Source organism: Phyllobates terribilis, unplaced genomic scaffold (genome assembly GCF_046119375.1).
Source record: "Phyllobates terribilis strain yellow unplaced genomic scaffold, ASM4611937v1 Scaffold_1__5_contigs__length_1240528914, whole genome shotgun sequence".
Classification (NCBI taxonomy): Eukaryota; Metazoa; Chordata; class Amphibia; order Anura; family Dendrobatidae; genus Phyllobates; species Phyllobates terribilis.
The window spans coordinates 1,091,077,599-1,091,221,777 of NW_027362761.1; the positions used below are offsets into that span (position 1 = coordinate 1,091,077,599).

The following is a 144,179-nucleotide window of genomic DNA, read 5'->3' on the forward strand; positions in this document are numbered from 1 at the left end:
GACTAACTCCTACCCAGCAGCAGAATCCGTCAGGCAGGGGATTTCAGGTCCTCTGGCCAAGAAACCCGAAGGCACGGTCACACGCATGGGACCAGCACCGCCGTCGTGGAGCGGAAGCTACTAGATGGCCCCGAGTCACCGGCCATACGGGTGAGCACCACACGGTACACTCAGGGACGTGGGCTACTTATACCCGCCTCTAGCAAGGTAGCCAGAAGAGTACAGTTAGTTTGGGAGGCCTACAACTCCGCCTGGCCAGGGGAGATCCCATCTGCTCAAGGACTGACCAGGCCCCAATCGCTAGCCAGTACTCCGGGAGGGTCTATCTTTGTCACCAGTAAAGACCCTGAACTACACTGCATCGTCTCTGAGTGATTCCTGCTACCCCCATCATCCACGTCGGCTGCCCTGAGGCCAAACCCCTCCCGTTGGGGGTTATACTATCACGCTGCACAATCCTACCACCGGCCTCAGCGGTCTGCCCTGCAGCAGCAGCTCCTTAGCTGTACTCAACGGGTGGCGTAGTCGTCCAACATCTACCGCTGATACAGCGCCACTTAGTCTGACTCCCTGGGCACGGACCGGATCACCGCCACGAGACTACAACCGTCAAGAGATCCGGCTCTGGGTAAGCTCCCGCGTGCGCAACGCAGCGCGACACAGGCCCAGGGGCGCGTCAACTTTTGGCGTAGTCGGCAGGATTTCGTGCCCGCAACCACCGGGTACTGCGTGCCTGAAAAAGACTGTTCAAACTTACCTGTGGTGAAGATTCCCGCCATCCGGCGCCACCTTCCGCTTCCTTCCCGCCATCGGTGGAGTTTTCCCGCCATTCGGCCTTCTTCCCGCCAGCCGTGGAGTTTTCCCGCCATTGGACGCCATCTTGAGGACGCCGCGCGGGAAGAAGAGGGGCGTGGACTCCGAAAGCGCGCGAGAAACTGAATCCCCGCCTCACGTCCGGACGTTGCGTAAGGTCCTGGAAGGAGCCCAGCAGACGCCGACGTCACAGGAGCGCGACGGAAGGTCCTCAACCCTGACGATCCAGTGCGGAGCCGCGGCCTACGGAAGAGGATCATTGCAAGGTAGGCCACGGTCCACTAGGGGGGAGAAGGATGTCGGATACGGAGGAGAGCTTCACCGCTTCAACCCCCGCCAGCGCCACCGCTGTTGCGGTCATGCCTTTCACCATGCCCTATATCCCGGGGGCAGCCTGGCTACCCCAGTACTCAGGGGAGTCACATACCCTGCATGACTTTAGAGAAAAGCTGGATAGCCTCTTCCAGGTGTACCCCCTCACAGAGGAGCAAAAAGTGAGCATCCTGGTGGCCCAATTAACCGGGGCAGCCCAAAGGGAGGTAAAGTCCTGGCCACCTGGGGGGAGGTCTGTCGCAGGGATACTAACCCGGCTGAGGGACACCTTTGATACCCGCACCTCAGCCGAGATCAAGCTTAGATTCTACGGGTGCAAACAGCGGGCACATGAGAGTATAAGGGACTATGCCCTGAACCTACAAGAGGCCCTGAGAGCCATTAAGCAGACCGACCCTGACGGCGTGGGAAACGAGGACAGGCTGTTGACCGAACAATTTATAGAGGGACTATATTGCAATGCCCACCGAACCCAGTTGCGGGCAATGGCCTTACAGGACCCTCATCTGGGATTTGCACAGTTCAAGGACAGAGCCATCCGGGTGCTCCAAGAACCAGCACCAGGTGGCGTTGTGACCCACAGACGCCCCACTACCACTTACCACCAGGAGGCGGCGCCCTTGTCGGCAGGGCCTGTGGGAGCTGATGCGCAGGCTTTGAACAATGACCCGGCTCCAGACCTGCACCATCAGGTCCAAGAGCTAGCTAAAAGCGTTGCTGCGCTAACCCGAACTGTGCAGTCTTTACAGGTTTCCACTCCAGGGAAGATCCAGCTGGCATCCGGACCGGAGGACATCCCGTGGCGTCGACCAAGGAGGACCCCACCGGCCAGAGGAAGACCCAGCGACCGATACAACGAGGACGGACAACCCATCTGCCGCCGCTGCAATCAACCCGGACATATGGCAAGGTACTGTCCTTTAAACTGGCACAACCTGGGGTAGAGGGCCAACCCCCAGGAAAAAGATCATCAGGCCCATCGAACTGGCGCGACAGATATGTGGGAGGACGTCCAGTCTTGCCTGTGGTACTGGATAGCATCCCTATGAGTGCCCTATTGGACACCGGGTCACAGGTCACCACTATCCCGTACGTGCTCTTCAAGCAGTACTGGAATGACTCGGATATCACCCGCTACCCTGACGACGACTTGAGTATCATCGCCAGCAATAGTCAGCCCGTGCCACAGATTGGATTTAAAGAGGTGACCATTAAAATCGGTAGAGTCGAACTGGCAGCACAGGGACTGATCATTGTAGACATTGACAAACACGAGAGTCACCCAAAGATAACTCTAGGAACTAATGTAATTGAAAATTGTCTTGCAGAGGTGATTTTCCTTTTACAGCAGGTTGCCAAGAACGCCAGCTCCGGCCAGCAGCGAGTGCTCCAGAAAGAGATCCGGGCACTGATGCGACGGCAACAGCTAGAACTCTCCGGTGTTATTTATAGGAGTCCTTGGTGGATTTACCGGGAATCCTTGTACATGGTTGGAGCGTAACCTAGGAATGGACTAAAGACTGTTAAGGACTCGGGGCAGGACAGACCCCTACCTGGTTACGTCTCCCTGTTTTGGTGAAATGGACACCTTTGTTTCCTTCAAAGACTGCACCCGGTTGCGGACATGCCGTGACCACCTTTATGTGTTTTTCTTATTGTATTATTATTGTTATACCCTGTTATGTCTTTCTAAAAAAAAATATGTTTAGTCCCGGAGTACTAAATTTCACTAGGGGGGAATGTGGCACCCCAGGGGTCTGGTTTCCACAGTAATGCAATGTTATGTCTGAGAGCAGGTGGGAGGTCTCTTGGTCAGGAATCCTATGCATGCCACACCTCCTGCCCAGTCCTGGGAGGGGAAGAACTTCCCCTATATAAACCTGGGGCTGAGGCAGGGTTAGAGAGTTCAGAGGGAGAGTTCAGCCAGGAGGGCTGACAGGGAGCTGTGGCTCCGGCTGGGCCCAGCTCCTGGGCCATGCCAGGAGTAGAGAAGAAGTAGAGAAGAGAAGCAGCATAGGAAGAAACAACAGGAGCTCTGTGGGAGCAGTGTTACAAGGAGTCAGGTGCTGGCAGCTGCAGAGCTCGCCCTGACTGAGAAGATTTCTTACCGGACCCGGAGTCCGAGGCTGTGGGGACTAACTCCTACCCAGCAGCAGAATCCGTCAGGCAGGGGATTTCAGGTCCTCTGGCCAAGAAACCCGAAGGCACGGTCACACGCATGGGACCAGCACCGCCGTCGTGGAGCGGAAGCTACTAGAAGGCCCCGAGTCACCGGCCATACGGGTGAGCACCACACGGTACACTCAGGGACGTGGGCTACTTATACCCGCCTCTAGCAAGGTAGCCAGAAGAGTACAGTTAGTTTGGGAGGCCTACAACTCCGCCTGGCCAGGGGAGATCCCATCTGCTCAAGGACTGACCAGGCCCCAATCGCTAGCCAGTACTCCGGGAGGGTCTATCTTTGTCACCAGTAAAGACCCTGAACTACACCGCATCGTCTCTGAGTGATTCCTGCTACCCCCATCATCCACGTCGGCTGCCCTGAGGCCATACCCCTCCCGTTGGGGGTTATACTATCACGCTGCACAATCCTACCACCGGCCTCAGCGGTCTGCCCTGCAGCAGCAGCTCCTTAGCTGTACTCAACGGGTGGCGTAGTCGTCCAACATCTACCGCTGATACAGCGCCACTTAGTCTGACTCCCTGGGCACGGACCGGATCACCGCCACGAGACTACAACCGTCAAGAGATCCGGCTCCGGGTAAGCTCCCGCGTGCGCAACGCAGCGCGACACAGGCCCAGGGGCGCGTCACTGACATATTGCACCATCACACAGAAGCATTTTGGTTGTATTTACATGCGCTAAGTGCAGGTCGCTAAACAAGCATGATAGACAATATTGAAGTCCCTTCGGTGCTTGTTTCCTGGTTTCTTTACACCGGCTGAGGAAGAATGGTGGGGACAGAACGATCACTAATAGATCAATCTGTCCCCATACAGTATCATGAGTCAGCATCACATCTACAATTTTCACTGCTGAGAACAATGATTTTTGTTCAACATAAACAATCCAATCAGAATAGCATTTTGTTTTAGTATAATGCACCCCATAGTCCTCCGTATTGTATAATGCACACCATAGTCCTCCATACAGTATAATGCACCCCATAGCCTCCATACAGTATAATGCACCCCCCATAGTCATCCATATAGTATAATACACTGCCCATAGGCCTCTATATTGTATAATACACTCCCCATAGTCTTCCATATTGTATAATACACTCCTCCTAGCCCCCCATATAGTATAATGCACACCCCATAGTCATCCATATTGTATAATACACTCTCCATAGTCCTCCATATTATATAATGCACTCCTCCTAGCCCTCCATATAGTATAATGCACCCCCTATAGTCCTCCATATAGTATAATGCACTCCTCATAGTCCTCCATATTGTATAATACACTCTACATAGTCCTCCATATAGTATAATACACTTTTCATAGTCCTCCATATTGTATAATACGCTCCCCATAGTCCTCCATATAGTATAATGCACTCCCCATAGTCCTCCATATTGTATAATACACTCCCCATAGCTCTCCATATTGTATAATACACTCCCCATAGTCCTCCATATAGTATAATGCACTCCCCATAGTCCTCCATATTGTATAATGCACTCCCCAGAGTCTTCCATATTGTATAATGCACTCTCCATAGTCCTCCATATTGTATAATACACTCCCCATAGTCCTCCATATAATATAATGCACAGCACCATATGCTTCCTATAGTATAATGCACTCCCCACAGTCCTCAATATAGTATAATGCACTCCCCATAGTCCTCAATATAGTATAATGCACTCCCCATAGTCCTCCATATTGTATAATGCACTCCCCATAGTCCTCCATATTGTATAATACACTCCTCATAGTCCTCCATATTGTATAATGCACCCCCATAGTCCTCTATATAATACAATGCACTCCCCATAGTATAAACAACTCCATAGTCCTTCATATAGTATAATGCTTTACCCATATTCCTCCATACAATAAAATAAAGGTCCCATATAGTAAAATAGTATAATGCACTCCTCATAGTCCTTGATAGAGGATAATGAAGCCCCCATATAATATAATGCATTCCCCCAATACAGTACATATAGTATAATGCAGCCCCCCTCATAAAGTATCATGCAGTTCTGACTCACGGGCCCCATAGCGGCCGCATGGTGTGTCGTCGGTATTAGTAGCACACCACTAGCAGAGGTCGCCTGGAAGAGTGGGGGCCCTAGGCAGATGGCTAGTCTGCCTGCCCCTAACGCCGGCCCTGCCCAAAAGACAACTTTAGGGCTCATTCAGACATCTGTGATTTTTCTTTTACGTAAAAAGACACTTGTTCATCAGTGTGTCAGTATTTACCATCACTGTTTTATCAGTGATTATCACGTATGAAAAAATGAAAGCATAAATGACAAAGCTTCTCCTATACATTACATTGTGAATCATGGGCACCACACGGACTGCAATGTGATGCCATGGTGTGCTGTACGTGTTTTTCAAGCACCCATAGACTTGTTTAGGTAATTTTGATTCATGACTCAGATCAAAAATAGACATGTTTCTGTGATTTCTTTGCTGACATACGGTTGGCAAAAAGGCACGGAAATGTGATTATCGCCATAGAATTTAATGGGCACATGTTCAATCCGTGGGAACCATGAGTAGAACACATGCGTAATTCACAAATGTCTGAATGAAGACTTACTCGCCCTTCCTTGGTACAGTGCTAAGTTTCATCTCTGCTGATACTCCCTTTTTTTTTTCAAAATGAACTGTGCACAGAGCATTACGGACATCTGAAGACCCCTTTAATTTTGAACTACAATGGTGAATGGTGATGAGCTAAAGAGGACCCAATACTATGATTACTACACAAATATACAGTCTATAATCCATTTATTGATCACATGATCCAGCAATTAAGTCTATCTAATGGAGTTTGCCAAAGTCTCCTTACAGAACTGATTTAACATATGGATGATAGTTGACACTTTTACTTAAAACTTTTTATTTTCCATTCCACATTTTTTATAGCATTAAATTCTGAAATTTGATTTGGTTGTTCAAATTTTTTCACGATTCATCAAGACAGCAAAACGCCAGTGCGCTAAAGTAAGATGCGCCAAATTTACTCTGACGTGTGAGTCTTAATGAATTCAGCATATCATTCAGCTGTTTTGCTCCAAAGCAAGCAATTTCCTGCTGTCAAAGACTAGATTAGATTTCTGTTGTAGTTTTTTGGGGTGTAGATTACAGTGAATTTGTTGGTCACACCCATCCAAACTAAGTTCTACCCACTTTTCAGAATGTTGCCGGAGCTAGCCAAGACTGACGTAAAAACGCCAAATGTCACAAACTTTCTGCAGAATAATGAGCATTTTGAACAGCTTTATACCAAAATCCTGGAGAAAAATTTTAATGCCAGCCCCATAGACTGTGCAAAACAAGACTTCTGATTTTTAGACATTTTATTTAATTTTTTTTTTTTTTTTTTTTGGTGGGGAATTTGTTTATGCCTAATGAATTATATGAGCATACGATTTAGAAAGGATTACATTGTATTTCAGCCTCCTTTTTATTCCCCCCTTTTTAACCTTCATTGATTCTAGCCTTTCATCCTGCATGTTATTCCTCTATAAATCGCATGATGCATCAGCATAACGTTACTTGACAGAAAGGGCTCGAACCATCTGTTGTGGTAACACTTTTACCTTCTACATTTTCCTATATAAACTAATAGAATTATCAGTATATAGTCAGGCTGAACTGTAACCAACTTTATAACAATGTCTCAGACACTGTGCAGTCATCATCATTATCTCTGATATGAGCTTCTCCTCTCGCCCTGGCCTCATTTCTGTGGAGAACTTGTGGTACAGTGCATTCAGTTGTATCATACAGGCAGTTCTTTTGACTGAGATCATAACCCCCTTCAGAGAACATAGTCATGTAGTTCTCAGGGTTCATCTTGTGTTTACAAGACCTAACTGAGGAGAAGCTTACCATGACTTTCTAGAGAAAAAGGAACAACTACAGTCATGGCCAAAAGTGTTGGCAGCCTTGAAATAGTTCCAAAAAATGAAGTATTTCTCCCAGAAAATTATTGCAATTACAAAAAAAAAAACAAAGAAAAAGGCAAATTGACATAATTTCACAGAAAATCCCAAATATGGGCCAGTCAAAATTGTTAGGCAATTTTGTTTCAACCATGTGATGCTTGTTCAAACTCGCCAGTGGCAAGTAACTGGTGTGGGCAATATGAAAATCACACCTGAAGTTAGATAAAAAGGGGAGAAGTTGACTCAATCTTTGCATTGTGTGTCTGTGTGTGCGCCACACTACGACCATGGCCCCACTATCAGTATTTGGTCAGTATTTTTTCTCAGGAGTGGAAGCCAAAAGCAGGTGAGGAACAATCAGAGAAAAGGTATAATAGAAATAAGTGCATTAATTCTGCATTTATCACCCACTTCTGGTTTTGGCTCCCACTCCTGAGAAAAAATACTGACCAAATACTGATAGTGGGACCGTGGCCTAAGCATGGAGAAAATAAGAGAAAAGAACAGTCAGAGGACTTGAGAACCAAAATTGTTGAACAATATCAACAATCTCAAGGTTACAAGTCAGTCTCCAGAGATCTTGATGTTTCTTTGTCCATTGTGCGCAACATAATCAAGAAGTTTACAACCCATGGCACTGTAGCTAATCTCACCGGATGTGGACGTCAAAGAAATATTGATGAAAGGTTGCAATGCAGGATAGTCCGGATGGTGCTTAAGCAGTCCCAATCAAGTTCCAAAGAAATTCAAGCTGTCCTGCAGGCTCAGGGTGCATTAGTGTCAGTGCAAACTATCAGTCAACATTTGAATGAAATGAAATGAAACGCTATGGCAGGAGACCCAGGAGGACCCCACTGCTGACACAGAGTCATAAAAAGGTAGACTGCAGTTTGCCAAAATGTACGCAAGTAAGCCAAAATCCTTCTGGGAAAGCATCTTGTGGAAAGATGACACATAGAGCTTTTTGGTAAAGCACATCATTTTACCATTTGCGAAAAATGGAATGAGTCTTACAAAGAAAAGAACACTACCTACAGTCAAATGTGGTGGAGATTCAAAGATGTTTTGGGGTTGTTTTGCTGCCTCTGAGTGCCTTGACTGTGTGCAAGGAAGGCATCATAAAATCTGAAGATTACCAAAGGATTTTGTGTCACAATGTAGTACCCAGTGTCAGAAAGCTGGGTTTGCGTCCTAGGTCATGGGTCATGGGCTTCCAGCAGGACAATGACCCCAAACATACTTCAGGAAGAACCAAGAAATGGATGGAAACAAAGTACTGGAGAGTTCTGAAGTGTCCAGAAATGAGTCTGGATCTAAATCCCATTGAACACCTGTAGAGATTTTAAAATTGCTGTTGGGAGAAGGCGCCTTCAAATATGAGAGACCTGGAGCAGTTTGCAAAAGAAGAGTCCAAGATTCCAGTTGAGAGGTGTAAGAAGCTTGTTGATGGTTATAGAAAGCGATTGCAGTTATTTATTCCAAAGGGTGTGCAAACAAATATTAAGTTAAGTGTGCCAACAATTTTGTCTGGCCCATTTTTGGGTTTATGTGAAATTTCCAATTTTCCTTTTTTCTCAGTTTATTTTGTTGTTCCAATACGCACAAAGGAGATAAACGTGTATAACAAAACATGTGTAATTGCAATAATTTTCTGGGAGAAATACTTCATTTTTTGGAACAATTTCAAGGGGGCCAACACTTTTGGCCATGACTGTATATAAAGTTATACTAATTGAATTCTATATCTTTTGAACTAGTGACAAGATGAATTAAAACATGAAGTACAACTTTGTTAATTTGGATCAAGATATGTTTTTAATCTTTCTCTTTGTAGGATATCAAAGCACAAATCTATTTCCTATACTGTTCAATATTGAAATTGTGTGAATAGACATGTTAATGATATGCAAATGATAAAAAAAATGGAAACAAAATTTTTAAAACATCTCAATTTATTCAATATTGAGTATGAGCACCATGCAGAGAAATACACGCAATCGCACCCAAGATAAAATCGTGACACATCACTGAAGAGGATAGACCCCTATTCCACCCTCCATTGTCGTTTTGCTCTCACCATAATAGTGTTTGAGACATGAGGTCAATGGAGCACTTGTATCTGGACGTCTGGCTTTTAGCCCTGTGTTTTGCAAACACCATCCCATCTAATGGTTTGTATAGATAATTTTTGGTATGCGACGTCCAGTTTCACTTGCAGTACAGCATGGATCACTATACACCATTCTTAAAATCTAAGAAGACCATGTGGGCAACGCTATGAAGATGACTTCAGGAGGGACGGTCAAACTGGTCCTAGTCCTGGGATTAAACAGTAGCATAATGTACATTACCCGAACATTTCGAGTCTCCATTCCAGGTACATTAACAGCTCGGTGTTGCATTGATTTAGTCATAGAACCAGTGGTACGGCTATTTCTTCAAAGTGTTCCAGGAGTTGTTTTTCAACACGACAACCCCAGGCTGCATGCTGCTGGTGCTACTGTGAGCAGCCTGAGTGACCTAAATATGCCACCATGGCCTGCAACGTCTCTGGATTTGTTTCTTATCACATACATTTGGGATTTGTTGGTTGGCAATAGCAAAGGGAGCTGCCTGCAGTGGATCTTGATTTTCATAGCCAAGTGCATTCAGCATGGCAGAACACTCCTCAGACAACCATTGATATCCTCATTAATAGTAGCCAAGGTGAGTAAATCAAGATGTTTTGAAAATGTTTCCATCTTTTTATCATTTACAGATCATTAACATGTCTATTGATCCTGTGATGTCCATAATACCATGAGTATTCCTTCTTGGTGTTGCCATTTCAATGTTGAGGCGTGTATCTTTGTGTATTCAGTGTAGTTTTAGTGTACATTGTTACCGCATATGAAATGATATTATGGTGGGCCAGTCTTAAATTAAGAACACATCATGTCACATTTTGAGTCAAGACTACTGACCCGTATTTTTCTTTAATTTATTATGATTTTTCAGTTTTCATGTAGAAAAATGTATGACCTATTACAAATGAAATATTGTATTTTAGAGAATATTCACTGGTCAATAATCGAAAGCAATTCAACTAGTACAGCAGTTTGTTTTTTTTTACCAGTGGGAAAGTAAAATTGCCTATATTATACACCTTCTATTGCACAATATTTCAGGTTTCTTTGCGAAACATTGTTCAGCATTATTTGTCTCTACACATCAGTACAGAACTGAATACTCTGTATCATGCATCTTGTATTCCACAAACTGTACACAAAAATAAAGGATTGTTACTAGTTTCCAAATAGTCTTACTGTCGAAAATCAGGACAGTTCTTATTAGAGTTTCCATCTGCTTGGAGAGGATATGAAAAATACTGCGTGGGCACCAGAAATGTCGATGGATTGAGATGAATAGAATGTCCTGAAGAGTATGGAGGTGGGGGAGAGGTTACGAGATAACCAGGATCTGCTCTGGAGGAGGAAAGTCTACGTACTGATCCCCCAGTAGAGGTGGAACTGGTTGCAGTGCTAGACTGTCTAGATGGAGTCCGTAGGCTGGTACTGGTCAAAATCATAGGTAGAGATTCAGGAGGGTAACTGCGCAAGGTGAATCTCATTGGTTGTTGAGATGTCTGCTTCGGTCTCAAACATGTGCAGCAGTAGACAGCAACCAGGGAGCCCACGATGATGAAGGCAATGAATATGGACCCAACAACGAGGAATGGAACATATACGGGTTCTGCAAAATAAAATGTAAACATGTAAGATTATATTAACAGCTACGGATTTCTTTGCATTTTATATTGCAGCTATTATTTGGGGAAAATAGTGTTTTTAAAAAAATGATTACCCTAATTGGCTTCTTCAGCTTGTTTGTATTGGAATACATTACACGCTGCTCAATGTCATTCACTGTTAATCCTGACACCCAAACTCTGCCCATAGCCCCCCTTTCCTTTCTTCGTAACCCAAATCTAAGCTTTAGGTTGGGGCTAGATAGTGACTTTCGCTGTGACACATGACCAAAGATCATTATGTGCCTGTCATCTTCCTGGGTTCGAACCCTTGAACCTGTATTTTTTGTGTCGGCTTCTCTGTCCGCCAAGCCACAGCAGACACACCATTTTGCCAGTGTTGAGGTTCTGCTTTTCTGGCTGCAGTCTGTTTTGCATAACACAGGTGTTTTTATTTGTCTGCCCTATCACCTTTTGGGTGCGACTTTATATGCTGTCCCCCAGCTGGCATTCCCTGCCTGCGATAGTCTCTTTTGGAGCTCAGCCATTCTACTCTAGTATAAAGCCAACCAGTGAAATTCCAACTTGGGTTTTTCTCTTTGATCTTTCTGTTCAGTACTCTGCATGTTCTTTTTCGGAAGTAGGCTGCATATTATCTAACAGTATGTACTTTATACTTTATTTTGTATTTCATGTTTTATTTTACTCATTCTGGGATCTTTCCTTTTTCAGCACACTTTCACTTTTGTAGGTAATTCACTCTCTGCTCTGCCCTCAGTTTCTTTAGGAGGAACATGAAATGCTCAACAGTCTTTCAGGCAACATAGGTTCGAGTTGCCATATTCTAGTTTGTGGATAGGGATATCTCTGCTCACGCAGAAACCACTAGGGACTGCGGGGTCAGGATCTCTAGTCTGTACAGGAACTGGCAGTGTCAGTTGCAGTTTTTTTTAGCTTTAAATATTATCCTGAGTGAGTTGCCATGTCAGCATCACAGTAAAATGCAAGGTGAATGGAGTTGCAGTGTAACAAGCAGGTTGCAAAAAGTCAGATCCAGTTTGATTTTTGGTGATTTGCTTGTAGTCATCACAGTACCCTAGGGGTTGCAATGCAACCCCATTCACCTTCATTACATTGCAGTGACATGCCTCACAGCCAAAGTCACTGTGTAACCCCAGCCTAAGACAGTTTCACGCGTCCGGATATTTCCGGTAGCGGAAAAACCGTACCGGAGATATCCGTGTCCCGTGTGTCTGAGCGTGTCACACGTGTGGCAACAGTGTGCCGCCCGTGTGCCGCATCAGGAACACACGGACCAGCACCTGGGTCTCAGCGCTACTGTTCCAAGCACCAGTGCTGAATGCTGCCCTCATCATAGTCCCCTGTGCCTGTGCTGCCATAAGCACCAGCAGGGACAATGATGAGGGTAGTAGTAGTCTGCTCCTGCAGTGTCCCCAAATGTAAAAATAAGAATAAAATAATAAAATCCATGTATTCACCTCTCCTAGGTGTCCCCCACTGTAATTCCTGCGACAGCTGACGCCGAGGAGCTGGGGGAAAATGAGCAGCTCTGGAGCCGCTCATTCTCCCTGGCTCCTCGGCGTCAGAGGATTACAGCAGATACATCTCCGGACAGGTGAGTATATGGATTTTATTATTTTATTCTTATTTTTACAGGTGGAGACACTGCAGGAGCAGACACCACTACCCTCACCATTGTCCCTGCTGGTGCTGATCACAGCGCTGGCAGGAACCATGATGAGGACAGTTTTCAGCACCCGGCGCTTGGGAACAGCTGATTCCCAGGCGCCGCTACATGTCACACTGATGACACACGAGTGTCATTCGTGTGTGTTCAGCGTGGGTCATTTTGCTTACCGTGTATCCGCAAAAAAATGGACATGCCAGTGTGTGGAGCACACAGACACACGGTCCGTGGAAACAATCTGACGTGCGCAGACCCGTAGATTTTAATGGGTCTGCGTGTGTCAGAGTCTCCGTGTGGAAACTGTCACCACTTGTACCGGAGATACTGATGTGTGAAAGAGCCCTAACTCAAATTTTGTATGATTCAAATTTAATTTAGAGTCATGCTGAGAAGACAGGAGTGAATGAAGACTGGGTCGACAGGGATCCAAACTATCGGGATTGACATTGAACTGCACTGAGCAGCTTGCAATGTATTATAACACATAAGTGTCTATTGTGGATATTCAAGATGAAGGAGAGTTTAGGAAGCAGTCATTCCTGTGTCATTTATTCTGCTGAGCTGAAAAATATAAGATTGCCACTTGGGAACAACAGCACATATTGGATATCTTTTGTTTGCACCCATAACCATTAAAAGTTCAGCATGCACAATATCTATACAGAATATATATTTTTTGGCATGGAAAATTTTTTTGATTAGAGATCTTTAAAGAAAACTATAACACAATATTAGGACAAAAGAAGTGTACACGAGAACAAATGAGAAAAAGAAATTGATTGCAACAAGAAAGCTAGAAGTAGGGGCATGATGGTGATGCCTGTCCTATAAAAGAATAAGGCTGAGCAGAGAATAGGTGGGGTGAGGGAAGAAAAATGGGTGGAAAAGAAAAGTAGTAAGAGACGGAGATAAGAAGGGAGGGTAGAAGTGTGGTATAAGTCGAGGTAAGACTGTGATCGACTTGATGGAAAAAATGGACTTAAACCAGTCTTATTTCCATATTCTTAAATAATGCACCTCATTGCTTTCATGTATCATACTATTGAAGTGAGTTATGCAGCTGTGAAGTGAAGGTTTTGTACAGTCCCCATGGTCTGCACCCTACTGCTTGCCTGACTCTTATGTCCCATCTAGTCTGTGAGGCTGCTAAGCTACCTGAGCCTGTGAGCAGGAAGTGAACACTTTCACACCATAAATAATGAGAAACGTTGCGTTCCAACATCAACACACGGGCGGGAGGAGAAACACATGTATAAAACATGCTGCAAAATCTCCTTCACCCACACAAGTCACATCTGCAAAGTCTCCCCATATTTAGTCCAGGTGACTGCATCCTTGGGGCATGACTGGCATGTTTTCCAAAGCCAATTCAAACATTAAATGAAAAACCACGAATTCACAAAAATGTTTGCATTCTGTATCAGAAGTAAGGCTTTTATTTCACCAGAACCAGAGCTGCTTAGAGTTCGGTATCACTGGTCCTTCGTTAGAGAAAGTACATCTCACCACAAGATCAAGGGAGTATATCCCACAGAGGCAGACCATGTGGCCACTATTGGCCCGAGTGAGAGGAGGCCCACCCCTGGTTGGTCGAATCTCCTTCAAGAAGGCTTCTCACTAGGTCCTAAGTGGCCAGTTTTTGCTCTTACTTCCTTCGCACTGCTCCCTTGAGTATATATATTTTTTGTAAGGCTATGTGCACACAATGTCTTTTGGATGTCGGCATACGTACCCACATCGTTTTAGAAGCAGAAGATGCTTAAGGAAAACAGAAGCTGTGTTTCTCCTGAAACATCCTCTTTGGTGCTTTTTGCGTTGTTTTTGTCCTTTTTATTATTATTTAATATATAAAATATTGGTGGCTTACAAATGGAAGCCCCTTTAAGAATGTACCGGTCACTTATTTTAGCCGCTTCACGGCTTTCAAAGTCTGGATCATTTAAATGAATTAAAAAAGAAAGAACGTGCACAGCTAATTATTTTTTGCTTAAAAAATATATTGTGTTCCCATTCCTTAAGGCTCCTTTCACATTGCGTTTTTGCGGGATTCGGGCGTATGCACCATTAGGGCTATTGACTATAATGGTCCCAACAGAGTCAATGTGCGCTCTGACATGCATCATTTTCAGGCATGTACGCCTACTAGAGGCGGACACCCAGACGTAGTAGACTGCATATAGTGTAAGCCTTCTGTAGGGATATATGCCCGAAAATGATGCACGTCAGAGCAAAAGAGGAGTCTGTCGGCACCATGGATATATCACAATATCAATCATTGTGATATGAGACCGGAATATAGGTGAAAACTGTGCCAATATTACGCACTTGTAAAATTGTCCAGTGTAGATTGGGTGCTATAAACTGATATGATGTTCACATCACAATCATGATGTATGACACTTAAAGTGACTCTGTCGCCAAGTTTTTTGCTACCTAATCTGAGAGCAGCACAATAAAGGGGCAGAGACCCTGATTGCAGAGATGTGTCACTTACTGGGCTGATTACTGTAATTTTTATAAAATCATGTTTATCAGCAACCAATTATCACTAGAGAATTAGTGAATCTGCTGCAAGGTAGTCCGAGCACGCCACCACTACTCATTGGCCGCTTTCTGCCTATGCACAGTGTAGACAGAAAGCTGCCAATCAGTGGTGTGGGCTCAGCATTCAGAGAACTGGTAGATCTACAGATGAAAAGGACAGTTTTAAATGATATATTGCTGGAATCAGGGTCTTTGCCCTTACATCATGTTGCTCTCAGTGTAGCAAAACCCTGGTCATTATACTACACTGTAGGTATAAAAGTATTGGACACAACTCTTAATCATTAAATTCAGGTTTTTCATTCAGTCCCATTGCCACAGGTGTATAACATCCAGCCCCTCGCCATTCCATCTGCCTTTACTAACATCTGTGACCGTATGACTCATTCTAAAGAGCTCGCTGATACCAGAGGAGTCCTGTAATAGGATGTCACCAGTGTAACAAGTCAGGAATATTTAGGAGGGAAGAACTTTCATTATCAGCTGAGTGGTACAATTATAAAATGGAAGCATTTGGGAACCACAGCAACTCAGCCACAAAGTGGAGACCAGGTACAGTTACAGGGCTTGGTCTCTAAGTGTAGAGAAGCAGGGGGCATAAAAGTCACCAACGTTATGCTGACTCCATAACTATGCAGTCCAAACCTCCTCTATTATTAGGATCAGCACAAAAACAGTGGGCCAAGAGCTTCATGACATGGGTTTCCATGGACGAGCAGCGGCATAAAAGCCTGTCATCAGCGTGCTCTGTGGAGTGAAAGATCACTCTTCTCTATCTGGCATCTGATGGATGAGTCCGGGTTTAGTGAATGCCAGGAGAACATTACCTGCCTGAGTTTGGAGAAGCGATAATCTTATGGACTTATTTTAAGGGGTTGACCTAGGTCCTTTAGATCCAGCAAAGGAAAATCACACTCCTTCAGCATACCAAGACATTTTGGATAACTGTATACTTCCAACTTTACAAAAAGGCTGAGGAGAAAAAATAGAGCAGAAATTGGGTCTTATTTGGTTGAGAAGTGTCAGGAATCATATCGATATATGCTGACCTGATCCAGGGTTGCATGGCTGCTGCAGATTCAAGAGTGATATCACCAAAATCATAAAAAAAACAAGGAAAATTGTCCTTGTTTTTTATACTTCCAACTTTGTGCAAACAGTTTGGGGAAGGCCCTTTTCTGAGCCCATGACTGTGCCCAGTGCATAAAGGAAAGTCCATAAGGGCATGGTTGGGTGAGTTAGGTGTGGAAAAACTTGACCGGCCACACTAAGATTTGACCTCAACCACATCCAACACATTTGGGATGAATTAGAATCATCCAGTATCAGCATCAGTGTCTGACCTCACAAATGCTCTTCTGGATGAAGTAACAAAAATTCCTATAGACACATTCTAAAATCTTATAGAAAGTCTTCCCAGTAGATTGGAAGGTGTTATAGCTGCCATGGACAGGTGTAATGCTCAGTCCAACAGGGTTCTCAACTATCATGAGTTTTTAAATAGCAAAGGACCTTTTGGAATCCTTTAGGCTCTAGTGCCACATAAAACTGTAGTAATGGTGAAGGAAGTAGCTTCCCTCTGGCACTAAAAGGGTTAAATAGTATGTTCCCGATAGATCTCTCTGGGCTGTAGTTAGGTCCAGTTAAGGGATTAGCTGTGATAATCCAGCCCAGTAGTGGGAGGGGGAATTTAGTGCTATTGTTTAGTACAGGAAGTGAATAGCTCAGTAGTGTACAGGACTCAGAAAAGCGACAGACTCTAAATACTGGCTGCTAGGGTAGACATGGGCCTTAGTATCCCTGACAGTGGATCATTAGATACAAGAATCTCTTCACAAGAGTCCCCTTAGCAAGCCTGGGAACCTCGAGAGAGTCGTCGGGGACCACCTAGGGGCACATTCTGTCTAAAGGACTGCAGAAGAAGTTAGGACTCAAGGCTAGTACGTGGAGAGAACTAGGATCCAGATATACTGTCACTGGTGAGGAAGATTCTCTGGGGGCTAGAGAACAGATCAACTGAGATGCTCCACCTCAATTGGGAATCAGGGCTGAAGTTGTATCAAGTACCTGTGGGAAAGATGACAACCCGTTGCCCTTATCCTTTATACCTGCCTGTAAATATTGTACATACTCCCAGTTACCCAGTAAAGTCCCAGTTATTGTTATGAACTTTGTGTCCTCTGAATTCATTGCTGCCCTGGTTCCAGAAGAGAGATCCCTGGAGACAGCAGAGACCGTCTGGTCAGAAGTAAGTGGAAAACACCACATACACCACAGCACATCAGAGGGAGGACACACTTTGTCGGTAGGGTGCCAGAGCGAATATGGGCTACAGCTCGACCACGACTACCTCGCTGGGGCACCTTACATTTGGCGTAGTCGGCAGGATACTAGCTCCTCGCATGAAGAAAACAGGGAAAAGCTGACTCAGAACAGAGATGAGAAAATGCTGAAAGACATATGGCCCAAGATGGCGGCCCAAAGCATGGATTCCAAAATGGTGACAGAGGCGGTAAAGAACAGGAGAAGAACCGCCTATCGTGTGAAAAGGTGTTGAACCCCCACAAGTTCCGCCCAAAGAAGAATGGGCCCAGCAGCCAAAATCCATCCCAGGATGGGAGGTACATTGATTAAGAGGGTGCGGCGTAGAGTAAAGTCCAACCCAGTGAGTAGCAGCGTGTCAAGAAAGGAGACACGGCTGAAGGTGGAGTCGCCGAGAGTGAAGTATGACGCAGTGGCGCATCAGAAGATCGGCCCAGAAAGAGGTGGAGTTGGGTGCCCAGGAAGCACATCACCGGTAAGCTACCAGCTGTAACGGGTCTGGGAGGCGGAACCTCTGAGCAACTCTACAAGGGGGCGGTCCTTGTGAGGAAGCGGGTGGCTCCCAGGGAAGACGGGCAGGTAGTCACGGCAAGTGACAGGGACAGTCTCTGGGTAGAAGGGCAGGTAGTCACGGCAAGTGACAGGGACAGTCTCTGGGTAGAAGGGCAGGTAGTCACAGCAAGTGACAGGGGCAGTCTCTGGGTAGACTAGCAGGCAGGTAGCAGGTGAGCGGGCAAGAGCCTCTGGACAGGCAGGTGGTCACGGCAAGTGATGGCAGAGCCTCCAGGTAGGCTAGCGGGCAGGTAGCAGGTGAGCGCTCCCAGGTGAGCGGGCAAGAGTCTCTGGACAGGCAGGTGGTCACGGCAAGTGACGGCAGAGCCTCCAGGTAGGCTAGCAGGCAGGTAGCAGGTGAGCGCTCCCAGGTGAGCGGGCAGGCTGGTCCATAGACAGACTGACAGGTGTCGGAAGGCAGACCGTCGGACCGCAGGCTTGCAAGCAGGTAAGCGGATATCAGGCAGGTATCAAGCAGGAATCTGGCAGGAGACTGGCAGGTAACTGGCAACGGGACCTGAGGGCTGAAGCAGAGTGAAGGCTTTGCAACAACATTGCTCGGGCACCTCCATTTTGGAGGAGGTGCCTTATATATGGTGAGATCCTCCGGCCATTGGCCGGGGACTCCTTAGGACGGCGCGCGCGGCCCCTTTAAGAGAGGGGGAGCGCGCGCGCGCGCCCTAAGCACAGTGGCCGGGAAGCAGCGCGCGCTGCCAGCAGAGCGGGAGGAGGACGCCGGGCACGGAGCGGAGAGGTCAGGGAAACAGCGTCCCTGCCTAGCAGGAGGCAGGGACGCCGACGATACACCAGCGCCATTTTCTGCCCGGCACATGAAGAGAAGGAGGTGCAGCAACAGAGTCTCCCGGAAAATGTCAGCTGGTGAGCCCAATTACCCTATGGAGATGAGCGACGAGGAGGACATCTACAAAATCGTCACCCTGGGGCTGCAGCTGGAAACCGCCGACCGACGGGCTCCACCCATGGACTACCACCGGTTACCGTCCAATGGTCCACCTTAACCCAGCCTGATATAGGACTGCTAGTCCACGAACTCCGAATGTCGTGCTGGAGCCGAATGCCGGATAGTGCTTCCTCCTCGGCTGAGGGAGGAGAAACTCCGGGCGGAGCCGAAGCAGCAATCACAGCGCGGCCGGAAGAAGGTGAGGGAAGTTCCCCCTTGTGGCTTGTCCCGCTCGCAGCACCAGCCACAGCGATTCCCATCGGGGCGCAGAGAGCTCTGGGGCCCGAAAGTGGCAAGTCAGAGGTGAGAGCGGTCAAGAGAAAGGTCTCAGAGATCAATTGGTGGGGGAATGAGCGGGACATGATGCGCACCTCCCCCCGTCGAGAGCCACCCCTGGTATAAGCCGAAATGGCTGGCAGTGCGTAACCCCCCGATGACACCACGGAAGCATCAGAAGTGGACCGACACTTTCCTATGAGGGTGGTTAGAGGGTTCTAACGCGGCCCGGTGGGAGTCGGTAGAGAATTTCCAGACCCCGGGGCGGGTAACCAAATTTGAGATCATGAAGGGCTACAGGTTCCTGGAAGAATAATAGATGGGAGACGAGGTGTATGTCAGCCGGCATGTCGTAAAGCGCAAGTATCTGCCCTCCCGCCTCCACAACTTGCATGTTGGGGAATATCGTGCGTTTTGTTAAGTGTGAGTGTACCCAGGGGTGGTACGCAGCGGCGATGACCCGACCCTATGACTGGGAAGATATCCTGGAGAGGGACCAGGAGGTCCTCCAGAAGAGGGTCAAGCGGGAAGCCCAACAGCGGTGGGCCAGGGAAGCTCCTAAGGGCTTCCTACCGCCCCCGAAATTGAACAATCCATCCGTACCGTGGAGGAGCAACAGGAATCCGAAGATGAAGAGGAAGAAGGCTTTGAAAACTGCGGTGCGGCTGACTCTCCCAGCAGGCTGTCGGCCTCCCGCAAAAAAACAACAGGAGGGGGCAGAGGTAGCTGGTCAGGGGGCTGCTGGGGACTCACAAACCAGCGCCAGTCATGTGGTCCAGAAGTTTAGGAACACTGTTCTGCATTAATGAGAAGGGCCGGTTCCTACCCAAGAAGAGGACATCAGGACAAGTATTGCACTAAACTGTTTTGATAGCATGTCATGATATTGTGAATGTTAATACTTGATTGGTTGTCTAGTATGGCCGAGGACGGCCATAATTAAAGTGTGGGGGAATGTAGTAGTGGTGAAGGAAGTAGCTTCCCTCTGGCACTAATAGGGTTAAAGAGTATGGTCCCGACAGTTAGATCTCTCTGGGCTGCAGTTAGGTCCAGTTAAGGGGTTAGCTGTGATAATCCAGCCCAGTAGAGGGAGGGGGAACTTAGTGCTATTGTTGAGCATAGGAAGTGAATAGCTCAGTAGTGTACAGGACTTCAGAAAAGCGACAGGCTCTAAATACTGGCTGCTAGGGTATACATAGGCCTTAGTATTCCTGACAGTGGATCATTAGACGCAAGAAACTCTTCACAAGAGTCCCCTTAGCCAGTCTGGGAACCTCGAGAGAGTTGTCGGGGACCTAGGAGCGCATTCTCTCTGCAAGACTGCAGAAGAAGTTAGGACAGGCTAGTACAATGAGAGAACTAGGACCAGATATACTGTCACTGGTGAGGAAGATTCTCTAGGGCTAGAAAACAGATCAACTGAGATGCTTCACCTCAATTGGGAATCAGGGCTGAAGTTGTATTAAGTACTTGTAGGAAAGATAACAACCCATTGGGCCTTATCCTTTATACCTGCCTGTAAATATTGTACATACTCCCAGTTACCCAGTAAAGTCCCAGTTATTGTTATGAACTTTGTGTCCTCTGAATTCATTGCTGCCCTGGTTCCAGAAGAGAAATCTCTGGAGACAGCAGAGACCGTCTGGTCAGAAGTAAGTGGAAAATACCACATACACCACAGCACATCAGAGGGAGGACACACTTTGTCGGTAGGGTGCCAGAGCGAGTATGGGCTACAGCTCGCCCACGACTACCTCGCTGGGGCACCTTACACAACCACTGCACCAATTATAGTTACACCCTTGGGGGGACTTTCTGAAAGATAGCCATTGTTTTCTAACCTTGTGCAACCCCTTTACATTACTAGTCAACTGAAAGGTAAATTGAAGTACATGCAAGACTGGTGCAATGATCTTCAGCCAAAATTCATTATTGGGCAATGTGAAATAAAAGTGAGATGCCAAATTATTCATCTATTCTTGTATTAACCAGATTGAAACTGAGAGTATATAATTATCCTTTAAAACTACTTACATTTGACATTTGATTCATAGATTACCAGTGTATGCTGGACAAAGTATGAGAGGATCAATCAATTTTTTTTTAAATAAAATAATAATAGTAATAAGGGTAAAAAAAGGCCCCCTTCACATGTCCATGTTTGCAGTATGTGAGGCATCTGTTTTCTTCCATGGATAACACACGTACCCATTATAACCTATAGTGATCTTCACATGTCCGTTTTTTTCCAGCAGCACCGATGACAAGGGCCAATACAAGTCTATGGGTCCGTGAAAAACACGTGCAGCACACGGATAGCATCAGTGTGCCATCTGTGCACTGTACGTGATTAACACTGCAAAGTATAGGAGAAGCTTTGTAATTTCATTCTTTCATTATCCATACCGGAAAAACATGGATGACACACTCATCCGAAATACTGATGACCCAGGAACAATTTTTTCCAGTATCAGTTTTATACGGATGTGTGAAGGAGGCCTAAGACCTGGTAAAAGGAGAAAGCCTCCTATTAGATATGCTTGTTTTCAGAAGGCTGGATGCAGTAGAATCCTGTTCCACAACGAGCTGAGCTTACAAGATAAGTCTGTGCATAAGGTGAAGCAATGTCACAAGGTGGAATTTTTGCATTATAAAGCCACGACAATATACCGTACAATGCAAGGTAATGGTCATAAAAAAAAAAATAAAATCACTGCAGCATGCTGTATGTGTGGAGCATTTATGGTATTTTGTCACGTTTTTTTGTAGTGAACTTTTTTTCTAAAACAGAAACATTCCAATGATATCAAATCCTTAAAATAAATCTGTTATTACAGGGATATTCTCAAGTTCTTAAATTGTTCTAATTAGACAGCATAAAAATAAGCAAGTCATTCTCCTGCATGTATGACAGCATACAGAAGATGCTAGCGCTGTACAGATAATAACATATAACATACTGTGTATGACTTTCTATCAGTTTCTTCCATTTATACACACCACATTACTCTACTCAGTATTCGGCATCTTAACTCCATCTCTACTCACTATTCATCATACAAAGGTCATTTCCACTAAATGCATGACTGACTTCCCACAGCTTCACATCTGTCTAGCCACACAGGAGTTAAATCCGTCAGACGGCCTGGTTTCTATAAAGTTTGCTTGGCCAATTTGGCACATTCCAAGTAAAACATCCCGCAGAAGTCGGCCCTACCGCTACGCTACTTTACTGACTCCTACTCATAGACAAGAACAGAGGGGCCATTACCATGTCTGATGTATAATGACTGTGCAAATAATGCCCCTGCACATATAAAATATATTGGCTCAATCTTCAGCTATAAGTCACTGTTCAGTACAGTCTATTCAGTAGAGTATGGTTTCAGGTCAGCTCAATCGGAGACGTAATCCACAGAACATAGGCAGAGAGGAGAAGACAACCATAGGGAGATAAACCTATGGAGCATCAATTCTTAATATACAGCAGTAATAAGCTTATTGCCTATGGTTTCAGATATAGGCTCTGATATTGAGGCAGATATATCCCAAAGGGTACATGCCCTGTACTCATTGTCATGTCCTACGACTTGGGTATCATACAGTAGCCTTTTAGGCTACATTCCCACATTGAGCTTTAGGTAAGTTATTGATGTTGCAGTATTTCTGCACCCATTCAGTAAGATAGGTTACTTGCATATTTTTTTTTACATCTGCAACATCAAAAACTCACCAAAAAGCTCATCATGGGAACGTAGCCTTAGAAATTTGTCCTGTCTCTCTCCTTGTAGTCCAGCTCAGATGTAAGTAACTCCTCCCTTCCTCCTCCTGTGTCAGTGTTTGTCCATCTTGCTAGGATCATCTCTGTTTCAGAGCTGTCTTTTTACCTACTGCGCTTGTGCATAATTAGACTATGTTCACACATCTTGTTTTTTCATGCATTTTTTGTGCAAATTTTCAGCTGCGTTTTACAGTACCAGCAAAGACTATGAGATTCCAGAAATCTCATGCACACATCATGGGTTTTTTTAATCAGGATTTTGTGCTTTCTATGTTTTTTTGCAAAACACAGCATGTCACTTCTTTCAGCATTTTTTTCACCCATTGGAAGTAATGGGTGGTGAAAAAAACGCTGAAAAAACGCATCAAAAACGCTGGTGTCAGGTTTTTCAGCGTTTTTTGTGCCAAAACCAGAATGAGATTTTTTCTTTTTTCACTGAACTTTAAGTACATTCATAAAAGAGATAAAAGGACAGTGACAAAAACGCTGAAAAAACGCACCGAATAAACAAGAAAAATCCTGAACAATCCTCCTGGCAGAGAACAGGCTTTGCAGCAGAAAAAAAACGCTGAAAAAACCAAGATGTGTAAACATAGCCTTACAAGAATTCAGCCAGAAAATAAAACTTCTCCTGGAATCTTCATACATGCCCCTGCAGTCGAGTTAAGCTAGTTTATGATATCCTTTGTGTGAGTTCTGGCTCATACAGGCAGCCATAGAAAAAATGTCTCAAGAGCCCCACAGCCTAGCTATGGAGTCAGATTCTCATGGTGCGCCTTTAATAGTGTAGCAGAGTGTATGAACATCGCCAATATCTTCACATATAATACAAATTTCCACTCCCTTCACAACTTCTGAGATCTGAAAAAACGCTGTATTTAATCCCTTCAGTGTCACCATGAAATCTAATGCCAGTGTATTGTACTGTATGTTTTAAAAAAAAAACAACGTACAGTATAAAAGATATAGGCACTTTTTCAATTTTTTTTTGCTTTAAAAATTGAGCAAATACAAAGTGTTTTTTTTGTTCGTTCATCGGGTGTTTGCCAGCCTGTGTAGACAGACCAAAAGTCAGGAATGAGCTTTCACTACAAATGCTCATTCCTTAATATTGTCCCATCTAAGTTGGACTTAACCCTTTGCTGACATTGGTGGTCCTAATACATCTATGTCGGGTCCCTATATATGATGCAAGCTCTGGAGCTGAGCCTGCATCATACCTGTCAGATTCTTGCTGTATTAGGGTATGTGCGCACTGTATCTTTTAGATGTCGGCGTATCGGCATCATTTTTGAAGCAGAAGATGCTTTTCCTAAAGCATCCCCTTTGTCATCTTTTTCATCGTTTTTGTGGTGGCTTTGCAGTCGACATCCATTTTTTTAATTTTTTTTTTAAATTTTATATAGTGGCTTGAAGAATGGTCAGGTCACTTCTTTCAGCCACTTTACAACTTTCGATGTTCGAAGCAATTAAAAGAAGTTGCAAAAGACAAAATATATGAACAGCAATTGGCTTTGACACTGTTGTGCATGCTTATTATTTTTAATGTTTATTGAGACAATTTTTCAGGCAGGTTCCAGGTGCAGTCCGGCTGAAAAAGAGGCCATGTGCACATACCCTTAACACAACCACCATCTTCTCTAACAGCAGCGAGTGGAGCTGAGCTGTTAACTCCTTAAAGAGGACCATTCACCACATTTTTCAGATTTAATTGGACACACAATATAATGGTGACTACAGAGTAGAAAAAAATGTTTTCTTTTTTTGTTAAGTTCCACCTCTCCATTGTGGAAATATTAGCAATCAAAGTATTTCGCACCTAATAAGTTTAATTTTATTAAGACCAAGTAAGCGCTATCAGATAGAGTTCACTTCTCCCTATATGATGTTGACCAATTATAAGCAGGCAGCAACACTCAAAAGGAAAGAGAGGGCTGGAATAGGCAAAGCTAATGGAAGACCGAACATGACTGTGGTTTGAAATTAGGAGGTAGGGAAGGGGTTAATGGCAAGGTTTGCACTTAGGCATGTAGAAGTGGGGAAGAAGGGGGGTGGGTCAAAGTCCAGGTTAGCTAAGGGGCACTAGTGTTTTATTGGGGTAAAAGCTACAGGGGGAGGAGGAGTAGGTTAGGGTACCCATATAGGGAGGAGGAGGTGTCCAGGCCAGCACTTCACCTTGGATCCAGGACCAGAGAACATCGAGGGTGCCATACGACTGGTTTTTCCAGGAGCAGTGGAGCCATGGATCCTTTTGTGATGACATCCCTGATAGAAGCTGCGGAGAAGTATGGCCGAGGGTGGCTGCAGGAGCAGATGAATTCATTGCTAGGAGCCGACCTCGGAGATGGAGCAGGTAGCAGCATAGCGTGCCCCCGGCCGGGAGGCCTGATGTCAGCGCGTCACGGCATCCGGCAAAAAGACGTTGAGCACTGGAGTGACTCAGCCCCGATGTCCCTCGCAAGAGCAGATGAGTGAGGAGCTCATCGCTGCTACCGGAGGTGACGGACCAGGTGAGGCGATCAGCGGGCCGGAGCTCCCGGGGGAAGACGTGACAGCGGCGCGAGTACAGGAAGAGAGGATGAGCGATCTGCCCAGGGTCACCCGAGTTCACGGCGACCATTTTCCCGGAGTCCCAGCAAGATTCGGTGGCCATTTTGCCGGGGCCTCAGAGTGATTCTGCGGCAATGCTCTCTGAGCACAGCGGCGGGAGGGTGGCTATACTTTCTGGGCCTTGCAGCAGGGAGTCCCCGCAACAGGGCACATTGTCGGCGGGAGGAAATACGCGGCCTTCAGCGGCCAGACACGTGAGACCTTTGAATCCTGGATACAGGGGGAAGCGTGTTGCTCTGCCCCCTTCTGAGCAAGCGCGAAAAAATCTGCAGGCATCGCTTCTGTCAACAGGGCTGCAGGGGGAGTTTGGCGCTCCACCCCCTTTTACGTCAGCGGCATCCACGGTCAGGTACGCCGGGACCCATAGGGTGAGGCAGTCTGCAGTCAGCGTGGAGCAGCAGTCAGTGGACGGGTCAGACCGTGGGATGTCTCCTAACAAAGCGGAGGACTGTCATAGCAGGGGTGCATCCGAAGCAGGCAATGATATCCAGGACGACAGCGATGAGGTCCAGAACAGAGCTCGACGTGTACGTTCCAGTGTGATGTCTGTTCTGGCGCCTGCCCAAAGTCAGTCTGGTGAGAACAGAATTTTATGTTTGTCTGCGTCCTGTAATTCTCCTGGTGTTTCACACATATCTAGAGTTGAAGATTGTACGTCACCTTTAATTAATCAGGGAAGCGTAGTTAGTGTGCAGGGATTTGGGGTATTTATTAGTCAGCTTTTGGCCGGATTTAGAGGGGCATTGTCACAGTTTGCTTCTCAGCAGGTAGGGCCAGTTACGACGGTTAGTGCTTGGGTTGGGAATAGTAGGGGTTCTGGGTCTGCCTTTGCAGTTCTGGCTAGCACCACGGCTCCAGTCCCAGCCATTACAGGTCCGTCGATCACAGGTACGGCAGTTAAAGGGGCAGCATCCACTGGGACCGCGGATCTTGGTATTAAACTAGATGATGCAGCGTGGGGTGAAATTTTTGTTTGTTTTGATGGCCCTTTAGGAGCCCATCTAAAGCAAGAGACTAGGGAGAAAATATGGAAGGACGAGTATATTGAGATATTTTCGTTGCTTCCCAAGGCAAAATTTAATTTAGATAAAGTCAAACCAGACAAGAGCAAAAAAGGAGGAAGAGAAGAAGAGACGTTACCGTCTTATCCCTCGTACCTTCTATAACTGGCTTCAAGCATTTGCGATTTTAGCAAGCATAATTGTGGAAAAATTCCCTCAGAATTGCCCCCCCCCTTTTTTGTTACATGGACTCGATAGGGGAAGCATATCGAGTTTATGGCGGTACTGCTTGGCTGCGGTATGAAGAGCAGTTTCGACAGCCGAAGGCAGTTAGGCTGGGTTTGAGGTGGAATCATAAAGATATAGCATTGTGGATGCACCTTATGATTTCGGCTCGTGCTGCGCCACAGTCATTTTGACAAGGGACTGGGGGTGCAGCCTCTGGGTCAACACCTTTGGCCAATCAGAAGCCAGGATGTTGCTGGCAGTTTAACGACAGCCAGTGCAAGTATGGCGCCAGCTGTCGCTTTAAACACGAGTGTTCATTCTGCGGAGGAAATCGCGCCCAATCAAAGTGTTTTAAGAAGTCAAAAGGGCGGGGAAGTGAGGCCTACCAAAAAGGGAGCAACTCCAGTGAGAATAGGAGCGATGCTGCCACAACTAAGGGAGTATCCGGATAGGGCAGCCGCGGAGTTAATAAAAGATGGTTTTCTTTTCGGTTTTAGGATCCCCTTTTTGTCAGATTTGCCAGTTTCTCGGCCAAAAAACCTCAGGTCTGTACGTCTCCACCCAGCGGTGGTGACGAACTAACTTGAAAAGGAGGTAACCCTGAGGCGCTTTGCGGGCCCATTTGAGGAACCGCCTTGGCCTCACTTGCGGATTTCTCCTCTGTGGGTGGTCCCAAAGAAGGAACCGAACAAGATCAGTTGATTCATTATTTATCATTTCCAGTGGGTCAATCGGTTAATGATGGAATTAGTTAGGTTTGTTCGGTCTCTTAAGTGTCGTTTGACAAGGCAGTTGATAGGTTGCGGAAGTTTGGAAGAGATGCGCTAATGGCTAAAACGGACATTGAGGCCGCCTTTTGTTTGTTGCCGGTACACCCTGATTGTTTTCACCTATTGGGTTGTACGTGGAACGGAAAATTTTACGTGGATTGCTGCTTGCCGATGGGTTGCTCCATTTCTTGTGCTTACTTTGAGGCGTATAGTACGTTTGTGGAATGGGTGGTCAGGAGGGAGGCAGGTCAGCAGTCAGTAATACACTATCTGGATGATTTTTTATGTATAGGGCCAGTTGATTCCACAATTTGTTCCGTTCTCTTACATATAGTCAAAGAGGTGTCTAAAACTTTTGGTATCCCACTGGCCCCTGAGAAAACCGAGGGACCTTCTACAGTAATTCGTTTTTTGGATATTGCATTAGACTCAGTGGCTATGGAATGTAGGTTACCTATAGAGAAGGTGAAGAATTTAAGGGACGAGATTCGGTTTGCACTGGAGAGGAAGAAGGTGCGCTTGAGACAACTTCAGTCACTCCTTGGCAAATTTAACTTTACATGTCGTATCATGCCAATGGTTAGGATTCTTTGTAGGAGGTTGGCTAATGCTACAGCGGGGGTTAGGAATCCGGCTCAATTTATTTGTTTGTCTGCTAGTCACAGAGCTGATTTGAAGGTCTGGGATTCATTTTTGGAAAAGTTTAATGGACGGTCGGTTGTTATGGAGGAATGGAGCAACAGTTCTGAGTTGGAATTGTTTACTGATGCTTCAGGGGCTTGCAGATTTGGTGGCTACTTTCAGGGGAGGTGGTTTTGTGGCTCATGGCCAGAGGAATGGAAAGAAAGCAGTTGGGTGTGTAACATGGTGTTACTAGAGCTATTTCCTATTGTGGCAGCAATCGAGATTTGGGTGGATTTTTTTCAGAAACAAAAGAATCCGGTTTGGGTGTGATAATTTGGCAGTTGTTCAAATTATCAACAGTTTGTGAGTTTCTTCTCCCCCAGTGAAAAATTTGAGCAGACATTTGGTGTTGCATGGGCTAGAGCTGAATGCGAGCCACGTTCCGGGTGTTAGGAACTGTATAGCTGATTCCATTTCTCGTTTTCAGTGGGATAATTTTCATTCATTGGCACAATTTTAAAATATAATACAGGCCTGATCGGATGCCTGCTTTCTGGTAGCGTATATGGCTTCAGGGGAGGAACGATTACAGGACAAAAGAAACAGGACTATTAAATTTTATATTTAATCCAAAAGGGAGGCAGTGTTTATGAAAAGCAAACAAAAGGTTTTACAAAAGGAGACATTACAATACAGAATATACAGTTACACAAATAAAATGGGATTAAAGAAGAACTTACTAAAAAAGATCACAGAGACGATTCTGTTTAGCTGGAGGGGAGGCGCTCCAATTGACCATTATCTAACGTAACCCCCGCTATATGAAATATATACTCTCGGCATACGCACTGACCCATCTTTTGCTGGGTCTTTTATGTTGAAGGTGGGACCCGCCCACACATCCCCTATGATGACAACACGTGGGATGGGCTCCAACCTTCATATTTTTATTAAAATATCTAACTTCCACGATAACTTATCGCTGGTTGATCGCAGAAGCTTGCAAGTGACGCCATATTATTTGTTATAAATTTACCTTTCCTTAGAGACTACACATGGCATAGCTGCAGTCCGTTATTCTGGTACTTTTGCGCCACAGCTCACCGGAGGGGCTCCCAGCTACGGAAAACTATGCCCATTGTTCCTTAGCTGACCATGCTGCTAAAAATATGTGTCCCATTATTTTAGAAAGTATGGAACTTCCGATATTCCATATTTCACGTTGGCGCCGGTGAGACTGCAGATTTCTGTTGAGCAAATGGGGGATGCCCTGGTGGTGAGAGAGAATTCTTTTGAAGCCAGGAATTGCATACTTCTCACCTAGGTGTATATGTCACAGGCCGGCGTCACTAGAAAATACACTCGTATGTTAATTGGGTTAGTAGCTCCCTTTGTACTAGCATTTGCCTATTAGCCACTTTTCCTGTTTATGATAATTTGCATAGACAGCTCCGTAGATTGCCAGTTTTTCTACTCTGACAAATGGTCGTTAAGGGAGGGGGGAACAGTGGTTTGGGAGAAAAGAGAAAGAGAGAGATTTTGGATATTTCTATGACAGTGCGGGTTGCAACCAGTGCAATGTGTAAGAAATTACATAGCGGTGAGACCTAAGGCGGTTGGCGGCTCCATGTTGGTATATGCAAATGGGAAAGCCTTGTCAAAATTCCAATTTGTGGCGATACAACGTAAGGCGCTGGGAAAGTTGGGTCTAGATCACAAGGAGTTTGCATCTCAGTCATTTAGAATTGGGGCTGCCACTGAGGCAGCGAGGTGGGGTCTTCCTCTTCAGGAGAGTGTGATAAAACAAATAGGCCGATGGGAATCGAAGAGATATAAGTCATATATACGTTTAAATATGTGAGCCATTATATCTTAGCCGTGTGGTGGTTATGTTTCTAATTTTTGTTATTTGTTCCCTTCCCCTCGCCTTCTGCAGGTTCGGAGACGTGTTTAATTTAGATACTGGGGCACTCATTTGTTTATTGGGGGTCCTACGAGCAGATGTTGAACCGGAGGGTAAGCTCTTAGGCCTTAACCGAAATGAAGCTTGGGTGCATTGGATCGGGATTCGGGGTTTGTTATGGAGTGGAGTTCTTCCACAGTTCCATTATTACTGTAGGTTGGATCGGGCCCCAGATGTTCGAGTACTGCACGTCGGAGGTAATGACCTAGGAAGTAGGTCATCCAGGGATCTTATAAGGGTCATAAAATTTGACTTAATAGGGATTTGGTCTCTATGTCCAAAAATGATAATTGTCTGGTCAGAAATGACCGCTCAGCTCGAGTGGCGTAAGGCTGTGTGCCCACTATGCATTTTTCAAGCGTTTTTTTGCTGCGGAATTTCTGCAGCGAAAACGCTTAAAAAACGCTTGGTAATACGTGCCCCATGGTCCCCAATGATAATCCGCATGTGCTGCATGGACATACAGCGTAATTGCCGCCATTGACTTGCATTGAATCGCTTAATATCCGCATGACTACATGTGCACATGCAGATATTAAGCGATTCAATGTGCAGATGGTACCCAGGTCTGGAGAAGAGGAGACTCTCCTCCAGCCCCGGGTGCCATAGAACCTGTTAAAAAAATAATTTAAAATAAAAAATAAAGATTATACTCACCTTCTGTAACATACCTGGCGGCGTCCTTGCATGGTGGTCCATCTCCCACTGTGCAAGAGCGCGCACTTGATCTCCAGTCCAGAATGTCTCTCTGGCTTCCCTCCTTGCTGTCTGTTTGTCTGTTTCTGCTGCTTAAGGGCGGCGCCCGATCACTTCCTGCTTTTTGTACCTGCTGTGGGTCACACCCCTTGTGCGTCCTCAGCCTATTGCTGTCTGTCACCTGGTATATAGCTCAGCTGCTCCCATCTATCCCTGCCTGAGCTTAGTGTTTCATTCAGTGTGTGCTTGCACTCTGAAGGTGCCAGGTCCCGTTCTGTGTTCTCTTGTCTGCCTATCCTGGAGGCTGTATTTCCAGGCCTGTCTGAACACGCTCCTAGCCTGTTCCTTCTGCCTTCTAGGGGCCGATTACCTAGACCCGCTCCTGTATCTTGTCTGACCTGTCTGAACTCGCTCCTAGCCTGTTCCTCCCGCCTTCTAGGGGCCGATTACCTAGACCCGCTCCTGTATCTTGTCTGTCCTGTCTGAACACGCTCCTTGCCTGTTCGTCCTGCCTCTCTGGGGGCCGTATTCCCAGACCCGCTCCTGTATTCCGCTGCAGTGTCGGTCTCCTCCGTACACTCAGTTCCAGTCTGGACTCTCTCCTATCCTTTACCTGTTTTGCCTCTATGTCCGTTCCCTTCCTTTTTCTGCAGAGTCTGAACTTGTACCTAACTCCTGCTTGTTGTCTCTGTACTCCTGTTTGTGAGTTTGTGGTCCACTCGCTACTTCACTGCAAGTACCCTGTGGGTATCTGGCTCTGCCTTTCCCTTCCTGTCTGTTCCGTGTGAACAGAGCCCTGTCCCCCCTGCTCAGCCTAGCCTGCCCTGACTCCTCTGCTCACCGCTCCGGCGGTTCTAGCCTGCTCTGACTCCTTTGCTCACCGCTCCGGCGGTTCTAGCCTGCTCTGACTCCTTTGCTCAGCTCTGTCCGCCGCGTCTGCGGTTTTCGCTTTGCTCAGCTCTGTCCGCCGCGTCTGCGGTTTTCGCTTTGCTCAGCTCTGTCCGCCGCGTCTGCGGTTTTCGCTTTGCTCAGCTCTGTCCGCCGTGTCTGCGGTTTTCGCTTTGCTCAGCTCTGTCCGCCGCGTCTGCGGTTTTCGCTTTGCTCAGCTCTGTCCGCCGCGTCTGCGGTTTTCGCTTTGCTCAGCTCTGTCCGCCGTGTCTGCGGTTTTCGCTTTGCTCAGCTCTGTCCGCCGCGTCTGCGGTTTTCGCTTTGCTCAGCTCTGTCCGCCGCGTCTGCGGTTTTCGCTTTGCTCAGCTCTGTCCGCCGCGTCTGCGGTTTTCGCTTTGCTCAGCTCTGTCCGCCGCGTCTGCGGTTTTCGCTTTGCTCAGCTCTGTCCGCCGCGTCTGCGGTTTTCGCTTTGCTCAGCTCTGTCCGCCGCGTCTGCGGTTTTCGCTTTGCTCAGCTCTGTCTGCCACGTCTGCGGTTTCGAATTTGTCTCCCAGTCTGTACTGGACCCTACCCAGCCTGTGCTCTAGTCTGCCTGTTCCTGTATTCCCCGGTGTGGGTCAACAGCCGTGTCCGGAGTCTGACCTGGAGTAGACCCTGGTTCCTCTGCTCGGTTCCTCCCTGGTGCACTGGCGTCGTACGCCGTCGTGCGACCTTGGTCGGATCGGGCAGATACTTAGTTACGCCCCTCCAGGCACTCTCCGGTTCATGGCACAGTGGAATCACTACATAAACACGCACACGCCAGTCAGTCCGGGCGTGTGCATAACAGCATGCTCAGGCCATGGTTCCCGTTGAGCCCCACGGCCTTCGCTCTCTGAGAAGTTTTCCAGCGAATACATGCATTAAAAATAAATAAATAATTTTTTTTTTTTTTTTCTCAGCTGAGTTCCAGGCGAATTACGCACCCGTCCAGATGGATCTATCTGCTCTCGTTCCTGCGGATCCGCCACGTTACTATGGGGATCCAAGACAAAGTCGTGCATTTGTGGAGCAATGCATGCTACACTTCAAGTTCTACCCTCTATGTTTTCCCACCGATCGGGTTAAGGTGGCATTCATTATGTCTTACCTGGCGGGTGATGCCTTGGAATGGATCAACCCCCTATATGAAACACAGGATCCGATCCTCCTGGACCTAATGGCCTTCCTGGTGGCCTTTCTAATGGTCTTCGATGATCCTAACCCGGAGGCTCCTGCTGAAGCTTCACCTCCCAATATCCCGGAGCAGCCCCGATGGGTAATGTGTGTGGGTAGCGCAATAGTCCTCCAGCCCAATGAGACTACTGCCCACCCAGAATCCTCACAGGGTGACTACGCTTCCCGGAAGACTTCTCCCAACCTCAAGAGGCAGTCCAGACGTGCTAGACGTAGAGGCAAGCCGTCACGCCAGGGTCTGTCCTCCCTGAGACCTCCTGACCCCAACCTTGAAGTCCCTACTGAAGCTTCATCTTCCTGTATCCCGCAGAAGCCCCAATGGGTAATGTGCGTGGGTAGTGCACCGGTTCTCCTGCCCGAAGAGACTTCTGCCCATCCAGACTCCACACAGGAGAACTTCCTGCACCCGGCATCAGATGCTTCACCCACTTTAACCGGTGTGCATGTCCAAGGATGCTCCAAAGCTGTGGTTACCTCTGAGTCTGTGCACCTCTACTACCTGGCGGAGGACCCCCTGTTGCCTCCTGAATCCTCCGGGATACCACTCGATGACAAATGGAGAGAGACTTCTCTACACTCGGTACTCGATACTTTGTCCGCTTCGTCCTGTGAGCCTGACAATGGGTACCCCAAAGTGGTAGTTACCCCCGAGTCTCTACACCCCTCCGACCAGGCGGAGGACCTCCAGTTGTCTCCAGAACCCTTCGGGGTGCTACCTGGTAGCGATAGGACAGAGACTCTCCTATACTTTGTACCTGATACCTCGCTCGCTTCGTCCAGTGAGTCCAACCTAGTGTACTCCAAAGCAGAGGTTACTCCCGAGTCTCTACACCCCTCCGACCAGGCGGAGGACCTCCAGTCGTCTCCAGAACCCTACGGGGTGCTACCTGGTAGCGAAAGGACAGAGACTCTCCTATACTCTGTACCTGATACCTCGCTCGCTTCGTCCAGTGAGTCCAACCTAGTGTACTCCGAAGCAGAGGTCACTCCCGAGTCTCTACACCCCTCCGACCAGGCAGAGGACCTCCAGTTGTCTCCAGAACCCTTCGGGGTGCCACCTGGTGGTGAATGGACAGAGACTTTCCTATATCCTGGATCTGATACCTCGCCTGCTTCGTTCAGTGAGTTCGACCTTGTGTACTCTGAAGCAGAGGTTACCCATGAGTCTCTACACTCCTCTGACCAGGTGGAGTACCCCCAGTTGTCTCCAGAACCCTTTGGGGTGCCACCTGGTGGTGAATGGACAGAGACTTTCCTATACTCGGTACCCGATACCTCGCCTGCTTCCTCCAGTGAGTCCGACCTAGTGTACTCTGAAGCAGATGTTTTTTCTGAGCCTCTGCACTCTTCTGACCTGGCGGAGGACCTCCAGTTGTTCCCTGAATTCTCCGGGGTACCACCAGATAACAAAGAGACAGTGACTTTTCCTCATTATGTACCTGATAACCCGTCTATTTCTTCCTGTGAGCTTGACAAGATGTACCTCGAAGCAGAGATTACCCCCAAGTCTCTGTCCCCCTCCAACCCGGTGAAGGACTTCCAGTTGTCTCCTGTACCCTCTGGGGTGCCACCTGAAAATATGTGGAGAGAGACTTCCTTGTGTGCTGTTCCTGGTACTCCACCCGTTTCGTCTGTTGCCAAGGATGGCTGGATAGGAGGTAGCATCCTAGCTAACCAGATGAGATCAATTTTTCCTGTGGACTGTGGAAGTGATCTCCTTGAAGTGAACGACTGGTCCTCGAATTCCCTGCGGAAGATTCTGGCAGGCCTGAAGAAGAGGGGGCGTAAGGGGGGGGGTACTGTAACATACCTGGCGGCGTCCTTGCATGGTGGTCCATCTCCCACTGTGCAAGAGCGCGCACTTGATCTCCAGTCCAGAATGTCTCTCTGGCTTCCCTCCTTGCTGTCTGTTTGTCTGTTTCTGCTGCTTAAGGGCGGCGCCCGATCACTTCCTGCTTTTTGTACCTGCTGTGGGTCACACCCCTTGTGCGTCCTCAGCCTATTGCTGTCTGTCACCTGGTATATAGCTCAGCTGCTCCCATCTATCCCTGCCTGAGCATAGTGTTTCATTCAGTGTGTGCTTGCACTCTGAAGGTGCCAGGTCCCGTTCTGTGTTCTCTTGTCTGCCTATCCTGGAGGCTGTATTTCCAGGCCTGTCTGAACACGCTCCTAGCCTGTTCCTCCTGCCTTCTAGGGGCCGATTACCTAGACCCGCTCCTGTATCTTGTCTGACCTGTCTGAACTCGCTCCTAGCCTGTTCCTCCCGCCTTCTAGGGGCCGATTACCTAGACCCGCTCCTGTATCTTGTCTGTCCTGTCTGAACACGCTCCTTGCCTGTTCGTCCTGCCTCTCTGGGGGCCGTATTCCCAGACCCGCTCCTGTATTCCGCTGCAGTGTCGGTCTCCTCCGTACACTCAGTTCCAGTCTGGACTCTCTCCTATCCTTTACCTGTTTTGCCTCTATGTCCGTTCCCTTCCTTTTTCTGCAGAGTCTGAACTTGTACCTAACTCCTGCTTGTTGTCTCTGTACTCCTGTTTGTGAGTTTGTGGTCCACTCGCTACTTCACTGCAAGTACCCTGTGGGTATCTGGCTCTGCCTTTCCCTTCCTGTCTGTTCCGTGTGAACAGAGCCCTGTCCCCCCTGCTCAGCCTAGCCTGCCCTGACTCCTCTGCTCACCGCTCCGGCGGTTCTAGCCTGCTCTGACTCCTTTGCTCACCGCTCCGGCGGTTCTAGCCTGCTCTGACTCCTTTGCTCAGCTCTGTCCGCCGCGTCTGCGGTTTTCGCTTTGCTCAGCTCTGTCCGCCGCGTCTGCGGTTTTCGCTTTGCTCAGCTCTGTCCGCCGCGTCTGCGGTTTTCGCTTTGCTCAGCTCTGTCCGCCGCGTCTGCGGTTTTCGCTTTGCTCAGCTCTGTCCGCCGCGTCTGCGGTTTTCGCTTTGCTCAGCTCTGTCCGCCGCGTCTGCGGTTTTCGCTTTGCTCAGCTCTGTCCGCCGCGTCTGCGGTTTTCGCTTTGCTCAGCTCTGTCCGCCGCGTCTGCGGTTTTCGCTTTGCTCAGCTCTGTCCGCCGCGTCTGCGGTTTTCGCTTTGCTCAGCTCTGTCCGCCGCGTCTGCGGTTTTCGCTTTGCTCAGCTCTGTCCGCCGCGTCTGCGGTTTTCGCTTTGCTCAGCTCTGTCCGCCGCGTCTGCGGTTTTCGCTTTGCTCAGCTCTGTCCGCCGCGTCTGCGGTTTTCGCTTTGCTCAGCTCTGTCTGCCACGTCTGCGGTTTCGAATTTGTCTCCCAGTCTGTACTGGACCCTACCCAGCCTGTGCTCTAGTCTGCCTGTTCCTGTATTCCCCGGTGTGGGTCAACAGCCGTGTCCGGAGTCTGACCTGGAGTAGACCCTGGTTCCTCTGCTCGGTTCCTCCCTGGTGCACTGGCGTCGTACGCCGTCGTGCGACCTTGGTCGGATCGGGCAGATACTTAGTTACGCCCCTCCAGGCACTCTCCGGTTCATGGCACAGTGGAATCACTACATAAACACGCACACGCCAGTCAGTCCGGGCGTGTGCATAACACCTTCCGATGGCCCCCGGTCTCCTCAGCGATGCATCCGGTGTGTTGGGCGACTAACGATGGTCTAAAAGGACCTTCCATGACGTCATTTAGTTGCGTGACCTGTCACATGACTAAATGATGTCATGAAAGGTCCTTTTGTGGCGCCCCTGAGGGTTCAGTCGCCACAGAGGTACTGCACCTCACCCAGAGGTGTGGTGCCTCCTTCTCTCAGGTAACGAGGGAGTGCTGCCGGAACCTCAACACCCACATTCAACACTACACTGCTTCAGGCCGGCTGGAAGGGCAAGATGCACTGTGTCTCTGCTGAGCCCTGTCCCTGGATGGAGTGGAGGGAACTAGTAGTGGGTGTGGGTGTAGGATGTAGAGTAGGGGAGCACCATTGTAGGAGGTATATAAAGGTTAGCCATCTTAGGGTGGCAAGTCAGTGAGGACAGTTAGTCAGTGAGTAGTAAGGGGAGCAGAGTCTCTTCAGGAGCTCTGCTCCACAAGTGGGGCCTAGTAATAGAGGCCCAGGAGGCGAGCAGAGGAGAAAGGCTCCGCTTTACAGAAGGGATCCCAGGGGGTACGGTGAGTGCAGGACAGCACCCGTACGCCCCAAATCTGCCAGGTGTCAGAGGGATCAGGCCGCAGGAAGGGAACCGGTCCCTGGACCAGCCGTGTTACTCCAGGTCTCGGCTGGAAAAACCGGAGGCTTCTGCACTTCCATGGTGCAGTCGCCAGAGTCTCACCCTAGTCACCGTAAAGGGTATCAAGTAGGTCCGGGAACTCCAGGTTGCCCAGAGGGACTTCAGAGCACCCGATCGGGATGTGGGAAGCGCAGGGCAGGAGGGAGAAGACGCAGCGCGAGAAGTTGGTCTAGTAAGGAACATAAAGAAAGCGGAGTTCCGTCAAGCGCTCCTGATATATTTGAGAAAGTGCTGAACCCCTGGTCTGGTGGACGCAGTGTGACACGGAGGCTGACACCCGTACAGTGTACCTGAGAACCTTGAACAGAACTGTGAGTAAAACTCGGATGACTGCACTGCACTGCCTCTGTCAGTTATTTCCGCTGCGCCATCTCTCCTGCACCACAAGTCCCAGCATCACCACCATTTGCACCTACACTGCCCCAGGGGCCCGCTTCGCCTGTGGGGACCAGAAACATCCCAGCTGCCATCCCATCACCCCCCGGAGGTCTGCAGCAGCGCCGGTAACCGTTACCGGAAACCACAGGTGGTGTCACGAGACAAACTGTATACAAAAACCCCTTTTTAAAGAGAGACCCAGAGTACGGGCCCGGGAGCCGACTGCCGTGACCTCCTAAACAAGGTAGAAGGCCCGGGTACCGAGTCCCCTATATTCCCCCTGGGTGACACACTTTCACACCACCGCGAGCCGTATAAGACACCGGACGCAGCGGAGGAAAGACCGGGGGCCATCAGAAGGTAAGTATAATCTTTATTTTTTACCATTCTTATTCTTTTTTTTTAACCATTACTTGGTCACACTATATAAATCCATGCCGGTTGCATGGATTTTTATAGTGTGACCAAGTAGTCAAACACTTTTCCAAGTAATGCTAAAATCGCTTGGAAAAGCACTTGATAACCCGCATGCAGAAATGCATGCAAAAACGCTTGACAAACGCTTCTACCTGGCAGGAAAGACACATGTAAAATCCGCATGCGTTTTTCCTGTCAGGGAGATGCAGAAAAAATATGCAGCATTTCTGCATCGTGGGCACTTAGCCTAATGCCGTCTCGGTGGACAAGATAAACAATGCGAGGGGAAGGATTAAACAGAGTCGAGTTTTGGAAAAAGAAAATGGGGACTGGTGATAGAGTGTAAAGAGCTGTAAGTGGCGGATGCAGATTTCCTTCGTGGGGATGGGGTGCATCTGAATGATGTGGGTTTGGATCTTTGGTCTCTGGATTTAAAAGAATGGATAAATAAGGCAATTAGGTGTGGCGGGACTCTCAGGCGCAAGGCATCGCGTCTGTTCGTTGTGGAGGTGAGGAGGTCAGGGATAGCCAGCTGGAACGGTTTTCCAGGGAACAGTGAAAGTTGGGGTGGGCATTACTTTGACAATTTGTCAACCCCGAGTTGGAGCGATGCGACTGGGAAGTATTCTAACATGCTTGAGCTGCCCAAAGTTTATGGTGGGCCATCCAGGATCTCCTCAAAGGAAATTAAAGGAAAGTTAAAAGTTAACTTCATGTTATGTTTGTGTATTATAATTAATAAAGGCTGCTGTGACCAATTTATCCATCGTCACTCAGCGTCACAAACACATAAACTGGCCTAAAGAGAAATGGAGAAACATTTTGTGGACTGATGTAAGTAAAATTGTTCTTTTTGGATCCAAGGGCCGCAGACAGTTCATCAGACAACCCCCAAACTCTCCATTCAAGCCACAATACACTCTGAAGACAGTGAAGCATGGTGGTGCAAGCATCATGATATGGGCATATTTCTCTTACTATGCATACCAGGGATCATGGACCAGTTTGCATATATTAACCCCTTTACCCCCAAAGGTGGTTTGCACGTTAATGACCAGGCCAATTTTTACAATTCTGACCACTGTCACTTTATAAGGTAATAACTCTGAAATGCTTAAATGGATCCCACTGGTTCTGAGACTGTTTTTTTCCTGACATATTGTACTTCATGACAGTGGTAAAAAATTTTGCGATATGATTTGCGCTATTTTATGAAAAAATCGGAAATTTGATGAAAATTTTGCAATTTTCAAACTTTGAATTTCCATGCCCTTAAATCAGAGAGATATGTCACACAAAATAGTTAAGAAATAACATTTCCCATATGTATAATTTACATCAGCACAATTTTGGAACCAAATTTTTTTTTGTTAGGAAGTTATAAGGGTTAAAAGATGACCAGCGATGTCTCATTTTCCCAACAAAATTTACAAAACCATTTTTTTAGGGACCACATCACATTTGAAGTGACTTTGAGGGGCCTTTATGACAGAAAATACCCAAAAGTGACACCATTCTAAAAACTCCTCAAGGAACTCAAAACCACATTCAATAAGTTTAGGTGCTTCACAGGAATTTTTGGAATGTGGAAGAAAACAATGAACATTTAACTTTTTTTTCACAAAAATGTTACTTTAGACCCACATTTTTGTCATTAATAGGAAACAGGATAACAGGAAAAACTGAAAAAAACTGGAAACAGAAAAACAGGATTAACAGCGTAACTGTTAGAACCTTGCTCTTAGGTTTTTTTTTCCTTTGCTGGTCACATGACCTTGTTGGCCTATTTAATCCTGCTCCGCCCTTCTGGCTTTGCTGGACTTCATTGTATAACTACTTTCTAGCTAGCCTGTGCTCTGTATCTAACTCTGTTAGTTTGCTTGGTCTACGGACCTCAGTGTTCTATATATTTTGTTTGTTTGTCTGTCTGCTACTATTTCTGTTAGGAGGTGTCCCATTTTCCTCCCAGTCCTTAGTACTTGTAGGGATTCCTTCCCCACATCTATAGGTCTCCGTACAGACTAGCTTAGGACTTTAGCAGGTCTGATCGCAGGATCAGGTTCCCTGTTACATCGTAGGGATTAAGCTGAGTTCTATCGTAGGGACAGATCTCCTCTCTTTCCTTAGCTCTGGTAGCAGAACATAACAGTAAGTCCAGCCTGCAAATTCTCTAAGGAAAGATTTTTCTGTTCCATCATGGTGTCGGTTCAGGATTTGGCTCATCGCCTGCAGGTACTCTCTCTGGAGGTGGCCGAGCTCCGTCAGCACGTGAGTAACTGTCCTGGAGCACATTTCTTGGAGCCTAAGGTATGTTTGCCGGATTTATTTTTTGGTGAACACCGAGAATTTTTTTCATTTAAAAATGCTTGCTTATTGTATTTTCGTTTGAGACCCAAGTCCTCTGGGGATGAATCCCAGCGCATAGGGTTCATAATGTCACTTTTGCGCAAAGAGCCTCAGGAGTGGGCCTTTTCTTTGCAACCTAGTGATACATGCTTCAGATCAGTGGATAGTTTTTTTTCTGCTTTGGGGCTATTATATGATGATCCTGACCGTGTCGCATCAGCTGAGACTGAGTTGAGACGTTTGAAACAGGGATCAGGTAATGTGGAAAAATATTGTACTCATTTCCGTCGTTGGTCTACTCAAACAGGGTGGAACGATTCTGCTCTGAAAAGTCTATTTCTTGCTGGGCTCAATGAAAGGGTTAAAGACCTGCTAATTGCTTATCCTACACCTGAAGATTTGCAACAGGCTATGCAATTAGCTATACGGGTGGATAGGAGACTGCGTGCAAGGGTTAATGAGAGCAAATCCTCTGCTATGTCAGTTTCTGGTTATGAGAATGTGTGTACTAACAGTGGTGAACCGATGGAGATTGGATCGGTGGCACCTCGCTCTCAAGAAAAAGATCGCAGATTCTCTGAAGGCTTGTGTTTCTATTGCGGAAAATCTGGTCATTTCATTAAAGGCTGTGAGCTTCGTATGAAGAAAGAAAAAAAAATGGTCAGTTATGCCCGTATTGCCTGTTTAAATTCCAAGGGTGTATTTTTAGCTGCTTCCACGATTGCTCAGGAAAAATTATTGGAATTTCGGGTGTTTGTTGATTGTGGGTCTACTCTGAATGTAATTGATGGGGGATTCTTGGAAAGACTCAATTTAAAACCCGAACCTTTATCATCCCCCATTGCTGTGGTTTCTGTGGATGGTTCCCCTTTGAAGAATATTACTCTCAAGGTCTGTGAATTTCCTCTCACTATTAATGGTGTTCACCATGAGAAATTGGATTTGGTAGTTTTGAATAACTTGCCTTCTCCAGTAATATTGGGATTGCCCTGGTTAAAATTTCACAATCCTGTACTGGATTGGTCTACCAGTGAAATTAAATCCTGGAGCCATAAATGTTATGACAAGTGTTGTAACGGGCGTATTGCAGCTTTGGCTAGGGGAGAATTGCCTGTTCCTATTCAGGATTTTTGGAGAGTTTTTTCTGAGAAGGAATCGCAGGTTTTGCCTCCCCATAGAGACTATGATTGTTCTATTGAATTTGTCCCTGGAGCGACTCTTCCTAAAAGTCGTTTATTTAACCTTACTATTCCTGAGAGGAAAGCTTTGGAGGAATACATACAGACAAGTTTGGCCGCCGGTCACATTAGGCCCTCGAAGTCTCCTGTGGCGGTTGGATTTTTTTTTTGTAAAAAAAAAGGACGGCGGTTTACGTCCTTGTCTGGATTTTCGTGAGATTAACAAAATTACTGTACGCAATCCTTACCCACTGCCATTGATTCCTGATCTGTTTAACCAGTTAATGGGGGCCAAGTGGTTCTCTAAAATTGACCTTAAGGGGGCATACAATCTGTTGCGCATGAAGGAGGGTGACGAATGGAAGACTGCTTTTAACACTCCTGTGGGTCATTTTGAGAATCTGGTTATGCCTTTTGGTCTTACTAATGCTCCTGCATTTTTTCAGAATCTGATTAATGACATCCTTAGACCTTTGATCGGCAAAAATGTGGTTGTGTATTTGGATGACATTTTGATTTATTCGCCGGATCTGGAGTCTCATTGGCGGAGCGTACGTGAGGTATTACAGTTGTTAATGGACAATTTGCTTTTTGCTAAGCTGGAGAAATGTGAGTTCGCTGTACAGAGAATTAGTTTTTTGGGTTACATTATCTCCAGCGAAGGTTTTGAGATGGACCCGGTTAAAGTTCAAGCTGTACAGGAATGGCCTAGGCCTATTGGTTTGAAATCGATACAAAGGTTTTTAGGTTTCGCCAATTATTACAGAAAATTCATAAAAAATTTTTCTAGTATTGTCAAACCTCTGACCGATCTCACCAGGAAAGGTGCTGATGCGGTTCAGTGGTCTTCTGAGGCCATTGAAGCTTTTGTGTATCTCAAGGAGAGGTTCACCTCTGCTCCCATCCTTATGCAGCCTGATGTGACTAAGCCGTTTTTGGTTGAGGTTGATGCTTCCTCTGTGGGGGTTGGCGCAGTATTGTCTCAGGATAACGGGGATGGATTACATCCCTGTGCCTTTTTTTCAAAAAATTTTTCGGAGACTGAACTGAATTACGATATTGGTAATCGGGAATTATTGGCTATTAAACTCGCATTTGAACACTGGCGCCACTTCTTGGAAGGTGCGGAATTTCCCGTTCAGGTTCTTACGGATCATAAAAATCTGATATATCTTGATGCTGCCAAGCGCCTGAATGCCCGTCAGGCTAGGTGGGCACTGTTTTTCTCGCGGTTTAATTTCTCGCATCCTTAACTCTAGACGGTATAGAGGTAGTTTGCAGTATCTTGTGGCCTGGAAAGGTTTCGGACCCGAGGATAACTCTTGGGTGAGGTCAGATGATGTTTCCGCGTCCAGACTTATCAGAGCGTTTCACAGGAGATTTCCTGATAAGCCTGGTCCTAGGGGATCCGGAGGATCCTCTTAGAAGGGGGGGTACTGTTAGAACCTTGCTCTTAGGTTTTTTTTTTTCCTTTGCTGGTCACATGACCTTGTTGGCCTATTTAATCCTGCTCCGCCCTTCTGGCTTTGCTGGACTTCATTGTATAACTACTTTCTAGCTAGCCTGTGCTCTGTATCTAACTCTGTTAGTTTGCTTGGTCTACGGACCTCAGTGTTCTATATATTTTGTTTGTTTGTCTGTCTGCTACTATTTCTGTTAGGAGGTGTCCCATTTTCCTCCCAGTCCTTAGTACTTGTAGGGATTCCTTCCCCACATCTATAGGTCTCCGTACAGACTAGCTTAGGACTTTAGCAGGTCTGATCGCAGGATGAGGTTCCCTGTTACATCGTAGGGATTAAGCTGAGTTCTATCGTAGGGACAGATCTCCTCTCTTTCCTTAGCTCTGGTAGCAGAACATAACAGTAACAGGAAAAAATGTACCACAAAATTTGTTGTGCAATTTCTCCTGAGCATGCCGATACCCCATATGTGGGGGAAAACCACTGTTTGGGCGCATGGCAGGGTTCAGAAGGGAAGGAGAGCCATTTGACTTTTTGAATGTAAAATTTGCTTGAATAATTTGCAGACGTCATGTCGTGTTTGGGGAGCCCCTGTTGTGCCTAAACAGTGGAAACCACCCACAAGTGACTCTATTTTGGAAACTAGACCCCTCAAAGAACTTATCTATATGTGTGGTGAGCACCCTGAACCCCAGGTGCTTCATAGAAGTTTATAACGTAGAGCCGTGAAAATAAAAAATCTACATTTTTCCACAGAAATTATCTTTTAGCCCCAATTTTTTTATTTTTACAAGGGTTAGAGGAGAAAATGGACCCCAAAAACTGTTGTGCAATTTCTCCTGAGTATGCCGATACCCCATATTTGGGGAAAAAACACATTTCGGGCGCACGGCAGGGTTCAGAAGGGAAGGAGCACTGTGTGACTGTTTGAACGCAAATTGGTTGGAATCGAGAGCGGATGCCATGTCGCGCTTGGAGAGTCCCTGATGTGCCTAAACAGTGGAAACCCCCACAAGTGACCCCATTTTGGAAACTAGACCCCTCAAGAATTTTATCAAGGGGTATAGTAAACATTTTGAACCCAGAGGTATGACACAGAATTTGATAACATTAGGTCATTATATTGAATAAGTTGTCATTAGTCTTGAGCGCAAGTACTTGCTACTTGAGTTTGCATCGGGTACTCAGGTATGCACCAAGTATTGCGGGTGCTCGAGTGACCGCCTCACATGTTTCACGGTTGTTAGACACCCAAAAATAAACATGTGGGGATTGCTCGTGTATGGCAGGCACGTGTCTTTTTTGCTGTATAACAGCTGTGAAACATATGGGGCGGAGACTTGAGCATGTCACTTGAGCACCCGCGATACTCGGTGCATACCCAAGCACCCGATGCAAACTCATGTAGCGAGCACTTGCGCTGAACACTAGTCGCCATATCGTCATTTTTTTTTTCTATACTTTAGAAAAAAATCCCAACCTCAATACAACCCTTGATGCGTTTACAGCGCTACCAGATTCATATCGGGTTTTTATGTTTGGCAGCTGTCGCACACTAAAAGACGCTTTTCTTTTGCAAAGACTAGTTTTTGCATCGCCATATTTTGATACCTATCATTTTTCCATATTTCGGCCGACAGAGTTATGTGAGGACTTTATTTTTGTGAGACAATTTGACATTTTTATTGATACCATGGCATGTGACATTGTTTGATTGCTTTCTATTCTGATTTTTGGGAGGCAGAATTATGTCGTTCTGCATGTGGTAAAATTGATAAGACCGCTTTATTCTTCAGGTCAGTATGTTTACAGCTATACTACATTTATATAGTTTTTTCATGTTTTGGTGCTTTTACACAATAAAAACTATTTTATAGAAAAAAATATTTTTTTTTGCTTCACTTTATTCTGAGAGCTATAACTTTTTTTTTGGGCTTGTGGAGCTGTATGGTGGCTTGATTTTTGCGGAACAAGATACGTTTTTAACGGCACCATTTTTATTTACATTCGTTTTTTTATCGTGTTTTATTTCATTTTTTGTTCGGCGGTGTGATGATAGAGCACCGTTTTTTGCTTAGTTTTTTATTTATTTTTTACCATGTAAAGGGGTTAACTAGAGGGACAACTTTATGAGTCAGGTCGTTACGGACACGGCAATACCAAATATGTGTACTTTTATTGTTTGGTTTTTTTTCATAATAATATTTATTTATGGGTACAGTATATTTTTATTTTTTGGGGATTATTTTGTCTTTTTTTTTTTTTTATATTTTTACATTTTTTTTTCACTTTTTTTTTTCACTTTCTGACACTTTTACACTTTGTTCCACTATGGGACTTTCATTTTTTTCAGGCTGCTTGCTTGTATAGCATAGGGATGCAGCAGCATTGCTGAGGCATAATAATACAATCCTGGTCATTAAGGCCCAAGGCACAGAGGTGTATTATTACGCCTCACGTCAAAAAGGGGTTAAAATACTTGAAGAGGTCATGTTGCCTTACGCTTAAGAGGATATGCCCTTGAAATGAGTGTTTCAACAAGACAACGACCCTAAACACACCAGTAAATGAACAAAATCTTGGTTCTAGTCCAACAAAATTGAGGTTATGGAGTGGCCAGCCCAATCCCTGGACCTTAGTCCGATAGAACACTTGTGGGGTGACATCAAAAATGCCATTTCTGAGGGAAAGCCAACAAATGCCAAAAAATTGTGGGATGTAGTCAAAGCATCCTGGGCTGGAATAACAGTTGACAGGAGCCAGAAGTTGGTTGACTCAACATAGATGTGAAGCAGTTCTAAAAAACATTGGGTATACAACTAAATATTAGGTTAGTGATTCACAGGAATGACAAATTCCTCAAAAAAGAGGACATATTGTGAGTTTGTAAAGACAAATGCAGACACTGTTATTTTTTAGAATAGTCCAGCGTTCATTTTTTTGTTATTTTTTGTAAAGTAGTTAAAAATTATATACAATTCTCTTCATGTTTTGAATTAGAAAACAGTGTGCAATGTTCCCAATGCATGGAAATAACAACTAGTATAAGGATTTTGTGTTTAACTTATGTTTTTGAACACACTGCTATTATTTTGAACACTACTGTGTTGAGGAGGAGCAGTACAGCAGAGTAGACAGTGCTATGATATGAGGACAGCCGATACTCAGCTGTGCTACCGCTCCCAACACAACATGGACCTTAGCTGAAAGGTGTTAGTCACCTGTGCTTTCCAAGAGGTTAGACCAGGAGATCAGGGCTGTTTGATGTTCTACATCTCACACACTGAGAAAACTGTGCTAAGGTATGGTGGGGGTGTGTTCTTTTTTCTCCTGAGTGTTGCTGCCTGCTTATGATTGGGCAGCATCATACAGGGAGAAGAAGTACACACCCCCAGTGAAAACTGTCTAATAATAACCACTTGGACTTAAAACTCAAAGTGCAAAATATTTGGATTGCTAATATATGCGCAATAAAGAAGTGAAAGAAAAAAAGAAAAAAAAGACACAAAAAAATTTTTTATTCAGCTTTGCACCCACCATTACATCGTTGCTCCAGTTCAACCTGAAAAATTGGTGAAAGGTCCTCTTTAAATATCGCAGTCAATCTTTAACAGTGACATTTAAAGCGATGCGATCGTGGGCTGCCAATGGGTTGTCATAGCAGCTGGGGCGATTGCAGATTCAAGACCCCTATGAGAACTAAGAAATTAAATGTATAAATAAATATATATATATATTTTTCCCTGCTTTATTTTTTAGTACCCTTAACCGGTTCAGGACCGCCCACTGTACATAAACGTCGGCGCTGCCTGGGCTCTGTGCAGCGCCGACGTTTAAAAACGGTGGGTGGTCCCGCAGCGCTCAGGACCCCCAGGGTCCTGCTAGCGCTGCGGTACCGGTTCAGAGCGATAGCTCTGACATGTGGCATCATGGGGACCTGATTGGATCAGGTCCCCATGATGTTAACCTGTTCCTATCTTCTAGATGCCGCGATCCATAGCGATCGCGGCATTTAAAAGATAGGGACAGCCGGTGGTCGGCGATCGGGACCCCCCACATACCTGTCAGCGGCGGGGATCCCGGTGCTGTGACCTCTGACATCATCGAGACCTGATTGGCTCAGGTCTCGATGATGTCAGCGTCACACCAGCCAATCAGAGAGATCACCAGGGAAGTTTGTTTTAGCAACAAACTTTCCCGGGCGATCTGCCTGATAAATGCTGTTTCTCCTCCGATCTCAGTGAGAGAGCAGAGGAGAAACAGTGTGACAAGAGCTGTCAGCCTTGCCACTGTGAAAGTAAAAAAAATAAAAAATAAAAAAGAAAGTAAGAGTTAGGGTTAGTGAGTCTGTCAGATCAGTCAGTCCTGTCAGATCAGTCCAGTCAGATCTGTCAGTCCTGTCAGATCTGTCAGTCCTGTCAGATCTGTCAGTCAGTCAGTCCTGTCAGATCTGTCAGTCAGTCAGTCCTGTCAGATCTGTCAGTCAGTCCTGTCAGATCTGTCAGTCAGTCCTGTCAGATCTGTCAGTCAGTCCTGTCAGTCCTGTCAGATCTGTCAGTCAGTCAGATCTGTCAGTCAGTCAGTCCTGTCAGATCTGTCAGTCAGTCAGTCAGTCAGTCCTGTCAGATCTGTCAGTCAGTCAGATCTGTCAGTCAGTCAGTCCTGTCAGATCTGTCAGTCAGTCAGTCCTGTCAGATCTGTCAGTCAGTCAGTCCTGTCAGATCTGTCAGTCAGTCAGTCCTGTCAGATCAGTCAGTCAGTCCTGTCACATCAGTCAGTCAGTCCTGTCAGATCAGTCCGGTCAGTCCAGTCCGGTCCCGTCCTTTCAGTCCGGTCCGTTCAGTCCAGTCAAAAAATATAAAAATAAAATGGCCCGTCAGACTTATACCGCAGAGGAGGTGTATGCCCTGCTGTGTTCTGACACTGATGACAGCGCAATCTCAGATGGAGATATGGATTTTGAGGGTTTTAGTAGCGGCGACACTGAGAGCCCAGAAATGAGCAGTGATTCTGTTCCATCCTCAAGCCCAAGGACCAGTACAGCAATAGGGGCAAATAGCGCTACTGGAGAAACGTCTCCAAATCAGGGAACACTGCCCAGTACAAGCGCTGTCCCTGCTACTAGTGAATTGGCGCACGCCAGTGTACAAGGGGCGTTGCCACATGATCTAGCATTTCCCAGATGGGAGGCTTCAGATTCGGCTGCTCCATTCAGCCCTGATTTCAACGCCATTCCTGGTATAAATGTGGAGGTGGAAGATTTTGGACCAATTCATTTTTTTAATTTGTTTTTTTACAGACAGCTTGCTAGAGCATATTGTTGTGCAAACAAATTTATACGCGTCCCAATTCATAAGCCAGAATCCCCGATCTTACTATGCTAGGGCAAATTTATGGACACCAACTAATGTCCCGGAAATAAAAAATTTTTTAGGACTTACATTTGCCATGGGGCTTGTTAAAAAACCGAGCATTCGATCCTACTGGTCCAACCACCCTGTTCAAGCCACCCCTATGTTTTCAGTCATTCTGCCTAGGACCCGTTATGAAATGCTCATGCGGTTTTGGCATTTTAACGACAATAGTCAGTGCCTGCCCAGAAATGCCCCAGAACATGACAGGTTATATAAAATTAGACCCATCATTGAAAATTTGTCAGAAAAATTCTTAAGCCTCTACACCCCAACACAAAATATTTCTATAGACGAGTCCCTTGTAAAATTCAAAGGAAGACTGCACCTCAAGCAATTTATCCCATCTAAAAGGGCAAGGTTTGGAATAAAGCTCTATAAAATGTGCGAAAGTTCAACCGGATACACATCCGCTTTTCGCATATATGAGGGGAAAGATAGCCAACTAAACCCACCAGGATGCCCTACTTATCTGGGGACATCTGGAAAAATTGTTTGGGAGCTGATAAGTCCATTTTTTCAAAAAGGCTACAATCTATATGTGGACAATTATTACACCAGCATACCCCTCATCCACACAGATGCCACAAGGGCCACTGTAGAACTAGGATCCACCACTCCGAAGCAAAAACCTGTGTCAGTCATTGACTACAACAAACACATGGGGGGTGTGGACCTTGCAGACCAGGTTCTACAGCCATACCAGGTATCAAGAAAGTCCTATACCTGGTATAAAAAGTTGGTTATTTATTTGTTTCAGGTGGCCACATACAATTCTTTTGTGTTGTACAAAAAAGCAGGAAATTCAGATCCTTTTCTTGATTATCAAGAAAAGGTAATTGAAAATCTTCTCTTTCAAAGTGTTAGCCCCGCTCATCCATTAGAATCTGAGGATGTGAAAAGACTCACTGAGCGACATTTTATTGCACTTATTCCAGCAACGGAAACAAGAAGGAACCCCCAGAAAAGATGTCGTGTATGTACTAAGAGAGGAATGAGGCGTGATACCCGCTACTATTGCCCACAATGCCCATCATTGCCAGCCTTATGCGTCACTGACTGCTTTAAAATCTTCCACACAGAACCACGTTTTTAAACTGTAAAAATGTATCCCAATTTGTCATTCAAACATTTGGTTCATTTAGTGAATGACACATTCGAGTAGAGCTCACTTAATTTCCAGGGGGGGTTCTCCAGAATCTAAACCTTCCATTGCGTGCTTGTTTCTGGAAATCATCCATCGAGTTAAAATGGTCACTAAACCCATAGATGAATTCCCAGAGGGGTTTCATTTCCAAAATGGGGTCACTTCAGGGGGGATTCTTTAGCTCTGGTACTCTGAAAAGTGCCAGAACAGCATAATCCCCCCTGAAGTGACCCCATTATAGAAATGACACCTCTGTGGGAATTCATCTATGGGTTTAGTGACCATTTACCTATCTACTTATTTTCCCACCACTAGATTAATTTATACAGAGGAGTAGATTGTAAAATTCGGTCACTTGTTGTGGGTTTCCTCTGTTTAGGCACCTCAGGGGCTCTCCAAATGCAACATGGCGTCCGCTATCCATTCCAGTCAAATTTCCATTCCAAAAGTCAAATGGCACTCCTTACCTTCCAAGCCATGCCGTGCGCCCAAACAGTGGCTTTGCACCACATATGGGGTATCAGCGTGCTCAGTAGAAATTGCACAACACATTTTGGGGTCCATTTTTTCTGGCTGCCCTTGTGAAAATTAAAAATTTGAGGCTAAAGTAGCAGTTTTGTGTTAAAAATTTGTTTTTTTATTTTCACACTTCAACATTATAAAATTCTGTGAAGCCCCTGGGGGTTCAAGGTGCTCACCACACATCTAGATAAGTTCCTTGAGGGGTCTAGTTTCCAAAATGGGGTCACTTGTTGGGGGTTTCCTCTGTTTAGGCACCTCAGGGGCTCTCCAAATGCAACATGGCGTCCGCTATCCATTCCAGTCAAATTTCCATTCCAAAAGTCAAATGGCGCTCCTTACCTTCCAAGCCATGCCGTGCGCCCAAACAGTGGCTTTGCACCACATATGGGGTATCAGCGTGCTCAGGAGAAATTGCACAACACATTTTGGGGTCCATTTTTTCTGGCTGCCCTTGTGAAAATTAAAAATTTGAGGCTAAAGTAGCAGTTTTGTGTTAAAAATGTGTTTTTTTATTTTCACACTTCAACATTATAAAATTCTGTGAAGCCCCTGGGGGATCAAGGTGCTCACCACACATCTAGATAAGTTCCTTGAGGGGTCTAGTTTCCAAAATGGGGTCACTTGTTGGGGGTTTCCTCTGTTTAGGCACCTCAGGGGCTCTCCAAATGCAACATGGCGTCCGCTATCCATTCCAGTCAAATTTCCATTCCAAAAGTCAAATGGCGCTCCTTACCTTCCAAGCCATGCCGTGCGCCCAAACAGTGGCTTTGCACCACATATGGGGTATCAGCGTGCTCAGGAGAAATTGCACAACACATTTTGGGGTCCATTTTTTCTGGCTGCCCTTGTGAAAATTAAAAATTTGAGGCTAAAGTAGCAGTTTTGTGTTAAAAATGTGTTTTTTTTATTTTCACACTTCAACATTATAAAATTCTGTGAAGCCCCTGGGGGTTCAAGGTGCTCACCACACATCTAGATAAGTTCCTTGAGGGGTCTAGTTTCCAAAATGGGGTCACTTGTTGGGGGTTTCCTCTGTTTAGGCACCTCAGGGGCTCTCCAAATGCAACATGGCGTCCGCTATCCATTCCAGTCAAATTTCCATTCCAAAAGTCAAATGGCGCTCCTTACCTTCCAAGCCATGCCGTGCGCCCAAACAGTGGCTTTGCACCACATATGGGGTATCAGCGTGCTCAGGAGAAATTGCACAACACATTTTGGGGTCCATTTTTTCTGGCTGCCCTTGTGAAAATTAAAAATTTGAGGCTAAAGTAGCAGTTTTGTGTTAAAAATGTGTTTTTTTTATTTTCACACTTCAACATTATAAAATTCTGTGAAGCCCCTGGGGGTTCAAGGTGCTCACCACACATCTAGATAAGTTCCTTGAGGGGTCTAGTTTCCAAAATGGGGTCACTTGTTGGGGGTTTCCTCTGTTTAGGCACCTCAAGGGCTCTCCAAATGCAACATGGCGTCCGCTATCCATTCCAGTCAAATTTCCATTCCAAAAGTCAAATGGCGCTCCTTACCTTCCAAGCCATGCCGTGCGCCCAAACAGTGGCTTTGCACCACATATGGGGTATCAGCGTGCTCAGGAGAAATTGCACAACACATTTTGGGGTCCATTTTTTCTGGCTGCCCTTGTGAAAATTAAAAATTTGAGGCTAAAGTAGCAGTTTTGTGTTAAAAATGTGTTTTTTTATTTTCACACTTCAACATTATAAAATTCTGTGAAGCCCCTGGGGGTTCAAGGTGCTCACCACACATCTAGATAAGTTCCTTGAGGGGTCTAGTTTCCAAAATGGGGTCACTTGTTGGGGGTTTCCTCTGTTTAGGCACCTCAGGGGCTCTCCAAATGCAACATGGCGTCCGCTATCCATTCCAGTCAAATTTCCATTCCAAAAGTCAAATGGCGCTCCTTACTTTCCAAGCCATGCCGTGCGCCCAAACAGTGGCTTTGCACCACATATGGGGTATCAGCGTGCTCAGGAGAAATTGCACAACACATTTTGGGGTCCATTTTTTCTGGCTGCCCTTGTGAAAATTAAAAATTTGAGGTTAAAGTAGCAGTTTTGTGAAAAAAAGTTAAATGTTCATTGTTTTCTTCCACATTCCAAAAATTCCTGTGAAGCACCTGAAGGGTTAATAAACTTCTTGAATGTGGTTTTGAGCACCTTGAGGGGTGCAGTTTTTAGAATGGTATCACTTTTGGGTATTTTCTGTCATAAAGGCTCCTCAAAGTCACTTCAAATAAGATGTGGTCCCTAAAAAAAATGTTTTTGTAAATTTTGTTGTAAAAATGAGAAATCGCTGGTCAACTTTTAACCCTTATAGCTTCCTAACAAAAAAAAATTTTGGTTCCAAAATTGTGCTGATGTGAAGTAGACATGTGGGCAATGTTATTTATTAACTATTTTGTGTGATATATCTCTCTGATTAAAGGGCATGAAAATTCAAAGTTTGAAAATTGCAAAATTTTCAATATTTTCACCAAATTTCCGATTTTTTCACAATCAAACGCAAGTGATATCAAAGAAATTTTACCACTATCATGAAGTACAATATGTCACAAAAAACAGTCTCAGAATCAGGGGGATCCGTTGAAGCGTTCCAGAGTAATTACCTCATAAAGTGACAGTGGTCAGAATTGAAAAAATTGGCCCGGTCACGAAGGCAAAAACAGGCTCTGGCGCGAAGTGGTTAAAGAACTTGATTTTGCGATTGTTCTATTGCTTGTACTATATATTGTAATACCACAGTATTGCAATATATAGGAAAAATCATATATGTATAGAGTTCTAAATATAAATGACTACACTCCCTTTGAAAAGTAAGATTTTAATCAATATGTTACTGAACACAAAAACAATTTAGACAAGACCCTGTAGGCATCGTGCATTTTGAAAAAATGCACGTCTACCAAAAGTGATGGTAGCATCTTCTCTTTCAATATAGAGCAGTACATCTGTGAATTCACGATAATATCAATGAAATGTAGCTCACAGGCAGCTGTCATGCAGTCTCACGTAAGGACACTGCTACCACCATGTTTCACTGGTGGTGACAGTGTACTTACGTGGGGCTGCATGAGGGCTCCTGATATTAGGGAGATACATTTCATTGATGTTATCATAAATTCACAGATGTACTGCTCTATATTGAAAAAGAAGATGGTACAATCATTCAGTGCCCTTGGTAGACGTGCACTTTTCTAACATGACAATAATCAAAAACACACATCTACTGTCGCATTTCTGAAGAAGAACAGGGTGAAAGTGATTCAGTGGCCAAGTGTCTCCTGATCTGAACCCAATCGAACACCTATAGGGAATTCTGAAGAGACAAGTTGTCATCACTCTCCATCCAGCAGCCAGGCTCTAAAAGAGGTCGTTCTTGAAGAATGGAAAATTATATATCGCCAACTTGTTCATTCCATGCCTAAAAGACTTACTGTTATCTTTAAAATTATAGAGGTCATAGCAAAAGAACTAAATGTGGTAGGTTTTGTTATGGGGTGCATTCATTTTTAGATCAACTAAGTTTCGTAAAACTGAAGATTTTGTAATGAAAGTTATATTAATAAAGTTGTAATACTTTCATATTATGGGTTAAAAAATTTTCTATGTAACTAAGTCATATCAAATTTTTTTTTTAATTGTTTGCATATGACATAGTGAGATATTGCTAAAAATCTTACTTTTCAAAGGGGGTGTACTCATTTATGCCAAGCACTATATACACACATTTGAATCACCCTCATTAAAATAAAAAGTAAACAAAACTAATAAAAATATTTAGTATTGCTCCATCTGTAAAAGTACAATCTGTCAAAAAATACAATAAATTAAGTCAATCAGTAAACACCGTAATGGCCACGGCCCCACTATCGGTATTTGGTCAGTATTCGGTCAGTATTTTTTCTCAGGAGTGGGTGATAAAAACCAGGACTGGGTGATAAATGCTGAATTGGTGACTTGTTTCTATTATACCTTTTCTCTGATTGTTCCTCACCTGGTTTTGGCTCCTACTCCTGAGATAAAATACTGACCGAATACTGACCAAATACTGATAGTGGAGCCGTGGCCTAAGAGAAAAAAAAAGGAACTCCAGAATTGCTTTGGTTTTGGTCACCTCAACTCTGCAAAAAAGTGCAACAAGATGTCCTCAAAATATCATATCTACCCCAAAATGGTATCAATAAAAACATCATCTCCCCATGCAAAAATACAAACTCTCTTACACCTCCATAGTGATGGAAAATAGGAAAATGTTCCGGATTTTGGAAAAATGGCAACAGAAACACAATTTTTTTTCCACCTCTAAAAAAAATACTCTACAGGTTTGGTTCAGCATAATTGTACTAACCTGGAGAATCATATTGCAAGGTCATGAACGATGTAAAAACAAACTCAAAAATCAATTGCAGAACTGTGCTTATTTTTTGTGGTGGACTTTCACCGACCGCTTTTGGAATTTTTTTTCCAGTATATTGTTAAAATTGTGTCTAGTCTGATTCTGCAGTAATTTGTTTCATTTCACCTACTCCCTCATTTTGCTGACAGACAACAGGAGAGGGGATGAATTGGACACCATTACAGGGTTTGTTTGTAGTATGTAACCATGGAGATACATGGCACAGTGGCTCAGTGGTTAGCACTGTAGCCTTGCAGCGCTGGGGTCCTGGATTCAAATCCCACCAAGGACAACATCTGCATGGAGTTTGTATGTTCTCCCCGTGTTTGCGTGCGTTTGCTCCGGGTTCTCCGGTTTCCTCCCACACTCCAAAGACATACTGATAGGGAATCTAGATTGTGAGCCCCAATGGGATCAGTGATGATGATGTCTCTAATTTGTTGCGGAATTAATGGAGTTGTATAGCACCAGAATGGGTCTGTGATCATATTTTCAGATCTCAGACATCTAACCTCCTAATGAAGCTACAAGAAGGTGAAACGTGTTGAGGCAAAGAGGCAAACATGCTAACAAGCAATCAATGATAAGTCATCATCTTTGTTAATCATTATAATGGGCTCTCCTTGCACCTTTATCCTCATTTTGTCTATATGCAAATATATCTGTATTGTATAAGTGGGTTTGAATAGGGATAACTAGGGAGAGAAAGGGAGAGCCACCATTGAGCGGGGGTGCCACATCTCGCATATCTAGAGACCCAACCTCCACGGCAAGGCAGTATCAGCCTAGGTATTTATCCAGTGTCTTATAGGTTTATTCAGGTGTGACCTGGGACATTATTTCCCTCCAGTATTCCTGACCTATTTTGTATTATCTATAAGTTCATTATCTATCTCGTATTAGTACATCAGATTTTTCATGTACAGTACAGACCAAAAGTTTGGACACACCTTCTCATTAAAAGATTTTTCTGCATTTTCATTACTATGAAAATTGTACATTCACACTGAATGCATCAAAACTATGAATTAACACATGTGGAATTATATACTTAACAAAAAAGTGTGAAACAACTGAAAATATGTCTTATATTCTAGGTTCTTCAAAGTACCCACCTTTTGCTTTGATGACTGCTTTGCACACTCTTGGCATTCTCTTGATGAGCTTCAAGAGGTAGTCACCGGAAATGTTCTTCCAACAATCTTGAAGGAGTTCCCAGAGATGCTTAACACTTGTTGGCTCTTTTGCCTTCACTCTGCGGTCCAGCTCACCCCAAACCATCTCGATTGGGTTCAGGTCTGGTGACTGTGGAGGCCAGGTCATCTGGCGTAGCACCCCATCACTCTCCTTCTTGGTCAAATAGCCCTTACACAGCCTGGAAGTGTGTTTGGGGTCATTGTCCTGTTGAAAAATAAATGATGGTCCAACTAATCGCAAACCGGATGCAATAGCATGCCGCTGCAAGATGCTGTGGTAGCCATGCTGGTTCAGTATGCCTTCAATTTTGAATAAATCCCTAACAGTGTCACCAGCAAAGCACCCCCACACCATCACACCTCCTCCTCCATGCTTCACGGTGGGAACCAGGCATGTAGAGTCTATCCGTTCACCTTTTCTGCGTCGCACAAAGACACGGTGGTTGGAAAATATCTCAAATTTGGACTCATCAGACCAAAGCACAGATTTCCACTGGTCTAATATCCATTCCTTGTGTTCTTTAGCCCAAACAAGTCTCTTCTGCTTGTTGCCTGTCCTTAGCAGTGGTTTCCTAGCAGCTAGTTTACCATGAAGGCCTGCTGCACAAAGTCTCCTCTTAACAGTTGTTGTAGAGATGTGTCTGCTGCTAGAACTCTGTGTGGCATTGACCTGGTCTCTAATCTGAGCTGCTGTTAACCTGCGATTTCTGAGGCTGGTGACTCGGATAAACTTATCCTCAGAAGCAGAGGTGACTCTTGGCCTTCCTTTCCTGGGGCGGTCCTCATGTGAGCCAGTTTCTTTGTAGCGCTTGATGGTTTTTGCAACTGCACTTGTGGACACTTTCAATGTTTGCCCAATTTTTCGGACTGACTGACCTTCATTTCTTAAAATAATGATGGCCACTCGTTTTTCTTTACTTAGCTGCTTTTTTCTTGCCATAATACAAATTCTAACAGTCTATTCAGTAGGACTATCAGCTGTGTATCCACCAGACTTCTGCACAACACAACTGATGGTCCCAACCCCATTTATAAGGCAAGAAATCCCACTTATTAAACCTGACAGGGCACACCTGTAAAGTGAAAACCATTTCCGGTGACTACCTCTTGAAGCTCATCAAGAGAATGCCAAGAGTGTGCAAAGGAGTCATCAAAGGTGGCTACTTTGAAGAACCTAGAATATAAGACATATTTTCAGTTGTTTCACACTTTTTTGTTAAGTATATAATTCCACATGTGTTAATTCATAGTTTTGATGCCTTCAGTGTGAATGTACAATTTTCAAAGTCATGAAAATACAGAAAAATCTTTAAATGAGGTGTGTCCAAACTTTTGCTCTGTACTGTATATCATTGAGTAGATGCACAGGCAATATTTTGCATAGGTCTACTGGACTCATCCACTTATTCTGGATATACCCGTATCACTAAGTATCTGCATAAATCAGTTTATTGGCAATCCAGATATAGTGTCTTACTTTACACTCCCACTGCACGGGGTTTGGTGTTTTTAATAGAGATTATTAAACAATATTGTTTACAAGCTCACTTTAATACTAAGTAACGCCATAGGAATGATAGTTGTATGAATGTTCTTCAGTATTTTGCACCCCTCTCACACAGCATTATGATAGGAGCCCATGGTGCGGCAGCCACATATAGGGTGAATAAGATGAGATGTTACTGGTGGTGCGGCTGCCACATACAGGGTGAACAGGCTGAGATGTTACCGACGGTATGGCTGCCACATACAGGGTGAACAGGCTGAGATGTTACCGGTGGTGCGGCTGCCACATACAGGGTGAACAAGCTGAGACGTTACTGACGGTGTGGCTGCCACATACAGGTTGAATAAGCAGAGATGTTACTGGCGGTGCGGCTGCCACATACAAGGTGAATAGGCTGAGATGTTACCGGCGGTGTGGCTGCCACATACAGGGTAAACAGGCTGAGATGTTACCGGTGGTGCGGCTGCCACATACAGGGTGAATAAGCTGAGACGTTACTGACGGTGTGGCTGCCACATACAGGTTGAATAAGCAGAGATGTTACTGGCGGTGCGGCTGCCACATACAGGGTGAATAGGCTGAGATGTTACCGCCGGTGCGGCTGCCACATACAAGGGGAATAGGCTGAGATGTTACTGGCGGTGTGGCTGCCACATACAAGGTGAATAGGCTGAGATGTTACGGACGGTATGGCTGCCACATACAGGGTGAATAAACTGAGATGTTGCGGACGGTGTGGCTGCCACATACAGGGTGAATAAGCTGAGATGTTACTGGTGGTGCAGCTGCCCCATACAAGGTGAATAGGCTGAGATGTTACGGGCGGTGCGGCTGCCCCATACAAGGTGAATAGGCTGAGATGTTACCGGCGGCGTGGCTGCCACATACAGGGTGAATAGGCTGAGATGTTACTGGCGGTGCGGCTGCCACATACAGGGTGAATAAGATGAGATGTTACTGGTGGTGCGGCTGCCACATACAGTGTGAATAAGCTGAGATGTTACTGGTGGTGCAGCTGCCCCATACAAGGTGAATAGGCTGAGATGTTACCGGCGGTGCGGCTGCCACATAAAGGGTGAATAAGCTGAGATGTTACTGGTGGTGCGGCTGCCCCATACAAGGTGAATAGGCTGAGATGTTACTGGCGGTGCGGCTGCCCCATACAAGGTGAATAGGCTGAGATGTTAACGGCGGTGCGGCTGCGACATACAGGGTGAATAAGATGAGATGTTACGGACGGTGTGGCTGCCACATACAGTGTGAATAAGCTGAGATGTTACTGGTGGTGCAGCTGCCCCATACAAGGTGAATAGGCTGAGATGTTACCGGCAGTGTGGCTGCCCCATACAAGGTGAATAGGCTGAGATGTTACCGGCGGTGCGGTTGCCACATACAGGGTGAATAAGCTGAGATGTTACTGGTGGTGCGGCTGCCACATACAGGGTGAATAAGCTGAGATGTTACCAGCGGTGCGGCTGCCACATACAGGGTGAATAGGATGAGATGTTACGGACGGCGCGGTGGCCACATACAGGGAGAATAGGCTGAAATGTTACCGGCGGTGTGACTGCCATATACAGGGTGAATAGGCTGAGATGTTACCGGCGGTGCGGCAGCCACATACAAGGTAAATATGATGAGATGTTACCGGCGGTGCGGCTGCCACATACAGGGTGAATAGGCTGAGATGTTACCGGTGGTGCGGCAGCCACATACAGGGTGAATAAGTTGAGATGTTACTGGCGGTGCGTCTGCCACATACAGGGTGAATAAGCTGAGATGTTACCGGCGGTGCAGCTGCCACATACAGGGTGAATAGGCTGAGATGTTACGGATGGTGCGGCTGCCACATACAGGGTGAGCAGGTTTAGATGTTACTGGCGGTGCGGCTGCCACATACAGGGTGAATAAGCTGAGATGTTACCGGCGGTGCGGCTGCCACATACAGGGTGAATAAGCTGAGATGTTACCGGCGGTACGGCTGCCACATACAGGGTGAATAATCTGAGATGTTACTGGTGGTGCAGCTGCCACATACAGGGTGAATAAGCTGAGATGTTACCAGCGGTGCGGCTGCCACATACAGGGTGAATAGGCTGAGATGTTACGGACGGTGCGGCGGCCACATACAGGGAGAATAGGCTGAAATGTTACCGGCGGTGCGACTGCCATATACAGGGTGAATAGGCTGAGATGTTACCGGCGGTGCGGCTGCCACATACAGGGTGAATAGGCTGAGATGTTACCGGTGGTGCGGCTGCCACATACAGGGTGAATAAGTTAAGATGTTACTGGCGGTGCGTCTGTAGCACCCTGAGGATTCGGCTGCTACAGGAGTATTGCACCTCAACCCAGAGGTGTGATATTCCACTCCCGGGTAAGGATGGAGTGTGGAACTGAGCTCAGATAGACTGCATGCACTACATACATCCCATTCCAGAGGAGCAGGCCGACGGCACTCCCACTTAGAAATGTGCAGGTGCGACCGAGCCTGTTCCTGGCTGGAGTGGGAGGGGGGAGGAACATCCCATGTAGTGTAGGGGCAGATAGGGGGAGCAGTCTGGGTAGTGGTAGGAGCTCATTGGGTGCTGGTCACCTGAGCTCACACATAGAGGGATATATAAGGAGGGCACCAACTTAGAATCAGGGTCAGTCAGCTGCAGAGGACAAGTCAGATGCAGAGAGCAGGAAACAGCAGCCCTGGAGAGAGAGAGAGTGGAGTGAAGAAAGACCCAGAGGGGGACAAAGAAGGGACCCAAGAACCCAAATAAGAACACCGGGTGAGGAGTCAGCAGAAGGGTACCGGAACCCAAGCTGGTGGGGGCAAAGACATTCCCCAGCCAGAGACCGGAGACCGTGGGCAGTGTCTGTCACGGTCACCCACTACATTCACCCTGAAGGCACACCACAGGAAGGGTCAGGGAACCTTAGGCCAAAGGTTGCCCAACAGAAGGCCCGAGGGAGCTGGACTTAGGTGAATCACTGGTGGGGACGGCTGAAGTAAGGACAGAGGGAGAGCTCAGGGCCACGCTCCGGACTTGTTTGGGGGTTGGCCGGATCCAGGACCTGGTGGACGCAGCACGGCTCGGGAGGTCACTTGGAGCTAGAGTGACCAGGAACATCTGCAGTAAGTAAAGACCCTTAACTGCACTACCCGAGTCTGTCATCATTACCGGCTGCACCGCACCACCACAACCCCCATCCTCTGCGCCTGTCCCCTCTGAGGCTATACCCCTCCCGTTGGGGGTTATCCCACCAAGCTGCGCATCCACCATCAGCCTCAGCGGACCCTGCTGCAGCGGCGGCCACAGTGACCGCATCACAACGGGTGGCGTAGTCGACACAACGAACTTTAATAACATCAGTAAAGACTGCCACATAACCCTGAGCTTGACGCCCTGGGCACGGGACCGGGTCACAGCCGCTCGGAGACTACAACCCCCCATCTGATCCGGTGCCGGGTATTCCCCTCAAAAAGGAATATGTCCCAGGGGGCGCGTCAACTTTGGCGTAGTCGGCAGGATTACGTGCCCGCAACACCCGGGTACTGCGTGCCTGAAGAAAAGTGCAAGTTTACCTCAGAAAGAAGACTCCTGCCGGTTCCGGAGGGTCCACGCCATCGGACTCCATCACCAGTCGTTTCCCGCCGATTGTCCGCCATTTCCAGCTTGTTCCCGCCATCTGCAGAGTTTCCCGCCACTGGGCGACGCTTCCCGCCAAAACCGCAGATTTCCCGCCTTGGAAGAGCAGCGGACGCCATTATGGGCGTGCCAAAGGAGGGCAAGAGGCCACCTCCCATCGTGGGCCGGGACAGAAAATGGCGCCAAAAGTGGAAACCGCCCCCACCAACAGAGACTGTGATGCTGGAGGTGTCAGTCAGCGTGAAAGAACTACCCCTGGAGCTGACAGTCACCGAGTTGCCCCGGGACCGCCCTCGAAGTGGGAGGAGACGAAAGAAGAGAGCAAAGATGGGTGTCGCTTGGAGCAGTCTAGAACGAGCGCACCCGGAGGCAAGGTGTCCAGAGCGAGAGCACCCGGAGTCGAGAAGAGGAAGAGTAGACCCGGGAATGGAGCGGCAGCAGAGCAGCACCGGCCCGCTGGCCAGGAGCCTGCAAAAGGAAGAAGGAGGAGAGCAGAGCAGCACCGGCCCGCTGGCCAGGAGCCTGCCGGAAGCAGAGCAGAGCAGCACCGACCCGATGGTCAGGAGCCTGCTGGAGTCAACAACCCCGCTAGGCTTAGCGGAGATCCTGGCGCAGCTTCCCCGAGATCGGGAGTGCGCGCGGAGTGCCCTGGAGGGCCTCGCGGGAAGGATGGCCCGAGTGCAGAGGGAGATCCTGGCGGAGTGGGGCCGGGAGATGGCCCAGCAAGCTGGAATCCGTCCACGGAACCCGCTCCCTTGGAAGAAGACACCGACTACCTCTGCGGATGACGCGGGAGGACCCAAGGCCGGAGACGGCGCAGAAGAGGGAGCGAGACGTATGGCAGCAGGTAAGGGGGACGCCTATACCCCATACCGGAAGACCACCCACCTGCCCCAGCTCCCCGTCGCAGAGCCCGAAGGTCCCCCGGCCGTACCCGAGACCGCCATGACACCGCCACCGACTAGGCCCCGACCGGAAGCCGCCGTCGCGACCCCAGTGACGTCACGCGTCGTGACCCGGAGCGTGGCGAAGGAAGGGAAGCCTCCGGCCTGGTCGCAAGGCCTAGCGTTTCCGGGCGCCGCATCCCCAGCAGAGCCATCTACCTCCGCGGAGCCTCCGGCCTGGTCGCAAGGCCAGGTGGCCCAGGGTGCCGCCGTGTTAACAGTTCCATTTACCTTCCAGATGCCCCAGGCCTGGCCGCAAGGCCTGGGCAACCTGGGCGCCCCCACCATCGCGCCCGCACCCGTAACATCAAGGGTGCCAAGTCTGGGAGAGGACCCCTTCAGCCAGCTAGCGTGGCCGGACGGGCGGCCCTTCATCTGGCCCAAAGAATTCTTGGAACTGGAGCGACAAAAGAAGTTAGGTCCCCTGTGTGAGCCCCTGATCCCGGCTCCAAAGTCCGTGACTCGGGTCTCGCCTCCACTCGAGGAAGCCCAGTTCGTGTGGGACCCCACGGGAGAAGATTTGATGGGGTTCACCGGAGAGACTCGGGCAGCTGCAGCAGAGCGTACCGAGTGTTGCCGTCAACAGCTGGCAGAGTTCAAGAGAGAGCGGGAGGAGAGGCGGGCCAGAGAGCAATGGGCCCGGACCCGCAGCGCGGAGCAAAAGAGTCGGACCAGAAGGGACCCCTATGCAGCAGATCGTCCCCGTACCATCGGGACGGTAATAAAGTTTAATGCGCAGCATGGGTGGGGCTTCATAAAGGACCGGAACACCATGGGTGACGTCTTCGTTACCCGACGGGATGTCGAGTCTCACCTGCCAGAGGGTCACAAAGGCCGTGACCTCTACGTCGGTGACGAGGTAACGTTCACCCGGCACAAGTGTGCCAAGGGACCTTACGCCCTCCACGTGCATCGCCTGACAGAGGAGGAGTTGCGGTGTAGGGAGGAGGAGCCAGAAGACCCGGACGGGTTCAAGGCTAGAAGGTACTATGACTGAAATAGTACAAAGGAGATGTAAATAGTTACCCGTCGGGGTACCCAAGTAACCGTGGCTGCTTTAAAGTTTAGTCCCCGTTGGGACCAGTGAACAGTTTAACCCGTGTGTCCCCTACCCAAACCAGGCTGAGGACTGTGAGCAGCCATCCCATTCCCTTTACTTGGCCGGGGACTGAGAACGGCCAAAACTTCCCTGTACATAGTTGCGCTTCCTAAGGCGCCCCCTACTGGTTTTATGAGAAACTGCTTATCAAAAGACTGTCGCACTTTACCTGGTCACGAGTTGCACGGTGACCAGAGGAGGAAGAAAGAAAGAGACGACGAGAATGTTATAATGATGTCTATATGAAAAAGTTATATATATATAATATTTTATATGTTTTATATGTTTATAAAAATTTGTATGTTTTGGTGTTTTTGTCTTTGCAGCCCGAGGACGTGCTGTGATTTACCAGGGGGGAATGTAGCACCCTGAGGATTCGGCTGCTACAGGAGTATTGCACCTCAACCCAGAGGTGTGATATTCCACTCCCGGGTAAGGATGGAGTGTGGAACTGAGCTCAGATAGACTGCATGCACTACATACATCCCATTCCAGAGGAGCAGGCCGACGGCACTCCCACTTAGAAATGTGCAGGTGCGACCGAGCCTGTTCCTGGCTGGAGTGGGAGGGGGGAGGAACATCCCATGTAGTGTAGGGGCAGATAGGGGGAGCAGTCTGGGTAGTGGTAGGAGCTCATTGGGTGCTGGTCACCTGAGCTCACACATAGAGGGATATATAAGGAGGGCACCAACTTAGAATCAGGGTCAGTCAGCTGCAGAGGACAAGTCAGATGCAGAGAGCAGGAAACAGCAGCCCTGGAGAGAGAGAGAGTGGAGTGAAGAAAGACCCAGAGGGGGACAAAGAAGGGACCCAAGAACCCAAATAAGAACACCGGGTGAGGAGTCAGCAGAAGGGTACCGGAACCCAAGCTGGTGGGGGCAAAGACATTCCCCAGCCAGAGACCGGAGACCGTGGGCAGTGTCTGTCACGGTCACCCACTACATTCACCCTGAAGGCACACCACAGGAAGGGTCAGGGAACCTTAGGCCAAAGGTTGCCCAACAGAAGGCCCGAGGGAGCTGGACTTAGGTGAATCACTGGTGGGGACGGCTGAAGTAAGGACAGAGGGAGAGCTCAGGGCCACGCTCCGGACTTGTTTGGGGGTTGGCCGGATCCAGGACCTGGTGGACGCAGCACGGCTCGGGAGGTCACTTGGAGCTAGAGTGACCAGGAACATCTGCAGTAAGTAAAGACCCTTAACTGCACTACCCGAGTCTGTCATCATTACCGGCTGCACCGCACCACCACAACCCCCATCCTCTGCGCCTGTCCCCTCTGAGGCTATACCCCTCCCGTTGGGGGTTATCCCACCAAGCTGCGCATCCACCATCAGCCTCAGCGGACCCTGCTGCAGCGGCGGCCACAGTGACCGCATCACAACGGGTGGCGTAGTCGACACAACGAACTTTAATAACATCAGTAAAGACTGCCACATAACCCTGAGCTTGACGCCCTGGGCACGGGACCGGGTCACAGCCGCTCGGAGACTACAACCCCCCATCTGATCCGGTGCCGGGTATTCCCCTCAAAAAGGAATATGTCCCAGGGGGCGCGTCACGTCTGCCACATACAGGGTGAATAAGCTGAGATGTTACCGGCGGTGCAGCTGCCACATACAGGGTGAATAGGCTGAGATGTTACGGATGGTACGGCTGCCACATACAGGGTGAGCAGGTTTAGATGTTACTGGCGGTGCGGCTGCCGCATGCAGGGTGAATAAGCTGAGATGTTACTGGTGGTGTGGCTGCCCCATACAGGGTGAATAAGCTGAGATGTTACCAGCGGTGCGACTGCCACATACAGGGTGAATAGGCTGAGATGTTACGGACGGTGCGGTGGCCACATACAGGGTGAATAAGATGCGATGTTACTGGCGGTGTGGCTACCACATACAGGGTGAATAGGCTGAAATGCTACCGGCGGTGCGGCTGCCACATACAGGGTGAATAGGCTCAGATGTTACTGGCATTGTGGCTGCCACATACAGGGTGAATAAGCTGAAATGTTACCTGCAGTGCAGCTGCCACATGCAGGGTGAATAGGCTAAGATGTACTGGCGGTGCGGCTGCCATTTACAGGGTGAATGAGCTGAAATGTTACAGTAGCTGTGTCCGAAGAACACCGCAAAGCAGGATTCATGTACGGCACAACAGACAAGGAGGCAGAAACAAAACACAGGCTTTATTATGTACAAAGGGCTTATATGCCGGGAGATAAGAATAACAGTATTTACAATGATAATATTAATAACATCAATATAGGAAGAAATAGCTGAAGCGAGTCACAAAACTATGCTCTAGCTATGGCTATGAAAGCTCAATACAAACAGTACAAATCAAGTTTCACAAACTACTCTAGGCTAATTCTCTATCTGGCTTTCCACTAATAGGACCACGCTGCTACAGCGTCCTAACTAAAGAAAACTGCGCTAAACCCTAACACAGTTAACCACCGGTGAGTCACTCACAATTGTGCAGGTCAGGAACAGAAAGACAGCTGCTGCTTCTTTTGGTTGTAGCTGAGTCAAATGAGTTACACTTCAGTTCTTTCTCCTATATATTGGATCTCTTTTCCTCTGCAGGTAGGCAAGTCTTGTTTCACTTTCAATGATGAGAGATGGCTTGCACTCTGTGTTGTCTGTTACCTTAGGTCACCAGTCTTAAGGGAAGCTGTTCTACAGAAGGGACCTTTGGACAACAAATCTTGCAATAGTCCGAACTTTTATCTTTCCAGAGTATATTAGTGCCTCATAGTCTCTCCTTATCAGGGAACCAGCAAAAGTCTCTCTGATACCTCATACACACACGAGGTCTTTGCTTCCTGATTCATCTCCCTCTCACAGCACACACCAAAAACAACAGGAGGGGGAGGCAACTAGTCCAGAAGCAAAATCCAGAGTGGAGCATGGTCTCTTAAAGCCACATTGTCATTCAATGTCCAGTAAGGGCTGAACCCCTACATTACGGCCGGTGTGGCTGCCATTTTCAGGGTGAATGAGCCATGGTGTCAGAAGCAAACTTGATTGCTCATTACTCGCAGCTTGTAGGTTGTGGTCTTTGGCTGCATGTAGCAGTGGCACCATGAGACCCCTCTTGCATGCTGCTGGCAATTGTGTAAGCTTGTTATTGTATCAGGCCTTGTTCTGCCATTTTATAATCATGGCTTTTTACAAAGTTTCTTTTTATTTACTTTATATGCATTTGGGCCAATAAAACATAGAAACATTTTGTCACAGTTTTTTACATTTTGCAAGTTACCTTATATATATTTTATATATATTCATGTATTTATACTTATTCCAAATGACTGTATATATTGATAGTGACTTTTAAAATTGCTACCTCCAATAGGTGGCGCTAGAGTTCTTGTTCTCTCTTTCTTTTAAGAGGCTATTAAAAATGCCCAGAGGATCATTGCATGACCTATAGGACTTCCTACTCTAACTAGGCACTCTCCACAATGAGAAACTCTACCCCTTAAGCCCCCAATACACATTTGACTGACGTTGGCCAAACCTGCCAATACCGACAGGTTTGGCAGAAAGCCAATATGTACCGGAGCCCTTGACAATTGATTATTGGGGGAGATAAGGATCCGGCATGTCCTATATCAGACTGACGATTCTTTGCTTCACCTGGAGATAAGCTGGCTCTCTAATAGACAGCACAAGAGTGCTAGTCAGAGCAATTGCTCCTGAGTATGGGAAGGCAAGCTGAGATGACAGCCATCTAATGTATGTAAAGTGCTTTTGACCTCCTGTCAGAGGCCTCTCATCCAGTGAAACTGGATAACCTGCTTTGCACTGATGAGGGCAAAAAACCTGAAACATGTGTCTGCAAATGGAGTGTCTGGTTTGGCTTCTTATTCCTAAGTCATGTGGCAAGGCTCGGAGGGTCGATATTGACTTTTAGGATTGCTACACCCAATAGATGGCGCTCTAGTCCTCTTCCTTTCTGAAAAACTATTTGCAAACTCCTGTATACTAATTCATGTTGGGCGATTGTTAATTGCATTTGTAAAAGCCCAAGGGAAGTTACTAACAGCAAGATTATTATGCACAGACATATCCATGACTCACTCCCACTCGCTGTATGCAGTCAGTTAACTGTTTTACCGATGGCCCCTGTAGGCCGACTGATAATAAGGCCATTAGAGTGTTTGGATATATGTTATAGGTGTATAATAAAAGGATATTATTGTATGAAATTCAATCTAACATTATCAGGCATAGTGCTACTTCTGTCACAGAGCTTAAAATTAATGGCCTTTTGCACTGTACATATTAAAATGCACTTCAGACAGGGCATAAAAGGCCGTCCACTGGGACGAGTTTGCTGTGAAGTATTGTACAGGAGGTCTGGGTATAGTATTACAGGCCTCACCCTAGGTAATTTGGTTCGAGCAGTACACATTGCTGCACAAGAGATTCTATGCATTGCTTAACTCAAGTGGTTTTACAGAAATTTACGACTGACTGAGGCTGTGCCAAGGGCGCACAAAGAAAAGATTATTATTTTTTTCCTGGATGACTTTTAGGATTTAGATCAAGAAATAAAAATATACTGTACTAGCACAAATACGAGTAAGAGGTCGTATAGAAAGAAATCCATGATATGAAGGGGGGATGCATTTCTCCAATAGAGGTGTGTACTGTAAGCACAAATAGCAGAGCTGAATTTGTCGATTAACTCTTTGAGGTTGGATGGAGTGTGCGCAGTGATCTAACTCTCTGAGCTACTTTACTGTAGATGCAGAAGGTCCGATGTAATACCACAGATAACAAACCATCATTTCACATAGAGTTGTGACACATAGCAAACTCCACTCTGCTGTACGGGTGTCTGTGAGAAATCATATGATTACTATTAAAAATAGAATACATCTATAAAAGGGGGCAGTTAGATGACCGTATAAATCGAGATCGGAACACAGTGTACAGACTGGCCAGCAGCTCTCACAACCAGAGCATAATGATGGGGTCAGGAGAGCCGCCGGCCAGTCCGTGTATGACCCTCAGGTCAGGAAAGCCGCTGGCCAGTCCGTGCATGACACTCGGGTCAGGAGAGCCGCCGGCCAGTCCATGCATGACGCTCGGGTCAAGAGAGCCGCCGGCCAGTCCATGCATGACGCTCGGGTCAGGAGAGCCGCCGGCCAGTCTGTGTATGACGCTCGGGTCAGGAGGGCCACCGGCCAGGCTGTGCATGACGCTCAGATCAGGAGAGTCACCGACCAGTCTGTGCATGACATTCGGTTTGGGAGAGCCGCTGGCCAGTCAGTGCATGACGCTCGGGTCGGGAGAGCTGCTGGCCAGTCCGTGCATGACGCTCGGGTCAGGAGAGCAGCCAGCCAGTCCTTGTATGATGCTCAGGTCGGGAGAGCAGCTGGCCAGTCCGTACATGTCGCTTTGGTCGGGAGCTCTGCCGTCTGACTGTGCCCAAAGGTTCACTACCTACATACATATAGTAATAGGATACTGAGACGCTATTTTTCCCCTTAGGCCTCTTTCACATGTCTGTTTTTCACAGATAGAACATGTACCCATTATAGTCTACGGGGCTATTCACATATCTAAGAGAAGTCCATTTTTTATCTGACTCACGTATGGATCAAATTTGCCAAAGCAAATCAATCGGTCTGTGAAAAAATGGACAGCACCAGATGCCATGCATGTGCCATTGAGTCCGTTTTTAGTACTTAAGGCCCAGTTCAGACGAGTGAATGCAAAATTGTCCATTTTTTCATCCTGAAAAAAGTGACATTTTTACATCCATTTTGTGTTCAGTTTGTCCGTTTTTGCATCATATCCATATGTCCGTTTTTATATCCATGTGCCATCGGAATGTCCATTTTGTACATCCGTATGGTATTCGTGTTTTCCCACAAATTAATTAATAAATAATGAAGGCCAAATACAGTTTCAAGGATCCATGAAAAACGCATGACATATGGATGGTAACTTGTATGTGATTTTATTTTATTTTCACCCGTTGACTTATAATGGGCAAATCTGAATCGGAATATGATCAAGTGAACTGCTACATTACCGTGCAGTAATCCTTGTCCTGTCTGTATGCCACGCCCACTTGGCTACCTGTTGTGCATACGAACACCACATGGACCGATAATATGCTCATCTGAACAGGCCCTTTCAGGTAGGAGAAACTTTTTTTTTTACGTACGAGAAAAACAAGTGCCACGCTGATGGTGGAATCAGACCAGCACACCGATAAAAAGCAAGCCATTTATTATTTACTCAAAAAAAAAACATGAATGAGGACTTATGAGGATACTGTATAAAAAAATATGTATTTTGTTTTTACTGTAGCTAGAAATACCCTGTGGATTGGGAGAATAATTTCTTTGGGATTATATATCTGATCAGGTAAAATTAAGCAAAGTTTAAAATAGAAAAGCAATAGTAAAATGGTGGATTGTAAGCATAGTGGCACCAGGTATCAAGGCACCAGTCACCGGAAACCCTCAAAAGACAAGATAGCCTTCTAGACCTCAGTTATGGACCGGATATAAAAAGCAATTTATCTCTAGTTTAACGAGTGACCATTGTTTTAATTTTTTTAAGTCAATAGTACACATGAAAAGAAACAACTTTGTAATATATCTAAGCAGAGAAATTTGCTTCTTTCTCCTCTTTGATGGTTCATTCACTCTAAATTTGGGGTTAAAATCTGTAAAATCTGTGTTCAGTGAGGACGGATTTTCCATTACTGAGATAGGAGATGGCAGTTGGTGCTTTTAAAGTTCTATGGAGAGGGACGAGGCAGACGCAGAGATTCTGCTACAAGTTCTCCTGAAATGACAGTTACAGTTCTCCATAGAACTTTATGAGCACCAACTATCTCAGTAATGGGAAAGCCTGTCTTCACCGAAAATACAGATTTTAACTGGGAATTTTGAAAATGGAAAATCAGTCCAGGAAGAGAAAGAAGAGGATATGTCTGATGAGATGTATCACAAAAATTCTTATTTTCACATGTAGTATTGATGTATGGAAAAAAATTAAACCGATGGTTACTGTTTAAAGGAATGTGACTCTGCTCGGTCTTAGAAGAAGAGAATGTAAGAATAAATTACAGGACTTCCCTAACTCCTGCTGTCTGGAGTTAGGGAAAGCAGCAGGTGGAAAACACTGGAGATAAGACTGGATCCAGATAAATTGAAGATTGAGATAGATAGATAGACAGATAGATAAAATTGATTACTGATACATGAATAGATAGATACAATAGATAGATATATGGATAGATAGATACATACAATAGACAGATACAATTGACAATAGATGAATAGATAAGATAGATAGACACAATTGATAAATATATATAGATAGAGGATAGATATATAAAATTGATGATAGATACATAGATATGAGATAGATACAATAGACCGATGCAATTGATGATATACAGATACTATTGATAGATAGATATGGATAGATAGATTTATTGAATAGGTTTCAAAATGCTATCCAAGTCACTGATCATTTTGTGGACCTATATATATATATATATATATATATATATATATATATATATATATATATGTTTCTACCAATCTTGTAATGTTACACGACATGGATTTTCCTTCCAGATTTGGAGGCAGAATATCTGCAGCGTATTACAGTAGTAGCCAAATGGATGAGTTTACACCAGATTTGATCCAAACGCGGCAGAACAAAATATCTGCTGCGGAAATTGACCTACAGTTCAGATTTTAATGTCACATTTATCATGTGGATTTCCAGTGTGGACTGCAGTGCATAGGATAAAATCCACTGCAAATCACCGACTAATCCGCATGTAACACATGTAGAATTTGTAGCAAATTTTGTTTCAGAAAAATCCACAGCAGAAAGTTTGTTCTTGTGAATATTCTACAAATTAATTAAGTATTTTTCTTGGCAGGATTAACAGTAGACGAGGGCTATTACATATGACATATTGTCTACTTTGGGTACTTGGCAGTAATACAATGATTCCATGCTGAAATATTGGTTATTTATTATTTTGTTGGAAAATCCATACTTCTATACCAGGAGTCCTGCGCTATCGGCACTGCCTGTTATACCTGTTGGCAAATGCTGACTACTAGCCCATGTCCTGCTTTCCATTAGCCATAGCGGCAACAGTGTAACTATCAGGACTAACAATCTGATAAATCACTTCTGCAATGTAGTTTGTAACTAAATTTCCCTTTTTGTTGCTATGTCCTCCGCAGTATTAGGCTGGAAATAGATGCAATGATTCGGCCATGGCTACGTAGTGACGTGTTGCGCAACATTGAGATTGTGTTGTCGCATCGCAACATCTCATCTAATTATTTCCTGTGGTGTCACATTACACCCTGCGATCTACCGCCGACTGCCAGACAGTCGCAAATGTCTCCAAATGTGTCGGATTTTATGTCGCTTTTGCAAGTTGCAGTAAAGTTCCATAAATGTTTTTGGTCGTGCAATTTTTCTGAAAAATGCTGCTGCGCAAAATATGTCACCGGGCTGCTCCAGCCTTATTGTTATCAATAATTCATCATTGATTAGTATTATTTAAAAAAAATTGCCATTTGCATCCATTGCAATCAGAAAATGTAGTGTGCTGGGACTTCTAGTGCCCTAAGAGTATGTTCACACAGGGTGTCTTTAGAGCGTGTTTTTCCGTATGAAAAACGCAAGTGTTGGCAGGAAAAACGTGGGTTTTTCATGATTTTTTCATGCATTTTTTTCCATTTCATTCGAATGGGTGAAAAACGCTGAAAAAATTGACATGCTGCAAATATGAAAAAACGCACTGACGGTTTAAAAATGCAAGGAAAAAAACACAGCATGGGGGATGACATTTTGCAAACTATGTACATTATGATGGGACTGTAAATCGTTGCATTTTTTAGCGCAAAAAAATAAACGAATGGAAAAATTGCTGCAAATAGTCAACATGTGAACAAGCCCTAATAGGCATAGATGACAGTACAGGGCGTTGATACTCACGGGCAGTGACTCCAGTGTTCTCCAGCTCCCTGTCATTGGTACAGCTGCCTTGCTCCAGTCTGGCATCTGACGCTGCACAACAATAGCGCAGCGAGCATGACCCACAACAGATAGTAGCGTCCGCGGTATCAAAATCCTCAGGACACTGGAATCCTGCCTGGTAATTGCCAGCAGTGTCCACCCATCCATGGCAGTACTCCCCCTGTGCCCTGGCATTACCCCAAGTAAAGAAGGAAAGCATCAAGTAGCATCCCAGTAACTTCATAGTCACTCCACGGTGGCCAAACGTAAGAACAAAAAAAGTTGTCACTTTGCAGTGTACTTATATCTGGATTTTCTAAAAATCACCCATTGAATTTGCACACAGGTCCACCATATACATGGAGGCAGAAGGGCATGAAGAGACTGGCAGATCATTCAACCCAGAATCCTATCCAACACATGGTGCTGCTCCTGTGATGGGGCATTACTGGGTGGCTCTGGTCTGTGTTTTCTATAGCCCCAGGGTTTGGGGGTATCTGCTGCTGGTGGTCTCTGACTTCTGTATAGGCAGAGCAAACAGAAGCAGGTCACAATTCACAGAGCAACTTGCTGAGATCTTAGGAAATTCCAGTGCTGAGCGGTGATTCCAAGTCCTGACATAAGTGCAGCTTGCAGCAGCTAGGAGGGCTGGGGTCTATCTCAAGTTGGGGGCTGCTCCTGCCTTCTCTCATGTGAAGTCATTCTCTGGTGGTCTCCCTATGTGCATGTCTGGCAGCTTGCTAGAGCCCCCCGGCTGTCACTCCCAGCCCCCAGGGTCACAAGGCAGCTAATGAGCGGGGCTCCCTGCCACTCACTACTAGCCATTGTCACCAATATAGAGGCTGAGCGCTGCGTCTCCTGGGACTTGGCTCACAATGGAATCCGGCACACAAGCCCCCCTCATTACTCACAATTTATTTCTAAATGCAGCCTAATTTGAGGTGGGTTTTTGCAGAAAGAAAAGAAACCTCATTCAACGCTGCGGGGGCACCTTCCTATATATTTAGCGCCTAGACGAAAGAGTATATATATATATCTTATAAGGTTGATAGGATTTGCGTCTCCTTTCTAGATGTTTAACTAATCCCTCGCATCCATTTATTATGGACACTTGTAAATGAAAATAATTTTGGATAGAAACACTAAATAATGAATTGGAATAATGTAGTAGAGCGCGGGCGACCACCTGGTGCCGGATTCTCAGCAGGGATCCTGCCAGGTTGAATTTTCTGCTTTTCATTCCAATGGATTTTCTTCATGAGGAATCTCCCCATATACTTGTTGGAGGCGGTGGTAACAGGAGGTAATTAGCGCTGAGATTTTCATTGGAGGTCAATGTAATGAAGGTCAAGTGGAATCGCCTCCGTTATTAGTGGGCAAACTTTGCATTGCAAATCAGTTCACTCACACGGGGCTGAGGAGATGCAGACAAATTGTTTTATTTTAGGCCTTGGAGACACCTGATAATATCCAGGTCATTATTATTAGGTCTCATTTTCCTGCTGAATAAGCATGAAGCACTGCAGACCCGAGCAGAGGGCGCAAAGAGAAAAGCGACTGCAAGGTGATTTTGGTTTTCTGTGTTTTTTGGGGCAGGTGCCTTCTGACGAGCGTATGAAAAATTTTCTTTCGACTCGCACAATTTTTTTTGAATTTTCATCAGATTTTCATCCATGTGCCACCTGTGTGTCCGTTTTTTACATCCATGAGACATCTGTGTGCAATTATTTTTCAGACCATTACATTAAAACATGTGCATGATGACATACCGTTTCCTAGGTTTATAATAGAAATCTATCCGTAAAAAACAGATGCCGCTCTGATGGTCCGTGTGACATTCACTTTTTTTCTCGCACCTATAGACAATTGTGTGACTCTCATCCAAGACTCAGATGAAAGTAGCGCGTGCTGCAACCTTTTATTTCACGGACAGTCAGACTGAGAAAAAAATAATTTATTAAACAGCCCTATCGAATAACATGGGTTAAAAATCGAAGTACATGTCCGATTTATATACACTCATCTGCAAGAGCCCTAAGGTTAAAGTTCATACGAGAGTCTAAAAAAATTCACCCAATGTTCATCCAGAATAAACAGTAAATTTTTCATCTGTATTGTCATCTATATGGCATCCGATTTTATACAACGGAAATTATTAATATTTTACAAGAACAAATACAACTTCCTATGTTAAAGAATTGCAATTTATCCATAAAAATCGATCCGTATGGCACCCAATTTTTTTGTGCATTCATAGCTGTGAATCGGACAGTCTCATCCAAAATATGGAAGAGGCTACAGCATGCTGCAATTTGTTTCACGCAGACATTTGGTCTGTATGAAAAAAAGTAATCTATTCAGTCTAAGGGCTCAATCAGACGTCAGTGATTTTCTCTTATAAGTGTTTGGTAATCGTATCAGTTTTTAGCTAAGCCCACATGCACACGTTGAGTATTTGGTGAGTTTTTTACCTCAGTAAAACCAGGAGTGGAACCATCAGAGGAAAAGTATAATAGAGACACATCACCACTTCTGTATTTATCACCCACTCCTGGTTTTGACTTACTAATACTGAGGTAAAAAACTCACCAAATACTCAATGCAGGGGCATACCTACCGCCGGTGCAACTGCACCGGGGCTGGCGGTGCAGGGGGGCCCTTCCTGGGCGGCTGATAATGAGGCAACCTGGCCTGCTTCTCGTAGCCCCAGGCTCCGGGGGGCCCATGGCCAGATTGCCCTCACCATATATGGCGGGCATGGAGCAATCCCTGCAGCTCCGCTGCTGACAGGAGGAAAATGGCTGCCCGGAGCTTCCTCCCTGACACAGGCCCGCGCTACTTGATGATGTCATCATGCAGCGAGGGCCTGTGTGTCAGGGAGAAAGTTACCAGAGATGAAGAGGATGCTGCAAGGGAACGAGCTGAGGTAAGTTGTGTTTTTTATTTTCTTAACTGAACCTGGGGAAGCTGGGGAGAGGAACAGGAGAATGAAGGGGGGCTGGGAGAGCAATGAGAGGAGGCTGGGGAGAGCAATGAGAGGAAGTTGGGGAGAGCAATGAGGGGCTGGGGAGAGCAATGAGGGGAGGCTGTGGAAAGCAATGAGAGGAGGCTGGGGAGAGCAATGAGGGGAGGGTGTGGAGAGCAATGAGAGGAGGCTGGGGAGAGCAATGAGAAGAGGCTGGGGAGTGCAATGAGGGGAGGCTGGGGAGAGCAATGAGGGGAGGGTGTGGAGAGCAATGAGAGGAGGCTGGGGAGAGCAATGAGAAGAGGCTGGGGAGTGCAATGAGGGGAGGCTGGGGAGAGCAATGAGGGGAGGGTAGGGAAAGAAATGAAAGGAAGCTGGGGAAAGCAATGAGAGGAGGCTGGGGAGAGCAATGAGAGGAGGCTGGGGAAAGCAACGAGAGGAAGCTGGTGAGAGCAATGAGGGGCTGGGGAGAGCAATGAGGGGAGGCTGGGGAGAATAATGAGGGGAGGCTGGGAAGAGCAATGTGGGGAGGCTGGGGAGAGCAATGTGGGGAGGCTGGGGAGAGCAATGTTGGGAGGCTGGGGAGAGCAATGTGGGGAGGCTGGGGAGAGCAATGAGAGGAGGCTGGGGAGAGCAATGTGGGGAGGCTGGGGAGAGCAATGTGGGGAGGCTGGGGAGAGCAATGCTGGGGCTGGGGAAAGCAATGATGGGACTGGGGATAGCAATACTGGGGCTGGGGAGAGCAATGATGAGGATGTGGATGGGGAGAGCAATGATGGGGACAGGGAGAGCAATGATGGGGCTGGGGAGTGCAATGCTAGGGCTGGGGATAGCAATGCTGGGTCGGTGGAGAGCAATGGTGAGTATATGGATGGGGAGAGCAATGATGGGATAGTGGGGAGTGGGAGAGCAATGATGAGGATGGGGTGCTGGGACAGAGCAATGATGGGGTGCTGGGAGAGAGCAATGATGGAGGTGCTGTGAGAGAGCAATGATGGAGGTGCTGTGAGAGAGCAATGACAGGGGTGGTGGGAGAGAGCAATGATGGGGGTGGTGGGAGAGAGCAATGATGGGGGTGCTGGGAGAGAGCAGTGATGGGGTGCTGGGAGAGAGCAATGATGGAGGTACTGTGAGAGAGCAATGATGGGAGTGCTGGGAAAGAGCAATGATGGGGTGGTGGGAGAGCGCAATGACGGGGGTGCTGGGACTGAGCAATGATGTGGGTGCTGGGAGACAGCAATGATGTGGGTGCTGGGAGAGAGCAATGATGGGGATGCTGGGAGAGAGCAATGATGGGGGTGCTGTGAGAGAGCAATGACAGGGGTGGTGGGAGAGAGCAATGATGGGGGTGGTGGGAGAGAGCAATGATGGGGGTGCTGGGAGAGAGCAGTGATGGGGTGCTGGGAGAGAGCAATGATGGAGGTGCTGTGAGAGAGCAATGATGGGAGTGCTGGGAAAGAGCAATGATGGGGTGGTGGGAGAGCGCAATGACGGGGGTCCTGGGACTGAGCAATGATGTGGGTGCTTGGAGACAGCAATGATGTGGGTGCTGGGAGAGAGCAACGATGGGGATGCTGGGAGAGAGCAATGATGGGGGTGCTGGGAGAGAGCAGTCACAGGGGTGCTGGGAGAGAGCAATGATGGGGGTGATGGGAGAGAGCAATGATGGGGGTCTCTTTGCTTGTACTGGAAAGCCTTGTATATTTTCCGTGTGCACATAGCCTTACAGTTAATTGGGGAGACTCACAGAGGCTGAATAATTTATATTATTGGCCGGTGGAGATTATAGTTAATGGGGGGCATAGTGCTGCTTATCACTTTATATTTTGATTACTAAGTGGCTAATAGTATATTAATGGGAGGGTACATATCTGTATTCAGGGCACAGTGCGGGGGAGACACGTGTATGTATACAATATATGTGACCTTGTTATTTTCTAGGCTGGAGATCATCTTGACAAGACGAGTCGTGGCTGGGAGATGTCAACATGAAGGTCTGACCAGATGGAGAAGAAGCAGCAGAAACCGACTCTGATCAGATGAGACATCAGCGGTAAGTGCCTGGATGTAAATATTCTGTATCTGGACTGTGTCACTTGGAGTGATAATGTTACATGTAAAATCCCGTAGGCTGCATTCTCACACATGGGACATGCTCAATGCGTCTGTAAAAGCGGGTAGCACACAGACACTGCACACAGATGCAGGAATGTAGCCTTATTATGAAAAGCACAGTCCCTTAGTATATAGTATACTCACATATTATGTATAGCACCATCCTTAGTTACATAGTTTCCTCTTTTATTATGTATAACACCGTCCCTTATTACCTACCATCCTCTCTAGTTATATATGATGAGGTCTCTTATTACAAGTATATAGCTTCCCCTGCTGTTATGTACAGTGCTATCCCTTACATAGCGTATTCTTGTTATTTTTGTCAGTCACAGCGCCCTCTTTTATTACATAGTCATCTCCTCCATCAGGAAAGAAGCTTTCCCATGCTCCATCAGCCGTCATTTCATTATATATCTAACAAGAGAGGGAGCTATGTACTAAAGAACAGGGCGCTATATTATCCGATATGTAAGGGATGGTGCTGTACATACCAAGAGAGGGTACTGTGTAATAAGGGACAGCAATATACATAATAAAGGAGGCTATGTAAGAGGTATATATGTGTGTGTGTGTGTGGCTATATATATGACTCGCCCCCTGGGCCGTGGGGTACCCGGAACCGGGCTTTAGTGCGATGATGGGGGTAGTAGCCACGGGATCGGGGGTAGTAGTGGCAACCCGATCCCGTGGCTCAGGATGGTCAGACCAAATGCTGTGGCAGTCTATTTGTAGAGTTATGAATGTCCGACTACGCCACCCGTGGATTGCGGTCAGGGATGACCGCCGCTGCAAAGCAGACCGCTGAGGCTGATGTTGGTGTGCAGCACAAGGGTGGGATAACTCCCCACGGGAAGAGTGTAGCCTCAGGGCAGCGTATGCGAATGCTGGGGGTGATAGTGCAGGCCGCAGTAATAAGAGTTCTAAGTCTGCTTCAAACAGTCCAGGGTCTTTATTGTTGGTATTAGTAATGACCCAACAGGAGTACTGGGTAGGAATGGGCCTGGGTGTCTGAGAGCATTCAGGCGAGCCCCACTGGTCAGGGTGAGTGTGAAGGCCTACCGTTCTCTCTCTGCCCTTGCTGACTATCCCCCTTTTCGTGGTGTGATAGCCCACGTCCCTGAGCTGGCCGTGTACTTCGCCTGTATGGTCTGCGACTCGGGCCTTAGGTACCTTTTGCCTCTCCTTGCTGTACTGGTCCCTCTGTGTGGCAGAGCCTCCAGGCTTCTTAGGCCAAGGGACCTGAAATCCCCTGCGGGTTGGTTCTCTGCTGCTGGGCTTGCAACCCTGACAGCCTCGGACCCCAATGTCCGGTAGTGTAGTTCTCTCAGCCAGGACCGGCTCTCGTCGCCTCTGTCCCTGGCTCGCAGCTTCTCCTCTGCCTCACGGACTCCTTGGCTACAGCTGAACTGTCCCTACTTCTCTGGGACTAGTCTCAGTCCTGAGCTAGGTCGTCCAGTTCTCCCTAACCCTGCCCTCAGATCCAGCTTTTATAGGGGCAGCCAGCTCCCCCTACTGGCCTGGGACAGGAGGTGCTGTATGCTAATTGTCCCTGACCAGGGAACCTCCCTCCTGCTCTCAGACACAGCCTTTAATATTTGTGGCATCCAGGCCTGGGGTGACACATATACATCTGTAGCTTTGTCGCTATAAAAGGTGGGGGGGCCCAGACACATTTCTTGCACAGGGGACTCAAGCAGTCAGTGTCCACCACTGGTCAGTTGGTTACCCCATCTGGTGCCCTCCGCATGCGGCCGCCGGGGCATGAATCATATCTAATGCAATGCTTAAAGGGGTTTCTACTACAATATTTTGTTGTAGAAAATGGGATTATGGGGCTCTTAAAATAAAAAAAAGCAGATACCAACTGTTCCACCACACCACTAGCTGTGTCCTTCACCAGTTTCCTCACTTCCTCTTTCAGTGGGGCGTCATGTGACTACTGTTGCCAATCACCAGTCGCTGATTGCCTGCATAGATTCCGTTATGCTCCACACCAGAAGAAGAAGGGAAGAAATTGGCAGGTAACACGACCCTAGGGGCTGGTAGGTGAGAGTCTTTTTTTTTCTTCCATTTTTACTTATGGGTCCATTTGTATGTCATTTGTCAGGTCCCCTTCTTTGATGTGGGCTCTGAGCCCACATCTTTCCTGGCAGATGATGACTGTATTATTTAGCCATCATCTGCCTCTAGCATCCGAGAGTGGAGCTGAGCCCATAATTGTAAACCTGTTAAATGTTGCTGTCAATCTTTTACAGTGGCATTTACAACAACTGATCTGGGGGTTTACTATTCCATGCACCCATCAGGATGCCATGACAGCTGATGGTCTGCTGAAGACCTCCGTCCTGTCATGACAATACTATAAAAGCGAGCTGACGTTCATAGGAGACCGTGATTTTTGCTATACACAGCAATACTGTTGTATTACTGTATACGTAGTACAAGCGATCGGGCGATGGCAGGTTCAAGTTCCCTAAGGGGACTACAAAGTATAGAAAAAAAATAAAAAATGTTTTTAAAAATATGAAAAAAAGGAATAATTTGAATCACCCTCCTTCCCCCCATCAAAAATAAAGAAAAAAAAATACATGGTATCTCCACATCCATAAAATGACGTTCCGTTAAAATAGAGTTAATTAACCTGATCGGTAAATTATTAATGTAAAAAAAATCAAAAGGACAGAAACTAGATTTTTCGGATGCCGCAATACCGCATAAAGAATGCAGAAAGACGCGATCGCATACATCGTGATAAAATGGATCAAGTCATTCAAAAGTAAAAACTGAGGCAAATGGATTCTGGAGGCGCTCCCGTGGAAGAAAGAGTAACCAAAAAATTGTTGAATCTTCCAAATGTGATGCAATCACATGGAGGATATTCCACAAGGGATTAATATTTGTAGGTTTATTAAAAAAATCATAAAACCGTGAATACACATAAGGGACATGGATGTACAAAAAAGGGAACGGAGAAGGGAGTCTTAAAAAAGGATCACACAACGCGTTTCTGCTCTTAGAGCCTTCATCAGGTGTGTATGAGACCTTAAGTTTGACTGAACTCTTATACCCAGCATCTTTACTTGTTGGTGTAAAGAAGTAAAAATTGCCAGCAAAAATCAAGCCCTTGTATGACTATAACAACTGAAAAATGGAAGACGGGGAGGAAAAAAATGAAAAATGGAAAATCACCATAATCCTGTTAGTGGGTTAACATCAAGCTCTTTCCTACACTAAACCACCAGGGATAATGACATTAACCTCTTTACTTCCAAAGACCACAGAGGAAGCCGGTATTAACCCCTTCAATACCCGAAACCACTAGAGGCGCTCACTTCATAGTGACATGTACCACCAACTATTCTCTATAGAGTTTGACGCTGCGAGATCCCCAGGGAAACACAGCGGTGATAATGAAACAATCACTTTTTCTGGTGGTTTCTTGAACAAGTTATTCATGTGAGAATCTGAAGGATGGGATGTTAGAAAATATTTTTTAATCGTTTCCTACTGAAAATCCCAAACTGTAATCCATTTTTCCTTGTAGATCCTGATGGTAAATCCACTTTATCTGTCATTTATTTTAATTTCATTGTAAAACTATTAATTCATATAAGAAAAGAAACAAATGATACTTCTTTATTGCGAATGGTCTTTCCTTCTTCTATTTCTGTATCTTCACCCCATTGTTTTGACTACCTACAGTCTGAAAATCATGTGGGAGAAAGACGCCTGAGAAAATGGGACATCTGTTCCCATGCGCTTTCTGACCTACGCTTAGTTGTCGGGATAATAGGCAGCTACATTGGAAGAGAACTTGCTCATTAACAGGACTGTACACAATGGCTACACTCATACTTGTATGCATGGGAAATTGTTTTGTTGTAACATGCTAAATAATAATCGTTAACCTCTTACTTGAAGGGTCCTTGAGGTTTCTAAAGTTTGTCAAAAGTCAGAAAGCTTGTGCCATGAATTCTTCACAATGCTACTGAATGAGCAAAAACACTGAGTATTTTAATGACCCGCACAGGGTATTTCTCATCTAGTCAATCATGTTTCATTAACGGTTCCTCAACTGTCACTGAGTTTCCAAAGCCTTTACATAAAAAGACTCAAATATAGTCTCATTACAGAAGAAAACAAATTCCAGAGACCCTCTTAGGGATTTCCTATACAGAATGAAAATCAGAGCCCCATTACCCTAACAATTTCAGTGTCGTGTTGTTCAAGACAGAATTTATTTAGATAATACCTGCCACATTTGATATTATTTTACGGCATAGGTTCATTTTTTATACTTCCAAATAAAGTTTACGTAAAAGTTCAGCAACATTGTAAATACATTGCTTTACTTTACTTGTCTTGTACTTTTCCTGAATTCTAATCTGTTTTATAGCCCAGAGCTGAATTCACAATTCTGTCGGTTTCTTCCGATATATTTTTAGCAGCTTATACTACGTAAGGTAACTGCTATGTAACTGCATTTTCAGTAATTTTTTCAGAATAAGATGTCATTTAAATGCACATGGTTATTAACATTGTTTCTGTTCATTATATCACATATCCTGCATTATTTAGTAGATTTCCGCTTCTTATTACTAGAAGCCTCAGCAGTTTCTCTGTGAGCTCTGCCTCATTCTCCCTCCATCTTCTTTCATCTCCCCTTTCCATAGTCTTTTATAGGCAGAAAGTGTAATTTGAGCCCTGATTGAAGACAGATCTGTACACAGATTTGAGCAGACTTTAAATGATCAATGCAGAAAGTAGTTCACTGATAAGTGGAAAAAAAAGTATTATTCTCTAATAAGTTACAGTATTTTATAACGTTCCTAATATTCACTTATACATTTCATTTATGAAAAAAAGTTAAAGGGTATATCTGGGACTTTGTGAAAAACAAAAACTGTGCCTAAGCACTAACAGGCAGGGAGTTGCTACCTACCTGCCTGTTGTGCCCAGCGCTGTTCATTGCTGGCACAGAGCGCTCCTGCCGGGGATTCAGCTGTCTCTGCTGACGTCACATCGACAGAGCACCAGCGTCTTTTCTGCCCAGCTCTGTTGACGGGGCATGGCTTCTTGCGTCATTCTGATTGACCGTCAGCTCTCCCAGTTAAGCAGCGGGAATCTGGCTGTCAATCAGAATGACATCGAAGTCCCGCCCCGTAAACAGAGCTGGGCAGAAAAGAAACTGCCTCTCTGTCGACGTGACGTCAGCACAGGCTGCCGATTCGCCGGCAGGAGCGGTCTGTGACCACTCTGTGCCGGCGATGAACGGCGCCAAGCACAACAGGCAGGTAGGAAGCAGCTGCCTGCCTATACGTGCTAAGGCACATTTGTTGTTTTTTTTTCACAAAGTCCCAGATATCCCCTTTAAGTGTAGTTACTCTTTAAAACTTTTTATTTCCTATATTAAACATGAAAAATGTAAGTAATAAGATGCTACAAGCAATGGAAATATGCAGAGCATGCTCTTAACAGATGAGATGCCAGCTATGAAGAGTGTATTATGTGACATGATGTAACTAAAATGGGGTTTTCTAGGCAAACATATAGGTATATTTATAAATTAGCTTTAATAATAAGGAAAATAATTTGCTAATATTTTTCAGGTAGGCTAAGAGCCCCGATCCCGTGCAAGCTGCTCCATCATGGGTCCTGGTCAGTTGGCTTCTGGTTTTGTGACTTTTGTGACACAAGACAAGAATTTTCTGTAACGGTATGTGACCAGAGCTAATTACTAGTTACAACTAGTGTTGAGCATTCCGATACTGAAATATCGGGTATCGGCCGATATTCACTGTATCGGAATTCCGATACTTAATTCCGATACTTTTATAATATCGAATACCGGAATCGGAAGTTCCCATAATGCCTGCGCTCTGCAGTGTCTGTGAAGGATGACAAGCTGGATGGCAGCGCTCAGCTGCGATCCAGCTTGTCATCAGAATGCCATCCCAGCGTGGGAGAATTCTCCTGACTGTTTAAAAGCCGGCGCGCGGTAAAAAGCCGCCGGCTTTTAAACAATCACGCAGCCCCATACTGCTTCCCCGCAGCCTCCCACCCCGATCCTCCGCTCCCCTCGCCACCTCCAATCCCAATCGTAAATTAGGACCGGGCGGGGAGTGCAGCACCAAGGAGCGAAGGACCCGGGCGGGGAAGCCGGCAGTGAAAAGACTTCACCGCCGGCTTTCCCGTTCTGTGCTGCGCTTTCCCGCCGGTTATTTCAAATGAACAGCTGAGGTATCAGGTGATGCCGATCAGCTGTTAATTTGAAGTAGCCGCGGTGCCCTCAGAGGGTTCATGTGAGTTCATGCTTGACTGCATGAACTCACATCAACTTTCCCACGGCCGCACAGGTCAGCCTCACCTCCCAGACCATCAGCCCGTCATGATTAGTGTGTGCGGGGTGTGTGTGCGGGGTGTGTGTGTGTGTGCGGGGTGTGTGTGTGTGTGCGGGGTGTGTGTGTGTGTGCGGGGTGTGTGTGTGTGCGGGGTGTGTGTGTGCGGGTGTGTGTGCGGGGTGTCTGTGCGTGCAGGCAGACATAGGCCGATGTGACACTACTACTCCCATCGGCCTATGTCTGTCCCCCGTCCACTCCTGCCAGCAGGATCAGCTCGATGGGAGCAGTAGTTCCCATCAGCCTGATCCTGCTATTTAAATTGCCCTACTGTGTCCCCAATAAATTTTAAATACATGTCATTGGTGGCCAGTGGTTACCTAAAAGAAATTAGTTCATACATTACCTGTCCCCGCCGATCGCCACCTAAAATAAAGTAAAAAATAAAAAACTACACCTATACTCACCTAGACACCTAATTCCCCGAAGCCATCGATCTCCTGTAATAAAATATAAAATAATAAACCACAACCTTATCCTTACCCCTCCGTAGCAGTCCACGAGTGTCCCACGAAGATCTCCAGTTCAGAGCAGCCACATAGAATGTGACCGCTCTGAACCGCTGCCGCCGCTAGAATGACGGGGCCGTAAGGGTTCACCGGAGTTCAGGCAGCGCTGCTCCGGTTAGCTCCTTTACGGCACTGCTGTATCGTGAGAAATTCCCACGGTACAGCACTGCCGTAAAGGAGGTCTCCGGAGCTGCGCTGCCTGAATGCACTCCGGTGACCTCAGTCAGTGGCTCCCGCTGCCGGGAGCGGACGTGTTCCCGGCAGCGTGAGCTTACAGCAGCCATGCACAGCTGTCACCATCTCCAGATGTGACAGCTGTGCATGGGAGATGAGCGCAGGAACGTGGACAGGTAACTATTTTTTTTTTAGTAAACTAAGAATTAAATAAAATGGTGTTTTATTTCAAATAATTTTTTTTTTTCTGGGTGTAGTGTGTTTTTTCTTTTTAACACTTTGTAGGTTAGTAATGGGGGTGTCATATAGACGGCCATCATTACTAACCTGGGCTTCATGGCAGCTGGCGCTGACATGAACCCCACCACTATTACCCCCTGCCACCGCACCAGGGCAGCGTGGAAGAGCGAGGCTAAGTGCCAGAATTGGCGCATCCTATGGATGCGCCATTTCTGGGGCGGCTGACGGCTGGTGTTTCTAGCCTGGGAGGGGGCCAATATTCATGGCACCCTTCCTGAGCTATTAATATCAGCCCCCAGCTGTCTGCCTAGCCTTTGCTAGCTATTAAAATAGGGGGGACCCCATGTCATTTTTTTTGGGGGGGTCCCCCATTTTAATAGCTAGTAAAGGCTAGGTATTCAGCTGGGGGCTGATATTAGTAGCCTGGGAAGCTCCGTGGGTTTTACCCCCTTCCCAGGCTTCAAACATCTGCCCCAGCCGTCTGCTTAACCTCCGCTAGAGACTAAAATTAGGGGGGCCCCCACGTCATTTTTTTGGGGGGGGTCCTCCATTTTAATAGCTAGTAAAGGCTAGGTATTCAGCTGGGGGCTGATATTAGTAGCCTGGGAAGCTCCGTGGGTATTACCCCCTTCCCAGGCTTCAAACATCTGCCCCAGCTGTCTGCTTAACCTCCGCTAGAGACTAAAATTATGGGGGATCCCACGCCATTTTTTTTTAAAATAAATCCTTTATTTTAACACTAAATGACATTTGAGGACTTAATAAAGATGCAGTCCCTAAATTATTATTTATTTTTTAATAAATTTTTCCCAAAACTTTTGACGTGGGCTTCGCCATATTTTTGTATGCCAGCCAGGTACAGCATCCAGCTTCTATGAACACGCCATTTTCCGGGGCGGCCGCGGACTGCAATTTTCAGCGGGGGGGGGGGGCAGAAAGCTTGGGCCTCCCTGCGCTGCAGATTCCATCCCCCAGCTGCCTAGTTATACCTGGCTGGACACAAAAATAGGGAGAAGCTCCACGTTTTTTTTTTTTTAATTATTTCATGAAATTCATGGAATAATTAAGAAAAAAAGGGCTTCCCTATATTGTTGTGTCCGGCTAGGTACAAATAGGCAGCTGGTGGTTGGGGGCAGCCCGTTCCTGCCTGCTGTACCTGGCTGGACACAAATATAGTGTGAAGCCCCACGTCAATTTTTTTTTAATTATTTCAGGAAATTCATGAAATAATTAAAAAAAAAATGTGTGGCGCTTCGCCCTATTTTTGTGTCCAGCCAGGTACAACTAGGCAGCTGGGGGCTGGAATCTGCAGCGCAGGGAGACCCAAGCTTTCTGGGCCCCACCCGCTGCAAATTGCAGTCCGCAGCCGCCCCGGAAAATGGCGCCTTCATAGAAGCGCCATCTTCTGGCGCTGTACCCAACTCATCCAGGGCCCTGGTGCGGTGGCTCACTGGGTAATAAAGGGGTTAAGGCCAGCTTGGCATTATCAGCTGGCCCTAAGCCCGAAATTCATGGGGTCACGCCAATATTAGACATGACCGCCATGAATTTCTAGTAAAGTATTTAAAAAAAACACAAACACCCAGAAAAAAGTCCTTTAATTGAAATAAAGACACAATTCTTTATTGTTCTAAATTAAACCATACTTACCGCCACGCCCATTCCAGCTGAAGCAAACGATCTCCTGCAATAAAAGTAAAATAATAAAGCAACCTCATCCTTACCTTTCCATGGTTCCCAGGACAGCTTCAGCTCTGCTACATCGAGATGACAGGCTGGACCGCAGCAGAACGCTGCCATCCAGCCTGTCATCCCGCGGACACTGAGAAGCGCAGGCATGCTTGCGCTCCTCAGTGTCTCTCTGTGACGTCATCCAGATGAGCCGAGGTCATGTCCAATGAACTCAGCTCACCTCATGCACGTCACTGACAGCGTGGGAAAATTCTCCTGCACTCAGCGCTTCAGCGTGAGAATTCTCCCACGCTGTCAGTGACGTGCATGAGGTGCGCCGAGTTCATTGGACATGACCTCACCTCATGCACGTCACTGACAGCGTGGGAAAATTCTCACGCTGAAGCGCTGAGTGCAGGAGAATTCTCCCACGCTGTCAGTGACGTACATGAGGTGAGCCGAGTTCATTGTCGGCTCATCTGGATGCCGTCACAGCCAGACACTGAGGAGTGGAAGTATGCCTGCGCTTCTCAGTGTCTGCGGGATGACAGGCTGGATGGCAGCGTTCTGCTGCGGTCCAGCCTGTCATCTCGATGTAGCAGAGCTGGAGCCGTCGTGGGAGCCATGGAAAGGTAAGGATGAGGTTGCTTTATTATTTTTCTTTTATTGCAGGAGATCGTTGGCTTCAGCTGGAATGGGCGTGACTGTAAGTATGGTTTAATTTAGAACAATAAAGAATTGTGTGTTTATTTCAATTAAAGGACTTTTTTCTGGGTGTTTGTGTTTTTTTTAAATACTTTACTAGAAATTCATGGTGTTCATGTCTAATATTGGCGTGACCCCATGAATTTCGGGCTTAGGGCCAGCTGATAATGCCAAGCTGGCCTTAACCCCTTTATTACCCAGTGAGCCACCGCACCAGGGCCCTGGATGAGTTGGGTACAGCGCCAGAAGATGGCGCTTCTATGAATGCGCCATTTTCCGGGGCGGCTGCGGACTGCAATTTGCAGCGGGTGGGGTCCAGAAAGCTTGGGCCTCCCTGCGCTGCAGATTCCAGCCCCCAGCTGCCTAGTTGTACCTGGCTGGACACAAAAATAGGGCGAAGCTCCACGTTTTTTTTTTTTAAATTCATGAAATTCATGGAATAATTAAGAAAAAAAGGGCTTCCCTATATTGTTGTGTCCGGCCAGGTACAAATAGGCAGCTGGTGGTTGGGGGCAGCCCGTTCCTGCCTGCTGTACCTGGCTGGACACAAATATAGTGCGAAGCCCCACATCAATTTTTTTAAATTATTTCATGAATTTCCTGAAATGATTTAAAAAAAATTGACGTGGGGCTTCGCACTATATTTGTGTCCAGCCAGGTACAGCAGGCAGGAACGGGCTGCCCCCAACCACCAGCTGCCTATTTGTACCTGGTTGGACACAACAATATAGGGAAGCCCTTTTTTTCTTAATTATTTCATGAATTTCATGAAATAATTAAAAAAAAAAAAAATACGTGAAGCTTCTCCCTATTTTTGTGTCCAGCCAGGTACAACTAGGCAGCTGGGGGATGGAATCTGCAGCGCAGGGAGGCCCAAGCTTTCTGCCCCCCGCTGAAAATTGCAGTCCGCAGCCACCCCGGAAAATGGCTGGATGCTGTACCTGGCTGGCATACAAAAATATGGCGAAGCCCACGTCAAAAGTTTTGGGAAAAATTAATTAAAAAATAAATAATAATTTAGGGACTGCATCTTTATTAACTCCTCAAATGTCATTTAGTGTTAAAATAAAGGATTTATTTTAAAAAAAATTGACGTGGGGCTTCGCCCTATATTTGTGTCCAGCCAGGTACAGCAGGCAGGAATGGGCTGCCCCCAACCACCAGCTGCCTATTTGTACCTGGTTGGACACAACAATATAGGGAAGCCCTTTTTTTCTTAATTATTCCATGAATTGCATGAAATAATTAAAAAAAAAAAATGCGTGGGGCTTCGCCCTATTTTTGTGCCCAGCCAGGTACAACTAGGCAGCTGGGAGCTGGAATCCGCAGCGCAGGGAGACCCAAGCTTTCTGGGCCACCCCCGCTGCAAATTGCAGTCCGCAGCCGCCCCAGAAAATGGCGCGTTCATAGAAGCGCCATCTTCTGGCGCTGTACCCAACTCATCCAGGGCCCTGGTGCGGTGGCTCACTGGGTAATAAAGGGGTTAAGGCCAGCTTGGCATTATCAGCTGGCCCTAAGCCCAAAATTCATGGGGTCACGCCAATATTAGACATGACCACCATGAATTTCTAGTAAAGTATTTAAAAAAACACAACACCCAGAAAAAAGTCCTTTAATTGAAATAAACACACAATTCTTTATTGTTCTAAATTAAACCATACTTACCACCACGCCCATTCCAGCTGAAGCCAACGATCTCCTGCAATAAAAGTAAAATAATAAAGCAACATCATCCTTACCTTTCCATGGCTCCCACGACAGCTTCAGCTCTGCTACATCGAGATGACAGGCTGGACCGCAGCAGAACGCTGCCATCCATCCTGTCATCCCGCAGACACTGAGAAGCGCAGGCATACTTCCACTCCTCAGTGTCTGGCTGTGACGGCATCCAGATGAGCCGAGGTCATGTCCAATGAACTCAGCTCACCTCATGTACGTCACTGACAGCGTGGGAAAATTCTCCTGCACTCAGCGCTTCAGCGTGAGAATTTTCCCACGCTGTCAGTGACGTGCATGAGGTGAGCTGAGTTCATTGGACATGACCTCACCTCATGTATGTCACTGACAGCGTGGGAGAATTCTCACGCTGAAGCGCTGAGTGCAGGAGAATTTTCCCACGCTGTCAGTGACGTGCATGAGGTGAGCTGAGTTCATTGGACATGAACTCGGCTCATCTGGATGACGTCACAGAGAGACACTGAGGAGCGCAAGCATGCCTGCGCTTCTCAGTGTCTGCGGGATGACAGGCTGGATGGCAGCTTTCTGCTGCGGTCCAGCCTGTCATCTCGATGTAGCAGAGCTGGAGCTGTCCTGGGAACCATCGAAAGGTAAGGATGAGGTTGCTTTATTATTTTTCTTTTATTGCAGGAGATCGTTGGCTTCAGCTGGAATGGGCGTGATGGTAAGTATGGTTTAATTTAGAACAATAAAGAATTGTGTCTTTATTTCAATTAAAGGACTTTACTCTGGGTGTTTGTGTTTTCTTTTAACTTTGACTATGGGGTTAGTAATGGGGGTGTCTTATAGACGCCTCTCCATTACTAACCTGGGCTTGATGTCAGCTGGCATTATAAGCTGACATCAACCCCAACCCTATTACCCCCTGCCACCGCACCAGGGCAGCGTGGAAGAGCGAGGCTAAGTGCCAGAATTGGCGCATCCTATGGATGCGCCATTTCTGGGGCGGCTGACGGCTGGTGTTTCTAGCCTGGGAGGGGGCCAATATTCATGGCACCCTTCCTGGGCTACTAATATCAGCCCCCAGCTGTCTGCCTAGCCTGTGCTAGCTATTAAATTAGGGGGGACCCCACGTTATTTTTTTTGGGGGGTTCCCCCATTTTAATAGCTAGTAAAGGCTAGGTATTCAGCTGGGGGCTGATATTAGTAGCCTGGGAAGCTCCGTGGGTATTACCCCCTTCCCAGGCTTCAAACATTTGCCCCAGCTGTCTGCTTAACCTCCGCTAGAGCCTAAAATTAAGGGGAACCCCACGCCAATTTTTTTTTAAATAAATCCTTTATTTTAACACTACATGACAAGTACAGTAATCAACACTGTCACTGTACTTCATATATATGTGACTGACATGTTTCGATCTATCTAATCTATGTGTGATTCTCTATTCCTTCTATTCTAAATTGTCGGGTACAGATGCTGAATTGCCGGCCGGCTTTCTTAAAGAGACGGTGCATGAAAACACTATTATTTTTTTAAATAAATCCTTTACACTAAATGACAAGTACAGTAAGCAACACTGTCACTGTACTTCATATATATGTGACTGACATGTTTCTATCTATCTAATCTATGTGTGAAGCTCTATTCTTTCTGTTATAAATTGTCGGGTACCGCTGCTGAATTGCCGGCCGGCTTTTTTAAAGAGACGGTGCACGAAAACACTAATATTTTTTTTTAATAAATCCTTTACACTAAATGACAAGTACAGTAAGCAACACTGTCACTGTACTTCATATATATGTGACTGACATGTTTCTATCTATCTAATCTATGTGTGATTCTCTATTCTGTCTGTTATAAATTGTCGGGTACAGATGCTGAATTGCCGGCCGGCTTTTTTAAAGAGACGGTGCACGAAAACACTAATATTTTTTTTAATAAATCCTTTACACTAAATGACAAGTACAGTAAGCAACACAGTCACTGTACTTCATATATATGTGACTGACATGTTTCTATCTATCTAATCTATGTGTGAAGCTCTATTCTTTCTGTTGTAAATTGTCGGGTACCGGTGTATGCCGCTGATGAATTGCCGGCTTTTCATGTCATTCTACATTATTCTTAGTTGTTTTACTTCATGTAGAATTAACCTACAAGGAAAGAAAGGGTTTATTTTCATTCCGATATTTGTGTCCCATTGACTTGCATTGGTTTCCGGTATCGGAATCGGCGATATCCGATACTTTTTGGGTATCGGCCCGATCCAATCCGATACGATATTTCCTGATATCGGAAGGTATCGCTCAACACTAGTTACAACAGCTAAATCAGGCCTCCTTCTCTGTCATTTATAAGCAAAGAAGGAGTTTGGCTTAGCTATTAAAATAAGCAGTCAGCCAGCCCCCTTCACACACGGCAGTGGTCATGTGCCACTTTTACTAATTATTGAAAGTGAGTTCCTGTTTGCCATTTACCTTCCATCTTGAATTCATGTATTGCCACCGGCTCAGAGTCAATCCCTCCCATCTCTAACTTTACACTATGGCACTCGCAGCCTCATGTTTGTTGCCTTTCTCACTTTTCAGAATCATCTTATCACTGAAGATCTGGCTCCCATCACTTCTGGGAAACAGGGTGATATTACTCAGGCAAACCTTCTCTTCTCTACCAGATGTTTCAGATGACTGACCATCTATAAAATAGCTGAAGAGCTGAAGTTCACCACAACGGGTGCAGCTCTTGCAGATCAGGTCACTGTTCTTCCTTATAGAGCGGGATTCTGAGCGGGGGTGGCGGCTTTTCTTTCTAAAGGCTGCCAATGGGGAACTCTATGATTTGCTTCATTTATGATTGAGACACATAAACACATATTGCATAAACATCTCCCTACAGAGTTTTACATAATCACATATTTTTTTTCAATGCTTGTCCTTTAGTCCCATTCATCTCAAGATATGTTGAATTAAAGGTGTTGTCTACTACTTTTATATTTATAATCTATTCTTAGGATAGATTGGTCTGGATCCCACATCCGGCACTCCCACTGATCAACTGTCATCACCGGCAGACAGATGTAAGCAGTGTCTATGGAGTGGAACATCAAAGTGCTGTATACTGTTTAGTGGCTGCTGCCAGATACTTCAGATGAGATCCTAGTCTCTTCTACAGATGATCTGCAGTACCCAGCAGTGGCCACTATACAGTGTATAGAGCGATGGTGTTCCATTCCATACACCATTACTTTAGTGCGCTGCCGGAGGTGGTGACAGCTGATCGTGGGGGGTGTCTGGTGTTGGATTCCCACCGATCTGATATTGATGACCTATCCTGAGGATAGATCAATATAAAAGAACTAGACAACCCATTTAATAGAAAATCTAAAGAATGACTAATCTGTATGATTAAATTTTAGTCCAATATGTTCTGAATTTTAATAATGTATCAGTGTGATATTAAGAGAAGAGTTTTGGGAACATGAGCAGAGCCATTAATATGGAGCCCATATACCGTTAGAAATTGACCATGATGTCCAACATCTGCATTCATTTTTATATATATTCCATATTGAGCGTGAAACCTGCAACATCCAGCGCACTAGGGAGCTATTAACTCCACTAAGTGTTACTAAATGAGATTACAGGTTCCCATTTTCCCATCCCCCCTTGTCCCTGGGCTTGAGTTGAATTTCATGGGGCACTTGAATGACTTTATTTCTAACGATAAATGGAGCGTGGTGAATTCATCTTACATGATGACAAATTCATTTACCATTGTTTTAATAACTCCATAGTATCCATAGGGGAATGAACCTGCTGAGAACTGATATAAACTTCTGGAACTGAATGGGGGCTTTGGAAAGAACATACAAGGAACACAACGGAGCCGGTGAAAGGGGGGCTCTGAAAAGAACATACGAGGAACACAGCGGAGCCGGTGAAAGGGGGTCTGGAAAGGGGGGATCTGGAAAGATGGCTCTGGAAAGGGGGGCTCTGAAAAGAACATACGAGGAACACAGCAGAGCCCGTGAAGGGGGGTCTGGAAAGTGGGGATCTGGAAAGATGGCTCTGGAAAGGGGGGCTCTGGAAAGAACATACGAGGAACACAGCAGAGCCAGTGAAAGTCTGTTTTATGAGCTCTGCCGGGGACATGGGTAACAATACAAAGTTAATGACAGCTTTCACGTAGTGGACTGGAAATGAACATGCCTGCGATCAAGTGTAAGTATTCAGGGAGCCGGTCTCTGTAGACTTGATAAATGTGCTACCCATTTTAATGAATAATTTCCTCTGTCAAAATGTTGGCTTTTTTTTATCGTGCAGCACAGTATATATTACTATAATAATACTTCTTGTGACTGTTCATTTTCACTGTTTGACATTTTTTTTCCTTCCATCATCGTATGGAACGTTTATTGCGTTTTACCAAGGTCGAGACATTACCGGCCGCGGCTAAGTATATTAAATAAACACACCACTAAATAAGGAAACGCAAGCAAAGCCGACAATTACAGCAATTGACATTATTTCTGCCCCGTGGTACACGTATGCGAAAGGAAGGAGATTCCCCGGGGTGCATAAAGTAATAGCGCCTGATGTAAAAGTAACAGAAAACTATAATCCAGGCAAAAAAAGACAATAAAACAGAACGTGCAATCTGCTTATTCATATCCCATATGATCTATACATCAATACAAAGCAGAGCGCACAGGGCAAAGTAACAAATGGAATAAATATTGTGCTAATGAAAGAAATACAGAGATTGGAGATTGGAGAAACACGGTATAAGCCAGGAGGATTTGCACGTCCTTAATATTGTAATGTGCAACGAAAAAGAAAATACAATACGTTGTTTCTATTGAACCGAAAAAATGCAATAAAGCTGTCAGCTTCAAAATTAAATGTGGGGTTGGAATCAAGGTCAGGTGTGGGAATTTCAGGTTCAGTTCGGAAATTTAGATTTAATTGTTGTAGAAGATTTTATCTATTTTTCTTATGTTGTGACTGAACTCTAAGTTTGAGGCCATGTTCACACGTTCAGTGTTTGGTGAGTTTTTTAACTCAGTATTTGTAATTCAAAATCAGGAGTGGGACAATCAGAGGAAAAGTATAATAGAAACACGTCACCACTTCTGTATTTATCACCCACCCCTGGTTTTAGCTTATACTGAGCAAATACTGAACGCGTGCACGTGGCCTAAGGCTACATTACCATGATGAGTTTTTGGTGAGTTTTTGATGTTGCAGATTTTCTGCACCATTTATAGTAAAATAGGTAACTTGCGTGTTTTCAAAAATATGCAGCATAAAAAACTCACCAAAACCCCATTGTGGGAACGTAGCCTTAGGCTGCGTGCACACGATGCGTTTTTCATGCGTTTCCGCTGCGGAATTTCCGCAGCGGAAACGCATCACAAAACGCATGGTAATCCGCACCCCATGGTCCCCAATGGCATTCCGCAATGTCAATGCACATGCTGCGGATTTTTCCGCAGTGTTTCAGCAGCGCTCATAAATCCGCAGCATGTTCATTAATTTTGCGGAAGCGCAGCGGAAGCGCCGCCATTGACTTGCATTGAGAAGCATAGAATCCGTGTCTGTACATTTGTTCACGCGGATAATATGCGACTCAATGTGCGTATGGTACCCAGTTCTGGAGGAGAGAAGTCTCTCATCCAGACCTGGGTACCATTGTACCTGTAAAAAAAAGAATAAAATAAAAAATAAAGTTTATATTCACCTGTCCGGCGGCCCCTGCAGCGCTTCTCCTTCTAGGACCTGAGATGACGTCGCGGTCATGTGACCGCAGGCTGTCTCACGAGAGCCCGGCAACCCGGAAGAAGCCAGGACGAGCGCGACAGCACACGTGGCGGGGGATCGGAGGTAAGTATAGCTTTTTTTTTTATTTTTACGGTCACACTGTATAAATGCATGCCGTTTGCATGGATTTATACAGTGTGACCTAGTTGTCAAGCACTTTCCAAGTGATGCTATCGCCTGGAAAGTGCTTGTCAGTCCGCATGCGGAAACACATGCGTTAACGCATGTGAATCTGCATGTGAATCCGCATGTATTCTGCAGGAAAAACGCATGCACAATCTGCATGCGTTTTTTCTGCCAGGGAGATGCAGAAATGCTGCAGAAATTTTCAGCTTCATTTCTGCATCGTGGGCACATAGCCTTAGGCCACATGCACAGTGGTGACGTGCTTCTATTATACTTTTCCTCTGATTATTCCAGTCCTGGATTTGGCTTTTAAATACTGATGTAAAAAAACTGACCAAATACTGAATGCTTCCAGGTGACCTTAGGGTTTGTTGCCACGTAGAAAAAATGCAGTGTATTTCTATTATGTATTTGCTTGCAGAAAATATGTTGTTTTCCAGCTCCAGAATATCCACATTGTAAATTGACAAAAGCTGTGACTTTGGGATCCATAACATATACATTTATTCTGCAGATATCAGTGTGAATGTCACCCCTTGCAATGCAGTGTGAGACTGCACTTTCTTCGCAATGATATCTGCAGTGGTAAATACGGACCATAGCCTCATAATACATGTGAGATAGCGGGTGACCAAATCACCTTCATCCAATAATTATTCTTCTCTACTCAATCATATATACACATCAATAATAGTGATGAGCGCAAGTGCAGCCACAAAACATGCGGGGGTTGCCTGACAAACATGAGCATTGTGGCATCTAACATCTGCGAAACATGTGGCCGCAGGGACTCGAACATGTCACTCGAGCACCATGATACTCGATGCATACCCGAGCACCCTAGGCAAACTCGAGTAATGAACACTTGTGCTCATCACTAGTCAATTATTATTAAAGAGATAGAGGTAAGTGGTTTCCAGACACATAATATGCTGAACGTTTCTAGTCACATGTCCATATGACCTGGAAAAGGATCAAACTCTGTGCGTAAGAACGTGTGACCACTGCACAGCGGTACAAGATTAGCAGTGGAGCATTGGAGGATCGGTAGGTGAGCATAGGCGGATTACAATGAGGTCAATCTGGGCTACCGGCCGGGGCCCGGAGCTCCAGGAGGCCCATGGCCAGATTGCTCTCATTATAATATGTGGGCGCAAATGCGGCACACACCGGCAGGCAGAGGTGGGGGGGTCACGGACCGCTCCCCCAGCAGCTTCACGGGGCCCCTGCTTCTTCTTCGGCCGGGCCAGCACTGCACCTGTTAACTTCCCTGTGTGCTGGCACGGCCGCGTCACAGCTAGGAGACACGGCCCTGAGCACGGCCGTGTCTGCTAGCATGACGTCACGCAGTGTGCGCCCTGCACTGCTGCACCAGAGAGAAGCTGGACGACTGGAGCCGAGCCTGGGGATGGTGAGTGAGTGTGTGGGTGTGTGTGTGAGAGTGTGTGTGTGATTGAGAGAGTGAGAGTGTGTGTTCAGACAGATATCATTGTGTGATGTCTATTTATCTAAACACAGCAGGAGGCCGCATGTAGCCATCTATACACAGCGGGAGACCGCACGTAGCATCTTTACACAGCAGGAGGCTGCACGTAGCCATCTATACACAAAAGGAGGCCGCACGTAGCCATCTATACACAACAGGAGGCCGCACGTAGCCATCTATATACAGCGGGAGGCCGCACGTAGCATCTTTACACAGCAGGAGGCCGCACAAAGCCAGCTATACACAGCAGGAGGCCGCACGTAGCCATCTATACACAAAAGGAGGCCCCACGTAGCCATCTATACACAGCAGGAGGCCGCAAGCAGCCATCTATACACAGCGGAAGGCCTCACGTAGCCATCTATACAGAGCAGAGGGCCGCACGTAGCCACCAGTATACAGCGAGAGGCAGCACGGCACCATCTATACACAGCGGGAGGCCGAACGGTGCCATCTATACATAGCAGGAGGCTGCACATAGCCATCTATACACAGCAGGAGGCCGCACGTAGCCATCTATACACAAAAGGAGGCCGCACGTAGCCATCTATACACAACAGGAGGCCGCACGTAGCCATCTATATACAGCGGGAGGCCGCACGTAGCATCTTTACACAGTAGGAGGCCGCATAAAGCCATCTATACACAGCATGAGGCCGCACATAGCCATCTATACACAAAAGGAGGCCCCACGTAGCCATCTATACACAGCAGGAGGCCGCAATCAGCCATCTATACACAGCGGAAGGCCTCACGTAGCCATCTATACACAGCAGGGGGCCGCACATAGCCACCAGTATACAGCGAGAGGCAGCACGGCGCCATCTATACACAGCAGGAGGCCAAAAGGTGCCATCTATACATAGCAGGAGACTGCACGTAGCCATCTATGCACAGTGGGAGGCCGCACGGCGCCATCTATACACAGTAGGAGGCCACACTTAGCCATCTATACACAGCAGGAGGCCGCACGTAGCCATCTATACACAGCAGGAGGCCGCACGCAGCCATCTATACACAGAGGGAGGCAGCACGTAGCCATCTATACACAGCGAGAGGCTGCATGGCGCCATCTAAACACAGCGGGATGCCGCACGTAGCCATCTATACACAGCGGGAGGCCGCACGTAGCATCTTTACACAACAGGAGGCCGCACGCAGCCATCTATACTCAAAAGGAGGCCGCACGTAGCCATCTATACACAGCGGATGGCCGCACGTAGCCATCTATACACAGCAGGGGGCCGCACGTAGCCATCTATACAAAGCAGGAGGCCGCTCGTAGCCACCTATATACAGCGAGAGGCAGCACGACGTCATCTATACACACTAGGGGGCCGCACGGCGCCATCTATGCACAACGGGAGGCCGCACGGTGCCATCTATACATAGCAGGAGGCTGCACGTAGCCATCTATACACAGCGGGAGGCTGCATGTAACCATCTATACACAGCAGAAGGCCGCACGTAGCCATCTATACACAGCAGGAGGCCACTCGTAGCCACCTATAAACAGCGAGAGGCAGCACGATGTCATCTATACACACTAGGGGACCGCACAGCGCCATCTATACACAGCGGGAGGCCGCACGGTGCCATCTATACATAGTAGGAGGCTGCACGTAGCCATCTATACACAGCGGGAGGCTGCACATAGCCATCTATACAGTCATGGCCAAAAGTTTTGAGAATGACACCAAAATTATATTTTCACATGATCTGCTGGCCTTTGGTTTTTATTAGTGTTTGTCTGATGTTTATATCACATACAGAAATATAATTGCAATCATATTATGAGTACCAATAGGTTATATTGACAGTTAGAATGAGTTAATGCAGCAAGTCAATATTTGCAGTGTTGCCCCTTCTTCTTCAAGACCTCTGTAATTCTCCCTGGCATGCTCTCAATCAACTTTTGTACCAAATCCTGACTGATAGCAGTCCATTCTTGCATAATCAATGCTTGCATTTTGCCAGAATTTGTTGGTTTTTGTTTGTCCACCCGTCTCTTGATGATTGACCACAAGTTCTCAATGGGATTAAGATCTGGGGAGTTTCCAGGCCATGGACCCAAAATCTCTATGTTTTGTTCCATGAGCCATTTAGTTATCACCTTTGCTTTATGGCAAGGTGCTCCATCATGCTGGAAAAGGCATTGTTGGGCGCCAAACTGCTCTTGGACGGTTGGGAGAAGTTGCTCTTGGTGGACATTCTGGTACCATTCTTTATTCATGGCTGTGTTTTTAGGCAAGACTGTGAGTGAGCCGATTCCCTTGCCTGAGAAGCAACCCCACACATGAATGGTTTCAGGATGCTTTACAGTTGGCATGAGACAAGACTGGTGGTAGCGCTCACCTCTTCTTCTCTGAATAAGCTGTTTTCCAGATGTCCCAAACAATCGAAAATGGGATTCATCAGAGAAAATGACTTTGCCCCAGTCCTCAGCAGTCCACTCCCTGTACCTTTTGCAGAATATCAGTCGGTCCCTGATGTTTTTTCTGGAGAGAAGTGGCTTCTTTGCTACCCTCCTTGAAACCAGCCCTTGCTCAAAGAGTCTCCGCCTCACAGTGCGTGCAGAAGCACTCACACCAGCCTGCTGCCATTCCTGAGCAAGCTCGGCACTGCTGGTAGTCCGATCCCACAGCTGAAACAGTTTTAAGATACGGTCCTGGCGCTTGCTGGTCTTTCTTGGGCGCCCTGGAGCCTTTTTGACAACAATGGAAGCTCTCTCCTTGAAGTTCTTGATGATGCGATAGATTGTTGACTGAGGTGCAATCTTTGTAGCTGCGATACTCTTCCCTGTTAGGCCATTTTTGTGCAGTACATTGATGGCTGCACGTGTTTCTTTAGAGATAACCATGGTTAACTGAAGAGAAACAATGATACCAAGAACCAGTCTCCTTTTAAAGTGTCCAGTGATGTCATTCTTACTTAATCATGACTGATTGATCTCCAGCCCTGTCCTCATCAACACCCACACCTGTGTTTATGGATCAATCACTAAAATGATGTTAGCTGCTCCTTTTAAGGCAGGACTGCAATGATGATGAAATGTGTTTTGGGAGTTAAAGTTCATTTTCTGGGCAAATATTGACTTTGCAAGTACAGTAATTGCTGTTAAGCTGATCACTCTTTGACATTCAGGAGTATATGCAAATTGCCATTACAAAAAATGAAGCAGTAAACTTTGGAAAAATTACTATTTGTCTCATTCTCAATACTTTTGGCCATGACTGTACACAGCAGAAGGCCTCCTGCTGTGTATAGATGGCTACGTGCGGCCTCCCGCTGTGTATAGATGGCGCCATGCGACCTCCCGCTGTGTATAGAAGGCTACGTGCGGCATCCTGCTGTGCATAGATGGGTACGTGCGGCCACCTGCAGTGTATAGATGGCTACGTGCGGCCTCCTGCTTTGTATAGATGGCTACGAGCGGCTTCCTGCTGTGTAAAAGTGCTTCTTGCGGGCTCCTGCTGTGTATAGATGGCTACGTGCGGCCTCCCGCTGTGTTTAGATGGCAACATGCAGCCTCCCGCTAAGTATAGATGGCTACGTGCGGCCTCCCGCTGTGTATAGATGGCTACATGTGGCCCCCTGCGGTGTATAGATGGCTATGTGTGGCCTCCCACTATGTTTAGCTGGTGCCATGCAGCCTCCCGCTGTGTATAGATGGCTATGTGTGGCCTCCTGCTGTGTATAGATGGCTACGTGTGGCCCCCTGCTGTGTATAGATGGCTACGTGCAGCCTCCTGCTGTGTATAGATGGCTACGTGCGGACTCCTGCTGTGTATAGATGGCTAGGTGCAGCCTCCTGCTGTGTATAGATGGCTACATGCGGCCTCCTGCTGTGTATATATGTTGCTGTATGGCCTCCCACTGTGTATACATGGCGCCGTGCTGCCCACCGCTGTGTATAGATGGCTACGTGCGGCCCCCTGCTGTGTATAGATGGCTACGTGAGGCCCCTTGCTGTGTATAGATGGCGCCATGCTGACTCCCGCTGTGTATAGATGGCTACGTGCGGCCTCCTGCTGTGTATAGATGGCTAAGTGCGGCCTCTCGCTGTGTATAGATGACTACGTGCGGCCTCCTGCTGTGTATAGATGGCTACGTGTGGCCTTCTGCTGTGTATAGATGGCTACATGCGGCCTCCTGCTGTGTATATATGGTGCCGTATAGCCTCCCGCTGTGTATAGATGGCGCCGTGCTGCTTACCGCTGTGTTTAGATGGCTACGTGCGGCCCCCTGCTGTGTATAGATGGGTACGTGCGGCCCCTTGCTGTGTATAGATGGCGCCATGCTGCTTCCCGCTGTGTATAGATGGCTACGTGCGGCCTCCTGCTGTGTATAGATGGCGTCGTGCGGCCTCCTGCTGTGTATAAATGGCTAAGTGTGGCCACCCGCTGTGTATAGATGGCTACGTGCAGTCTCCCGCTGTGTATAAATGGCTACGTGTGGCCTCCTGCTGTGAATAGATGGCTTTGTGCGGCGTCCTGCTGTGTATAGATGGCTATGTGCGGCCTCCTGCTGTGTATAGATGGCTACGTGCGGCCTCCTGCTGTATAAAGATGCTACATGTGTTAGAACCTTGCTCTTAGGTTTTTTTTCCTTTGCTGGTCACATGACCTTGTTGGCCTATTTAACCCTGCTCCGCCCTTCTGGCTTTGCTGGACTTCATTGTATATCTACTTTCTAGCTAGCCTGTGCTCTGTGTCTTGCTCTGTTCGTTTGCTTGGTCTACTGACCTCTATGTTCTATATATTTTGTTTGTTCGTCTGTCTGCTACTATTTCTGTTAGGAGGTGTCCCATATTCCTCCCAGTCCTTAGTACTTGTAGGGATTCCTTCCCCACATCTATAGGTCTCCGTACAGACTAGCTTAGGACTTTAGCAGGTCTGATCGCAGGATCAGGTCCCCTGTTACATCGTAGGGATTAAGCTGAGTTCTATCGTAGGGACAGATCTCCGCTCTTTCCTTAGCTCTGGTAGCAGAACATAACAGTAAGTCCAGCCAGCAAATTCTCTAAGGAAAGATTTTTCTGTTCCATCATGGTGTCGGTTCAGGATTTGGTTCATCGCCTGCAGGGACTCTCTCTGGAGGTGGCTGAGCTCCGTCAGCACGTGAGTAACTGTCCTGGAGCACATTTCTTGGAGCCTAAGGTATGTTTGCCGGATTTATTTTTTGGTGAACACCGAGAATTTTTTTCATTCAAAAATGCTTGCTTATTGTATTTTCGTTTGAGACCTAAGTCCTCTGGGTATGAATCCCAGCGCGTAGGGTTCATAATGTCACTTTTGCGCAAAGAGCCTCAGGAGTGGGCCTTTTCTTTGCAACCTAGTGATACATGCTTCAGATCAGTGGATAGTTTTTTTTTCTGCTTTGGGACTATTATATGATGATCCTGACCGTGTCGCATCAGCTGAGACTGAGTTGAGACGTTTAAAACAGGGATCAGGTAATGTGGAAAAATATTGTACTCATTTCCGTCGTTGGTCTACTCAAACAGGGTGGAACGATTCTGCTCTGAAAAGTCTATTTCTTGCTGGGCTCAGTGAAAGGGTTAAAGACCTGCTAATTGCTTATCCTACACCTGAAGATTTGCAACAGGCTATGCAATTAGCTATACGGGTGGATAGGAGACTGCGTGCTAGGGTTAATGAGAGCAAATCCTCTGCTATGTCAGTTTCTGGTTATGAGAATGTGTGTGCTAACAGTGGTGAACCGATGGAGATTGGATCGGTGGCACCTCGCTCTCAAGAAAAAGACCGTCGATTTTCTGAAGGCTTGTGTTTCTATTGCGGAAAATCTGGTCATTTGATTAAAGGCTGTGAGCTTCGTATGAAGAAAGAAAAAAAAATGGTCAGTCACGCCCGTATTGCCTGTTTAAATTCCAAGGGTATATTTTTAGCTGCTTCCACGATTGCTCAGAAAAAATTAATGGAATTTCGGGTGTTTGTTGATTGCGGGTCTACTCTGAATGTAATTGATGGGGGATTCGTGGAAAGACTCAATTTAGAACCTGAACCTTTATCATCCCCCATTGCTGTGGTTTCTGTGGATGGTTCCCCTTTGAAGAATATTACTCTCAAGGTCTGTGAATTTCCTCTCACTATTAATGGTGTTCACCATGAGAAATTAGATTTGGTAGTGTTGAATAACTTGCCTTCTCCAGTAATATTGGGATTGCCCTGGTTAAAATTTCACAATCCTGTACTGGATTGGTCTACCAGTGAAATTAAATCCTGGAGCCATAAATGTTATGACAAGTGTTGTAACGGGCGTATTGCAGCTTTGGATAGGGGAGAATTGCCTGTTCCTATTCAGGATTTTTGGAGAGTTTTTTCTGAGAAGGAATCGCAGGTTTTGCCTCCCCATAGAGACTATGATTGTTCTATTGAATTTGTCCCTGGAGCGACTCTTCCTAAAAGTCGTTTATTTAACCTTACTATTCCTGAGAGGAAGGCTTTGGAGGAATACATACAGACAAGTTTGGCCGCCGGTCACATTAGGCCCTCTAAGTCTCCTGTGGCGGTTGGATTTTTTTTTGTAAAAAAAAAAGGACGGCGGTTTACGTCCTTGTCTGGATTTTCGTGAGATTAACAAAATTACTGTACGCAATCCTTACCCACTGCCATTGATTCCTGATCTGTTTAACCAGTTAATGGGGGCCAAGTGGTTCTCTAAAATTGACCTTAAGGGGGCATACAATCTGTTGCGCATGAAGGAGGGTGACGAATGGAAGACTGCTTTTAACACTCCTGTGGGTCATTTTGAGAATCTGGTTATGCCTATTGGTCTTACTAATGCTCCTGCATTTTTTCAGAATCTGATTAATGACATCCTTAGACCTTTGATCGGCAAAAATGTGGTTGTGTATTTGGATGACATTTTGATTTATTCGCCGGATCTGGAGTCTCATTGGCGGAGCGTGCGTGAGGTATTACAGTTATTAATGGACAATTCGCTTTTTGCTAAGCTGGAGAAATGTGAGTTCGCTGTACAGAGAATTAGTTTTTTGGGCTACATTATCTCCAGCAAAGGTTTTGAGATGGATCCGGTTAAGGTTCAGGCTGTGCAGGAATGGCCTAGGCCTATTAGTTTGAAATCGATACAGAGGTTTTTGGGTTTCGCCAATTACTACAGAAAATTCATAAAAAATTTTTCTAGTATTGTCAAACCTCTGACTGATCTCACCAGGAAAGGTGCTGATGCGGTTCAGTGGTCTTCTGAGGCCATTGAAGCTTTTGTGTATCTCAAGGAGAGATTCACCTCTGCTCCCATCCTTATGCAGCCTGATGTGACTAGGCCGTTTTTGGTTGAGGTTGATGCTTCCTCTGTGGGGGTTGGCGCAGTATTGTCTCAGGATAACGGGGATGGATTACATCCCTGTGCCTTTTTTTCAAAAAAAAATTTCGGAGACTGAACTGAATTACGATATTGGTAATCGGGAATTATTGGCTATTAAACTCGCATTTGAACACTGGCGCCACTTCTTGGAAGGTGCGGAATTTCCCGTTCAGGTTCTTACGGATCATAAAAATCTGATATATCTTGATGCTGCCAAGCGCCTGAATGCCCGTCAGGCTAGGTGGGCACTGTTTTTCTCGCGGTTTAATTTCTCCGTTACTTACATCCCTGGTACTAAGAATGCTAAGGCGGATGCCTTGTCTCGCAGTTTTTCTCCCATAGTCGGTGCTGAGAAAGAGGAGAACATTTTACAAGAAGGTGTTGTGATAGCTGCTTTAGACTCCGTTTTGGAAAATGAGATTCTTAAAGCACAGGAGAATGCCCCTTCTAACACTCCTCATGGGAGGTTGTTTGTGCCTGGGACCTTTAGGAGAGATTTGTTTGTTGAGTGTCACGAATCTCGGTTGGCAGGTCATCCCGGAATCTCTGAGACCAAGAGACTGGTGGGTCGCAGTTTTTGGTGGCCTGGATGGCAGAAGGAAGTCATTAAGTGGGTGCGTCAATGTACTATATGTGCTAGATCTAAGTCCTCACATACTCCTGCTGCGGGGTTGCTTTGTTCTTTGGAGGTTCCCAGTGCTCCTTGGACACATTTGGCTATGGACTTTATAACTGACCTTCCCCCCTCTGAGGGTTTTACTGTCATCTGGGTGGTCGTGGACCGTTTTAGCAAGATGTGTCACTTGGTTCCTTTCGTCAAACTGCCCTGCGCTAAAACTCTCGCTAAGGCCTTTGTCAAGGAAATTGTCAGACTTCATGGCGTTCCTACTGACATTGTTTCTGATAGGGGTCCTCAGTTCGTGGCTCGTTTTTGGCGTGCCTTTTGTGATAGGTTGGGAGTTCATTTGTCGTTCTCGTCCGGATATCATCCTGAATCTAATGGCCAGACAGAAAGGAAAAACCAGGATGTTGAGCAGTTCTTGCGTTGTTTTGTGGCAGACAATCAAGAGGGGTGGTCTGAGTTTCTGCCACTTGCTGAATTTGCTCTGAACAATCATACATCTTCTTCTGCTGGTTGTTCGCCTTTTTTTTGTTGTTCTGGGAGACATCCGTCGTTTGGGTCGTTCTCCAAGTTGAGATCTGCCGTGCCTGAGGAGGAGAATTTTTCCGGTGATTTGGAGAGAGTTTGGACGGATGTGCGTGGTAATCTTCAGGAGGCCAACAGAAAATCTAAAGACTACTTTGATAGGAAACGACAGGAGGTTTTGTTCGCTGTTGGTGACATGGTTTGGTTGTCCTCTAGGAATCTGCGGTTGAGGATTCCTTCTAAGAAATTGGGTCCCAAGTTTGTAGGGCCCTTTAAGGTGCTTCAGGTTGTCAACCAATCTGCTGTTAGGTTGGAGGTTCCTACCTCCTGGAAAATTAATCCGGTATTTCATGTCTCTCTGTTGAAAAAAGCTGTTGTATCGGATTGTGACGCCTCTGCCTCTGTTCCTCCGGTGGTGGAGGACGGGGAATATGAAATTTCTCGCATCCTTAACTCTAGACGGTATAGAGGTAGTTTGCAGTATCTTGTGGCCTGGAAAGGTTTCGGTCCCGAGGATAACTCTTGGGTGAGGTCGGATGATGTTTCCGCGTCCAGACTTATCAGAGCGTTTCACAGGAGATTTCCTGATAAGCCTGGTCCTAGGGGATCCGGAGGATCCTCTTAGAAGGGGGGGTACTGTTAGAACCTTGCTCTTAGGTTTTTTTCCTTTGCTGGTCACATGACCTTGTTGGCCGATTTAATCCTGCTCCGCCCTTCTGGCTTTGCTGGACTTCATTGTATATCTACTTTCTAGCTAGCCTGTGCTCTGTGTCTTGCTCTGTTAGTTTGCTTGGTCTACTGACCTCTATGTTCTATATATTTTGTTTGTTCGTCTGTCTGCTACTATTTCTGTTAGGAGGTGTCCCATATTCCTCCCAGTCCTTAGTACTTGTAGGGATTCCTTCCCCACATCTATAGGTCTCCGTACAGACTAGCTTAGGACTTTAGCAGGTCTGATCGCAGGATCAGGTCCCCTGTTACATCGTAGGGATTAAGCTGAGTTCTATCGTAGGGACAGATCTCCTCTCTTTCCTTAGCTCTGGTAGCAGAACATAACAACATGCAGGTTCCCGCTGTGTATAGATTGCTACGTGCGGCCTCCCGCTGTGTATAGAAGTCTACATGAGGCCTTTTGCTGTGTATAGATGGCTACGTGTGGCCTTCCGCTGTGTATAGATGGCTACGTGCGGCCTCCTGCTGTGTATAGATGGCTACGTGTGGCCTTCCGCTGTGCATATATGGCTAAATGCGGCCTCTTGCTTTGTATAGATGGCTACGTGCGGCCTCCTGCTGTGTATAGATGGCTACGTGCGACCTCCTGCTATGTATAAATGACAACGTGCGGCCTCCTGCTGTGTATATATGGTGCCGTATAGCCTCCCGCTGTGTATAGATGGCGCCGTGCTGCTTACCGCTGTGTTTAGATGGCTACGTGCGGCCCCCTGCTGTGTATAGATGGGTACGTGCGGGCCCTTGCTGTGTATAGATGGCGCCATGCTGCCTCCCGCTGTGTGTAGATGGCTACGTGCGGCCTCCTGCTGTGTATAGATGGCTAAGTGTGGCCACCCGCTGTGTATAGATGGCTACGTGCGGTCTCCCGCTGTGTATAAATGGCTACGTGTGGCCTCCTGCTGTGCATAGATGGCTTTGTGCGGCATCCTGCTGTGTATAGATGGCTACGTGCGGCATCCTGCTGTGTATAGATGGCTACGTGCGGCCTCCTGCTGTATAAAGATGCTACATGCAGGTTCCCGCTGTGTATAGATTGCTACGTGCGGCCTCCCGCTGTGTATAGAAGTCTACATGAGGCCTTTTGCTGTGTATAGATGGCTACGTGCAGTCTCCCACTGTGTATAGATGGCGCCGTGCGGCCACCTGCTGTGTATAGATGGCTGTGTGCGGCCTCCTGCTGTGTATAGATGGCTACGTGCGGCCTCCCGTTGCGTATAGATGCTACGTGCGGCTTCCTGCTATGTATTTATGGTGCCGTGCGGCCTCCCGATGAGTATAGATGGTACTGTGCAGGGTCCCGCTGTGTATAAATGGCTAAGTGTGGCCTCCTGCTGTGTATAGATGGCTACGTGCGGCCTCCCACTGCTTATAGATGTGGCCATGCGGCCTTCTGCTGTGTATAGATGGCTACGTGCGGCTCCCTGCTGTGTATAGATGGCTACGTGCGGCCTCCTTCTGTGTATAGATGGCGACGTTCAGCCTCCTGCTGCGTATAGATGGCTACATGTGGCCTCCCGCTGTGTATAGATGGCTATGTGCGGCCTCCCACTGTGTATAGATGGCTACGTGTGGCCTTCCGCTGTGTATAGATGGCTACATGTGGCCTCCTGCTGTGTATAGATGGCTACGTGTGGCCTTCCGCTGTGTATAGATGGCTACGTGCGGCCTCCTGCTGTGTATAGATGGCTACGTGTGGCCTTCCGCTGTGCATATATGGCTAAATGCGGCCTCTTGCTTTGTATAGATGGCTACGTGCGGCCTCCTGCTGTGTATAGATGGCTACGTGCGACATCCTGCTATGTATAAATGACAATGTGCGGCCTCCTGCTGTGTATATATGGTGCCGTATAGCCTCCCGCTGTATATAGATGGCGCCGTGCTGCTTACCGCTGTGTTTAGATGGCTACGTGCGGCCCCCTGCTGTGTATAGATGGGTACGTGCGGGCCCTTGCTGTGTATAGATGGCGCCATGCTGCCTCCCGCTGTGTGTAGATGGCTACGTGCGGCCTCCTGCTGTGTATAGATGGCTAAGTGTGGCCACCCGCTGTGTATAGATGGCTACGTGCGGTCTCCCGCTGTGTATAAATGGCTACGTGTGGCCTCCTGCTGTGCATAGATGGCTTTGTGCGGCATCCTGCTGTGTATAGATGGCTACGTGCGGCCTCCTGCTGTGTATAGATGGCTACGTGCGGCCTCCTGCTGTATAAAGATGCTACATGCAGGTTCCCGCTGTGTATAGATTGCTACGTGCGGCCTCCTGCTGTGTATAGAAGTCTACATGAGGCCTTTTGCTGTGTATAGATGGCTACGTGCAGCCTCCCACTGTGTATAGATGGCGCCGTGCGGCCACCTGCTGTGTATAGATGGCTGTGTGCGGCCTCCTGCTGTGTATAGATGGCTACGTGCGGCCTCCCGTTGCGTATAGATGCTACGTGCGGCTTCCTGCTATGTATTTATGGTGCCGTGCGGCCTCCCGATGAGTATAGATGGTACTGTGCAGGGTCCCGCTGTGTATAAATGGCTAAGTGTGGCCTCCTGCTGTGTATAGATGGCTACGTGCGGCCTCCCACTGCTTATAGATGTGGCCATGCGGCCTTCTGCTGTGTATAGATGGCTACGTGCGGCTCCCTGCTGTGTATAGATGGCTACGTGCGGCCTCCTTCTGTGTATAGATGGCGACGTTCAGCCTCCTGCTGCGTATAGATGGCTACATGTGGCCTCCCGCTGTGTATAGATGGCTATGTGCGGCCTCCCACTGTGTATAGATGGCTACGTGTGGCCTTCCGCTGTGTATAGATGGCTACATGTGGCCTCCTGCTGTGTATAGATGGCTATGCGCGGCCTCCCGCTGTGTATAGATGGCTACATGCGGCCTCCCGCTCTGTATAGATGGCTACGTGCGGCCTCCCGCTGTGTATAGATGGGTATGTGCGGCCTCCCACTGTGTAAAGATGGCTTCGTGCGGCCTCCTGCTGTGTACAGATGGCGCCGTGCGGCCCCCTAGTGTGTATAGATGTCGCCGTCCTGCCTCTCGCTGTGTATAGATGGCTACATGTGGCCTCCTGCTGTGTATAGATGGCTACATGCGGCCCCTTGCTGTGTATAGATGGCTACGTGCGGTCTCCCGCTTTGTATAGATGGCTGCGTGCGACCTCCTGCTATGTATAGATAGCTACGTGTGGCCTCCCGCTGTGTATAGATGTCTACGTGCGGCCCCCTTCTGTGTATAGATGGCTACGTGCAGCCCCCTGCTGTGTATAGATGGGTACGTGAGGCCCCTTACTATGTATAGATGGCGCCATGCTGCCTCCCGCTGTGTAAAGATGGCTACGTGCGGCCTCCCGTTGTGCAAACTTGGCGGCGTGCGGCCTCCTGCTCTGTATAGATAACTACGTGTAGCCTCCCGCTGTGTATAGATGGCTACATGCGGCCCCCTGCTGTGTATAGATGGGTATGTGCGGCCCCTTGCTGTGTATAAATGGAGCCATGCTTCCTCCCGCTGTGTATAGATGGGTATGTGCGGCCCCTTGCTGTGTATAGATGGAGCCATGCTGCCTCCCACTGTGTATAGATGGCTACGTGCAGCCTCCCGCTGTGTATAGATGGCGCCATGCGGCCACCTGCTGTGTATAGATGGCTGTGTGCGGCCTCCTGCTGTGTATAGATGGGTACGTGCGGCCTCCCGCTGCGTATAGATGCTACGTGCGGCTTCCTGCTATGTATTTATGGCGCCGTGCGGCCTCCTGCTGAGTATAGCTGGTACTGTGCAGGGTCCCGCTGTGTATAAATGGCTAAGTGTGGCCTCCTGCTGTGTATAGATGGCTACGTGCGGCCTCCCGCTGCTTATAGATGTAGCCATGCGGCCTTCTGCTGTGTATAGATGGCTACGTGCGGCTCCCTGCTGTGTATAGATGGCTACGTGCGGCCTCCTTCTGTGTATAGATGGCGACGTTCAGCCTCCCGCTGCGTATAGATGGCTACATGTGGCCTCCCGCTGTGTATAGATGGCTATGTGCGGCCTCCCACTGTGTATAGATGGCTACGTGCGGCCTTCCGCTGTGTATAGATGGCTACATGTGGCCTCCTGCTGTGTATAGATGGCTATGCGCGGCCTCCCGCTGTGTATAGATGGCTACATGCGGCCTCCCGCTCTGTATAGATAGCTACGTGCGGCCTCCCGCTGTGTATAGATGGGTATGTACTGCCTCCCACTGTGTAAAGATGGCTTCGTGCTGCCTCCTGCTGTGTACAGATGCGCCGTGCGGCCCCCTAGTGTGTATAGATGTCGCCGTGCTGCCTCTCGCTGTGTATAGATGGCTACATGTGGCCTCCTGCTGTGTATAGATGGCTACGTGCGGCCCCTTGCTGTGTATAGATGGCTAAGAGCGGCCTCCCGCTGTGTATAGATGGCTGCGTGCGGCCTCCTGCTATTTATAGATGGCTACGTGTGGCCTCTTGCTGTGTATAGATGGCTACGTGCCGCCTCCTGCTGTGTACAGATGGCTACGTGCGGCCTCCTGCTGTGTATAGATGGCGCCGTGCTACCTCCTGCTGTGTATAGATGGTTACGTGCAGCCTCCCGCTGTGTATAGATGGCTATGTGCGCACGGCCTGTGCACGGCTGTGTCTGCTAGCATGACATCACGCAGTGTGCGCCCTGCACTGCTGCATCGAAGAGAAGCTGGACGACTGGAGCCGAGCCTGGGGATGGTGAGTGAGTGTGTGGGTGTGTGAGAGTGTGTGTGTGATTGAGAGAGTGAGAGTGTGTGTTCAGGCAGATATCATTGTGTGATGTCTATTTATCTAAACACAGCAGGAGGCCGCATGGAGCCATCTATACACAGTGGGAGACCGCACGTAGCATCTTTACACAGCAGGAGGCCGCACGTAGCCATCTATACACATCAGGAGGCCGCACGTAGCCATCTATACACAACAGGAGGCCGCACGTAGCCATCTATATACAACGGGAGGCCGCACGTAGCATCTTTACACAGCAGGAGGCCGCACGAAGCCATCTATACACATCAGGAGGCCGCACGTAGCCATCTATACACAAAAGGAGGCCGCACGTAGCCATCTATACACAACAGGAGGCCGCACGTAGCCATCTATATACAACGGGAGGCCGCACGTAGCATCTTTACACAGCAGGAGGCCGCACGTAGCCATCTATACACAAAAGGAGGCCCCACGTAGCCATCTATACACAGCAGGAGGCCGCACGCAGCCATCTATACACAGCTGTAGGCCTCACGTAGCCATCTATACACAGCAGGGGGCCACACGTAGCCACCAGTATACAGCGAGAGGCAGCACGGCGCCATCTATACACACTAGGGGGCTGCACAGAGCCATCTATACACAGCGGGAGGCCACACGGTGCCATCTATACATAGCAGGAGGCTGCACGTAGCCATCTATACACAGCGGGAGGCCCCACGGCGCCATCTATACACAGAAGGAGGCCACACTTAGCCATCTATACACAGCAGGAGGCCGCACGTAGCCATCTATACAGAGCAGGAAGCCAAACGTAGCCATCTATACACAGCGGGAGGCTGCATGGTGCCATCTAAACACAGCGGGATGCCGCACGTAGCCATCTATACACAGCGGGAGGCCACACGTAGCATCTTTACACAGCAGGAGGCCGCACATAGCCATCTATACACAGCAGGAGGCCGGACGTAGCCATCTATACACAAAAGGAGGCCGCACGTAGCCATCTATACACAGCAGGAGGCCGCACGCGGCCATCTATACACAGCGGATGGCCGCACGTAGCCATCTATACACAGCAGGGGGCCGCACGTAGCCATCTATACACAGCAGGAGGCTGCTCATAGCCACCTATACACAGCGAGAAGCAGCACGGCGTCATCTATACACACTAGGGGGCCGCACGGCGCCTTCTATACACAGCGGGAGGCCGCACGGTGCCATTTATACATAGCAGGTGGCTGCATGTAGCCGATCTATACACAGCGGGAGGCTGCATGTAGCCATCTATACACAGCAGAAGGCCGCACGTAGCCATCTATACACAGCAGGACGCCACTCGTAGCCACCTATATACAGCGAGAGGCAGCACGACGTCATCTATACACACTAGGGGGCCGCACGGCACCATCTATACACAGCAGGAGGCCTCACGGTGCCATCTATACGTAGCAGGAGGCTGCACGTAGCCATCTATGCACAGCGGGAGGCTGCACGTAGCCATCTATACACAGCAGAAGGCCGCCGTTAGCCATCTAAACACAGCAGGATGCCGCACATAGCCATCTATTACCAAAGAATTTGTAATTGCAATCATTTTCAGGAAGAAACTGAGTATTATCTGACAGAATTGCAGGGGTGCCAATACTTTTGGCCACCACTTTAGATGGCTACGTGTGCCCCCCTGCTGTGTATAGATGGCTACGTGCGGCCTCCAGCTGTGTATAGATGGCTACGTGTGGCCTCCTGCTGTGTAAAGATGGGTACGTACGGCCGCCTGCTGTGTATAGATGGCTACGTGCGGCCTCCTGCTGTGCATAGATGGCTACGTGCGGCCTCCGGCTGTGTAAAGATGCTACTTGTGGGCTCCTGCTGTGTATAGATGGCTACGTGCGGCCTCCCGCTGTGTTTAGATGGCAACATGCAACCTCCCGCTAAGTACAGATGGCTACGTGCGGCCTTCCGCTGTGTATAGATGGCTACGTGTGGCCCCTGCTGTGTATAGATGGCTATGTGCGGCCTCACACTATGCTTAGCTGGCGCCATGCAGCCTCCCGCTGTGTATAGATGGCTATGTGTGGACTCCTGCTGTGTATAGATGGCTATGTGTGGCCCCCTGCTGTGTATAGATGGCTACGTGCAGCCTCCTGCTGTGTATAGATGGCTATGTGCGGCCTCCTGCTGTGCATAGATGGCAAGGTGCTGCCTCCTGCTATGTATAGATGGCTACATGTGGCCTCCTGCTGTGTGTATACGGTGCTGTACGGCCTGCCGCTGTGTATACATGGCGCCGTGCTGCCCACCGCTGTGTGTAGATGGCTACGTGCGGCCCCCTGCTGTGTGTAGATGGCTACGTGCGGCCCCCTGCTGTGTATAGATGGCTACGTGCGGCCCCCTGCTGTGTATAGATGGGTACGTGCGGCCCCTTGCTGTGTACAGATGGCGCCATGCTGCCTCCCGCTGTGTATAGATGGCTACGTGTGGCCTCCTGCTGTGTATAGATGGCTATGTGCGGCCTCCCGCTGTGTATAGATGACTATGTGCGGCCTCCTGCTGTGTATAGATAGCTACGTGCGGCCTTCTGCTGTGCATTGATGGCTACATGCGGCCTCCTGCTGTGTATATATGGTGCCGTACAGCCTCCCGCTGTGTATAGATGGCGCCGTGCTGCTTACCTCTGTGTGTAGATGGCTATGTGCGGCTCCCTGCTGTGTATAGATGGCTACGTGCGGCTTCCCTCTGTGTATAGATGGCTACGTGTGGCCTCCTGCTGTGCATAGATGGCTATGTGTGGCCTCCTGCTGTGCCTAGATGAGTACGTGCGGCGTCCTGCTGTGTATAGATGGCTACGTGCGGCCTCCTGCTGTGTATAGATGGCTACGTGCGGCCTCCTGCTGTATAAAGATGCTACATGCGACCTCCCGCTGTGTATAGATTACTACGTGCGGCCTCCCGCTGTGCATAGATAGCTACATGAGGCCTTCCGCTGTGTATAGAAGACTACGTGTGGCCTTCCGCTGTGTATAGATGGCTATGTGCGGCCTTTTGCTGTGTATAGATGGCTACGTGCGGCTTCCCGCTGTGTATAGATGGCTATGTGTGACCTCGCGCTGTGCATATATGGCTACATGCGGCCTCTTGCTGTGTATAGATGGCTACATGTGGCTTCCTGCTGTGTATATACGGTGCTGTACGGCCTGCCGCTGTGTATACATGGCGCCGTGCTGCCCACCGCTGTGTGTAGATGGCTACGTGCGGCCCCCTGCTGTGTGTAGATGGCTATGTGCGGCCCCCTTCTGTGTATAGATGGCTACGTGCGGCCCCCTGCTGTGTATAGATGGGTACGTGCGGCCCCTTGCTGTGTATAGATGGCGCCATGCTGCCTCCCGCTGTGTATAGATGGCTACGTGTGGCCTCCTGCTGTGTATAGATGGCTATGTGCGGCCTCCCGCTGTGTATAGATGACTATGTGCGGCCTCCTGCTGTGTATAGATGGCTAAGTGCGGCCTTCTGCTGTGCATTGATGGCTACATGCGGCCTCCTGCTGTGTATATATGGTGCCGTACAGCCTCCCGCTGTGTATAGATGGCGCCGTGCTGCTTACCTCTGTGTGTAGATGGCTACGTGCGGCTCCCTGCTGTGTATAGATGGCTACGTGCGGCTTCCCTCTGTGTATAGATGGCTACGTGTGGCCTCCTGCTGTGCATAGATGGCTATGTGTGGCCTCCTGCTGTGCCTAGATGACTACGTGCGGCGTCCTGCTGTGTATAGATGGCTACATGCGGCCTCCTGCTGTGTATAGATGCCTATGTGCGGCCTCCTGCTGTATAAAGATGCTACATGCGACCTCCCGCTGTGTATAGATTACTACGTGCGGCCTCCCGCTGTGCATAGATAGCTACATGAGGTCTTCCGCTGTGTATAGAAGGCTACGTGTGGCCTTCCGCTGTGTATAGATGGCTACGTGCGGCCTTTTGCTGTGTATAGATGGCTACGTGCGGCTTCCCGCTGTGTATAGATGGCTATGTGTGGCCTCCCGCTGTGCATATATGGCTACATGCGGCCTCTTGCTGTGTATAGATGGCTACGCGCGGCCTCCTGCTGTGCATATATGGCTACATGCGGCCTCTTGCTGTGTATAGATGGCTACATGTGGCTTCCTGCTGTGTATATACGGTGCTGTACGGCCTGCCGCTGTGTATACATGGCGCCGTGCTGCCCACCGCTGTGTGTAGATGGCTACGTGCGGCCCCCTGCTGTGTGTAGATGGCTATGTGCGGCCCCCTTCTGTGTATAGATGGCTACGTGCGGCCCCCTGCTGTGTATAGATGGCTACGTGTGGCCTCCTGCTGTGTATAGATGGCTATGTGCGGCCTCCCGCTGTGTATAGATGACTATGTGCGGCCTCCTGCTGTGTATAGATGGCTAAGTGCGGCCTTCTGCTGTGCATTGATGGCTACATGCGGCCTCCTGCTGTGTATATATGGTGCCGTACAGCCTCCCGCTGTGTATAGATGGCGCCGTGCTGCTTACCTCTGTGTGTAGATGGCTACGTGCGGCTCCCTGCTGTGTATAGATGGCTACGTGCGGCTTCCCTCTGTGTATAGATGGCTACGTGTGGCCTCCTGCTGTGCATAGATGGCTATGTGTGGCCTCCTGCTGTGCCTAGATGACTACGTGCGGCGTCCTGCTGTGTATAGATGGCTACATGCGGCCTCCTGCTGTGTATAGATGCCTATGTGCGGCCTCCTGCTGTATAAAGATGCTACATGCGACCTCCCGCTGTGTATAGATTACTACGTGCGGCCTCCCGCTGTGCATAGATAGCTACATGAGGTCTTCCGCTGTGTATAGAAGGCTACGTGTGGCCTTCCGCTGTGTATAGATGGCTACGTGCGGCCTTTTGCTGTGTATAGATGGCTACGTGCGGCTTCCCGCTGTGTATAGATGGCTATGTGTGGCCTCCCGCTGTGCATATATGGCTACATGCGGCCTCTTGCTGTGTATAGATGGCTACGCGCGGCCTCCTGCTGTGTATAGATGGCTACGTGCGGCCTCCTTCTATATATAGATGACTACGTGCGGCCTCCTGCTGTGTATAGATGGCACCGTGCGGCCTCCTGCTGTGCATAGATGGTGCCGTGCGGCCTCCCGCTGTGTATAGATGGCGCCGTGCGGCCTCCTGCTGTGTATAGATGGCGCCATGCAGCCTCCCACTGTGTATAGATGGCTACTTGCGGCCCCCTGCTGTGTATAGATGGCTTAGTGCGGCCTCCTTCTGTGTATAGATAGCTCCGTGCAGCCTCCCGCTGTGTATAGATGTCTATGTGCGGCCTCCCGCTGTGTACAGATGGCTACGTGCGGCCTCCCGCTGTGTATATATGGCTACCTGTGGCCTCCCACTGTGTATAGATGGCTATTTGCGGCCTCACGCTGTGTATGGATGGCTATGTACTGCTTCCTGCTGTGTATAGATGGATACGTGCAGTCTCCTGCTGTGTATAGATGGCTATGTGCGGCCTCCTGCTGTGCATATATGGCTATGTGCGGCCTCCTGCTGTGTATAGATGGCTATGTGCGGCTTCCTGCTGTGTATAGATGGATACATGCTGCCTACCGCTGTGTATGAATGTCTACATGCGGCCCCCTGCTGTGTATAAATGGGTACGTGAAGCCGCTTACTATGTATAGATGGCGCCATGCTGCCTCCCGCTGTGTAAAGATGGCTACGTGTGGCCTCCCGCTGTGTATAGATGGCGGCGTGCGGCCTCCTGCTGTGTATAGATAACTACGTGTAGCCTCCCGCTGTGTATAGATGGCTACATGCGGCCCCGTGCTGTGTATAGATGGGTACCTGCAGCCCCTTGCTGTGTATAGATGGAGCCATGCTGCCTCCCGCTGTGTATAGATGGCTACGTGCGGCCTCCCGCTGTGTATAGATGGCTCCGTGCGGCCTCCCGATGTGTATAGATGGCTATGTGTGGCCTCCTGCTGTGTATAGATGGGTACGTGCGGCCTCCCGCTGCGTATAGATGCTACGTATGGCTTCCTGCTATGTATTTATGGCGCCGTGCGGCCTCCCGCTGTGTATAGATAGCACTGTGCAGTGTTCCGCTGTGTATAAATGGCTAAGTGAGGCCTCCTGCTGTGTATAGATGGCTACGTGCGGCCTCTCGCTGTGTATAGATGTGGCCATGCGGCCTTCTGCTGAGTATAGATGGCTACGTGCGGCTCCCTGCTGTGTATAGATGGCTACCTGCGGCCTCCTTCTGTGTATAGATGGCGCCGTCCAGCCTCCCTCTGTGTATAGATGGCTACATGTGGCCTCCCGCTGTGTATAGATGGCTATGTGCGGCCTCCCGCTGTGTATAGATGGCTACGTGCGGCCTTCCGCTGTGTATAGATGGCTACATGTGGCCTCCTGCTGTGTATAAATGGCTATGCGTGGCCTCCCGCTGTGTATATATGGCTACATGCGGCCTCCCGCTGTGTATAGATGGCTACATGCGGCCTCCCGCTGTGCATAGATGGGTACGTGCGGCCTCCCACTGTGTATAGATGGCTACGTGCGGCCTTCTGCTGTGTACAGATGGCGCCGTGCGGCCCCCTAGTGTGTATAGATGGCGCCGTGCTGCCTCTCGCTGTGTATAGATGGCTACATGCAGCCTCCTGCTGTGTATAGATGGCTACGTGCGGCCCCTTGCTGTGTATAGATGGCTATGTGCGGCCTCCCTCTGTGTATAGATGGCTATGTGCGGCCTTCTGCTGTGTATAGATGGCTGCGTGCGGCCTCCTGCTATGTATAGATGGCTACATGTGGCCTTTTGCTGTGTATAGATGGCTATGTGCCGCCTCCTGCTGTGTAGTGATGGCTACATGCGGCCTCCTGTGTGCCCCCTGCCGTGTATAGATGGTGCCGTGCTGCCCCCTGCTGTGTATAGATGGCTACGTGCGGCCTCCCGCTGTGTGTAGATGGATACGTGCTACCTCCCCCTTTTTATAGATGGCTACGTGCGGCCACATGCTTTGTATAGATGGCACTGTGCGGCCTCCCGCTGTGTATAGATGGCTACATACGGCCTCCCGCTATGTATAGATGGCACGGTGCAGCCTCCCGCTGTGTATAGATGGCACCATGCGGCCTCCCGCTGTGTATAAATGGGGCCATGCAGCCTCCTGCTGTGTATAGATGGCTACGTGCGGCCCCTTGCTATGTATAGATGGCTACGTGCGACCTCCTTTTGTGTATAGATGGCGCCGTGTAGCCTCCCGCTGTGTATAGATGGCTACAAGCAGCCTCCCGCTGTGTATAGATGGCTATGTGTGGCCTCCCGCTGTGTATAGATGGCTATGTGCAGCCTCCCGCTGTGTATAGATGGTTACATGTGGTCTCCCACTGTGTATAGATGGCTACGTGCGGCCTCCTGCTGTGTATAGATGGCTACGTGCTGCCTCCCGCTGTGTATAGATGCTACGTGCGGCCTCCCGCTGTGTATAGATGGCTAAGTCTGGCCTCCTGCTGTGTATAGATGGCTACGTGCGGCTTCCTGCTGTGTATAGATGGCTACGTGTGGCTTCCTTCTGTGTATAGATGGCGCCGTGCTGCCTCATGCTGTGTATATATGGCTACATGTGGCCTACCGCTTTATATAGATGGCTATGTGTTGCCTCCTGCTGTGTATAGATGGCTACGTGTGGCCTCCTGCTGTGCATAGATAGCTACATGCGGCCTCCCGCTATTTATAGATGGCTACATGCGACCACCCTCTGTGTATAGATGGGTACGTGCGGCCTCCCACTGTGTATAGATGGCTACGTGCGGCTTCCTGCTGTGTACAGATGGCACCGTGCGGCCCCCTAGTGTGTATAGATGGTGTCGTGCTGCCTCTCGCTGTGTATAGATGGCTACATGCGGCCTCCTGCTGTGTATAGATGGCTACGTGTGGCCCCTTGCTGTGTATGGATGTCTGCGTGCGGCCTCCCGCTGTGTATAGATGGCTATGTGCGTCCTCCTGCTGTGTATAGATGGCTGCGTGCGGCCTCCTGCTATGTATAGATGGCTACGTGTGGCCTTTTGCTGTGTATAGATGGCTACGTGCCGCCTCCTGCTGTGTACAGATGGCTACATGCGGCCTCCTGCTGTGTATAGATGGCGCCGTGCTGCCTCCTGCTGTGTATAGATGATTACGTGCAGCCTCCCACTGTGTATAGATGGCTACGTGGGGCCTCCCGCTGTGTATAGATGGCTATGTGCTGCCTCCCCCTATTTATAGATGGCTACGTGCGGCCTCATGCTTTGTATAGATGGCACCGTGCAGTCTCCCGCTGTGTATAGATGGCTACATACGGCCTCCCGTTATGTATAGATGGGGCCATGCAGCCTTCTGCTGTGTATAGATGGCTACGTGCGGCCCCTTGCTATGTATAGATGGCTACGTGCGACCTCCTTTTGTGTATAGATGGCGCCGTGCAGCCTCCCGCTGTGTATAGATGGCTACAAGCGGCATCCCGCTGTGTATAGATGGCTATGTGTGGCCTCCCGCTGTGTATAGATGGCTATGTGCAGCCTCCCGCTGTGTATAGATGGTTACATGTGGTCTCCCGCTGTGTATAGATGGCTACGTGCGGCCTCCTGCTGTGTATAGACGGCTACATGCGGCCTCCCGCTGTGTATAGATGGCTATGTGTGGCCTCCTGCTGTGTATAGATGGCTACGTGCGGCCTCCTGCTGTGTATAGATGGCAACGTGTGGCTTCCTTCTGTGTATAGATGGCGCTGTGCTGCCTCATGCTGTGTATAGATGGCTACATGTGGCCTCCCGCTGTGTATAGATGGCTATGTGCGGCCTCCCGCTGTGTATAGATGGTTATATGTGGTCTACCGCTGTGTATAGATGGCTACGTGCGGCCTCCTGCTGTGTATAGATGGCTACGTGCTGCCTCCCGCTGTGTATAGATGCTACGTGCGACCTCCCGCTGTGTATAGATGGCTAAGTCTGGCCTCCTGCTGTGTATAGATGGCTACGTGCGGCCTCCTGCTGTGTATAGATGGCTACATGTGGCTTCCTTCTGTGTATAGATGGCGCCGTGCTGCCTCATGCTGTGTATAGATGGCTACGTGCGGCCTCCTGCTGTGTTTAGATGGCTACGTGCGGCCTCCCGCTGTGTATAGATGGCTACGTGCGGCCCCCTGCTGTGTATAGATGGCTACTTGCGGCCCCCTGCTATGTATAGATGGCTACGTGCGACCTCCTTCTGTGTATAGATGGCGCCGTGCAGCCTCGTGCTGTGTATAGATGGCTACATGCGGCCTTCCGCTGTGTATAGATGGCTGTGTGCGGCCTCCGGCTGTGTATAGATGGCTACGTTGCGCCTCCTGTTGTGTATAGATGGGTACGTGCGGCCTCCCGCTGTGTATAGATGGCTATGTGCGGCCTCCCGCTGTGTATAGATGGCTACGTGCGGCCTCCCGCTGTGTATAGATGGCTACATGCGGCCTCCCGCTGTGTATAGATGGCTACGTGCGGCCTCCCGCTGTGTATAGATGGCTATGTGTGGCCTCCTGCTGTGTATAGATGGCTACTTGCGGCCTCCTGCTGTGTATAGATGGCAACGTGTGGCTTCCTTCTGTGTATAGATGGCGCCGTGCTGCCTCATGCTGTGTATAGATGGCTACATGTGGCCTCCCGCTGTGTATAGATGGCTATGTGCGGCCTCCCGCTGTGTATAGATGGCTACGTGCGGCCTCCCGCTGTGTATAGATGGCTACATGCGGCCTCCCGCTGTGTATAGATGGCTACGTGCGGCCTCCCGCTGTGTATAGATGGGTACGTGCGGCCTCCCACTGTGGATAGATGGCTATGTGTGGCCTCTCGCTGTGTATAGATGGCTATGTGCAGCCTCCCGCTGTGTATAGATGGTTATATGTGGTCTCCCGCTGTGTATAGATGGCTACGTGCGGCCTCCTGCTGTGTATAGATGGTTATATGTGGTCTCCCGCAGTGTATAGATGGCTACGTGCGGCCTACTGCTGTGTATAGATGGCTACGTGCTGCCTCCCGCTGTGTATAGATGCTACGTGCGGCCTCCCGCTGTGTATAGATGGCTAAGTATGGCCTCCTGCTGTGTATAGATGGCTATGTGCGGCCTCCTGCTGTGTATAGATGGCTACGTGCGGCCTCCTGCTGTGTATAGATGGCTACGTGCGGCCTCCCACTGTGTATAGATGGCTACGTGCGGCCTCCCGCTGTGTATAGATGGCTACGTGCTGTCCCCTGCTTTGTATAGATGGCTACGTTCGACCTCCTTCTGTGTATAGATGGCGACGTGCAGCCTCGTGCTGTGTATAGATGGCTACATGCGGCCTTCCGCTGTGTATAGATGGCTATGTGCGGCCTCCTGCTGTGTATAGATGGCTACGTTGCGCCTCCTGTTGTGTATAGATGGGTACGTGCGGCCTCCCGCTGTGTATAGATGGCTAAGTGCTGCCTCCCCCTGTGTATAGATGGCTACGTGCGGCCTCCTGCTTTGTATAGATGGCACTGTGCGCCCTCCCGCTGTGTATAGATGGCTACATGCGTCCTCCCGCTGTGTATAGATAGCACCTTGCAGCCTCCCGCTGTGTATAGATGGCACCGTGCGGCCTCCCGCTGTGTATAGATGGTGCCATGCGGCCTCCTGCTGTGTATTGATGGCTACATGCGGCCCCCTTCTATGTATAAATGGCTACGTGCGACCTCCTTCTGTGTATAGATGGCTATGTGCAGCCTCCCGCTGTGTACAGATGGCTACATGTGGTCTCCCGCTGTGTATAGATGCTACGTGCGGCCTCCTGCTGTGTATAGATGGCGCCGTGCGGCCTCCTGCTGTATATATATGGCTACGTGTGGCCTCCTGTTGTGCATTGATGGCTACGTGCGGCCTCCTTCTGTGTATAGATGGCGCCATGCATCCTCACGCTGTGTATAGATAGCTACATGTGGCCTCCCGCTGTGTATAGATGACTATGTGCGGCCTCCCGCTGTGTATAGATGGCTACGTGCGGCCTCCCGCTGTGTATAGATGGCTACGTGCGGCCTCCCGCTGTGTATAGATGGCTACGTGCGGCCTCCTGCTAGGAATAGATGGCACCGTGCGGCCTCCCGCTGTGTATAGATGGCTACGTGCAGCCCCCTGCTATGTATACAGTAGATGGCTACGTGCGACATCCTTCTGTGTACAGATGGCGCCGTGCAGCCTCCCGCTGTGTACAGATGGCTACATGCGGCCCCCGCTGTGTATAGATGGCTATATGCTGCCTCCCGCTGTGTATAGATGGCTATGTGCAGCCTCTCGCTGTGTATAGATGGCTATGTGCAGCCTCTCGCTGTGTATAGATTGTTATATGTGGTCTCCCGCTGTGTATAGATGGCTACGTGCGGCCTCCTGCTGTGTATAGATGGTTATATGTGGTCTCCCGCAGTGTATAGATGGCTACGTGCGGCCTACTGCTGTGTATAGATGTCTACGTGCTGCCTCCCGCTGTGTATAGATGCTACGTGCGGCCTCCCGCTGTGTATAGATGGCTAAGTCTGGCCTCCTGCTGTGTATAGATGGCTATGTGCATCCTCCTGCTGTGTATAGATGGCTACGTGCGGAATCCTGCTGTGTATAGATGGCTACGTGCGGCCTCCCGCTGTGTATAGATGGCTACGTGCGGCCTCCCGCTGTGTATAGATGGCTACGTGCTCTCCCCTGCTTTGTATAGATGGCTACGTTCGACCTCCTTCTGTGTATAGATGGCGCCATGCAGCCTCGTGCTGTGTATAGATGGCTACATGCGGCCTTCCGCTGTGTATAGATGGCTATGTGCGGCCTCCTGCTGTGTATAGATGGCTACGTGCGGCCTCCTGCTGTGTATAGATGGCTACGTTGCGCCTCCTGTTGTGTATAGATGGGTACGTGCGGCCTCCCGCTGTGTATAGATGGCTAAGTGCTGCCTCCCCCTGTGTATAGATGGCTACGTGCGGACACCTGCTTTGTATAGATGGCACTGTGCGCCCTCCCGCTGTGTATAGATGGCTACATGCGTCCTCCCGCTGTGTATAGATAGCACCTTGCAGCCTCCCGCTGTGTATAGATGGCACCGTGCGGCCTCCCGCTGTGTATAGATGGTGCCATGCGGCCTCCTGCTGTGTATTGATGGCTACATGCGGCCCCCTTCTATGTATAAATGGCTACGTGCGACCTCATTCTGTGTATAGATGGCTATGTGCAGCCTCCCGCTGTGTACAGATGGCTACATGTGGTCTCCCGCTGTGTATAGATGCTACGTGCTGCCTCCCGCTGTGTATAGATGGCACCGTGCGGCCTCCCGCTGTGTATAGATGGTGCCATGCGGCCTCCTGCTGTGTATTGATGGCTACATGCGGCCCCCTTCTATGTATAAATGGCTACGTGCGACCTCATTCTGTGTACAGATGGCTATGTGCAGCCTCCCGCTGTGTACAGATGGCTACATGTGGTCTCCCGCTGTGTATAGATGCTACGTGCTGCCTCCTGCTGTGTATAGATGGCGCCGTGCGGCCTCCTGCTGTATATATATGGCTACGTGTGGCCTCCTGTTGTGCATTGATGGCTACGTGCGGCCTCCTTCTCTGTATAGATGGCGCCATGCAGCCTCACGCTGTGTATAGATAGCTACATGTGGCCTCCCGCTGTGTATAGATGACTATGTGCGGCCTCCCGCTGTGTATAGATGGCTACGTGCGGCCTCCCGCTGTGTATAGATGGCTACGTGCGGCCTCCCGCTGTGTATAGATGGCTACGTTCGGCCTCCTGCTAGGAATAGATGGCACCGTGCGGCCTCCCGCTGTGTATAGATGGCTACGTGCAGCCCCCTGCTATGTATACAGTAGATGGCTACGTGCGACCTCCTTCTGTGTACAGATGGCGCCGTGCAGCCTCCCGCTGTGTACAGATGGCTACATGCGGCCCCCGCTGTGTATAGATGGCTATATGCTGCCTCCCGCTGTGTATAGATGGCTACGTGTGGCCTCCCACTGTGAATAGATGGCTACGTGCTGCCTCCTGCTGTGTATAAATGGGTACGTGCGGCCTCCTGCTGTGTATAGATGATTACGTGCAGCCTCCCGCTGTGTATAGATGGCTACGTGCGGCCTCCCGCTGTGTATAGATGGCTACGTGCTGCCTCCCCCTGTTTATAGATGGCTACGTGCGGCCTCATGCTTTGCATAGATGGCACCGTGCGGCCTCCCGCTGTGTATAGATGGCTACATACAGCCTCCCGCTATGTATAGATGGCACGGTGCAGCCTCCCGCTGTGTATAGATGGCACCATGCGGCCTACCGCTGTGTATAGATAGGGCCATGCAGCCTCCTGCTGTGTATAGATGGCTACGTGCGGCCCCTTGCTATGTATAGATGGCTACGTGCGACCTCCTTTTGTGTATAGATGGCGCCGTGCAGCCTCCCGCTATGTATAGATGGCTACAAGCGGCATCCCGCTGTGTATAGATGGCTATGTGTGGCCTCCCGCTGTGTATAGATGGCTATGTGCAGCCTCCCGCTGTGTATAGATGGTTACATGTGGTCTCCCGCTGTGTATAGATGGCTACGTGCGGCCTCCTGCTGTGTATAGATGGCTACGTGCTGCCTCCCGCTGTGTATAGATGCTACGTGCGGCCTCCCGCTGTGTATAGATGGCTATGTCTGGCCTCCTGCTGTGTATAGATGGCTACGTGCGGCCTCCTGCTGTGTATAGATGGCTACGTGCGGCCTCCCGCTGTGTATAGATGGCTACGTGCGGCCTCCCGCTGTGTATAGATGGCTACGTTCGGCCTCCTGCTAGGAATAGATGGCACCGTGCGGCCTCCCGCTGTGTATAGATGGCTACGTGCAGCCCCCTGCTATGTATACAGTAGATGGCTACGTGCGACCTCCTTCTGTGTACAGATGGCGCCGTGCAGCCTCCCGCTGTGTACAGATGGCTACATGCGGCCCCCGCTGTGTATAGATGGCTATATGCTGCCTCCCGCTGTGTATAGATGGCTACGTGTGGCCTCCCACTGTGAATAGATGGCTACGTGCTGCCTCCTGCTGTGTATAAATGGGTACGTGCGGCCTCCTGCTGTGTATAGATGATTACGTGCAGCCTCCCGCTGTGTATAGATGGCTACGTGCGGCCTCCCGCTGTGTATAGATGGCTACGTGCTGCCTCCCCCTGTTTATAGATGGCTACGTGCGGCCTCATGCTTTGCATAGATGGCACCGTGCGGCCTCCCGCTGTGTATAGATGGCTACATACAGCCTCCCGCTATGTATAGATGGCACGGTGCAGCCTCCCGCTGTGTATAGATGGCACCATGCGGCCTACCGCTGTGTATAGATAGGGCCATGCAGCCTCCTGCTGTGTATAGATGGCTACGTGCGGCCCCTTGCTATGTATAGATGGCTACGTGCGACCTCCTTTTGTGTATAGATGGCGCCGTGCAGCCTCCCGCTATGTATAGATGGCTACAAGCGGCATCCCGCTGTGTATAGATGGCTATGTGTGGCCTCCCGCTGTGTATAGATGGCTATGTGCAGCCTCACGCTGTGTATAGATGGTTACATGTGGTCTCCCGCTGTGTATAGATGGCTACGTGCGGCCTCCTGCTGTGTATAGATGGCTACGTGCTGCCTCCCGCTGTGTATAGATGCTACGTGCGGCCTCCCGCTGTGTATAGATGGCTATGTCTGGCCTCCTGCTGTGTATAGATGGCTACGTGCGGCCTCCTGCTGTGTATAGATGGCTACGTGTGGCTTCCTTCTGTGTATAGATTTCGCCTTGCTGCCTCATGCTGTGTATAGATGGCTACATGTGGCCTCCCGCTGTGTATAGACGGCTATGTTCGGCCTCCCGCTGTGGATAGATGGCTACGTGCGGCCTCCCGCTGTGTATAGATGGCTACATGCGGCCTCCCGCTGTGTATAGGTGGCTACTTTTGGCCTCCCGCTGTGTATAGATGGGTACGTGCGGCCTCCCACTGTGGATAGATGGCTATGTGCGGCCTCCTGCTGTGTACAGATGGCACCGTGCGGCCCCCTAGTGTGTATAGATGGCGCCGTGCTGCCTCTCGCTGTGTATAGATGGCTACATGCGGCCTCCTCCTGTGTATAGATGGCTACGTGCGGCCCCTTGCTGTGTATAGATGGCTACGTGCGGCCTCCCGCTGTGTATAGATGGCTATGTGCTGCCTCCTGCTGTGTATAAATGGCTGCGTGCGGCCTCCTGCTATGTATAGATGGCTACGTGTGGCCTTTTGCTGTGTATAGATGGCTACGTGCCGCCTCCTGCTGTGTACAGATGGCTACATGTGGCCTCCTGCTGTGCATAGATGGCGCCGTGCTGCCTCCTGCTGTGTATAGATGGTTACGTGCAGCCTCCCGCTGTGTATAGATGGCTACGTGCTGCCTCCCCTGTTCATAGATGGCTACGTGCGGCCTCATGCTTTGTATAGATGGCACCGTGCGGCCTCCTGCTTTGTATAGATGGCACTGTGCGCCCTCCCGCTGTGTATAGATGGCTACATGCGTCCTCCCGCTGTGTATAGATAGCACCTTGCAGCCTCCCGCTGTGTATAGATGGCACCGTGCGGCCTCCCGCTGTGTATAGATGGTGCCATGCGGCCTCCTGCTGTGTATTGATGGCTACATGCGGCCCCCTTCTATGTATAAATGGCTACGTGCGACCTCATTCTGTGTATAGATGGCTATGTGCAGCCTCCCGCTGTGTACAGATGGCTACATGTGGTCTCCCGCTGTGTATAGATGCTACGTACGGCCTCTTGCTGTGTATAGATGGCGCCGTGCGGCCTCCTGCTGTATATATATGGCTACGTGTGGCCTCCTGTTGTGCATTGATGGCTACCTGCGGCCTCCTTCTGTGTATAGATGGCGCCATGCAGCCTCACGCTGTGTATAGATAGCTACATGTGGCCTCCCGCTGTGTATAGATGACTATGTGCGGCCTCCCGCTGTGTATAGATGGCTACGTGCGGCCTCCCGCTGTGTATAGATGGCTACGTGCGGCCTCCCGCTGTGTATAGATGGCTACGTGCGGCCTCCTGCTAGGAATAGATGGCACCGTGCGGCCTCCCGCTGTGTATAGATGGCTACGTGCAGCCCCCTGCTATGTATACAGTAGATGGCTACGTGCGACCTCCTGCTAGGAATAGATGGCGCCGTGCAGCCTCCCGCTGTGTACAGATGGCTACATGCGGCCCCCGCTGTGTATAGATGGCTATATGCTGCCTCCCGCTGTGTATAGATGGCTACGTGTGGCCTCCCACTGTGAATAGATGGCTACGTGCTGCCTCCTGCTGTGTATAAATGGGTACGTGCGGCCTCCTGCTGTGTATAGATGATTACGTGCAGCCTCCCGCTGTGTATAGATGGCTACGTGCGGCCTCCCGCTGTGTATAGATGGCTACGTGCTGCCTCCCCCTGTTTATAGATGGCTATGTGCAGCCTCCCGCTGTGTATAGATAGTTACATGTGGTCTCCCACTGTGTATAGATGGCTACGTGCGGCCTCCTGCTGTGTATAGATGGCTACGTGCGGCCTCCCGCTGTGTATAGATGGCTATGTCTGGCCTCCTGCTGTGTATAGATGGCTACGTGCGGCCTCCTGCTGTGTATAGATGGCTACGTGTGGCTTCCTTCTGTGTATAGATGGCGCCGTGCTGCCTCATGCTGTGTATAGATGGCTATATGTGGCCTCCCGCTGTGTATAGACGGCTATGTTCGGCCTCCCGCTGTGTATAGATGGCTACGTGCGGCCTCCCGCTGTGTATAGATGGCTACATGCGGCCTCCCGCTGTGTATAGGTGGCTACTTTTGGCCTCCCGCTGTGTATAGATGGGTACGTGCGGCCTCCCACTGTGTATAGATGGCTACGTGCGGCCTCCTGATGTGTGCAGATGGCGCCGTGCGGCCCCCTAGTGTGTATAGATGGCGCCGTGCTGCCTCTCGCTGTGTATAGATGGCTACATGCGGCCTCCTGCTGTGTACAGATGGCGCCGTGCGGCCCCCTAGTGTGTATAGATGGCGCCGTGCTGCCTCTCGCTGTGTATAGATGGCTACATGCGGCCTCCTGCTGTGTATAGATGGCTACGTGCGGCCCCTTGCTGTGTATAGATGGCTACGTGCGGCCTCCCGCTGTGTATAGATGGCTATGTGCGGCCTCCTGCTGTGTATAAATGGCTGCGTGCGGCCTCCTGCTATGTATAGATGGCTACGTGTGGCCTTTTGCTGTGTATAGATGGCTACGTGCCGCCTCCTGCTGTATACAGATGGCTACATGTGGCCTCCTGCTGTGTATAGATGGCGCCGTGCTGCCTCCTGCTGTGTATAGATGGTTACGTGCATCCTCCCGCTGTGTATAGATGGCTACGTGCGGCCTCCCGCTGTGTATAGTTGGCTACATGCTGCCTCCCCCTGTTTATAGATGGCTACGTGCGTCCTCATGCTTTGTATAGATGGCACCATGCGGCCTCCCGCTGTGTATAGATGGCTACATACGGCCTCCCGCTATGTATAGATGGCACGGTGCAGCCTCCCGCTGTGTATAGATGGCACCATTCGGCCTCCCGCTGTGTATAGATGGGGCCATGCAGCCTCCTGCTGTGTATAGATGGCTACGTGCGGCCCCTTGCTATGTATAGATGGCTACGTGCGACCTCCTTTTGTGTATAGATGGCGCCGTGCAGCCTCCCGCTGTGTATAGATGACTACAAGCGGCATCCCGCTGTGTATAGATGGCTATGTGTGGCCTCCCACTGTGTATAGATGGCTATCTGCAGCCTCCCGCTGTGTATAGATGGTTATATGTGGTCTCCCACTGTGTATAGATGGCTACGTGCGGCCTCCTGCTGTGTATAGATGGCTACGTGCTGCCTCCCGCTGTGTATAGATGCTACGTGCGGCCTCCCGCTGTGTATAGATGGCTAAGTCTGGCCTCCTGCTGTGTATAGATGGCTACGTGCGGCCTCCTGCTGTGTATAGATGGCTACGTGTGGCTTCCTTCTGTGTATAGATGGCGCCGTGCTGCCTCATGCTGTGTATAGATGGCTACGTGCGGCCTCCTGCTGTGTATAGATGGCTACGTGCTGACTCCCGCTGTGTATAGATGCTACGTGCGGCCTCCCGCTGTGTATAGATGGCTATGTCTGGCCTCCTGCTGTGTATAGATGGCTACGTGCGGCCTCCTGCTGTGTATAGATGGCTAAGTGTGGCTTCCTTCTGTGTATAGATGGCGCCGTGCTGCCTCATGCTGTGTATAGATGGCTACATGTGGCCTCCCGCTGCGTATAGACGGCTATGTTCGGCCTCCCGCTGTGTATAGATGGCTACATGCGGCCTCCCACTGTGTATAGGTGGCTACTTTTGGCCTCCCGCTGTGTATAGATGGGTACGTGCGGCCTCCCACTGTGGATAGATGGCTACGTGCGGCCTCCTGCTGTGTACAGATGGCGCCGTGCGGCCCCCTAGTGTGTATAGATTTCGCCGTGCTGCCTCTCGCTGTGTATAGATGGCTACATGCGGCCTCCTGCTGTTTATAGATGGCTACATGCGGCCCCTTGCTGTGCATAGATGGCTACGTGCGGCCTCCCGCTGTGTATAGATGGCTATGTGCGGCCTCCTGCTGTGTACAAATGGCTGCGTGCGGCCTCCTGCTATGTATAGATCGCTACGTGTGGCCTTTTGCTGTGTATAGATGGCTACGTGCCGCCTCCTGCTGTGTACAGATGGCTACATGTGGCCTCCTGCTGTGTATAGATGGCGCCGTGCTGCCTCCTGCTGTGTATAGATGGTTACGTGCAGCCTCCCGCTGTGTATAGATGGCTACATGCGGCCTCCCGCTGTGTATAGATGGCTACGTGCTGCCTCCCCCTGTTTATAGATGGCTACGTGCGGCCTCATGCTTTGTATAGATGGCACCGTGCGGCCTCCCGCTGTGTATAGATGGCTACATACGGCCTCCCGCTATGTATAGATGGCACGGTGCAGCCTCCCGCTGTGTATAGATGGCACCATTCGGCCTCCCGCTGTGTATAGATGGGGCCATGCAGCCTCCTGCTGTGTATAGATGGCTATGTGCGGCCCCTTGCTATGTATAGATGGCTACGTGCGACCTCCTTTTGTGTATAGATGGCGCCGTGCAGCCTCCCGCTGTGTATAGATGGCTACAAGCGGCCTCCCGCTGTGTATAGATGGCTATGTGTGGCCTCCCGCTGTGTATAGATGGTTATATGTGGTCTCCCGCTGTGTATAGATGGCTACGTGCGGCCTCCTGCTGTGTATAGATGGCTACGTGCTGCCTCCCGCTGTGTATAGATGCTACGTGCGGCCTCCCGCTGTGTATAGATGGCTAAGTCTGGCCTCCTGCTGTTTATAGATGGCTACGTGCGGCCTCCTGCTGTGTATAGATGGCTACGTGTGGCTTCCTTCTGTGTATAGATGGCGCCGTGCTGCCTCCCCCTGTGTATAGATGGCTACGTGCGGCCTCTTGCTTTGTATAGATGGCACTGTGCGCCTTCCCGCTGTGTATAGATGGCTACATGCGTCCTCCCGCTGTGTATAGATAGCACCTTGCAGCCTCCTGCTGTGTATAGATGGCACCGTGCTGCCTCCTGCTGTGTATAGATGGTGCCATGCGGCCTCCTGCTGTGTATTGATGGCTACATGCGGCCCCCTGCTATGTATAAATGGCTACGTGCGACCTCCTTCTGTGTGTAGATGGCTATGTGCAGCCTCCCGCTGTGTATAGATGGCTACATGTGGTCTCCCGCTGTGTATAGATGGCTACGTGCGGCCTCCTGCTGTGTATAGATGGGTTTGTGCTACCTCCCGCTGTGCATAGATGCTACGTGCGGCCTCCTGCTGTGTATAGATGGCGCCGTGCGGCCTCCTGCTGTATATAGATGGCTACGTGTGGCCTCCTGCTGTGCATTGATGGCTACGTGCGACCTCCTTCTGTGTATAGATGGCGCCATGCAGCCTCACGCTGTGTATAGATAGCTACATGTGGCCTCCCGCTGTGTATAGATGGCTATGTGCGGCCTCCCGCTGTGTATAGATGGCTATGTGCGGCCTCCCGCTGTGTATAGATGGCTATGTGCGGCCTCCCGCTGTGTATAGATGGCTATGTGCGGCCTCCCACTGTGTATAGATGGCTACGTGCGGCCTCCTGCTAGGAATAGATGGCACCGTGCGGCCTCCCGCTGTGTATAGATGGCTACATGCGGCCTCCCGCTGTGTATAGATGGCACCGTGCGGGCTCCCGCTGTGTATAGATGGCACCATGCGGCCTCCCGCTGTGTATAGATGGGGCCATGCGGCCTCCTGCTGTGTATAGATGGCTACATGCGGCCCCCTGCTATGTATACAGTAGATGGCTACGTGCGACCTCCTTCTGTGTACAGATGGCGCCGTGCAGCCTCCCGCTGTGTATAGATGGCTACATGCGGCCTCCGCTGTGTATAGATGGCTATATGCTGCCTCCCGCCGTGTATAGATGGCTACGTGTGGCCTCCCACTGTGAATAGATGGCTACGTGCTGCCTCCTGCTGTGTATAGATGGGTACGTGCGGCCTCCTGCTGTGTATAGATGCTACGTGCGGCCTCCAGCTGTGTATAGATGGCGCCGTGCGGCCTCCCGCTGTGTGTAGATGGCACCGTGCGGCCTCCCGCTTTGCATAGATGGCTCCGCGCAGCCTCCCGATGTGTATAGATGGCTACATGTGGCCTCCCGCTGTGTATAGATGACTATGTGCGGCCTGCTGCTGTGTATAGATGGCTACGTTCGGCCTCACGCTGTGTATGTATGGCTACATGTGGCCTCCCGCTGTGTATAGATGGCTACGTGCAGCCTCCCACTGTGTATAGATGGCTACGTGCGGCCTCCTGCTGTGTATAGGAGGATTGTGGCAGCTCATATTGTGTGTAGGGTCTCATACTGTATATAGGGGATCTAAGCATACTTAATTGTGCTCAATATTAAGTCATACAATTAATGTAAAAAAATTATTATAATTAATATTGTGCCAAATCAATTTTACGTGAACTATCACATGATCTATCACAGGGGATCATGTGACATGTCACATGACACATCAGGTGTGCGTGTGTGTGTGGGGGGAGGGGTAAGAGGGGGGGTGGTCGTGCCTTCTAAACTACCCGGGGCCCTTGCTACTCTTAATCTACCCCTGTAGGTGAGTATATATTATTTAGTATTTTTTGACAATGCTAGCATAGAAATACATTTTAAAGTCATGCATGACTTAAAGAGGTTTTCTCACAATAAGAACTTATCTCCCATCCAAAGCATAGTTGATAAATGTTTCTGTGTCCCATTGCTGAGGACTCCACTACTGGTGTCATAGGTTTACCACGACAGAGAGGAGCCAGAAAACCGCACTGTCTGGTTTCTCCTACTTCTGCACTGAATAGAAGCACTTCACCATCATATTAAACAGTGCAGGTTTCTTCTAGCAGTGCAGGGGTTAATCTGTTCAGTTGAGAGCTTCTGGAAGCTTACCTGCCTTTATGCTCTCAGCTGTTCAGTGTTGACCACTCCCCTCTCCTATATATACTCACCTCTGACAAGCAGTCATTGCCAGAATTAGCTTCAAGCTGCATGGTTCAGGAGCTGGAGGAGTTTTGTTGTTTGAGGAGGCGTTTGGTGTATTTATCTGTTTCTTGGTTTTGGTAGTGTGCAAATCCTCTTCTACTACTTTGATTTTTTCCTTCCTTCACTCCACAACGTTCCCCTCTGTTGTTTGTGAGTGAATATTTGTATGATTGGTATCTTTCTTTATCGCTGTACGTATTCCCTTGTTAGTCTGGTTGGTGTATTTCCATATACTACTACTCCTCTCTTCCCTGGGTGGGTGGAGGGTAGGAGGAGGGAACAGACGAAGGGGGGATTCAGGAGATCAGCAAGGTACGTGGCCAGGGCATCTTCATCATCAGAAGTAATCCTTGGAGCAGGGATAGCTAGGGCGCCCCCTAGCACTAGGGACAGAGAAGGAGCCTTCTTAGACATTGTTTTTTTCAATGTAATGAAGAGTGAAATATTTGGAATGTAGTAGAACAGGAATAGGTAATAATATACTCAGTAATAGTCTAGCAAATTATAAGCAGTATTAATGACTATGAGAACATCATCAACTGCATTCCCTTTAATTTGTAGCTATAGGCACACAGTGTTTGTACATGTACATTTCGTTATTGCAATCTAATAAAGTCACAGGAAAAATAATATTGGTTTTACAAGTTTCTTTTATGCCCTAAGAAAAATCCTTGGTACTTTTTCTGATGGTTGTCAGCTAGAGATCACTAATCATCCCTTCCAGTTTCATCCTCACTTGAAATAAATGCATATGATAGGACCGTATACTACGCTTATTGATTTCTAAGGGGTATGTATCAGTGGTTAATCTTTTGAATAGGTGCTGAGCTGCAGTTATAAGCAATGGCCGGTGCAGAGTGTACGCAGCTGTGCTGTTCTGACTACATGCACTGCCACCAGAACTGAAAACAACTGATCAATGGAGGTGGTGGGGGTCGGACCTCCACTGATCTGATAGTGATGACTTATCCTAGGGATAGTTGATCAATATCGTAAGCCTGGGCATCCCTTTAAAATGTTAACTTCAATCTGTGTGGGTCAGTACGATTACAGTGATACTCAATGTATATAATTTTTGGTTATTTAGTTGTTTTACTATTTTTACTCAATATTGTCATCCTCTGGGAACCATACGATATATTTATTTGGTTTACCGGGCAGTATGAACAGTAGCATGAGGCGGTGTCTACAGTACAACCCACAGAAGTTGCTCAGGTAGTGCAGCTCATCCAGGATGGCACATCAATGTGAGCTTGTAATGACCAGAGGTCAGAGGGAGATCCAGTGAGTCACAAACTGAGACAGAGACAGAAATAAACAACACTTTCTTTACTAACACAGGGGTTAAACTAAAATTCAGTGTTGCATGGATCAGTCTCAGGTTCCACCTCGGACACTGTCTCTAATAACTACACACAATCAGCAAAAGCTGAAATCAATGTGCCAATCTCAAGATTCCCAGTTTATGTGAATTATACTAAAGATCTGGAACAATTTTACCTAAAACAGTGTCAATCTAGTAATGGTGTTCTATGGGGACCCCTGAAATGGCACACTGAGTAGAATCCTACCACTATTAACCACCCCCACAGGAGAGCTTGTAGAGAGAGAGTCTTGCTGAAGTTCAGTCCTCACAGTTTTCCTCAGACTCTCCTTCCAGCATCCCACAGAGCAGACACCCTCAGAACACACAGGGTCTTCCGGTCTGCCCCTGCTCTGAGCTCAGCCAGGCAAAACCCACAGGTTCCTAATGCTCTCCTGCTGCTATCACAGTTCACACTCTCATATGCCACCCCACTAGAGGTTGGTGACCTCGACACACCTCCCCACTCAAAGTCATCTTGTGCATAGCGCTGTGGGGGTATACCCACCGTAGCTCGAGTAGTTCTCCTGAGACCCAACCCAACAGGCTCAGTCCCCAAGGGGGCAGAAGTCTCTTCAGCTATATCATCAGAGGGAGCCAATGAGGCTGCTCCCTCCTGAGGTGTGGCACCCTGTGCCACATCATCAGGGTCAGGTAACTGGCCTGATTCCCTGTTCTCTGAAGGACATACCACATTCTTAACACTCTCTCCACACGGGGACAGATTGATCAAAGGGGGCAAGTAAGCAGGCGCAGAGGGAAACTCACCATCAAATTCAAGAGCATTAGGAATGCCCGCCCCTCGGGACACGACCTGTGGTTCAGTGGGAACGGGGACCGCATCTTCAAACCAGCACCATTGTAGCATGTTACGATTAAGATTACGGGTTGGCCCCCCTGTCCCCACCGGCTTGACCTCGTAGGCTGGAATCTCAGGGCTCACCCATTTTTTTTACCAGGTATGGAGTCGCCTCCCACCGTTCACTCAGCTTCCCAGACCGTCGTTTGATTCTCACCAACACTCTATCCCCCGGGGAGAAAGGATCGGTTTGCACAGGACGTGCGTCCCCATGGGTCACCTGACTGAGTCGATCACCCACCACCTGATGCACCACCCTTAATCGCCGCCGGTGTTCTCGAACCCATTCTGATACGGTCCGAGGGTGATTGGAGGAGGGACCTGGCATGCTCAAATCCTCAATATCCCGCCCTGGCCTCCTGAACATCAACATGTGTGGTGAGTAACCAGTAGTTCTGTGTACTCTATTATTGTAGGCCACATCAATTCGGGAAGATACTCAGGCCAGCGTACCTGCTGTTTACCCTCCAACGTCCTCAACATCTGCAACAGAGTCCGATTAAAGCACTCATAGGCCCTGTTACCTTGGGGGTTGTAAGGTGTTGTTCTCGATGGTGTGATGCCATACAGCTGGTACATCTCCTTCATCAACGCAACCTGGAAACATGCCCCCTGATCCAAATGTATTCTTTGCAGACACCCAAACATCTGGATGAAATGTCGACACACGGCCTCAGCCACCGACTCCGCCGTCTGATCTCTTGTCGGCACCGCCACAGCATACAGTACTTAGTGAAGTGGTCTGTCATTACCAAGCAATAGGAATACCTAGACTTTGAGTATCCTATCAGAACATAGCCAATCATGAGCAGCTCTAAGGGAGCGGAAGTCTTAATAGACTACGTGGGTGCCCGCTGCTCAGGGCTCTTACTGAGCCCACAGGCCCGACACTGCCGACACGCCTCTGTCACCATCCCTCCTAATTCAGGATAATAGAGGACTTGCTGTAGCCGCTGTAGTGTCTTTTCACTGCCAAAGTGGGCCCCCTTCTCATGCGCCTCGCGAGTGACCACCGGACCCATCCCCATAGGGATTATTAACTGGTACCGGTGCTGCAGCTCAGATGGCAGGTATACCTTACGGTACAAGAGGCCCTGTTCCACACACAACTTATCCCACTGTCGCAGTAGTTTCATTTCTTCCCCAGACAGCTGGGCCTTGTCCTCTGCACACGGCCAGACCCCTTTTTGTACCCAATTGCGCACTAGTGCAATGTCTGGGCAATCGTTCTGGTCCTTCACCCGATCAGAGGGTGTTTTTCCCAGAACACACGGCATCCCTGACGCCACCCCACTTGAATGTACCACACTTTGGAAGATAGGTACCTGCCCCTAGTCAGGGGTTTCAGTGTCCTCAAGCTGGTCATCAACATTTTCCCCCGAGGACCCAAGTGTCACCCTTGACAGTGCATCCGCATTTCCGTTTTCCCGCCCAGAGTGAAACTTAATTCGATAATTAAACTTAGCAAGGGGAGCGATCCACCGCTGCTCCAATGCTCCCAGTTTTGCGTTTTCTAAGTGAGCCAGAGTTTTATTATCAGTCATGACTAGCACCTCAGCTCCTGTTAAATACTCGGCAAAGCTTTCTGTCATCGCCCACACCAGGGCCAGTAGCTCTAAGCGAAACGAACTGTAGTTAGCTAGGTTGCGTTCAGTGTTTCTTAAAGACCTGCTGCCATAGGCGATTACTCGCTCCTGACCAACCTGCACTTGTGCTAGTACCGCCCCCAGCACATGCAGACTGCCATCGGTGTATAGGAGGAAAGGAGCATCAAACCGAGCATACGCCAACAACGGAGCACTCATTAGGGCGACCTTTACCTCCTCAAAGGCCCTTTGTTGTTGGCGTCCCCATGGGATGGGGCGATTTTGGGGGCCCTGCGCCGTCCCTCTTAAAAGCTCATTCAGGGGACTCACTACTTGTGAAAACTTAGGTACAAATCGCCGATAGTACCCCGCTAAACCCATGAAGGCCCGAACCTCTCGCAGAGTACGGGGAGGTGGCCACTCCTGCACAACCATGACCTTACTGGTCGCGGGCAGCACCACATCGGGAGTCACCACGTGGCCTAAATACTCAATCCGACTCTGTAACAGTTGGCACTTCTTTGGTTTTATTTTTAGGCCGTAACTACTGAGCCGCTGGAGAACTTGATGTAACTTCTCAAGATGGTCTTCAAATGAGGTTCCGAACACCACGATGTCATCTAGATAAATCAGGACTGATTCAAAATTCAGATCGCCTAAGCAATGTTCCATCAAGCGTTGGAAAGTTCCCGGGGCATTAGTAAGGCCGAAGGGCATCCGGTTGAATTCATAGAGCCCCATTGGTAGGACAAACGTCATCTTGACCCGATCTTTTTCGGCCACTGGTACCTGCCAATAGCCACTTGCTATGTCCAACGTCGAGAAATATTTGGCCTGACCCAATGCTGACAGAGATTCTTCTATGCGAGGTAATGGATATGCGTCCCACACCGTGTGAGCATTCAATTTGCGATAGTCCACACAAAACCGAAGGGTTCCATCCTTCTTCCGCACCAAGACCACAGGGGCTGCCCAGGGGCTCTGGCTCTTTCGGATCACTTGGTTGTCAAGAATACTGGCCACCAGGCCCTTCACCTCTTGATAGAGCTTCGGGGGAATTTGACGATAACGTTCGCTAATAGGAGGGGTATCTCCCGGAGGAATCTCATGCTCAATCGTCCAGGAACAACCAAAGTCCTCCACATGTATCGAAAAGGTCTCTTGATGTTCCCACAAGACCCTCCCCAGCTGCTCCAATTGCACAGGAGCCAGTTTCTCTCGATGCAATCCCATCTGGTCCATGATTACACGACCATTCCATTCTTTGGTAGGAGGTTTGGTTCGGCCTATTTTGACCGCGTATGTTCATCTGGGCGCAGTTCGAACACTGCCTTGTCAGGCACCTTCCCCACCAGCACGAACAGTTCAGCCAGAATGGTCCCAGCAGGAATTGTAACAGTCTCTTCTAAAACTTTGATACATCTGACCGGCACCCGTCCATTCTTCACAAGCGCCAGAGACCGGGCCACGTGCACCTTGCCAAACGAGGACTTCTCTGGGGCTGGCTCGAGCAGTACTTCAAGCCCATTCAGTCTTTGCGCAGCCCCCACCGGTAGCATTAGGAGTTCTTCTTGTCGGGGCGCGAGCGAGATCGTGGTCCGTGATGGCACTCGGACTAGGCCCACCCGGCCCCCAGGGACTGTACTCTTCAGGAGATCGCAGCTCAACACTAGACGGTGTAACATTCTCTGTGTGGGTCGATGGTGGGTAGCACAAGCCCAGTATTGGGGTCCCTCACTGGCATACATCTGATGATTTAGATCTTGCAGAACGTTCATTGCGAGAGTCACCTCCATCCCTCTTCTAGGAAGGTGGTCCACCAGCACTATCCCTTTCTGACCCAGCTCTTGACCAAGCCTTTTTAGTTGCATCCACACGATTCCCTTCACCGTCAGTTGGCCATTGTTAGCGGCGGTAAGTCGTGTCACTCAACCGTCCTCAGGAACCACTAGTTGACTGAAATGTCTCTCGTACACTTCTAAGAGCATTATGGTACATTCGGATCCCGTATCAACCAAGCATCTCATCTTCTCCCCTTCAAACTCTGCTTCCAGCACTGGACTGCATGCGAACAAATCTTGTTAATCCCGAGGGCTTTGTGGGGGGTGAGCCGCTGCTGCTCGCCCTCTCACGGCAGCGGCTGGGAGTTTATTGGCTAACCCTGTTATGAATTGATCCCAGAGCCATCGGTCTACCTTTCGGAATGCCCCCATGGCCCCTGGGTCTAGTCGCTGCACCTCATTCAATGTCTCCTGTAAAGCATTCGAGTACTGCATCAAGGTCTCACATCCCCTTCGGGGCCGATTGAAAAACAAGGATCGAAGCTGGGCCACATGAGACCCGCCTCCCGAACTCCCCTCTAACAGTTCCAATATTTTCTTTAACGTGCTCCTCTCTGACTCTGGACGTACCATCACCAGCCCACTAGCATCGCCCTCTAGTGCATTTAATGCCATCTCTGCTCATAATGCGGGGGCCAGATTACACATCCGCAGAATACTCCGGACCTTCTCAGCCCAATTCTGTAACGCCATGTTACGTCCATCGTATTTCGGCATGTGCTGGAGTAAAGCTCCTACCGGCACATACCCTCCCAAAGTTGCCGTGGTTGCCAGGGGTTCCGCTACCAGCGGGGGGGCTGCTGGTGCGGCAGAGTCATTTCTTCGCTCGCCTCCGTCCATGACAAGCACTGGATCCTGCCGACTACGCCAAAAATGTAATGACCGGAGTAATAACCGGAGGTCCGAGAGAGATCCAGTGAGTCACAAACTGAGACAGAGACAGAAATAAACAACACTTTCTTTACTAAAACAGGGGTTAGACTAAAATTCAGTATTGCATGAATCAGTCTCAGGTTCCACCTGGGACACTGTCTCTACTAACTACACACAATCAGCAAAAGCTGAAATCAATGTGCCAATCTCAAGATTCCCAGTTTATGTGAATTTTACTAAAGATCTGGAACAATTTTACCTAAACACAGTGTCAATCTAGTAAGGGTGTTCTATGGGGACCCCTGAAATGGCACACTGAGTACAATCCTACCACTATTAACAATAACAATGCATGAAACTACACCAATTGCTCTTATACCCCTAGTATAGGGATACCCGGGTATCTTAAAGTTACGGTACCATTAACCTCAGATGTGGTCTATCACAGGCCTGTGAATCGCGGTGGCAGCAGATAGTCCTGGAAAACTTTGGCGCCAAATAAAAAAACAATGTTTACAAAAACAGCAAAGGTTCCTTGTCTTGTTGGCTGATGCCGAGCCCACACGCCTGGGACTTTAGTCCTATAGCCTCAGGTTAAGGTCTGGGAAGCACTCTTCACCAGGGCTTATCAGTATTCTCTCAATGTGAATGGCACCGTACCCCATCTCTCCTCTCGCAGTCACTTACTGTTTTCCAGACCACCGACCACGCGCTCTGTCACAGAGATGATATCCTCAGTCTCTTTCCCTCTCACTCAACACTTGGCTCGTTTAGCACAAAAGTCTAAAGTCCATTCAGCATGGACTTCCACAAAACTCCAAAGAGCCACACAGCTTTCCCCAGCTCAGCACTTGTTCTTAAGCAGGGACACAGCTAAACCAGGGCCAGAGGTTAACAACCCCCACAGGAAAGCTTGTAGAGAGAGAGAGTCTTGCTGAAGTTCAGTCCTCACAGTTCTCCTCAGACTCTCCTTCCGACGTCTCACACAGCAGACACCCTCAGAACACACAGGGTCTCCCAGTCTGCCCCTGCTCTGAGCTCAGCCAGACAAAACCCACAGGGTCCTAATGCTCTCCTGCTGCTATCACAGTTTACACTCTCACAAGCTGTGGCAAGAAGGGTAGCTGTGTCTGCCAGCACAGTGTCCAGAGCATGGAGCAGATACCAGGAGACAGGCCAGTACACCAGGAGATGTGGAGGGGTCCGTAGGAGGGCAACAACCTAGCAACAGGACCGTTACCTCCTCCTTTGTGCAAGGAGGAACAGGACGAGCAGTGCCAGAGCCCTGCAAAATGACCTCCAGCAGGCCACTAACATCCATGCATACCTCCCAACTTTTGATGAACAGAAAGAGGGACAGATGTTGCGGCGCCACGCCACACCCCTTGTTACACCCCAATGCACACTTATTTAACATTATCTTTCTCCCCTTGCAGGAGGAGTTGTCAGAGGGGCGCTAACAGTGAGGGAAATTCAGCAGACGCCCGAGACTGCAGGTTGTAGACCCAAATCCAGGACTGTCCGCTGTATCCAGGACAGTTGAGACTAGAGATGAGTGGATGGATTGCGGGGACTCCAGTCCAGCATCCAGGTCAGTGGTACCTGGTGGCTGGACGGGAGGCCGTGAATCTCTTATCTTCCGGCGTCCCTGGCGGCTTTTGATCACCCAGGGCAGCGCGACATCATCTGTGCATCCTGCTCATCTCTAGTTGGGACCTGTGGATTATTTTTTGCTCATTCATACACAGATGGAGCCGCCAGAACTTTCTCATCTTTATGTTGCATCACTATTCGACATCCGGCTTTTTGGTGTCTGTAAGGCCATGTTCACACGTTGCAAAAATACTATTTTTTGCAAGATCCGCACCAAACTACAGAATAACAATCCTCCCTAATTATTGCTGCATTTTTAGGCCCTTTCCCCCTTATTTGATGCGTTTTTGGTGCAGATGTAAAGAAGCATTTTTTTAACCGCTTCCCGACCGCCCACTGTACATAAACGTCGGCGCTGCCTGGGCTCTGTGCAGCGCCGACGTTTATGAACAGTCGGTGGTCCCGCAGCCCTCAGGACCCCCAGGGTCCTGCAAGTGCTGCGGTTGCGGTTCAGAGCGACAGCTCTGACAGGGGACATCATCGAGACCTGATTGGATCAGGTCCCAATGATGTTAACCCTTTGCTATCTTCTATATGCCGCGATCTATTGTGATCGCGGCATATAGAAGATAGTGAGAGGAGAGGGGGTCGTCCACTTACCTCTCCGACGGCCCCCTGATGTCTTCCAGGACCTGCCGTTGTTACGGCAGCTGGAGGTCACATGACCGCCTCCAGATCTGCCATATATGGTGTCCTGCTGAGCTCAGCCTGCAGCTGAGTCCAGCAGGAGACAGACAGTGTGAAACTGTCAGCAAAGTTCTCATGCAATGTCTATTACATAGCATGAGAACAGTGACTAGAAAAGTAAAAATTAATGTCCCATACAGGGACTAAGTAAAAATGTAAAAAAAAGTCTAAAAAATGTTTTCAAACAGTTAAAAAAAATCACAAAATAAATAAAAATAAATAAATAAAATATTAAACCAATAAATCCGTATATTTATTCAAAAACAAAAAAAGTACACATATTTGGTATCACCGCATCCGAAACAACCCGATCTATAAAACTGTCACACTAATTAACACCTTCTGTGCACACCATAATAAAAATAAATAAAAAACGGAGCAAAAAACTATGCTTTTTCATCATATCGCCAAACAAAAAGTGGAAAAAAATGCGATCAAAAAGCAAAATGAAAATAAAAATGGTACCGCTGAAAACGTCATCTTGTTCCGCAAAAAAAAGCCACCATACAGCTCCATCAGCTGAAAAATAAAAAGTTATAGCTCTCAGAATAAAGCGATGCAAAAAAAATATTTTTTCTATAAAATTGTTTTATTGTGTAAAAGCGCCAAAACATAAAAAAAATAAACAGTAAGTGTAGTATCACTGTAAACGTACTGACCCGAAGAATAATGCTGCCTTATCACTTTTACCACACGCAGAACGGCATAAAAAAAAACCTCAAAAAACAATTCCTGAATTGTTTGGTTTTTGTTAATTTTACCTCCCAAAAAACGGAATAGAAAGCGATCAAAAAATGTCACGTACCCAAAAATGGTACCAATAAAAATGTCAACTCGTCCCGCAAAAAACAAGCCGTCACATGACTCTGTCGGCCGAAATATGGAAAAATTATAGCTCTCAAAATATGGTGATGCAAAAACTAGATTTTTTTTTAAAAAAAGCGTCTTTTAGTGTTTGACAGCTGTCAGTCATAAAAACCCGATATAAATCTGGTATCTCTGTAATCGCACCGACCCGAAGAATAAAGTAATCTCATCACTTATACCACACGAGGAACGGCGTAAAAAATAAATAAAACCAATTCTTCACCTGCTACTGATTTGTTTATTATGTCTGCCAAAGATCGCAGTAAGGCTCTGCTCACATTTATCCTGCGCTCTGCGCTGAGCACTTACACCAGAGTTTCTGTGTAAATCTCTGAAATATGTGATTCAGATGGAACCCATGACGGAAGATTCCCTGTAATGAGGCAGATATAGGCCACTGTGGATGCCGTCTGGCCTGTGATCCCACGGTGTGAGTTTTTTTAGGCGTGCATAAAAGTGCGGTTGGCCACAGTTTTGTGCACTTCTGAAAAAAAGGACATCGCTAAACAGAGACCAGACGGAGTCCAGAGTAACTCTGCTGCCTCATTATAGTGAATGGATCCTGCAGGGGTTTCATCTGAATTACATCACTTGGAAATTTAGATGGAAACCCCGATGTAAGTGCTCAGCCTCGAGCGCCGGATAAATGTTACGTAAAATGTTCCCAATAAAAGCTTCAACTCAGTCCTCAAAAAAAGCTAGCCCCCACTCAGGTCCGTCATCTGTTAAAAATATAAGGGACTTCCAAGTTACTGGTAGCAGAAAGGCTCTGGAAAAGCGAAATGTCCCTTGCCCCCCAAAAGAAATTCAGAAAATTTTGTGCTCCCAAATCCAAATGCCTATTCTACAATAATTTGTTCTCCAATTGTCAAATAGCGCTCCGTCCCTCCCAGATCTCGCCGTATGGCTATGCGGTACGATACAGCCACATATGGGGTATTGACACTTTTAGAAGAAATTGTGTGACACATTTTGACACCATTTTTACCCACTGCCCTGTGTGAAAATGTAAAATCTGAGGGTAAAACATTTTGTTGTGGTAAAAATACAATTATGTTTTCTTCACTGCCCAATGGTATAAATTTAAAAATTACAAAATACTCACTACTTCCCTAGATGAATTCCTTGAGAGGTGTCGTTTACAAAATGGGGTCACTTGTGGGGGTTTCTGCTGTTTCGGCATGTCAGCGACTCTTCAAATGTGACATGGTGTCTGCAACCTATCCCAGCCAACATAGCGCTCATTTCTCTTCCGAACCCTGCCGTACACCAAAGCAGTGGTTTTCCCCCACATATGGGGTATCGGCGTACTCAGGAGAAATTGCACAACAAATTTCATGGTGCAATTTATCCTGTTATCCTTATGATAATGCAAAATTAGGGGATGAAAAACATTTTTTGTGGGAAAAATGTGAAAATTTTATTTTTACGGCTCAATATTATAACCTTCTGTGAAGCACCTGGGGGTGCAAGGTGCTCACCACACATCTAGATAAGTTCCCTAAGGGGTCTAGTTTCCAAAATGGTGTCACTTGTGGGGGGTTTCCATTGTTTAGGCACATCAGGGCTCCCCAAACGCAACATGGCGTCCGCTAATTATTCAAACAAATTTTACATTCAAAAAGTCAAATGGCGCTCCTTCCCTTCCGAACCCTGCAGTGTACCCAAATAGTGGTTTTCCCACACATATGGGGTATCGGCATACTCAGGAGAAATTGCACAGCAAATTTCATGGTGAAATTTCTCCTGTTACCCTTATGATAATGCAAAATTAGGGGATGAAAAACATTTTTTGTGGGAAAAATGTGAAAATTTTATTTTTACGGCTCAATATTGTAAACTTCTGTGAAGCACCTGGGGGTGCAAGGTGCTCACCACACATCTAGATAAGTTCCCTAAGGGGTCTAGTTTCCAAAATGGTGTCACTTGTGGGGGGTTTCCATTGTTTAGGCACATCAGGGCTCCCCAAATGCAACATGGCGTCCGCTAATTATTCAAGCAAATTTTACATTCAAAAAGTCAAATGGCGCTCCTTCCCTTTCAAACCCTGCCGTGCGCCCAAACAGTGGTTTTCCTCCACATATGGGGTATCGGCGTGTTCAGGAGAAATTGCACAACAAATTTCATGGTGCAATTTATCCTATTACCCTTATGATAATGCAAAATTAAGGGATGAAAAACGTTTTTGTGGGAAAAATGTGAAAATTTTATTTTTACAGCTCAATATTATAAACTTCTGTGAAGCACCTGGGGGTGCAAGGTGCTCACCACACATCTAGATAAGTTCCCTAAGGGGTCTAGTTTCCAAAATGGTGTCACTTGTGGGGGGTTTCCACTGTTTAGGCACATCAGGAGCTCTCCAAATGCAACATGGCGTCTGCTAATTATTCAAACAAATTTTACATTCAAAAGTCAAATGGCGCTCCTTCCCTTCCGAACCCTGCAGTGCACCCAAACAGTGGTTTTCCCTCACATATGGGGTATCAGCGCGCTCATTAGAAATTGCACTACAAACTGTGTATTCCATTTTTTCCTGTTACCCTTGTGAAAATAAAAAAAATGGGTCTAGAGCAACATTTTTGTGAAAAAAAGTTAAATGTTCATTGTTTTCTTCCACATTCCAAAAATTCTCAGGGTTAATAAACTTCCTGAATGTGGTTTTGAGCACCTTGAGGGGTGCAGTTTTTAGAATGGTGTCACTTTTGGGTATTTTCTGTCATAAAGGCCCCTCAAAGTCACTTCAAATAAGATGTGGTCCCTAAAAAAATGTTTTTCTAAATTTTGTTGAAAAAATGAGAAATTGCTGGTCAAATTTTAACCCTTATAGCTTCCTAACAAAAAAAAATTTTGGTTCCAAAATTGTGTTGATGTAAAGTAGACATGTGGTA

At 48.0% G+C, this 144,179-nt stretch overlaps 1 protein-coding gene across 1 annotated transcript; it reads right to left on the reverse strand.

The window, feature by feature from the left end:
• Positions 1-9,226: 9,226 nt before the first annotated feature.
• On the reverse strand, positions 9,227-72,909 carry SHISA3 (shisa family member 3). The gene is made up of 2 exons (XM_073645573.1): positions 72,037-72,909; positions 9,227-11,013 (listed from the first exon to the last, which is right to left on the reverse strand). Exons 1-2 carry the CDS (start codon positions 72,299-72,301, stop codon positions 10,583-10,585), a joined length of 696 nt encoding a protein of 231 aa, XP_073501674.1. The 5' UTR covers positions 72,302-72,909; the 3' UTR covers positions 9,227-10,582.
• Between the last annotated feature and the right edge of the window lie 71,270 nt (positions 72,910-144,179).

Excerpts from the sequence above, each read along its gene's own strand:
- SHISA3 (XM_073645573.1), bottom strand. The coding sequence starts at position 72,301 with ATGAAGTTACTGGGATGCTACTTGATGCTTTCCTTCTTTACTTGGGGT. Across the intron at positions 11,014-72,036 it reads GAACACTGGAGTCACTGCCC|AACCCGTATATGTTCCATTC; the intron begins GTGAGTATCAAC and ends TTTATTTTGCAG.